The following is a 144179-nucleotide window of genomic DNA, read 5'->3' on the forward strand; positions in this document are numbered from 1 at the left end:
ATGGTCAGTGCAGCCTCAATGGGCTGAAGGGCTTTTTCTGGGTCTTACAACAACTATCGTTCTAGTGATATAATTACGAAAAGCAGCATCAAGCTCTCACAGACAGCTCTGCGATGATGGCTATATAACCTGATAAATAATGGTCAGTACAAGAGGAGAAACTTGCCCATTCTTCTTCAGAAATGTGTCTCAGGATTGATTGTGTCCACCTGAGAGGGCAGTCTGGGCTTCAGTTTAACATAGGTTGAGAGGCATATGGTGCGTGTTGGAACAAGATGAATGGGTGCACAAGCCTTTGCTCAAGTCAATCCAATTCGACTCAGCATGCCTGGAATGCTGGGAGCTGGTGTTATCTTATTAAGGACTTTTTAATTAGCTTTCTCTGCCAGACACATCTGCCAATGGAGTCGGTGCCAACAGTGCAACCAGGGAAGTGCTTCCCCTAAATAAAGCCACAAATAGCCTAGATCTTTCCTTGGTGGTTCTGCTGCGTGGTTGACTGGGTCGCGTCCTGAAGCTGAGGGCCGAGGGCTGAATGAAATAAGACGCTCAGGTGATCTCTCTGCTCCATTGAGCTCAGTGTTTGCCTACTCTGTGCAAAGCAGTTCACTGCTAACTGGCCAGATCAAGACAAAAAGCTTTACCAGTGGGGCCTCACACCTGAATGTTCCAAATAGAATGGGTTTTTTTTTTGCATGTGATAACCCCAGCAAACCAGCAGGTGAGGCTTTCTGACCAGGTTTGCTGCAGGACACTGATGCAAGTGTTATTAACCCTTCAGACGCTTGGCTCCTCAGAATCCACATGCTGATCTGAGGTGTGTAAAATAAGGTTTAGATCAGGTCACATTTATCAAGATGAACAGCTTTTACAAAGGCAGAAATTAAAGGATTCTGGAAAATAACTGGAAACTCTGATTTAGCCAGACAGGACATTTCTAGATGAAGGTAAGCATCTGTACAATAGACAAGATGGCTTGATATTGCTTTAGTTTTTGTAGTGATATAAATACGCTGGTTTAAAAAAACTACAGGAAGATTTTTATCTGTTTATTAAAGGTTTCACTCTCTGGGTGATTTTCAGTTCTCAGTTCTGTTTGCATCAATGGGCTTGTGGTGGCTTAGGTTACAAGTCCCTGAATGTCAATATCATTATATCCTGCCCTGGTCAAGCCATGAAGACAACATGCCCAAGAAAGGGCATCAGTAACTTTGCTTCCTCAGAAGGATAAGCAAGTTGAGCATGTCTCTGTCAACCCTCATCAACTTTTATACATGCACCATAGAAATCATCCTATCTGAATTCACCACATCTTGGTATGACACTGCTCTGCCGAAGACCACAAGAAACTGCGGAGGGTTACAGAGACAGCCCAGCACATCACGAAAACCAGCCTCCCCTCCGTGGACTCAGTTCACGCTTCTTGCTGCCTCGGAAAAGCAGCCAGCATTGGTAAATTGGTTTATTATTGTCACATGTACAGTGAAAACCTTGTCTTGCATACTGTCCACATAGATCAATTCATTACAACGGTGTATTGAGGTAGTATAAGGCAAAATAATAACAGAGTGCAGAATAAAGAGTTACAGCACAGAGAAGTTGCAATGCAGGTTGACAGTGAGGTGCATTGTCACACTAAGGTTAGATTGTGAAGTCAAGAGTCTATTATGTCGTACAAAGGAACCTGTCAATAGTCTCATAACAAAGGAATAAAAACTGTCCTTAAGTCTTTAGGTGTTTGTTTCTGCTCAGTGTTGCTTTGTTTTAGAAAGGTGCTAAGAATAATCAGGGAAACTATAGGCCAGTGAGCCTGAATCATTACTGGTAAAATTATTGGAAGGTATTCTAAGGGACTGGATGTATAAGCGTTTGGATAGACACGGACCGATTAGGGATAGTCAAAATGACTTTGTGCATGGTAGGCCGTGTATAACCAATCTCATAGAGATTTTTGTGGAGGTTACCTGCAAGGTTTATGAAGGAAAGCAGGTGGATGTTGTCGACATGGAATTTAACAAGGCCTTTGACAAGGTCCTGCAAGGGAAGCTGGTCATGAGGGTTCAGGCTCTTGGCATTCAGGATGAGGTAGGAAATTGGATTAGATATTGGCTTTGCAGGGGAAACCAGAGAGTGGTAGCACAGGGTTGCCTCTCTGACTGGAGGCCCATGACTAGTTGTGTGCCGCAGGGATCGGTGATGGGTCCATTGTTGTTTGTCACCTATATCAATGATCTGGATGATAATGTGGTAAACTGGATCAGCAAATTTGTATATAACATTAAGGTTGGGAGCATAGTGGACAGCGAGGAAGGCTACCAAAACTTGCAGTGGAACCAGGAGCATCCGGAAAAATGGGTTAAAAATGGCAGATGGAATTTAATGCAGACAACTCCAGGAGTACAAATAAGGGTAGAACTTACACAGCAACTGGTAGGGCATTGAGGAGAGTGGTAGAACAGCAGGATATGAGAATACAGATCCATAATTCCTTGAAAGTTGCATCACAGATAGATAAAGCCGTAGAGAAAGCTGTTAGCATAGAAATACAGAAACATAGAAAACATACAGCACAATACAGGCCCTTCGGCCCACAAAGCTGTGCCGAACATGTTCTTGCCTTAGAAATTACTAGGCTTACCCATAGTCCGCTATTTTTCTAAGCTCCATGTATCCATCCAGGAGTCTCCTAAAAGACCCTATCATTTCCACCACCGCCACTGGCAGCCCATTCCAGGCACTCACCATTCTCTGTGTAAAAAACTTACCCCTGATATCTAGCGCATTGGCCTTCATAAATTAAAGAATTGGGTACAGGAGTTGGGATGTTATGTTGAAGTTATATAACACATTGGTGATGCCTAATTTGGAGTATTGTGTGCTGTCCTGGTCTACCAACCTACAGGAAAGATATCAATAAGTTTGAAAGTGCAGGGAAAATTTACAAGGATGTTGTTGGGACTTGAGGACCTGAGTTAGAGGGAAAGGTTGAATAGGTTAGGACTTTATTCCTTGGAGAATAGGAAACTGGGGGGAGATTTGATAGAGGTATATAGACTTATGAGGGATATAGAAAGGCAAAATTCAAGCAGGCTTTCCCACTGAAGTTGGGTGCGACTAGAACTAAAAGTTATAGGTTAAGGGTGAAAGGTGAAATATTTAAGGGTAATGTGAGGGAGAACTTCTTCACTCAGAGGGTGGTGAGTGGGTGGATTGAGCGCCAGTGGAAGTGTTGGATGCAAGCTTGATTTCAATGCTGAAGAGAAGTTTCGGTAAGTACATGGATGGGGTGGGGGGGGCGCAGGAGAGCTATGATCCAGGGGCAGGTTGAGGGGACTAGGTAGAATAATAGTCCAGCACAGAATAGGAGGGCCAAAGGGCCTGATTCTGTGCTGTGGTGCTCTATGACTCTGTGTTATATGACTGTAATGGGAGGGTGTGTGGAACAGAGAGAATGTCTGGGGTGAGTGGGATCTTTGGTTATTCAGGCTGCTTTACTGAGGCAGCAAGCAGTGCAGATAGTGTCCATGGAGAGGAGGTTGGTTTTGGTGATGTGCTGAGCTGAGCCCACAACACTCTGCAGTTTCTTGCTCTCATAGGCAAAGCAGTTGTGAGGCATCAGGTAGTTTTTTCCGATGGTACGTCAATAAAAATTGGGGAGGTTCAAAGGGTACATGCCTTTCTGAGGAAGTAAGAGTGCTGGTGGGCTTCCTTGGTCAAGGCATCAGGCTGGTTGGACAAATACGCTTTCAGTTAATTTCTTCCTGTAATTCCTCAGGCTTTTTGCTTCCAAATAAGCTAAGCTCCATCAAAGGTACTGTGCAGGGTATAATTAAACTACACTCCTAATAATGTTAAGGATTGTGGAGATATCTTTTACGTTTGCCTTACTGTGGAACAGAGATTCCCGAACTTTTCTATGCAAATGAGACTTACTATTAACTGAGGAGTCTGTGGACCCTCAAGTTGGGAAATCCTGCTTAGAAGATACTAAGAGTATTTCCCTAAGACCTTGCAGCTTATTGTCTCTTCACATTTTCTGTAATTATAATATTTCATTCTGCACTTTTTTTTTACTTTGTACTACTCAATGAATGGTACGGAAGATAAAGTTTTCACTGTACCTGGCACATGTGTCAATGATAAGCCAATTTACCAATCTAATTTGACAACTGGAAATGAGGGATAAAATAGCGGGAGGATCTTAAAGCTCTGATTGCCACTGGAGATAAAAAACCTAACGGGACCAGAGGCTGACTAGTTCCAATTAACGTTAGTCCTGACGAAGGGTCTCGGCCTGAAGCGTCGAATGTACCCCTTCCAAGAGATGCTGCCTGGCCTGCTGCGTTCACCAGCAACTTTGATGTGTATTGCTTGAATTTCCAGCATCTGCAGAATTCCTGTTGTTTGCAGAGACTGATAATGCATTGGCTGTGACTTTCCAATATTTCCTGGATTCTGGAAAGTTTTAGCAGAATGGGAAACTACAAATGTGTTGGCTCTTTTAAGAAAGGAGAGAGGCAGTAAATAGGAAAATATTGGCGAGTTATAATCATTGGGGAAATGCTGGAGCCATTATAAAGTGAGTAATATTAGGACATTGTGATAAACAATGGACACTTAACATGGCCAACCTGATTTTATGAAAGGAAATTTATGTTTAGAAAGTTCGTTAGAGTTCTTTGAGGATGTAGCAAACAAAATAGAAAACTGGGAACGGGTTGATATGGAACATTTGGATTTCCAGAAGCGTTTGATAAGGCTCCTACACAGGATAAAGGTCAGATGAGGAACTCACTGTTATTTTAAATTAACAATGAATTTGGGATTGCATTGGAGATAATCCAGGACAAGGGAATTAACAAAGGGTTTATAAATATGTGAAATCATTTTTGCTGGATTTTATTCTTAAGTGTACAGTCTTAATTGGTTTGTTAGCCTGCAAGCTTGGTGCCTGCTAGTTCAATGTCTGTCTTCAAATGATAGGGTTTTGACAGGCTAATTTTTTTGTCGAAGATTTATGAGGCATTGATCATGTGGATTGCCAGAGGCTTTTTCCCAGGGCTGAAATGGCTAACATGAGGAAGCATAGTTTTAAGGTGCTTGGAAGTAGGTACAGGGGGGTTTTCAGAGGTAAGTTTTTCACACATGGAATGCACTGCCAGTGGTGGTGGTAGAGACGGGTACAATAGGGTCTTTCAAAAGGCTAAGAGATAGGTACATGGAACTTAGAAAAATAGAGGGCGATGCGATAGGGAAATTCTAGGCAGTTTCTAGAGTAGCTTACATGGTCAGCACAGCATTGTGGGCCGAAGGGCCTGTAATGTGCTGTAGCTTTTATGTTCTGTGTTCTGTGTTCTAGTTCTAGAGGATGTAAGATTAGTTAGACTCCCAGCAGAGAAGGGGTCTGCCTTCCCCTCCCACACCCCTGCTCTGTGAATCCCTTCTGGTCCAGGGACAGCTTCAAGTAGGATGCTGGTGATCAAGCGCCCCATTTTATCCTTGTGACTCCCTGAATGGAGTCCTGGCTGATAGAGCAACGCCTTATTCACTTGGGATGATCCTCAGAACATTTTCATGAAAGAAAAGGTTATTGAATGCTCGGGAAATCTTAACAAGTATTCTCACAATGTGTTACGACATTTCTCTTCAAACCTTCAGCCAGAAGTGAACAATTAAAGCTCTGTATCCTTCGAGTAGTGTTTGAAATCCTCAACGCTCATGTGTTTGCTATTAATCGGCTGGTTGCTGTTTGGAGAGTGAGTTACGTCAAGTGGTATCCACCAAAAAGCAACAACTTCAAAGAGTGCCAGCCCGCAACTGTAGTGACAATTGATCCTTTAGCAATAATCTCAGCGCATTCAGAAGAAGTTTCAATATATTTATCAAGATGGTTTTGGGTTGAGTGTGTGTGATACCCGACGTTTAACACAGAGTTTTCAGCCCAAGGCGTTGGCTTCTTATTCATCTCCATAGATGCTGCCTGATTTGCTGAGTTCCTCCGGCATTTTGTATGTGTCACTCTGGATTTCCAGCATCTGCTGTTTGTGTTTTCTGGTGCCGTAAAGTAACTAAGGGAAATTCCCCTGTGATGCGACCGTGTCAGTGCAAAGGCAGAGCAGTGCTGTGAGCCACTTTTCGATATAACCAGCCAGTGAACTGGTTCCATCAGGGTGTCGTTGTGTTTTTAGGATTGCACACACAGGCACTTGAAGACAAAATAAACCGTGGAGTGAATTGAAACTGAGTTCAAGGAGACATGAGGAGTCTGGTCAAATGGATACGTGGCAGATGTGATTTAATGCTGAAATATATGAAGAGCTACAGTTTGGTTGAATAATGAATCAATATAAGCTTGGGAGGATGATTTTAAAAGGGGTGCAGGAACCAAAGAGGCATCGCAATGAATAAATGTTGTTTGTTGAAAGTGTTAAAGCTGTTTGAAGAAATGATTTATGAAAGCATATGGGATCCTGGGCTTGATAGTTGGAGGCACAAATTACAAGTGGAAAGGAGTCACAATGCACCTTTATAAAATGCTGTCTACTCACAACTGGGGTGGTGCCAATTCAGAGCGCTGCACTTGAGGAAGAACATGAAGGCTTTGGAAAGGCTGTAGAGGAGATTTGCTAAACTTTAATGAGGGAATTCAGTTTTACAATGAAGAAAAGACTGGAGAAGCTGAGGTGGTTGGAATAAATGAGGCTGAGAGGGGATCGAAGAGAACGATGAAGGGTATAGATATGATAATAATATAGAATAATATAGGGTATAATATACGGTGGATATTTTTCAGTAGGGAGAAACTATTCCCTTTCATAGAGCAATTAGTAACCAGAGGCCAGAGAATGGAGATAATTGACAAAACACTAAAAGTGTTATAAAGAAAAGACTTTCTGTGGAGGTCTTGTCAAGGAGGCAGACTTCATTCTAGATTCAGAAGGGAACTGGATTATGTATCTGAAAGGAAATAATTTGCAGGGTGTAAGAAGGCATGGTAGCAGAAGTACTGGATTGCTCATGATGGATTTAACTGCCTCATTCTGTGCTGGATTGTGTGGATTTCTCTGCATCAGTTCCTGGCTTCACCCATGTTAAAGATTGTTTCGACCCTTTGGGTCACACTGCCAAGCATCATACGACAATTTGCAATGATCAATTTAACCTACCAACCGGTACGTTTGGACTGTTGGAAGAAACTGAGGCACCTGGAGGAAACCCACGTGGTCACAGGGAGAACGTACAGATTCTTTAAAGATAGCAGCTAAATTGAATCTGGGTCGCTGGCGCTCTAAAGCGCCATTCTAAGCACTCTGCTACTCTGTTGCCCTTAGTTCCACCTTGGTGTCAGATATGTAATGACCAGCAAAGCACATGTTACGTAACTGGCAACAATGGATATCAATCGAGTCAGGTTATATAAAAACAACCAAACATTTATTAAACACGGATAAACATTACAAAACAAACGAAAACCTTAACCAGAAGTTAACCGCTATGCGGCTGTTCAACAAGTCGTCACTCGGTACTAATTCTTAAAGTGATAAATGCAAAAACAGTTCTTAAAGTGGTAAAGTCAAAGTACAGTTCTTAAAATGGTAAATTCGAAAGTCCAACAGATTTATACGTTCAATTGGAAGAGACTTCTCCAGAGAAGGATTTCTTCATAGACGCGACTTTCCTGCTGGTTCTGTCCAAAGGATTCACGATGAAGGAAATAAACGGCTTAAAACAACTGACCTCAATTTCTAGAGAGCACCTTGCATGAATTTCCCTCTCTCTTGGCAAGAGTTATCTTTGATGCAGGTTGCTACTTCTTCAACGAAGACTCAATAAGGTCGATCCTTTATTAAACTGCCGAACAGTCCCGACTTATCTTAATCCTTCATATCCTGTACTTCGATAAAGTCTTCACGCTCCCATTCTTCTGAAAAGGTACATCAACAAATCTAACAGAAATTTCCAGTCCAGCACTATTGTACCTTGCAATAGAACGTAAAACTCCGTTTTAAAAATGAAACTGCGTCATAAAGCAAATACGCAACAGAACCGGAGACGCAGATGAAAGTTCTAGCTGGAAAACTAAAAACTAATTGCGTCACCTGAGGTCTTCCCTTTTATACCCGTGATGAACATGTCATCACATGACCTCACATTGGTAGGAAAATTACATCAGGTGACCTCCAAAAGACCATTACATCATTCTCACAAGAAAGTCACAAGATCTCCTTGAGGTATGTAAGACACGAATGATTTCATGGTGAAAAGGAAGGTGAATTGTACTGTGTTTAACCCATTAGAATCTGTGATATTGCATCTCCAGTGTATTGGTGGAATTCGAGATGGAGAACAAAGTATTCAGCTCAGCAGCAGGCAGCTCATGAAGGGCCCCTACAGCCTAGTATCCCACCAACTATCGGGTTAGACTTGTATCCATCATCTGTAGTGACAGGCACCAATCCTCAATTTGGCAAATGTTGTGACAGTTGGACTAGTAAGATCAGATTCAACACCACAATAAGAGACAAGACCTTAAGCAGAAAGGCTCTTCAGTAGATTCACGTTAAAAACAATGTTGCTTGGAAGTAGCCAGGTCATGTTCATTTGCTTGGTAGAACCTGCCAAGGTGTCTATAATTTATGTGAGTTCTGGCCATCCTAACTGAGAGTGCTAAGGGTTACCTGCCTTCCCAGTGATGAGGAACAGCAGGAATGTGGGTGCCAAGCTCTGACCTCTGAACTATGATTATCTAGGCAAACAGGCATCACAGTAGTTGCATGTTTGAAGAGAGAGTGAGTGTACAGTTGGAGCTTTGTAATCTTGAAGACAAGGGGTAGTACTGTGGTGTGGCAGAAGGGAAAACTTTGCTCACAAGTGTCACCACCGAGAATTACCTGGAAACTAGGAGGGTCTACAGGCTGGGGAGCAACATCACTTAGAAACACACAAAACATGCTCAAGGAACTCAGCAGGACAGGCAGTATCTGTGGAAAAGAGTACAGTCGACGTTTTGGGCTGAGAAACTTCGGAAGTCCTGTCGAAGGGTCATGGTCTGAAATATCAACTGTACACTTTTTCATAGATGCTGCCTGACCTGCTGAGTTCCTCCAGCATTTTGTGTGTGTTGCTTAGATTTTAAGCATCTGCAGGTTTTCTCTTGTTTGGGAACATTACTTAGTGGTTGCTTTCAGGTGACCAACACCACACTCTTGTCATTTGTCAGGCAAGATGTCCATCCTCATAAGGACCTGCCTTCAAAGAACTCATCAGAAAGGAAAGAGGCAAAAAAAAACTACTGGGGAAACTCAGTGGGTCAAGCAGTATCTGAGTGGATATAATAAAGAAGCTTCAGTATCTAAATCACTGTCAAATAGGTATTGTGTCGACAATATACACTTGGTGGCCACTTCATTATGTACACCTGCTTATTAATGCAAATATCTAATTAGCCAATCATGTAGCAACAACTTAATGTATAAAAGATCAAGAGATTCAGTAGTTGTTCACACCAAATATCAGATTGAGGAAGAAATGTGATCTAAGTAACTTTGACTGTGGAACGATTGTTGGTGCCAGATGGGGAGATTTAAATATCTCAGAAGCTGCTGATTTCCTGGGATTTTCACACACAGTAGACTCTAGAGTTTGCAAAGAATGGTGTGATAAACAGAAAAGTACCCAGTGAGTGGCTGTTCCATGGGTGAAGGCACCTTGTTAATGAGAGATTTCAGAGGAGAATGGCCAGACTGTTTCGAGCTGACAGGAAGGCAACAGTAATTCAAAAAACCATGTGTTACAACAGTGGTAGTAGAAGAGCATCTCTGAATGCACAACACGAGAAACCTTGAAGTAGATGGGCTACATCAGCAGAAGACCATGAACATACACTTAATGGCCACTTCATTAGGTACAAAATTAGCCATTGAGCATATTCGTAAATACTATAAAATTAAAAATTCAGGAAGATTCAGTTCTGCTTTTGATGCCAAGTAATGTTCTCCCAGAATGCCAGTAGTCATATCACAGAGCTTATTCCTCAAGTCCAGGAGACCTGATAAACATGGAGATCTTCAGGGCATTCTCAAAAGACCTGTAAATCTCCTGTCTCTTTAAACCAGGACATAGCTGCATGATGGGTTAAGACACCTTTTCAATGCTTCCATAATCTTTGCAAAATATTATTCCTGTTCCCCAACTCTTTGCCTCAGTTCGAGTTCGGCGGGGGCAGCAGCCAGTGAGAACAAACTGGAGGAGAGGCTGTACTCGGTGCTGTCGCAAGATCGAAGAAGACGAAGGTGCCTAGCTGCCAACCCTGGATTCGGGACGGCACCCACTGACTGACTGACTAACTGGAGCTGGGTGCTGTAGAACATCAAATAATGGAAGCCGGAAACTTTGGCAATTATTGATCCAGCTAAACACATTGTCTAACAATGGTGTTTTTTGCATGAAAATGAAATGATGTTAAGCAATTCTTTCTGCACAATGGTCTATAGCAAAAACCTGAACTCCAGACATAATTGAGTTTGAAATGAAATTATTTCCTCTGCCCACAAAGCACATACCCCTACTTAATGCAATCATTAAGCCAGATTGTTCATTGCCACTTTCTCTTGTAACCCGAGTTAATAATTAAGTTGCCTGGGCCTAGTGCCACAATTCATTGGAAAGGACTCGTTTAGTCTGCATAGTAATGTTCAAACTCTGTTTGGAGAGTACAGGTACAAATATAACCGGAGGTATCAACATAGATCAGACAGCTTCAGAGAAAAGCATCAAGTAACAGAAAGTGTCAGCGTTAGCTCAGTGATGGAAAGTTGTAGGTTTTAGCTTCACCTCAGACAGTTAAGTAAACAGTCAAGGCTGATAGTCCAGTGTATTACTGGGGGAGTGCTATGCCGTCAGAGGTGTTGCCTATCCGGCGAATCATTAAGCCGAGACCTCATCCATCTTGTCAGCTGTATCTGACTTTATTGTGGGAAGGGCAAGGAGTACTTACTGATGTCCTGACTAATCCCTTAAATATCAACAGAACAAAATGAATTTTGGCTTGTTTATGTCAAGGCTGATGATTGGGACATTCAGGTGTGTAAAGAAAATGCAGCTATGCTTTGTCTTGAACTGAAATTTAACCAGTACTAGGAGTCTGTGCTGATTATCCCATTGGCACTAATTCTACTCTATTCCGATTCTCGTGATATTCCAGCAACTCTCCTTGAACCTACCATTCAATTTACAATCCACAGGGCAATTTACAGCAACTAGTTATTCTCCCAAACCCGAGATATTTGGATGTGCAAGGAAATGGGATTATCTGGGAGACACCCATGTGGTCATAGGGAGAACACACAAATTCGACACAGACAGCACCTGAGTCTCTGGTGGTCTGATGCAGTGATTCTTCTAACTGCGCTACCCTGCTGCCTTCTATGCCTCAAAGTTGTGGAGGTAATATTATAAGTATATGCTTAGTGGCCATTTTATTAGATACACCAGTACACCTGCTTGTTAATGCAAATATCTAATCAGCCAATTATGTGGCAACAACTCAATGCATAAAGGCATGCAGACATAGTCAAGAGGTTCAGTTGTTGTTCAGGCCAGACATCAGAATGGGGAATAAAAGTGACTTGGACTGTGGAATGATTGTTGGTGCCAGATGGGGTGGTTTAAGTATCACAGAAACAGCTGATCTCCTGGGATTTTCACACTCAACAGTCTTTAGAGTTTTCAGAGAACGCTGCATGAAAAAAATGCTGGAAGCAGCAGTTTTGTGGGTGAAATCAGCTTTGTTAGTGAGAGAGGCCAGAGGAGAATAGTCAGACTGGTTCAAGCTGACAGAAAGGTGATAGCAATCAAATAACCATGCGTTACAACAGTGGTGTGTGGAAGAGCATCTCTGAATGCAGAACACGTTGAACCTTGAAATGAATGGGCTACAGCAGCAGGAAGTGGCCAGTGAGTGTGACTCTACTTTGACCAAGAGTAAGCAGCAGATTCTTAGAGAATGTGTCATTAGTGTGAATATAAATCAGGGAAGAAAAGTGATCGAATTTTAAAAAACTTTCACAGCTCGTTTGAGAAGAAGCTGGTGCTGAGGGAATGCAGTAAACTGGGAAGAAATGTGAAATCAGAGAAGGTTACAGAAATACTTTTTTATATTTGTTCACAGGATATGGATATTGCTGGCATTTATTGTCCATTCTTAATTGCTCCTGATCTGAGGTGGCAGATGACAACTGTGTCTCTGGAGTAACTAATAGGCCCAAGCAACTAAGGACAAAAGATTTCCACTCTATCTGAAAGACTACAATGAACCAAATGGATTATACAGCAGACCGGTAACTTCATTGCATTTTTGTGAAATTATATTTTTTTTCAGTAGAAGTATTATTTAATTCCTTGAATTTTACATCCCCTAATTCACAAGATTGGATTTGAACTTTTTCCAGTGGTCTGAAATTCTGGTGCTTGAGCTATAAATCTAACTACTCCACTATTGTGCCCCCTAGGGAAGAAGAAAGTGAGGTCAGTTTTGAGATGTTCAGGACTTGGAACAACAGGGAGGAGCAATGGGTGAGTGAGGTGGTAAACTCTCGCAGAGGGGCCGAGCTTTTAGAAATGTCCAGATCTGTGAAAGATGGATCATAGAGGAGGGAACAGAAACAGACCACTTTATAGATCACTCCATGTCAAACCAACTCTCTGGAGAAGAAAACCATTAAAACATTGTAAGAAACTGACACGTTTTACAGTCTGACTTTCAATGTTCTAGTATTTTAAGAATGTTAGTGACATGATTGAGTTTTTAGAGCCACAGGTGGAAGAGAATGACCAAGACCCAGATTATTCAAGAGGATGATACACATTACCATGTCATAGCCAAAGACAGTGGAAAAAAACAGGTAAGGGCAGAGTCTGTTTACTTAACTATAACCTTTGTCCAGGCCTAAGAAGTTCTGAGCTGAGAATGTCTGCAAGAATATTTGTCCTTGAAGTTTCTAAGGGAGGCATTTTACAGGCAGCTGAAACCTTGTCAAGACAAAGGTTAATGGGACACATAGTGTTCAGAGGACAGGAGAAAGACATGTTGTACAACCTTCAAAAGAAGGATGAAGTAATCTTGTTGAATTTGACACAGTCTGCTGCGTTTTTTTGCCTCAAAAATGCTTAAAGTAAGCTCAATTCAAAGGGTTGACTTCATCTAAAAAAACACACACATTGTTTCAAATAAAAATAAGATTTAAAAAATCTGATTATTGACATTTCATTGGAAATGAGCAATAATAATATACTCAGATTAACTACTCTTTGTAGACGTGATTGAAACTAGGGACATGGATAATGACAGACAAGATATTTAATCAGATTGTATCAAACCTCAACAGCCATAACAATAAATCTTTGTAAAATAAATTAAGATGATCGAAGATAATGAAAGTCTTTTATACAAGTGCAACCTTTTTTTTCTTACATTCATTGGGAACATTTACGCAAGTATGATTGACACAGTGTGATAATTATTAGGCATGATGTAGCTGCCCTGTTCCTTTGTGTGAGGAATGGAGAGGTCACCTGGCCTTTGAGTTACAGGCCTGCAGTGAGGATAAGGCTTGGATCTCCAAAGTTCAAAGCATTGGGTGACATTCATTGCTGACTGTTCTGCCATCGATGCCAATGGAAACTTACCCAACATAAGACAGAGTATTCAAGGTAGCTGAAAGAGAAAATGTTTTCCTCAAGATTCCTAACTGGGGGTCTGGAAATCAGTCCATCAGAATTACTAGGTACTTGTGGCCTCTGCACACTCCAAAGATTCAAAGATGTGCTGAAAGCCGACTTGAAAAAAATGGAACAACTCAACTGGCTTTTGGAACATCATTTTGGCCCAAGACAGCTCAGAGTGGACGTATTTGGATGGTACTGGGGTCCATAAGTCCATCTATCATGAAGCCATGGGGAAATGGCAGAAGAAGCACATGCCCTCAAAAACTACCCACCTACCTGTCCCAGCAGGAAGCTTCTGTCTCACATTGGCTTCTTTTGACACCTAAGCACCCTCAGAACTGGACTGGAAACAAACCATACACAAGGAAATCTGCAGATCTAAAAATTCAAGCAACACACACAAAATGTTGGTGGAAAGCAGCAGGCCAGGCAGCATCTATAGGAAGAGGTACAGTCGACATTTCAGGCCGAGACCCTTCGTCAGGACTAACTGAAAGAAGAGATAGTCAGAGATTTGAAAGTGTGGGGGGGGGTCCAGAATGATAGGGGAGGACAGGAGGGGGAGGGATGGAGCTAAGAGCTGGAAAGTTGATTGACAAAAGGGATACAAGGCTGGAGAAGGGAGAGGATCATGGGACGGGAGGCCTGTGGAGAAAGAAAGCAGGAGGGGAGCCCAGAGGAAGATGGAGAGCAGGCAAGGAGTTATAGTGAGAAGGATAGAGGGAGAAAAAAGAGACAGAGCAAAAGGGGGGGGGGGAATAAATAAATAAAGGATGGGGTAAGAAGGGGAGGAGGGGCATTAATGGAAGTTAGAGAAGTCAATGTTCATGCCATCAGGTTGGAGGCTACCCAGACGGAGTATAAGGTGTTGTTCCTCCAACCTGAGTGTGGCTTCATCTTGATAGTAGAGGAGGCCATGGATAGACATATCAGAATGGGAATGGGACGTGGAATTAAAATGTGTGGCTACTAGGAGATCCTGCTTTCTCTGGTGGACAGAGTGTAGGTGTTCAGTGAAACGGTCTCCTAGCCTGCATCGGGTCTCGCTAATATATAGAAGGCCGCACAGGGAGCACCGGACGCAGTATATCACACCAGCCGACTCACACGTGAAGTGTCCCAAGGAAAAATGGATCAAAGTTCTTCTGAACTGTGCTATTGCAGGTAACATAATGACCCATTTGCAGACAAGATCTCATTAACAGCAATCATCATTTTGTGATGTTGGTTGAAGGACTAAATATTTTGCCATGGAGATCTCTCTTTACTGACTAACATGCTCCACAGCTGAGGGGGTAGACTAGACTTTAGTTTCAACAGCACAAAAAAAAAGCCTGAACTCTGATAGAACCACACTGTTACAGTACTACACCAAAGCATTAGTCTGGTTGAAGTCATTGGAATGAGGCTTCAGTCCTTTGACTTAGAGGGAACATTGTGCATTGAGCCAGTGGTTGAAGAATAAACATGTACTGTTGTGCCTGCTCTTATCCAATCAATATCTCTACTTCAGTTCAAACCAGAAACAATTCTGTGCATCAGCTCGGAAAGCACAACAATGGGAAAGAAGGATGTTGGTCAAACTTTTTAAAACACTCTCCGGCATCATGGATTTATTCACATTTTCTTTCCTAAATATTTGAATAATATTTTGCTTTAACATTATTGGTTAATTAAACTTGCCTTGGAGTGGGATATAATATGAATAGAGTGATAAAAATAGTCTTGCATTTAACTCATGGTGAAGTTTTGCTACAAAGCTGCAGTCACAGTTCCCTGACCTGAGCTCCATGCTGTTAAAGAATGATTTCACTATTGGAAGTAGAAAAAATTTAAAACAGCACTCTAACTTTCTTCAAAGTCAAAGTCAAGTTTATTTCCATATGCACAAATGCAGTGTAAAGCTTACAGCAACATCACAGGCTCTTCACATTGGAGACTAATGTTCACACAAAAAAGACATAAATAAAACATAAATTATACAGGATTATGCACAATGAGAACAAAAAAAAAATATTTGATTGTAGTGCAAAATAACCATAGTGTTGCTGTACTGAAATAGTAAATAGGGTTGTACAGAGTAGTCCAAGAACTGAGTGGTTGAAACGTAGTTGCTGTTCTTGAACCTAGTAATGTGGGACTTCAAGATTTTGTACAATGGGCACTGGCTTGTGCCAGAGTTACAAGAGCCATTTTGTGTGACACAGTGGCACATCTGATAGAGCTCCTACCTTTGCATCTCCAGTGTCTGTGGCTCTGCATTGACTTAGATACTGTTCGTGTGGAGTTTGCACGCTCTTCCTGCATTTGTGTCGGTATCCTGGAACATGCCTGTAAATTCCCACAAACCAAAGGTAGGTTAATTAGAACTGTAACATTTTCTTTCATGCAAGTGATTGCTAAAATATGGGGAGAGTTGATAGGAATGCAGGGAGAATAAAATCAGACAATGTGAATGAATACTTGATTAAGTTGATGGGCCGAAGGGTCTCATTCCATGCTGTACGATTCAATGATTCTATGTCTCCATTTGGTCTCCACTGTGGTACAGTACATGCATAAGTGGTCCAGTATGACCATGTATCTCAGAAACTGAATATGGGTTAGAGATACAACATAACCAATCCAAATCTTGTTCTCTCTTGAATGCCTACCTGCCCAGAAGGCCTTCCGATCAACCTGTGCCAACTTACTAGGATCATGCTCAATCAGTTAACCCCTTTCTAACCCCCATTTATCTCTATAGCAACTACCCAGATAGAGAACAGCTTCTTCAGTAAGTAGACACAGGGACCTTCTCAATCTGTACGGTTCGTTAACACATTGAGCAGCCCATTACCCAACAGGGCCATCAGTGGATCTTCTTACAATGCGTTTATTATTTATATTTTTATTTATCTGGCAGCTTTACAATTGATTAAGTCCAATAAGTTATGCAGCATAAAGCACACTGACTAATGTGACACTGGAAAACACTATGAAGTATAATAAGTAAAGGCATTAAACATGTATAAGATTTGACTCACTCACTAGGACAGCTATTTACAGGCAGATAGACAATTCAAACGCAAAACAAATCATTGCTCATCCTTATTAGCAAAGCATTCTCTACAGAAGCATCCTGCACTAAAAGCTCTCCTCATGGCCTGGTGCACAAAGACAACTCCCAGTGTATTAACAAATCACTTATCCATGCACCCATATACCACACAGGAGTCCACCTCTGTATCACCCACACACTCAGTCACACACCTATTAAGATATTTGGCCTGACGTTCATATATTGAAGATTTCAGACATAGGCATTGCTAGCAAATTCAGTATTTATTGCCCCTCTATAATTGCACTTAGGAATGTAGTTATTACTGAATACAAATTCATACCCAAATTCAGTCTATCTTATCCTATACGTACACTGACACAGAAGGAGGCATTTCAGCCTATTCTATCTTCTCTGGGTCTTAGGTGGGCAACCCACTCTGTTCCCTTTCTTCCTCTCCTCTTTCCTTGCACTCCTATAAATCATTCCCTCTCACATCTCCTCATCAAATCCCCTTTGATTCTTTTGCTATTTACCACTATTAGGGGTAATTTGCAGTTGCCAGTTAACCTAAAGCACATGTTTTATAGTCTACAGCCGGGAGAAGTCTACAGAGAGAACATACATACTTTGCATGAAAGTACCTGAGGTCAGGATTGAACCTGAGTCCCTGGAGCCGTGAGGTGGCAGCATTCCTGACTGCACCACCATTTTACCTTCTAACTGCTTTTCCCTCCCTCTCTTCTTGATCCACTTCAACTGGTTTATTTATTATTTTGTGCATTTATCAGTGCCTACCTTTGCAATAATGTCAACAATATTACAGCATAAACAAAGAAACATTTACTTTAAAAAAAGAGCAGTAAAATCTTAATTGGTATCACAAAGGAGCAAAAATAAAAGGCTGGTTGATTCAGAGTAATTGGATTTTGCAAGTTTCCTTTAGATTGTTTTGTTCTATAAAAGGCTGTAGATTTTCAATGGTTTTCCATGCATTAGAATTTACTCTGCTATCAATGGCCCTAATGGCTAAGGTCTTTGAAAGGAAGTGGGTATTATAACAATTGAGCTATCTCATTAAAGGCTTCTGGCTTTTGGTCCTTACCGGTTCCTTTGCTGGTGTAACTATTTGCTGGGTTAAAACCACAATAGCCTCTGCACTTAATTAAGCTTGTCTATAGCCCTTGGCTGTCCTGGCTGTTTGTTGTAACCAACACAGAAGAGATTGCAACAGAGTGTAACAGGACATGTTCACCAACAGAAGTGCTTTGAATTATCAGGTGCCACAAAGAATCTTTGAACTGTAGCTGCCAACCAATACTTAAAATTAAGGCTATATTGATAATATGTGAAAGTATTAGACAGTGTCACTTTAGAGAACATATGTGAAAGTATTAGACAGTGTCACTTTAGAGAACATAAATAGGCAGTAGAATACCAAACTTTATAACACTACAGAGAACACTCCTCCCATCGTACTCTTCTGTCCTTTATTATTATGATTAACATTATTTGCAACATACAGCAACTTTCCCACTGACCTGCAACAGCTTCAAATATTTATCCATTCTTTCTGTTGTTAGATCATGGTCTAGGTACTCCTGTATATACCTCTGAGAAAACAGTGCTATACAGCTGAATATGGGCTTAAACTAGAATAAACTAGGATTATCATTTCCTAGATGCCTTACCACATGCCAGGAAATTCAAACCATAACTTCTATTAGGATGTTTCTTGGCACTAATGCTCTTGAACAATGGCAATAGAAACACAGACTTGTCTTCAGTGAGACTTTCAACATCAGCAATCTGAAAACATTACATACAGAATAACTAAGGTTACCAACCTATTTCCCTGAAACATTTCTATTTAAAGTGCTAACACCTGTATTGAATCTTTCTGTCATCACTGAGATCTGTGACCTTAAATTCAGTCTCACACATGCCTGGACTGCTTTGCCACCACAGGTCAACATCTTGCTCTTTTGCAGCTTCCTAGTTTCAGGATCTGTATAGATCACCATACAGACCTCAACCACTCTTCACTGCTGTATTGTGGAGGAGGGAGGTGGGAGCAGAATTCCATGCTCAGCGTACTTTTCATTTTGACCAAAGGAGCTTGCAAAGTGGACACAAGGATTTGCCAGATTATTGGGTTCTTCGAAGTGCAATCTCCACAGTGTCGCGTTGCTCTGACAGACTGTAGCTAAAGCTCCTGAGAGTCTCTTGAGAAGCCTTGCACAGAGAACATGTGTCCTGGAAGTATTATTTGCCACAAGCCTGTCCCATTGCCCCTGCCCCTTTCCTGAAACACTCACTCGTTCCCTCTCGACATTTCTACATCCATTTTTGAAGTGGTAGCATTCCTCAACAGCTGGAAGAGTTTTGTCATAGTGTTGCGTTTCTCCTCAAAAACTGGCTTCCATTGTTGCAGGCCTGAGCCCAGTTAGTTCAATACAGCATGAGCTAAAACTGCCACTTATACCCAAATAGTGAGAAGAATGAATATTGCAATCTGAACCTCATTAAGATAAACTAATAGAGAGATACAGCATTGCCTGTTGAGTCTGCACTGAGCATCAGGAACCAACTTTCATTAACGGTACATCAGTTCATCCTCCACACTTACTTTCTAGCTCCTCTCAGGTTCTACCACTCAGCCAGGGCAATTTATAGTGACCAATTAACCTATGAACTGTGTAGATTTGGGATGTAGGAAGAAAATAGAGCACAGAGAGGAAACCCATGCAATCATAGGGAGAATACGTAAACTCCAAACAGTTAACAGGCTGTGTGGGAATCAAATTATATTCTTTGAATTTGCGAGTGAGAGATCAGCATTATTGCAGGATGGAGCCATTTGCAAAGGACAAGTCTCATCAGGACTGAAAAACGCAAACATGAGGAAATCTGCAGATGCTGGAATTTCAAGCAACACACACAAAAAATGCTGGTGAACGCAGCAGGCCAGACAGCATCTATAGGAAGAGGTACTGCCTGGCCTGCTGCATTCACCAGCATTTTTTGTGTGTGTTGCTTGTCATCAGGATTGAGTTTTATTTGAGCCAATAAAAAGAAGCGAGGTGTAAGTAGAGTGGGCATTGATGGAGTGGATAGTGTTAGAGTGCTCAAGCTTTAGCTCAACAAGCTAGGGGAAGAACAGGCAAAAACTAGTAAGTTTTTTTTTCTTTCTTTTTGTATTAGTTCATAGCTAGTGCAATGAGAATGGGTCTAGAGTTTGTGATTTTTATTTGCTTGGGAGTCCTCCAATCTCCATGATAACCATATGTGCATGAAGTACACTGAGCTGCAACTCCTTGGGTACCGTACTAAGAAACTGGAGTTGCACCTCAATAACTTTGGGCTCATATAGGAGAATGAGGGGGTAATAGATCAGAGCTACAGGGAGGTAGTCACCCCTAAGTTGCAGGAGGGAAGTATCTGGGTGACTGTCAGGAGACTGGAAGGGAATAGGCAGCCATTGCAGATTACACCTGCAGCCCTTTCCCTCAAAAAATGAGTATACTGCTTTGGATACTGTTGGAGGGGGACAACCTACAGGACTGAAGGTGTTATATTTGAAGGCATGCTGTTATCAGAATAAGATACGTAGATGATCTTGCAATGCAGTTTGAGATTGGTAGGTTGTGGGCATCACTGCGTAGTGGCTGAAAAAAACTCATAATTGGGAGCTTAACATTGAAGGGTATACATTGTATTGAAAAGACAGGCAGCTAGACAAAGGGAGTGGCATGGCTCTGTTGGTAAAAAATGAAATCAATTCCATACAAAGATATGGCATAGGATCAGGCGATGTAAAGTTCTTGTGGGGAGAGTTAATAAATTGAAATGGTAAAAAGAAAGTGATGGGATCTATATACAGGCTTCAAAATAGTAACCATGATGAGGGAAACAAATTACAATGAGAGATAGAAAAGGCATGTAAAAAGTGCAATGTTACTGCAGTAATTGGTTATTTCAGAATGCAGGTAGATTGGGAAAATCAGGTTGGTACTGGATCCCAAGAGAGGGAATTTTTTAAATGCCTATGGGATGGCTTTTTAGAGCAGCTTGTAGTTGAGCCCACTTGGGCAAAGGCAATTATACATTAGGTGTTGTGTAATCTCCAGATTTGAATCGGGGTCTTTAGGCACAGAAACCCGTAGGAAATAGTGATCCTAATATGATAGAATTCACCTTGCAGTTTGAGAGGGAGCAGTTAAAGTCAGATGTATCAGTATTACAGTGGAATAAAGGAAATTACAGAGGCATGAGCGAGGAGCTAACCAAGGTTGATTGGAAGGGATCACCGACAGGGATGATGACAGAGCAGCAATGGCTGGAGTCTCTGGTGGAAATTCAGAAGGCACAGGATAGATCCATCCCAAAGATGAAGTACCCTAAAAGGATGATGACATAAAAAGAGATTGACAAGGGCTGAAAAGACAGCATAAGAGCAAATAATTTAACATATCAAAAAATTAAAAATTAGTGGGAAGTTAGAGGATTGGGCGTTAAGAACCAAGAGAAGGCAATTGAAAAGCCATTAGGAGCAAAAGGTAAGCTATCCGTTAGTATAAGAGGATAGCAAAAGATTTTCAGATATACTGTATAAAGAGTGAAACAGAGGTGAGAGTGGATATCAGACCACTGGAAAATGACGCTGGAGAAGTAGCAAAAGGGGCAAAGAAATGGCAAACAAACATAAGTATTTTGTCTCAGTCTTCACTGTGGAAGATACTAGCAGTATGCCAGAAATTTGAGAGCGTCAGGAGGCAAAAGTGACTGTAGGCGCTATTACTAGATTAGATTAGATTATGAGGACACGCAGTCCTCTTTTATTGTCATTTAGTAATGCATGCATTAAGAAATGATACTATGTTCCTCCAGAATGATATCACAGAAACACAAGACAAACCAAGACTAAAAAAACTGACAAAAACCACATAATTATAACATATAGTTACAACAGTGCAAAGCAATACTGCAATTTGATAAAGAACAGACCATGGGCATGGTAAAAAAAAGTCTCAAAGTCTCTCGAAAGTCCCATTATCTCACGCAGACGGTAGAAGGAAGAGAGACTATCTTCCTGCCATGAACCTCCAGCGCTGCAAACTTACCAATGCAACACCCTGGAAGCACCCGACCACAGCCGACTCGAGTCTGTCCGAAAACTTCGAGCCTCCGACCAGCCCTCCAACACCGAGCACCAAGCACCATCTCTGCTGAGTGCTTCAACCCTGGCCCCAGCACCAGGCAATAGGCAAAGCCGAGGATTTGGGGCTCCGGAGATTCTCGATCGCACAGTAGCAACGGCAGCGAAGCGGGCATTTCAGAAGTTTCTCCAGGTGTTCCTCTGTGCTTCTCATATCTGTCTCCATCAAATCAGGGTTGTGCACGGTACCTACTTACAAATATGATATCATTTCGGAGCGGCTGGGCGTACTGCATCGCGCCACCATCTTCTCCTCCCCTCCCAGGAGAGGAGAAGGTGCTTCAGAAGCTAAGAAGTCTGAAGGTAAATAAGTCACCTAAGCCCAGATGGACTACACCCCAGGATTCTTACAGAGGTAGCTGAAGAGATTGTAGCAGTATCAGAAATGATATTTCACTAGATTCTGGAATTGTTCTGGAGGACTACAAAATTGAAAATGTCACTGTACTGTTTAAGAATGGAGGAAGGCAGAAGAAAGGTAATTATAGGCCATTTATCCTGACCTAAATAGTTGCGAAGATGTTGCAGTCCATTATTAAAGATGAGGTTTTGGGGTACTTGGAGGCACATATTTAAGGTTAGCCAAAGTCATCATGGTTTCCTTCTGGGGAACACTTGCTTGACAAATTTGTTGGAATTCATTGAGGAAATAACAGACAGGTTAGACAAAGGAGAGTCAGGGGATGTTGCTTACTTGAATTTTCAGAAGGCCTTTGACAAGAAGCCACAGATGAAGTTGCTTAACAAAATAAGAGTCCATGGTACTACAGGAAAGGTACTAGCTGGATAAAAGACTGGCTGACTGGCAGAAGGCAAAGAACGGGAATAAAGGGGGCCTTTTCTGGTTGGTTGCCGATAACTAGTGGTGTTCTGCAGAGGTCAGTGGTGGGAACACTTCTTTTCACGTTATATGTCAATGATACAGATAATGGAAATGATGGATTTGTGGCCAAGTTTGCAGACAATATAGAGAAAGATGGAGGGGCAGTTAGTGTTGAGGAAGCGGAGAGTCTGTAGAAGGAGTTGGACTGATTAGGACAATGGGCAAAGAAGTGGAAAATGGAATGTAGTGTAGGGGAATATATCATTCTGCAGTTTGGTAGAAGGTAAAAAGGCACAGACTATTTCCTAACCAGGAAGAAAATTAAATAATCAGAGGTGCAAAGGGATTTGGGAGCCCTTGGCCAAGAATCCCTAAATGATAGCTTGCAGATTGCGTCAGTGGCAAGGAAGGAAAATGCAATGTTCGCATTCATTTTGAGAGCAACAGAGTATAAGAGCAAGGAAGTTATGTCGCGGCTTTATAAGGTAGTAGTCAGACCACACATAGACCACTGTGAGCACTTTGGTGCCTTTCATCTAAAAAACAATGTGCTGGCATTGAGGAGTGTCCAGAGGAGGTTCACAAGAATGATAGGATTAACATATATAGAATGTTTGATGGCTCTGGGCCTGTGTTGGCTGGAGTTTAGAAGAATGTCCTCATTAAAGCCTATGGAATATTGAAAGGCCTGGATAGATTGGGTGTGAAGAGGATATTTCCTATTGTGGGGGAGTCTGGGACCAGAGGGCACAATCTCAGAATAGGGAGATGTCCATTTAGAACAGAGATGAGGAGGAATTTCTTTAGACAGAGGATGGTGTATCTGTGGAATTCATCACCACTGTCAGCTGTGGAGGCCAAATCATTGATTATATTTAAAGAGGAGGTTGTTAGTTTTTTGATTAGTCAGGGCATGAAAGGTTATGGGGAAAAGCAGCTGAATAGGGTGGAGAGGGGTAATAAATCAGTCATGATAGAACGGTGGAGCAGACTCGAAAGGTTAAAAGACCAAATTCTGATCCTGTGTCTTTTGGTCTTATGGTCTGTAATGCATTGGTCAGACTGTACTTGGAGTATTTTGAGCAGTCTTGGGCCTCTTATCTAAGAAAACATGAGCTGGCAATGGAGAACGTCCAGAGAAGGTTCACAAGAATGATTCCGGGAATGAAGGGGTTAGTGTACGAGGAGCTTTTGATGGCTCTGGGTCATCAAAGAATAAAGGAGAGGTGGGGAGGTCTCACTGATGAGCAGAAGAGATCTTGCAGATGCTGGAAATCCATAGCAACATACATACGTAAAATGCTGGTGGAACTCAACAGGTCATGCAGCATCTGTGGAAATGAACAAACAGCTGGTATTTTGGGCCAAGACCCTTCATCAGGACTGGAAAGGAAGGGGCAAGAATCCAGAATAAGAAGGTAGGAGGATGGAGAGGAGGAGAAACTTGATGATAGGTGAAGCCATGCGAGTGGGGAGAGGGGTTGAAGTAAGAAGTTAGCAGGTGATAAGTGGAAAAGGCAAAGATCTGGAGAAGAATGAATCTGATCGGAGAGGAGAGCAGATCATGGGAGAATGGGAAGGAGGAGGGGCATCAGTGGCAGCTGATAGTTCAGTGAGGAGAAGAGGTAAGAGGCCAGAGTGGGGAAATGAAGAAGAAGGAAGGGGGAGGGGGAAAATAATTACCAGAAGTTGGAGAGTTCGATGGTCATGCCATCCAATTAGAGGATACATAGATGGAATATACAGTGTTGCTCCTTTAACTTGAGAGTGGCCCCATCATGGTAGAAGAGGTCGCATGGGTTGACATGTTGGATTGGGAATGGGGATAGGGATTAAATGGCTGGCCACTAGGAAATTCCACGTTTTGCAGATGGAGCTGGGTTGCTCGAAAAAGTGGTCCCCCATTCTACGTTGGGTCTCACCAATGTAGAGGAAGCCACACTGGGAGCACCAGACACAGTAGATGACTCCAACAGATTCACATGTGAAGCATTGCCTCACCCGGTGGGACTGTTAATGGAAGTCCAAGGATGGAAGATTGGTTCGTGTGACGTGCTGTGCAATGTTCACGATCTTCTGCAGCTTCTTTCGGTCTTGGACAGGACAGCTTCCATACCAGGTTGTGATGCACCCTAGAAGAATGCTGTCTACGGTGCATCTATAAAAATTAGTGAGGGTTTTAGGGGACAGGTCAAATTTCTTTAGTTTTCTCAGGAAGTAAAGGCGCTGGTGGGCCTTCTTGGCAGTGAACTCTGCTTGGTTGGACCAAGTCAGGTCATTTGTGATATTGACCCCAAGCTTTTGACCTGTTCCACTTGCGCACCACTGATGTAAATTGGATCGTGCGGTCCGCTACTCCTTCTGAAGTCAACAACCAATTCCTTTGTCTTGCTGACGTTGAGGGATAGGTTATTGTCTTCGCACCATGCCACCAGGTTCTTAATTTCCTCTCTGTATTCAAACTCATCATTACCCGAGGTACGGCCTACAATTGTTGTGTCATCAGCAAACTTATATATTGAGTTTGATGGAAACTTGGCTACACAGTCATGGGTGTACAGTGAGTACAGCAGGGGGCTGAGTACACAGCCTCGTGGGGCACCAGTGCTCAGAGTGATTGTAGAGGAGAGCTTGTCCCCTATTTTTACAGCCTGGGTTCTGTCTGTGAGGAAGTTAAAGATCCAGCTGCAGATCTGAGTGCTAAGGCCCAGGTTCCAGAGCTTAGGAATCAGTTTATTTGGAATGATGGTATTAAAGGCAGAGCTGTAGTCAATGAAAAGGAGCCTTACATATGTGTCTTTATTCTCCAGATGTTCTAAGGAGGAATGTAGGGCCAAAGAGATGGCATCTGCCGTTGACCTGTTGCTCCGGTAGGTGAATTGCAAAGCGTCGAGGTTGACCAGTAGGCTGTGGTTGATGTGTGCCATAACCAATCTCTCGAAGCACTTCATAGCAATTGATGTCACAGCCACAGGTCGATAGTCATCCAGGCATGCCACCTTGAACTTCTTCGGGACTGGGATTATCTTTGCCTTCTTAAAACACGAGGGGATCTTAGACTGAAGCAAGGAGCAGTTAAAGATGTCAGCAAACACTCCAGCTAGCTCGCTTGCACAGGCCCGGAGAACCCGTCCTGAGACGCCATCTATGGAAAAAAGTACAGTTGACATATTGGGCCATAGCATTTTGTGTTTGTTGCTCAGATTTCCAGCATCTGCAGATTTTTTCTTGTTTGATGGCAAGGTAAAGATATATTTGGTCATAGGATCCTATCCTTAAAACCTATTGAATATTGAAAAGCTCAGAAAGATTGGATGTGGAGTGTATGTTTCCTATGGAGGGGAGTCTAGGACCAGAGGGCACAGCTTCAGAAAAGAGAGATGTCCATCTAGAACAGAGAAGAGGAGGAATTTCTTTAGCCAGAGGGTAGTGAATCTGTGGAATTCATTGACAAAGACAGTTGCAGAGGTCAAGTCATGGGGTATATTTTAAGCAGAGGGTGATAGATTCTTGACTAGTCTGGGCATCAAAGGTTATGGGGAGAAGGCAGGAGAATGGGGTTCAGAGGGATAATAAATCAGCCATGTTGGAGTGGCGGAGCAGAGTCAATGTGCCGAAGGAGCAGAATTAGGTCATGCGTCTTATGGTCTCATGGTCTTGTGACTCTGGCACTGTGAGGCAACAGCTTAACCAGATGCATAACAATGCTACCATGCTGGTGTTTAAGAAGGCCTTATGCCACATTGTAGCATCCATGAGAAACAGAATTAAGACACCAGAGCTAGATTGTGAACTGAGTGACATATGTTCATTGTTTTTCACTGCAGATTTAGTTTAGGCACAAAGTGGACCTCACCGTTGGAAATAAAAAATATATTTGTATGGCCCCTTTAATATAATAAAGCATCTTAAGTTGGGATTCAAAACAAAACCTAACATCTAAAGTGATGTAGGGGCAGGTGACTAATAGCATTTTCAAAGTGCTATGCTAGGAAAGAGAGATAGAGAGGCTATGGATGGATGCCTTGAGCTCGAGCTGTAAGTATCAGTGATAGGGTGATTGATATCAGGAAGGCTCAGGAGACAGGAATTGGAGAGATACAGAAAACTTGGAGCATTGAAGAAGGTTACAGGAAGAAGTAAGGAACGTCACCAAGGAGAGATTTGAAGACAAGGAAGGGAATTTTAATACTGAGGAATTATTAATAAATGTCTTTGAAACATTGAGTAAAATTTCAGCATGAAAAACACACCAGCTCCTAATTTTAGTGTCAGTGTGAAATTACTTCTCAGATATGTCAAGTATCCAACACAAATATACCCTTAGAGAGACTATTTCAATATCCGACATCTTACTCACTTTCCTTTCAGTTTATCAGAAATGACTTTAGAACTGCATCATGATCCCTGTTAAGAAACCCATTTTAACATTATGCTGCACAAAATGTTTATGTCATAATTAACGATTTCAAGCTTCCATAGTTTAAAGTCCATAGTATGATATTCATTAAGAAGATGATACTTCAGTTCATTTAAGCAGCCTGCACTGTGGTTAATTACATACATCTCATAATCAATTTCAAAGCTATTATACATTGCCTTTTTTTAACCCATTTTCCCGCTAGCTGATTGGCTATAGATGCTGCATCATTAATAACACAATACCCGATTGCAAACATATCATTAGAAGGTAAAGATGTATTTTATCACATTTGTCAAAGAAACCCTGAATCTGGAAGCAGGTAATGTTTTAGGTGATTGATTTATGAGGGCCACATCGCTGGTTCTTCATCAGCAGGAGATTCACTGCGTGTTGTCCTTGTGTTTTCATTGTGGGCAGGTGCCCAAGCTGCTCCGCAGACAGCTAACAAAGGACTGCTGCTGTATCACAGGGGTGAAAATGGCCAAAGTCTCTAGTGGGGCATGCTCAATGTGGATGTGCTGAAATATAGGCAGTTTAATGCTGATTTAACCTCACACTAAAGAAGAAAACGATTTGCACTTAAACCATATCTTCAATCACCTCAGCCTCTACTTAAACACGCTACAACTAGTGGAGCTAAGGGTGAAAACATGAGAGGCAGGGTGTCGACAATTCCTTTTGCCCCCACAGGTGCTGTTGGACTCACTGGGTTTCCTCAGCTGATAGCTTTTCTGCACACAACAAGATCCCACATGACAGAGAAATATATGACCAGTGTTGCACAAGTGTTGAAAATTATTCAAGTTAACAGGCAGAATGCTTCCTGAGTCTTTTACAAGCTCCCAAGCCCTTTAGAGGAATGCAGGTAGTTGTTCCTTACTAGTCAGGAGCAGCACAATCCAGAACTTATTAATTATTTTATTAAGGCTGTGGAACATTAGAAATAAACTAATATAAATACAAAGACTAGAAGTATTATGGTCCCTGATTGGTAAGGCTGTGTATGCTACCAGTCTTTTGGAATAACAGACTGGCTTTGCATCTGGATGGAGACGGAGTTCAGCTTGCAGCCTGGTGTAGCAATCTGAAATGAGAAACACTGCTGCCTAGTGCTGGTGCATTTGCTGTATGATCTCACATACACGATTTGAATGGCCTCATCCAGAGAGATTCTCCACAGATCGAGTTTGCCCATCCATCCAATGCCAAGGACGTTCAGAGCTGGCTGGTAGGTTAGGTAGCACACACCGTTGACTTGGCTACCATTCAGCTTCAACATGAGCTGCAGTTTGTCAATCTGCTGGACAGTTCCATCCAATGCACTGCAGGTGGAGTGATGAGTTGATTTGACTGGGGCGGGGGGACCCAAATGCCCGCCACATGCATTTGGAGACTGGTACTGTCTCGTGCCATATCAAATTGTAGCTTGAACAACTGATTGTTGATAAATATATTGCCGTACCGTCTCCTGGGGATGAAGTCAACTTTGAACATGACCATTAAACTCCTTGCAGGTTTTGATGGCTTTTGAAACATCTTGCCCTTGTATTTCACTGGCCTAAAAGACAGTGAAGGACACCAAAATCCTTCTTTGTGACCATGGTGTTGGTTTTTCCTACAAGTGTGTTTCTTGTCTTGCTAGATTCTTGTGTAATGCCATCCACTACAACTTCAACAAGCTGTGTTTGGCCGCTTGGAGTCCTGCTGAGTGGTAATGTCTGGGACATTGGACAAGTTGGAATCGTGTTTCAGGTTGATCAAATGCTGACATTGAATGACAGCTTCTTGGGTCATATCAGGGTTTTGCTCTAGTCTGGCCAGGAGCCATTTGTGAATGTCTGCATTGCCAGGTGCCTGAAGTCCACAAATAAAAATCGGACATTTGAACTGTGATTCAGTCATATTACCCAGCGTGAACCTTTCACATTCTCGATCGACAACACCGGCATATGTGATGAAATCACTGGCGTTGTGTTTAACAAGTTTTGGGCGACGGTAGTGAACACTGAAGAGAGAGGACTCCTCTCCAAAAACACTGTTAGCTGTTGGACAGTTTTGTCTAATATTAGGTCACGCAAGATATTAGGCAGAAGAAAGTTGAATTAACGCTCAAGTTCAGCCAGCATTCACCAATTTTCAAAGCAAAGTCTTTGACAAGTTGTCATTACTGATGAGCTTGAATATGAAATGTTTGAACCATGTTTCAAACATGACTCCTGAAGCAGCATTGAACTTGAAGTTGGTAATGGATAAAAAACTGTCTCACATGAGTTCTGTTCAATGTTTGACACTGACATCTTTGAGTTACTGATAACCTGTTGGTCATGGTTTTGATTAACTTCAGCTGGGCCACCTCAAATTGATTTGAGATCCATCCTCTATTTGCAGAGAACATCCCCTGCAAGGGAGTCAACTGAAAGATAATTAAGAAAGGTACTGGATGATCCCACAACTGTCTCCCAACAGAGGGCAAGCAAGTGTTGGTGCCAACCTTTGTTCCTCTGGTTAGGAGGCATATTGGACCAAGGAAGGACCATGCTGCTCAGAGTTAGTCAATCAGGCAGTTACTTGCGAAATGTGGCTTCATTTTAAGCTGGAAGAGAGCTCGTGGAGCTTCAGGAAAGTTGCAAATATTCAGTGCTTTCTCAATACTGTTGATGTTTTTTTAACTTGACCGTGTCTTCTCTTCCGAAATCTTCTGTTGAAGTGACCACGTTGATATAGGTAATATGGCACCTCGCCACCAATTTGTTGTGTCCTCTCACCTATAACTACTGATAGACCCAGAGCCAGGAGGGAGAGCAAAGCCAAAACATGAAATAAACCTTTAATCAGTAAAACCATGCAACTACAAAAATCTTAGAACTCAACAGTACATCTCAAAGCTCGACTATTTAAATGGTTTACCCAAGAACATTCGATAGGAACACCGACTAATCAGTTAAAGTCAGCCTGGGATTGGCTCTCAGAAGACCAATAGATGTTGGTTGTCTTGGATTGCCGTAACACTTTATTTGATGTATTCATGAGAATATACCAATTACAGCGTATGTGGTTTGTCTACTGCAGGAACAAATGAACATAAGCACTTGCATTTTTCTGTATCCCAGGTCTCACCATGATGGGGAGCATTGGGCAGGTGGAGGGGAGTGGAGTTGTTCTATCTGGAGGATAAAACACATGTATTCAAGGAATTTTGGACAGGGCTAGATGTAGTCATTCCGCATAGAGGCCAGAGGACTTGGTGATTTACAGAGTGACGCTAATGTTATTCTGGGTGAGTTGCATAGAATAATGTGATCAAGGTAGTGGCACAGAGTTTAATGTGGAGCTTGAAGATTGCTTTAATATTTACAATCATAAATGAAATAAAAGTTGACCCATCCAAGGACTAAGAGCAAATGGATGGAGAGAAATGGTTGATGGAGAAGGAAAGTCAGATGTTACTAATGTACAGGGAAAGGAAAACCCGTCCTCTCCCATTTCACATTCCTTCTTGGTCATGGAACTACAAAAGACCCTTTGTAGGACATAGGAGATGATATCATTTTGGAGAGAAGAGGCCAAATTTAATCTCCTATTTGTGTGTGGTTGAAGTGGAAAGATGGGAGATTAATCTTGGCTTAGGTCAAAAGTCTATAGTGTCATGGGATGACAGGATACAGAGGTTGTTCAGCCTCTTGTACTTTGGCTCTTTGGTTGTGCTTTTCAGTAAGCACAAATCTCTGTTTGCTTCCCGTAACCTTGTGTTCTATTTCTCATCAATTATTATTCAACTTCTTTTGAAAATTGTTATTAAAACTAGTGTTATGTATCACAACTAACAACACCCAACTGAAGACACTTACTCATGTTATTCCTGCTTCATTTGCCAGTTTTCTTAAATTCTTTGCCTCTGCACCGCCCCACTCACACGCCACATTGAGGGTATAGCGGACAGTTGTAGATGCTGTCTCTTCATTGAGGCATCGAACTGATGTCTCACAGAATGTTCTGGCAAATCTGTATTACATTATTATTTCAAAGTGGTTTGAGGAGCTCCTTCTGATGTCTTGGCTAATACTCATCATTCAACAAATATTACTTAGTTGTTACGCCATTGCTATTGGGAGCTTGCTGTGTATAAAGTGGCTGATGCTTTCCCACATGTTCTAACAACCACAGGCTTCAAGAATACTTTATTACCTTTCCTCATTATGCTTTTCTATGTTTTATATTCTTTAAAATAGTCTGATAAAAGCTGGGGTTTTGAAAGACAGTGTAAGAACGCAAAATCCTGATGAAGTGTCTCAGCCCGAAACAGCGACTGTTTATTTATTTTCATAGACGCTGCCTGACCTGCTGAGTTCCTCCAGCTTTGTGTGCATTATTGTAGATTTCCAGCATCTGCAGAATCTTTTGTGTGTGCAAATGCAAATCTTGATTTCTTCATCTCAAGCTGCAGTACAGGGGGATGGTTACATGGTGATTAAGGATATACGATCATAGTTACACTCAAAAGTTCATCTTTACGTGTGAGTGCAGGAACTGAAGTAAAAAAATAAAAAAAAAGAACTTGATGAAAGAATATAATACAAGTCAGAGGCAATGCACGGTCAAGGCAGGAGTTTTTGGTAATGGGATGATGACAGATGGAGCCAGTCAGTCGGATACTGTTGACACATAAACAAAAGGAAACACCATCATCTCCCACTTTCCTCACTCTGCCCACTTCCTAGTGATGCACTGGCAGGAGATCCTTGGGAGGGCGCTTGGGAAGATGGTGCTATGGAGAGATGAGAAGCTATTGCTGGAAGGAATCAGAATCAGAATCAGGTTTATTATCAGGCGACATGAAATTTGTTAACTTAGCAGCAGCAGTTCAATGCAATACACAATATAGAACAGAAAAAAATAATAATAACAATTAATAAGTAAGTAAATCAATTATAGTATACATATATTGAATAGATTTTAAAAAGTGCAAAAAAACAGAAATACTGTATATTAAAAAAAGTGAGGTAGTGTCCAAAGGTTCAATGTCTATTTAGGAATTGAATGGTAGAGGGGAAGAAGCTGTTCCTGAATTGCTGAATGTGTGCCTTCAGGCTTCTGTACCTCCTACCTGATGGTAACAATGAGAAAAGGGCTAGAGGTCCTTAATAATGGACGTTGCCTTTCTGAGACACAGCTCCCTGAAGATGTCCTGGGTACTTTGTAGGCTAGTACCCAAGATGGAGTTGACTAGATTTACAATCCTCTGCAGCTTCTTTCGGTCCTGTGCAGAAGCTCTGCCACCCCCCACCCCACCCCCACCCCCCACCATACCAGACAGTGATGCAGCCTGTCAGAAAGCTCTCCATGGTACATCTATAGAAGTTTTTGAGAGTATTTGTTGACATGACAAATCTCTTCAAACTCCTAATAAAGTATAGCCGCTGTCTTGCCTTCTTTATAACTACATCATTATCTTGGGACCAGATTAGGTCCTCAGAGACCTTGACACCCAGGAACTTGAAACTGCGCACTCTCTCCACTTCTGATCCTTCTATGAGGATTGGTATGTGTTCCTTCATCTTACCCTTCCTGAAATCCACAGTCAGTTCTTTTGTCTCACTGATGTTGAGTGCCAGGTTGCTGCGACAGCACTCCACTAGTTGGCATATCTCAGTGCTGAACGCCCTCTCGACACCACCTGAGATCCTATGTTTGTACCAACAATGGTTGTATCGTCAACAAATTTATAGATGGTATTTGAGCTCTGCCTAGCCGCACAGTCATGGGTATATAGAGAGTTGAACAGTGGGCTAAGCGCACACCCTTGAAGTGCTCTAGTGTTAATCGTCAGTGAGGAGGACATGTTATCACCAATCTGCATAGATTGTGGTCTTCCAGTTAGGAAGTCAAGGATCCAATTGCAGAGGCAGGTACAGAGGCCCAGGTTCTGCAACTTTTCAATCAGGATTGTGGGAATGATGGTATTAAATGCTGAGCTATAGTTGATGAACAGCATCCTGACATAGGTGTTTGTGTTGTCCAGGGGATCCAAAGTCATGTGGAGAGCCATTGAGATTGCGTCTGCTATTTACCCATTGTGGCGATAGACAAATTGCAATGGGTCCAGGTCCTTGCTGAGGCAGGAGTTCAGTCTAATTATGACCAATCTCTCAAAGCATTTCATCACTGTAGATGCGAGTGCTACCAAATGATAGTCATTAAGGCAGATGACATTATTCTTCTTAGGCACTCGTATAATTGCTGATTTTTTGATGCAAGTGGAAACTTCTGCTCATTGCAGTGAGAGGTTGAAAATGTCCTTGAATACTCCCGCTAGTTGGTTAGCACAGGTTTTCAGAGCCTTATCAGGTACTCCATTGGGACCATAGTCTTGCAAGGGTTCACTCTCTTCAAAGACAGCTTAACACCAGCCTCTAAGACAGAGATCACAGGTTCGTCAGTTACAGCAGGGATTTTCACAGTTGTAGTTGTGTTCCTCCTTTCAAAGCGAGCATAGAAGGCGTTGAGTTCATCTGGTAGTGAAGCATTGCTGCCATTCATGCTAGCAGGTTTCGATTTGTAAGAAATAATGTCTTGCAAACCCTGCCAGAGCTGCTGTGCATCCGATGTCACCTTCAACCTCATTGGAAATTGTCTCTTTGCTCTTGAAATAACCCTCCGCAAATCATACCTGGCTTTCTGGTATAGGCCGGGGTCGCCAGACTTGAATGCCACAGATCTAGCCTTCAGCAGACAATGTACCTCCTGGTTCATCCATGGCTTTTGGTTCAGGAATGTACAGTAAGACTTTGTAGGCACACACACATCCACACAGGTTTTAATGAAGTTTGTAACAACTGCAGCATACTCATCCAGGTTTGAAGATGAATCCCTGAAAACAGTCCAGTCTACCAATTCACAGCAGTCCTGTAGGTGCTCCTGTGCTTCCCTTGTCCACACCTTCTTGGTCCTCACTACTGGTGCTGCAGTCTTCAGTCTCTGCCTATACTCAGGGAGTAGAAGTACAGCCAGGGTTCAGACTTCCTGAAGTGAGTTGGAATGGGGTAATGGAAGATTAGCCTTGGTCAAGGTATTTCTTCTTGAAAAAAGGATTCAAGAGTAGCAGGGAAAAGATGTTTGCTGGGGGAAACAGATCCTAGGGTAACATAGCCATTAATTGCATCAACATTTCAGGCAATGAGGAAAGGGAATGATCTGGGCATGTGGAGGTATCGGCAAAAATTATTCAAGAGAAGGGGAGTGGTGGCTAACAAATAACCGATGTGGTTGTTGGACTGACCTGAGATTTGGTATCAGTTTCCTGCTGAGAAAGTATTTTTCTTGATTTGTAAGAGGAATTATCCCAATTAAAGTGACTGGATTTAGGGAAACACATCTGAGCAAGGTTCTTGTAAAGTGCCTGTTGACAAACTCAAGTGTCAAATCAAAACCTGAAGAATGATCAGTACAATATAAATGAACCCATGCTGAAAGACCTACCTTTAGACGTAGGATCAGCTTTCAATGATGAGCTCAGGGCGGTATCTGCGCAGACACTCTTCCAGAAACTTCACAGTCAGTGGAATTGTACTCTTGCATTTCCAGCTCTCTTACACATGCTTCCCTCAGCCTCTGATACACCAGACTCCAACAATGCACAAACCAAAGAGAAGAGCTTCGAAGGTTAAATTACAAGGGGAAGTTTAATAAACTCAACTTGTGTCAAGATGGTCTGGGAGGGGGATATCTGATGAAGTGGTTGAAAGCATTGGAAATGGTAACCCTGTGTAACAAAGTCCTTTGGTGGAGGAACCCAGGATAGACAGAATGAATTTAAGAGGAACCACTTCAAGTTAAGTGTGACAAGAATTTGGAGAAGTGTCCCCAAAAGAACATGGAAGCAGGTCATTAACGAACAAGAGAAAATCCGCAGATGCTGGAAATCCAAGCAACACACACAAAATGCTAGAGAAACTGAACAGGCCAGGCAGCATCTATGGAAAAGAGTACTGTCGACGTTTCCGGCCAAAACCCTCTGGCAGGACTAAAAGGGTTTTGGCACGAAAGGTCGACTGTACTTTTTTTTCATAGATGCTGGCTGGCCTGCTGAGTTCCTCCAGCACTTTGTGTGTGATGCAGATCATTAATGTAGCTTCCAATTGGAGCCTGCTTCAGAATTTTCTTGGTTGTCCTAGTGGAGAGAGGTTAAAAACAAAACAGCTCAACAGAAGTGACACAACAAAGTCCTGGTACAGAACAGTTCATCAGGCACCAGGCACAGATGAGGAGCAGTTATTGAAGGTACCAGGATGAAATTTTGTTCCAGACACCAGGAGCAAAGCTGTGGACAGGATACTCCATCCTACTCCTAGTTGAGGGCTAGTATGAAGCTGCAGGATAGGGTCGAGGTCAGACCTGGGAGATCAGAAGTGGTGCTAAGGACTTTTAAAGAATTGGAGATTAGCAGCGGAGCTGGGAATGAAGACCAAGACAGAGCTGAGGGTCAGGAGAAAGCTAAGGACCAGGACAGAGCTGCAAAACCAATGAGGAGCTGTGCGCCAGAGGCAGAGCGGCCGGTAAGGGGCCTGATCAAAAGCATGCACCAAGAGTGATATCACAGGTAAGAAGGCGCATGCTTGGTTGGTGAATCATGCTTTATTTTTCCCTCAGAAGTAGGAAATTTAATTTAAAGAATGAATGAAGAAAGGTTGATTGAGGGAAGTAAAACCATAGGTTAATTAATTGTAAAAATTGGAGGCAAGAATAAAACTTACCATTATTGAACACCTGCTGGAAACCCTTACCAAGTGAAGCAGCACCTGTAAAGAGACAAACAGAGTTAATATTTCAGATCACCAACTTCCCATGGCTCGGCTGTATAGTAGAGTAAGAAAAAGGTAGCAACTTTTATGGAGAAGCAGACAGGTGTTTCTGTGACCATGGGATAGAATGCTTCCTCCCTGGTGCCAGAGAAAAGGATAACACTGAGCAGCAAGGAAATATAGATTTGAGTGTGAGATGGTGTTGGTGAACTGCTAGGATTCATGATCCATCTTGGTATGAATGGCATTGGTAGAAAAAGAAACCAAGTCTCACGGACTGTGTTTATTGAGTTAGGAAAGAAATAAATAAGGATTGCAATGCTGGTATTTTTCCTTCCCCTGCTATATTACAGTGACTATAGAAGTCGGGGGATATTATGGATAAACTGTAGAGAGAAGGTGCACGAAGGAGGATGTTAGATTCTTGGAGGTTTAAGACTGGGGAAGCTGAGATCTGTACAGTTCAGCCAGGTTGAGTTATGACCAGTGCCCATGTAGGTAGGTTGGCAGATGTTTTTGGGAATGGTTTAAATCAGTTTAGCAAGGGAATACAGAGCCAAGCAAAGATTCAGAAAGGAGAAAGGCAAAACTGGAAATAGAAGATGGGAAAATTATGAGAGGGTGAACAAAGGCTACAGAAAAGAGTGCATAAATGGTACAAAGGAGTTTTCTTGAGTTTAATGAAATGTACCAAAACACAAGGACTTGTGAGTAAGACAGCTGAGCTGTGGAATTCGACACATGTAAGTATACATAAAGTTTGTTGACAAAGGTTTGGAGGATTTCTTAGCCTGTATAATAGTGACACAATGGAAACAGAAGAAACAATATAATCTGCTGGATGAATTCAACAGGTCGAGCAGCATCTGTGGGAGGAAAGGAACCGTTGACGGTTTGGGTCAAAAGCCTGCATCGGGATTGACTGTGGAGGTGGCCAGTATAAAGTGGGGAAGGTGAGTTCCTTTTCATACCGGCCATCTTGTCTCTCCACTCAGTCCTGATGCAGGGTTTCAACCTGAAATGTTATTCATTCCTTCCTTCCACAAATGCTGCCCGAATCTCTGAGCTGGTTGCTTTAGCTCTACCTATGCTTAACTAGGAGGAAACCTCCACGGCCTGGATCAACACGTTGATGTTGTGTGGAGACTTGTGTACTTCAAGGACTCCATGAGGTGATGCCAACCCAAGGCCACCCATGTTGGAACGGCTGTGGACAAGGTGCCAGGAGAAGACTGGTCCAACCCCGGCTCCCGAACAGACAGACTCATGACCGCCCCTCCTGGACCACACTTCAACTAGAAGTGTGTATGCAATGTGAACCAACAACAACTAGGAGGAAAATCTAAACTCGTTGTTGCCTGTTAGTTAAAGGTCAGAGCCGGATAAAGTGCCAGTAACAGTTCTGAGGGGCAGTATAGATTTGCAAAGAGAGGCTCATGGCTGAGCACATTTTGGACGTTGGTTATCTGTCCATCCTGTTGGGTGCGGTCTTTCACAGATCCTGTTGTGTTTCTTGTATTTACTGTGAATACCTGCAAGAAAATGAATCTTAGGGTTACATATAGTGACATATATGTATTTTTAATAATAAACTTACACTGAACTTTGATTACCTTGATAGAACTTCTCGAGAAGGTAACAGTGAGGGTTGTATCTTTGCTTTTGAATAGATTTTATCGAAGTTTCTGATGAAACTCTGGTCAGAAGAGTAAAATCCTAAGGCATCCAAAGGAGAGTGGCAACATTGGCTCAGGAGGAGTTTATCTTAATACTTTATTTTTGAAACTGGAGTGTCATTTTTTAGAAGGGTTTGCAAAGCTACAAACTCAGGCCCTTGTTGCTTGCTTTTATATATTCATGTAGGGAATACAGTAAAGAGGCTTATGGACATTTTCAAATGCAGGAAGATATACTGTAGATGGCCTGGTAGCAGAGCAGAAAAATGACAAATCAAACTTAATCCAGAGAAGCTAAGTTAATTCAATTTAATTTAATTGTGAGGTAACACTTAAAGAAGTGAGATAAGACAAGGGGATATATAATAGAAGGAAGATTGCCAAGATATGTACACAAGAACCAGTTCATGTCCAGAGTTCTTTAAGTGCATTAGAACAGGTCAATAAGATGGTTGTGGAGACTCACAGGCTTCTGCCCTTCTCAGCAGAGGCAGAGAATATAAGAGCATGAGGTTATATCAGAAATGTATGCAGAAATAGTTGAAACACTGTTTGAGTATTGCACACTGTTCTCCACATTACAGGAGAAATGTATACATTCCAGCCCTTGGACATTACTGCCAATGTTTCAGGCCCAAGCATTTTCAACTGCTTCACCAATGATATTTTCATTCATAAGGACAGAGGTGGGATATTCGCTGATGTTTGTTCAGTCTCTTAGCAGATGGATAACATTCTGACATGGGTTGATAATATTTGATCTACAACAGTTCCAGGCAATGACCTTCTCCAGGAATAGAATTTAAATACCTACCCCTGTTATTCACTGCCACTACCACTGGTAGGGTCCCACTATCAATATTCTCAGGGTCGCCATTAGCCAGAAGATTTGACTGGAGGTGGAAGTTCTTCATTCAGAAGGAGGTGCGATTGTGGCTCTAGCTGCCAATGGAAGTGATGGATGTGGGTTTGATTGCAACATTTAGGGGAAGTTTGTGTAGGCACATGGATGGGAGGGATATGGAAAGCAATGGTCCCAGTGTAGGTCGATGAAGCCAGGCAGAATATCAGCTTGGCGCAGACTAGATGGGTCAAAGGGTCTGTTTCTGTGCTGTAGTGCTCTATGACTCTCTGATTGTAAGCACTGCAGTGTCATTCCCAACTATTCTTGCCAGTACATCCTAAACCTACAATTTCTATCTTCAAGGAAGACAAAGATCTGGGCACACAGGAACTCCATTTGCAGGTCCTCCTTGTCCGTGCACATTATCCTGACTGGAAAATATACCATCATTCCTTTGTCATCACTGGTTCTAAATTCCAGAACTCCCTGTCCAGCAGCTCAGTGGGAGAACTTTCAACAGAATGGTGTGCTTAGATTCAAATGTGACTCATCAACCTCTTAAAGAGAGTTAAGGATGCGCAATAAATACTGGCCTTGCTAACAACACTCAATTCTCTCAACAAATAAGGCAAAAACAATTACTTAAGAGAGGGTGTAGAGAAGGTTTTTGAGAGAATTTCCAAGTCTTAAAATTGCAGTAATGTAGAAAAAGTAGTGAGGTTAGAGTTGTTTTCTATGGAACAGAGGAGCTGAGAGGAGACTTCTGAAGTGTACAAAACTGAGGGACTTATGCACAGAATATGTTACTTATTATATGCCTTTACCAATATGGATCTCCTAAACCACAAATAATTTACAAGATTGAGCAAAAAATAGGCGAAGAAATAGTGTTATGGCATTAACATGTGATGAATGGTGTATTGCAGTTCCAAACAATACCTGCATGGACAGTCATGGGGAGCGTTAGTGCTTACAAATTCTGCCTGTGCTGGTAATAGTAACTGCAGTGCACAAAGCTGCTGTGGGCATGAAGGAAAGTGTGGGGATGGTTGTCTTGACATTTATTAAAGATAAAAATCTGTCACGAGCCTTGTGGCCCATCAGGCTGGTGCTTATGCCGGTTTCCATGACGTAAAGTGACTGAGAGTATGAGACTCCCCCCTCCACCCGGATAGGACGCCAGTCTATCACGAGGTTAACCCCCAGCATTTTTGCCAGTACCCATTCTCAGCTGGGTAGACTGGAGCATTGTACAGTTAAGTGCCTTGCTCAAGGACACACAAGCTGCCCCAGCCGAGGCTCGAACCCATGACCTTCAGATGGCTAGTCCAATCCCCTAACCACTTGGCCACGCGCCACTCTTCACATTTATGTTGTGTCTGAAACTTTCCTCCACACAAGTCCTTGGTCCAACCATGAATCCATCCAAACCACTGTGAGGTGCAGGCAGACCTAAAAGCCAGAGACCGTAGTACACAGTTCTCAATGGCAGTCATCACACTGCTATTGAACAGCAGGGCTGAGTGTCACTGATATGACAGTGCCATCTTTTTCTTGAACCATATGCAATGTGCTCCAAACATTATTGTAAGTGAACAGAGGCGGTTATTGGCCTCTTCCAAATGCTCCATTCTCTGCTGTATTGGAGGAAATGTGCTGTAAGTTATCACTAGCTATGCTTAGAATTGGAAATGGAATCGGTTTATTAGTGTCACATGTACCGTGATGCAGTGGAAAGCTTGTCTTGCATCTGGTTTCTTTTCACATTGCATTGAGGTAGTACAAAGTAAAACAATATTAGAGTGCAAAATAAAATGTAACAGCTACAGAAGAAGTGCAGCACCGGTAGACCACAAGGTGCAAGGACATTACGAGGTAGACTGTGAGGTCAAGAATCCATTTTATAGTACAACGGAGCCATTCAATAGTCTTATAACAGCGGGGTAGAAGCTGTCCTAAAGTCTGGTGGTATGTCCTTTGCTGACTGATACTAGTTAAACTTCAGCAATGTTAAAAGGAACCTCCACCCCTCCACCCTGCCCCCAGCCAATTCTCCAATGAGTTCAAATCTACTCAGAAATTATTGCTAATGTGATAAAGTGTACAAGAAATGGGATGTGAAATGTGCACCAAAACTCATAGATAGATATGCCCAACATCTCACCCTTTTTTTTATCCATTAGCAGAAGGACTCAGAGAGCAAAGGTTTTAAAGTGATTGGTATAAGGATTAGAAGGGAGATAAGCATGAATTTTGAGTGTGATATGAGTTGGAGCTTACCTGAAGGGCACGTAGGGGCAATGAGTGCCGCAGGGTTTGAAGAGCACTTGGATGAGTATTGAAGAATACAGGAGCCCATAGGATCACATCCTCATGATCCTCCCTCTCTTTCCACACCTTCTTCCCTAGCTTCCATGTCCACTGTCCTTTCCTATTAGATTTCTTCTTCTTCAGCCCTTCCACTTACCCCCCCCCCAGCTTCTCACATCATTTCCTCTCCCCCATCTACCCAGTGTCCCCCTCACCTGGTCTCAAATATCAGCTTCCAGCTTGTACACCTCCCCCTACCTCACCTTCTCATCCTAGCTTCTGCCTCCTTCCTTTCCCGTCCTGATGAAGGGTCTCAGCCGGAAGATTCAACTATTTACTCCCTTCAGTAGATGCAGCCTATCTTACTGAGTTCCTCCTGCATTTTGTTAGTGTTGCTCAAGATTTCCGGCATCAGCGGAATCTCTTGTTTCGCGGGTTTAGTGAAACTATGCTGGGCAGCCGTGTTTGTATGGACAAAACTGGCTAAATGGTCATCTCCTGGCTCATAACACTCTGTGACCCTCTGTTTCTATAAAGCTCGAGTAGAGTGATTTTTGTTAGGTTTGCCGACCAGATTAATCTGCATACAATGTGAGCTCTGGAAGCTTAATGTGATATGCAGATGATACGGAGCATGTTGCAGAGTGAGACTTTTGAATGAGGAGGGATCAGTAGTCACAATCTTACCATGACTTTCTGCTCAACAGTGACAAAATATATAGAATCTGTGTGGCATTTAATGAACGATAGGACACGGGAGGTTAACCTGCACCAGAGACTGAGAGTAGGCTCCTACACCTAGTTTTGGAGGGGACATTTTCTGAATATACCTCCACTTAGGGTAAATAATTTGCTCATTAAAAAACAGATGTCCAGTGGATCTCTAAATGTGGTTTTATAAAGGTCAGATGTTAAAGAGTGCAGTTGTTATTAATGGAAGAGGGAGCCGTTTAATCATGAGCTGTAGTCAATTAAGCATTGATTTACTGATCCTCCAAAATGAACTTCATGGGATTAAATGTCAGTCTCTTTAATCACCAGAGATTCAATAATGTACCTGCAAAATCACTTACACCATGAAATGCATCTCTGCAGTGATCAAGTCTCACACACCAACAATCCATTGACAATCACATTGCTGATTGCACCTTTTTTGCTTCAACCTAAAAACCTTGCCCTCTCCTCAGACTATCTGTGCTCTTGTTTGGACCAGTCTGGTCTGTCCTCCAGTCTTTATGTCCGATAGTTCCCTCATCCTCTGCTCTACAACCCCTCATGCTTATTCTTTCAGTCCCTCATCCCCTATCCTTCATCATGTTTACCAATCCTTTATGCACAGGCCTCATTCTCCCACACTTATTTTTTATTAATCTTCAATACTTCACATCCCCATCACAGGAGCAGGATAAGGCCACTCAGCCCATTGAGTCTGCTCCACGGTTGATTTATTATCCCTCTCAATCCTGTTCTCCCGTCTTTTCCCTATAAACTCGGACACCCTGAGTAACCAAGAACTTATCAACCTCTGCTTTAAATATTCTCAATGACTTGGCCTCTAAAGATGTCCTTGGCAATGAATTCCATAGACTTACCACCTTCTCTTCTGAGGTAGTCCCCTCTGGTCCTAAACTCACCCACTATCCTCTCCACATCCACTCTATCTAGGCCTTTCAATATTTGATCAGTTTCAAAGAGGTCCCACCCCCCCACCCCCCACCCTGTATTCTTCTCAACTCCAGTGAGTACAGGTCCGGAGTCATCAAACCATCCTCATACATTAACTCTCTCATTCTCGTGAACTTTCTCTGGACCCTCTCCAATGAAAACACATCTTTTCTTGATATCCATCCAATATCTTTCAATGTTGCAATTACAAAATTATTCAGTTGCTGAGACTATTACAAAAATGATGAACTTTTTTATTAAATAGGAGCAGATTGAAGGCAATAATGGAGCATACATCATCATTTGTATTCACTGTAAACTAATCAGGAATGAGAGTTTGATACAAAGGTAGAAGGTTATGTTCCATTGTACTCTTGTCTTTTTACACAATCCCTTTGGATCAGCAAGGTCTTTATCCATTTCTGCTGGTACTGGTGCAACTTCTGTGGCCAAAGTAAACCTGTAAGCTAACACAATGCATCATAGGGCACACAGGATGAGTGGATGGGTAACTTGGAGAACCTTCATCTGGGCTTCTGTGTGCTCCTGAAGCATGAATTCCAAATTTTCAGTTTCAGACCAACTGCATCCCAAGGAAAGAGTGCCAGAAAGTGCACATGGGAGAATTACAAGGATGTTCCTGGGACTGAGTTATGGAGAGAGGTTGAGCAGGTTAGGATTTTTTTCACTGAAGTGTTGGAGAATGAGGGGAGATCTTGTAGAGGTCTGTAAAATTATGAGGGGCATAGATAATGTGAATGCATACAATCAGTTTTCCCCAGGGTCTTTTCCCCTAGGGTTGAGGAATTGAGAACTAGAGGGCATAGGCCTAAGGTGAGAGGAAAAAGATTTAGCAAGAACTTCACAGGCAATTTTTTTACATGTGGGTGGTATACATATGGAATAAACTGCCAGAGAAATTGGTTGAAGCTGGTTCATTATCAACTTCTAAAAGGTATTTGGGCAGGTACATGAATGCAAAAGGTTTTGAGGATCACTGGCTAAGCACAGGCAAATGGGACTAGCTTAAATGGGAAACGGTTAGTATGGACCAATTGGGCTGAAGGGCCTGTTTTCACTCCATGACTCTATGACAATGACTTGGGCTGGAGATCAGTGGTGAGATTACATTTTTGTAAGGAAGCATTGCATCTTTTTGACTGTCTATACTGTCTTCTGATGATAGAGCTTCTTGTGTTTTCCTTGTGTTTTGCAGAGGTGTTGGGCACGTGGCCAAGTGGTTAAGGCATTCATCTAGTTACCTCAAGGTAGTTTGAGCCTCAGCTGTGGCAGCGTGTTTGTGCCCTTGAGCAAGGCACTTAATCACCCATTGCTCTAGTCTGTGCGAGGAGTGGCGCCCCACACAGACTTCCAATCTGCGCCTTGTAAGGCATCAAAATGCCCGACGCAGGCCTCTCATGGTCTGAGTCGATGTTCCCCTCCCTTGCAGAGGTCGTCTTTTTTTTAGAGGCAAAAGAAGCTTTAGTAATATTGCTGCAGCAACTCTCGTGAATGCTACATTGCTATCCCTCAGTGCTGTTGAAATGTGTGCCCAGTGTGGTTGACAGGGTGCCAAGTAAATCAGCTGCTTTTCCCTATTTATGCAATTATCCCCCCGTTTTCTCTTTTAAACTCCCTTTTATTCATTCTTTAACCCTGCAGTTCCAAGGCCTTATGACCTGGGACAAACTTTCAGCATAACCCAGTTTAAGTCCCTGCCTCAGGAGTTTAGGACAGTGAGGCAGGCTACTTTGGATAAACATGGCTCTGACTAGTTGAGATAAATGTTACAAGGGATAGCAACAAATTAATGGGAGGAGCCATCCACTCTTAAGAATTTCCTGTCATCCAAATATATCACAACTTATATATCCTACCTTTCTGCCAATTGTCATAATCCTCAACTTTCTTGCAGATCAAAAATCAGTCTCAGTCTTGAATATGTTCAATGAGCCACCATATCTCTCAAGGGTAGGAATTCCATAGATTTATGACTCTTTGAAAGAAGGAATTTCTTCTCATATCCATCATAAATGAATATCTCCTTATGTATTCTGAAAATGTGCTCCTATTTCTACATTCGTCCAAGATAGAAGACTTCTCCTAACATTTAGTCTGTCAAATGTTTCAATAATGTGACCCCCCGTTCTTCTCAACACCAACCTTTCCTTCACCAAGCAATCCCGAAATTGCAGGAATCAGTGCAATAATGGGACCAATGAACCTTCTTTAAACCATCTCCATTGCAAGTACATTCCCCTTTAAATAAGGAGATTAAAGCTGTGCTCCAGGCCTGGTCACACTGGTATGATGTGCATTTGTAGAAAGATTTTTCTCATTTTAAATTCTGTCTCTTGCAATAAAGGACAACACTCTACTTGTCTCCCTAATTACTTGCCATAGCTGTTTACTAACTCCCTCTGGTTCACCAGAAGACCATAAGACATAGTAGCAGAATTAGGCCATTCAACCCATTGAGTCTGCTCCACATTCCATCATGACAGACTTAGTTTCTCTCTGAACCCCATTCTCCTGCTTCTCCCCGTAAATGTTGATAGCCTTACTAATCAAGAGCCTATAAACTTCTGCTTTAAATATACTCAGTGATTTGGTCTCCACAGCCGTCTGTGGCAATGAACTCCAAAGACTCTCCACCCTCTGGCTTAAGAAATTCATCTTCATCTCTGTTCTAAAGGGACGTCCTTGCATTCTGAGGTTCAGCCCTCCGGTCCGAAATTTCCCCACTATTGGAAACATCCTCTCGATGTCCACTCTGTCTAGGCTGTTTGATATTCAATAGGTTTGCTCCCCACAACCCCCCCCAGTCTTCGAAACTCTATCAAGTAAAGGTCCTCTAGACCTTCTCCAATGACAGCACATCTCTTCTCAGATCAGGGACCCGAAAACTTTTCTCTCGATGACGGGGGAGAGCTTGCTGTCAACTTTCGAGTCGGAGAACATGAAAAAAGCGACATGGCAGACTTTAACATCACAATCATTGCGTGGTTCTTTTTTGTTTTGTTTGTCTCCCCTCTTTCTGTGAGAGGGAGAGAACCCGTGGCATGTAGAATTGTTAGGTAAATTATTTTGTTGTCTGCTGATCATGCTCCCTCTTGGGGGCTTCGCTATTGCTTGATTGGTGGTTGACTGGTCTGTAGCTCTTTGCTGTAGTGCGGGAGGGGGAGCAAAGTTGCTTACTGCTGCTTGCGTGCGGGAGGGGAGAGCAGGGGGGCTTTGGGTTTCTAATGTTTTTACTATCACTCTTTCTTTGGGGTACCCTTCTGTTTTTGTGGTTGTCTATGAAGAGCAAGAATTTCAGGCTGTATATTGTATAAATTCTTTGATATTAAATGGAACTATTGAACAGTTGAAAACTGTTCATAATATTCCATGTGTGGTCTGACCATTGCTTTATAAAGCCTCAGCATTACATCCTCGTTTCCACAGTCCTCTTGCAATGTGCTAAAATTGCATTTGCCTTCCTTACTACCTGCAAGTTAATCTTCAGGGAGTCCTGCAATAGGATGCCAAAGTCCCTCTGCACCTCCAGTTTCTGAATTTGCTTCCTGTTTAACTCCCCGATCATTTATAAGAATAGCCAATGTTTAGAGCACACTGTGGTCACACTCCACTTAAATATCAGTTTGCTCTTCTATTCTTCTTAACAAAAAGATAACCTTACACTTTTCTAGAAAACTAGCAGTGAGAAATGGTTGCAAACTGACCAAAGCTTGGAAATGAATATTCCATGGTAATTGTCAGAATGGAAATGGAAGTGATGTCATCAGAACCAGAATCAGAATCTAGTTTAATATCACTGATATATGTGTGAAATTTGTTGTTTTGTTGCAGCACTGCTGTCCATTCAGAAATCAGATGGCAGAGGGGAAGAGACTGTTCCTACAATGCTGAGCATGTGTCTTCAGGCTCTTGTGCCTCCTCTTTGATCATAGTATTAAGAGGAAAGCATGCCCTGGATGATGGAGAACCTTAATGATGGATGCTGCCATTTTCAAGCATTTGCCTTTTGACGACATCCTTGATGCTTAGGAGGTTAGTGCCCCTGGTGGAGCTGGCTGGTTTTACAACTTCCTGCAGCTTTCCCAATCCCGTGCAGTGCCCCCTCCATACCAAACAATGATGCAACCAATTACAATGCTCTCCACGGTACATCTGTAGAAATTAGCTGGAGTTCTTTGGTGACATACCAAATCTCCTCAAACTCTTAATAAAATATAGGCACTGTTATGCCTTCTTTGTAATTGCATCAATATGTTGGGCCCAGGGTAGATCTTCAGAGATGCTGATACTCAGGAGCTTGAAACTGCTCACCCTTTCACTGCTGATCCCTTGATTGGAACTGGTGTGTAGTCCTTCAAGTTCCCCTTCCTGAATTCCACAATTTTGTTCTAACTGATGTTGACTGCAAGGTTGTTGTTAATGGAGGTGAGATCAATGCAATAGTGAGAAATTGTTTTGGTTCAGAAGATCAAGATGTAGAATCATTTTGAGTAGAAAGAAGCAATAACAATGGATAAATGTTATCTGGGGAAGTAGGTGGTCTATCTTGCAGTAGCTACACTGCAAGACAGAGTATAAAGTCAGAAATGATGGAGGGCATGCACAGAAGGTCGATGGGTTTAATCTTCATCTAGATTGTACAATTAACTTGGTAAAAGCAGACTTGAGGATAAATTCATAGAGTGCATTCAGATTCCTAGAGTGATATGTTACAAAGCTAACCAAGGAGCATGTTATTTTGGATTTAGTCTAATAAGAGATGATTAATTAACAATTAATTGGGATTTTTCTGGGATAGAGTGATCATAATATTGCAGAATTTCATATTCATTTCAATAGCAAGATACAGTATATAGAGTCAAAACTAATCATCAACATAGACAAATACAATTACAAAGACACAGAGACAGTAATGGCTACAGTTGGCTAAAAATTGATCAGACAATGTGATGAATGAACATGATATAAAATAGAGAAAGTATGTATTTGTGAATTGTCAACAATATACTTTACAGTGAAATCTGAAAATAAGCTCTGATGATGATCTATCTGTGGCTAACTAAACAATTCATATGTTAAAAGATGCAGCTAATTCTCTTAGGCTGCAAGGTGTCAACTGTAGAGCCAAGGCACCTGCCAGATTTTAACGCAATAGATCTCTTTGTATCTTTTCCCTAATAATTGTGATTAGTTTAAGTTCCTCTTTCACTTTGGGCCTAGATTTTCTCCTATTATAGGGATGGTTTTCGTGTTTTCTATTGTAAATTTGTATAGAAAGTATTTGTTCAGGTTTCTGCTATTCCTTCACTAGTTTCAATCTTTACTAGAACAATGTTCACCTTAGTTGCTTTTGTCCTGTCGTAATAAACTATTTATAACTTGCCCCAACTAATTTGCATGATGTATTTCCTCTCTATTCTTTTATTCATCTTCTATGCATTTCTAATTTTTTTGACCCCCCACTAATCCTTGTCAGTGTTGTATGCTCAAAGGTTGGAGAAAATTCGCAGATGCTGGAAATCCAAGCAACACACACACACACACACACACACACACACACAATGATGGTGAAACTCCACAGGCGAGACAGCATCTATGGAAAAGAGCAACCAGTCAACATTTCATGCTGAGACCCTTCATCAGGACTGTTGTCAGTGTTGTACGCACTGTACTTCAATTTGAAATCATTTTTAACCTTAGCTTGCTACAGGTGAATCAACCTTCTCATACAATTTTGATTCCTAAATCAAATATATTCTTGTTATCAGTTGCAAGATGTACAGTATCTTTAAATATCTGTCTGTGCTCATCTACTATGTTCCCTTTAATCATTTTCCCAACTTATTTAGCCAAACCTGTTTTCACATTATTGTAATGGACTTTAAGTTTAAGACCACGATTCTCACTCTCAAACTGAATGTGAAATTCTATGATAATATGATCCCTAGGGGATCCTTCACAATGAGATCATTAATTAATCCTGTCTCATTCAGCAGGACCAGATTTAAAATAACCCAATTGTTTCCACAATGTATTGCTCTGCAAGACTGTCCTGAATAAATTCTGTGTACTTTGATTTTCCCATCCATTTGTAGGTTATATTTGTGTTGAAATATTGTCATGTCCTTCTTGTGTTGCTTATTTTCCTTGATTTATACTGCGGTGTTTTGGGAGGTATATGTACTTCTCCCACCTGTGTCTTCTTTCTGTTGCTATTTCCTATCACCACCCAGACTGGTTCTATATCTTGACCTTCTGAATCAAGATAATTTCTCACAACTGGATTGATCTCACTCTTTCCCATTTCCTCTCTCTTTTTGTCACCATTCTAAATGTCTAGTATCTGCAATTTTCAGTTTCCGTTCCTGGTGTCGTTCCAATTATGTTCCTGGCATCACTATCAGATCGAACTCATTTATTTCCATTTGTGCCACCAATTCATGTAACTTGATGTAGACGTTTCTTACGTCTAAAAGGCCATAAGACCGTAAGACATAGGAGGAAAATTAAGCCATTTGGCCCATCAAGTCTGCTCTGCCATTCAATCATGGCTGATCTTCTTTCCCCTCTTCAGCCCCACTCCTCAGCCTTCTCTCCATAGCCATTGATGCCATATCCAATCAAGAACCTATCAAGCTCTGCTTTAAATACACCCGATGAGCTAGCCTCCTCAGCTGCCTGAGCTAATAAATTCCTCAAATTCACCACCCTCTGGCGAAAGAAATTTCTCCATATCTCTGTTTAAGTGGATGCCGCTCTATCCAGAGGCTGTGCCCTCTTGTCCTAGACTCCCCCACCATGGGAAACGTCCTTTCCATATCCACTCTGTCTAGGCATTTGAAAGGTTTAATGAGATCTCTCCTCATCCTTCTAAATTCCAGCGAGCCCAGTCTCCTAATCTGTCTAGCTCCTTCTGCAGCCTACCTGTTTCCTCAACACTACCTGCCCATCCACTGAGCTTCATATCATCTGCAAACTTGACAAGAAAGATATCTATTCCGTCATCTAAATCATTGCTATACAGCATAAAAAGAATCACTCCAATACAGTCCCCTGCGGAATACCACTAATCACTGGCAACCAACCAGAAAAGGATCTTTTTATTTCCACTCACTGCCTCCTACCAATCAGCCAATCCTCTAACCATGCCAATATCTTTCCTGTAATACCATGGGGTCTTAACTTGGTAAGCAGCGTCATGTGTGGCACCATGTTAAAGGCCTTCTGAAAGTCCAAATATACAACATCCACTGAATCCCCTTTCTCCATCCTACTTGTAATCTCCTCAAGGAATTCCAGCAGGTTCTTCAGGCAAGATTTTCCCTGAAGGAAATCATGCCAACTTTGTCCTATCTTGTCCTGTGTCACCAAGTACTCCATAACCTCATGGTTAACAGTTGACTCCAACACCTTCCTAACCACTGAGGTCAGGCTAACTGGTCTATAATTTCCTTTCTGCTGGTCCAGGTGACTTATGTGCTCTTACATCTTTCAGATTTTTGAGCACCTTCTTCCTTGAATTAGTAACTGCACTCACTTCTCTTCCCTCACACCTGTCAACATCTGGCACACTGCTAGTTTCTTCCACAGTGAAGACTGATGTAAAATACTCATTTTATTCATCTGCCATCTCCATGGCCCATGTTATTATTTCTCCGGCATCATTTTCTAATGGTCCTATATCCACTCTCATCTCTCTTTTATTCTTTACATAGTTGAAAAAGCTTTTACAATCCACTTTGATAATGTTTTCTAGCTTGCTTTCATACTTCATCTTTTCCCTCCTAATGATTATTTTAGTTGCTCTCTGTAGGGTTTTAAAAGCTTCCCAGTCCTCTGTCATCACACAAATTTTTACATTGTTGTTTGCCTTCTTTTTTGCTTTTACTTTAGCTTTGACTTTCCTTGTCAGCTACAGTTGTACTATTTTGTCATTTGAGTATTTCTTCATTTTTGGAATACATCTATCCTACATCTTCCTCATTTTACCCAGAAACTCATGCCATTGCTGCTCTGCTGTCATCCCTGCCAGCAACTTTTTTCAATTTACTTTGGCCAACTCCTCTCTCATACCACTGTAACTTCCTTTATTCCATTGAAATACTGCTATGTCAGACTTAACTTTCTCCCTATAAATTTTCAAGTTGAACTCAGTTATATTGTGATCACTGCCTCCTAAGGGTTCTTTTATCTTAAGCACCCTAATCACCTCCAGTTTATTACATAACACCCAATCCCCTGGTTGGCTCAATGACAAACTGCTCCAAAATGCCATCTCATAGGCATTCAACAAACTCATTCTCTTGAGATCCATTTGCAATGGACTTGCTTGTTGAAATCTCCCATGACCATCATAACATTGCCCTTCTGACACACCTTTTCTACTTCCTGTTGTAATCTGCAGTCCACATCCCAGCTACTGTTGGGAGGCCTGTATATTACTGCCATCAGGGTCCTGTTACCCTAACAGTTTCTTAACTCAGCTCACCAGGATTCAGCATCTTTCGATCCTATGTCACATCTTACTAATGATTTGATGCCATCCTTTACCAGCAGCGCCACGTCACCCCTTCTGCCTACCTTCCTATCTCTCTGATACAATGTGTAACCTTGGACATTCAGCTCCCAACTAAACTATCCTTCAGCTACAATTCAGTGATGGCCACGACATCATACCTGGCAATCCGTAATAGTGCAACAAGATCATCCACCTTTTTTCTTAGACTCCATGCATTCAGATACAACACTTTGAGTACCGTATTTGCTACTTTTGATTCTGCATCTGTAATGCACTGATACTCACCTTGCTGGCTGCAGTTATGTCCTATCATCTGCCTGCCCTTCCTGACAGTCTGACTGCATGTTCCCTTTACTTTTTTTTACGATCCATCCTATCCTGAGTCTCTTTACTCTGGTTCCCACCGCCCTGCTAAATTATTTTAAACCCTCCCCAATGGGTCTAACAAACTTGCCTGTGAGAATATTGGACCCCCTCGGGTTCAGGTGCAACCCGTCACTTTTGTACCGGTCATACCTCCCAAGATCCAAGAACCTGAAGCCCTGCCCCCTGCACCAGCTTCTCGGCCGCGCACTTAACCTGCCCAATCATTCTGTTTCTGTCCTCAGTGGTGCATGGCACAGGCAGCCATCCAGAAACTACGATCCGGGAGATAGAGAATGTTGGGGTAAAGAATCTTCAGTTTCATTCGCTTTACCATTGTTCTTTATTTGGATTCTGTTTGCAAGTGCACTCCTGTGCTCTGTCTTTGTTACTGTCTGAGTATTGTTACCCTTTCACTCCCCTCACCCTACCTCAGCAATCACCTGTATCATTTTTATTTTCACTGAGGTCTTGTTATGCAGTTTTTCCCCTCTCTCTCTCTTCACCGTCTTGTATAATTTATATCCTGTGTTGTTTGTACCTGCATGTCTATGATGCTGCTGCAAGCAAGATTTCCATTGTACCAGTACATCACTGTATTTGTGCAAAGACAAGAAACTCGACTTGACTCTGTAAAATCAGCACTATTTTAGTCAGAGAGAGGTACAGCACAGAAACTGGCCTTTCAGCCCATGTTGATCTTTTTGCCCATCTACACTAATCCCATTTGCTCACATAATATCTGTATTCCTCTGCACCTCGCCGATTTAAGTGCCCCTGACTAAATATCTCTTAAACATAGTGACTGAATCTGACTCCAATATCTCCTCTGACAGCGAGTTCCACATATCACGTACTTTCCCTTCAGATCCCCTATAACACTCCATCCTTCATCTTAAACAGATGTCCTCTTTTTTTGTTACACCTACCATGGGAAATAGCTTTTAATTAACATTAAAAATAAATTATATTTACTGCTTTAAATATTCATGTCCTTAGGTATCACCATCTGCAGTACAGAATGTGGAAGGATGGGGATTACCTCAGTAAATGGCCTAACTCGCCATCAATGATAAAAACATGGGTGCTGGAGATTATTTGGAAAATTCTCCAGCTGAATTATTGGGCCAGGAACCATTAAGGTTCCAGGAACCAGGAGCTGTAGATTTACTCAAATGCATAATTGTCTAATAGAAAATAATGTAATGACATTTCCCTTGTTCCTCACAGCTAGCCGGAATAGATATTGATCAATATTATTGTCATATATATTGTAATGTTATAAATGCCTAGAATTTCATTCCTAGTCAGTAAAGCTAAATACACAATGATGTAGCATCAATGTGCTGCACTCTGTCTCCAAATTTAATCCTACTGACTCCAGAGGAAAGAATTTCAGAGGTGCTGAACTTACTGCATGACAAGTCTAAACCGACTGATGGAGGATGAAGTTTCTGGCAGTTCTTTTACCTCCATGCTTATTGTTTGACATTTCTTGTAAGCTTTGGTCACAGCTGGAGTATGACATTCAGTTTTAGTTAGGAAGGGTATACCTTTGTGTTGGAAGGGGTAATATGAGGTTTAGTTTATTCGATGTTACATAAACTGGGTTTGCGTTTCCTTGAATAAGTTTTCTCAGTCTTCTTTGTTGTAGTTCTGGAGCTGAACTCCAATATATTCCCAACAGAACATTGGGAAATTGCATTCATTGAGCTCCAGATTGAGGCTGCCTTCAAGTTCACTTATTGAGTTAATATACTCCAATGGAATTATACTGTAGATTCAAATAATCAAAAGGCAAGGTGCAAGTGGCCATTCACTCCTTCAGTGAAATATATGAAACAATTAGCCCGATACTAAATATCAAGATCCTACAGGAGGATCACAACCTTGTTGTGGCTTCGAGGCTTGCATGTCTCAATGATCTAGAGAGCTATACTGGCTGGAGTCAAGGCTTAGGCTCTGGGTAGGATTACCCATTCCAAACGAGGCACAGGACAGAGACCAGACTAAGAGTGGTCCACCAGTCCTCCAGGTTCAGGGGCTTCAGCTCGGGGATAACAACCCTGACTGGTAAAATAAAACTTATAGAAACAGCAATGAAGAATCCTTCTACATGTGAGTGTGACAATATTCCTGTGTCTCCACCTGGGACCTGCAGGGCTGATAGTAGTGAAAACTGAAAGGAAGCCACTGGCATGATGAAGGAAGCCCTGAACACCACCAGATAGGGAGGATCATCATTGCTGTCCTAAATGCCAGAGGCGTTAATGGGCAGTAAGTCAATATCTATATGGCAAGGGCCCTCCACAAACACCAAAAACACTAAATCTTAACAATCAAGATCCAAAGCGAGACTTTGTGGATGTCTGTGAAGAAAATAAATTTCTGGATGTATATTGCATACATTTCTCTGATAATAAATGTATCTAATGATATATTTTTTTTATTTCTCAGGAGCTCTGTTTCAGTGAAGGTGGATATTGATGACAGAATTGCCTACACAGCTTTTGGATAACTGAAGTCCAAATGTGACACTAAACTCATAGTTCATCAAATAGCCATGATCCCTGCTTCAGAGATCATGAGCAACCCACAATATGCACCTCAAGGCTTGTTGAGGCAACAAAAGCGAAATCATTCAGATCTGCAGGAAGGAAAGGTAAAACAACATCAACATCCTCACCCAGACATCTCACTGACCTCTGGCAGTCCCTGATCATTGGAAAGGGCCTCTCAGAGTACTACTGAGCATCTTGAGTCCCCAAATGGAGCTGCAGTGCAAAAGGCAGAAGGAACACACAAAATTTTGCCTTACCTACCCACTTGTCTCAGCAAGAAGTATCTGTCTCATGCGGGACAGAGGTTTGTCACGCCACATAGGACTCGACAGACATCTCAGCAGATGCACACTGCAATGAACAACTGCTCCTCACCCAACCTAAGATGAAAAACAAAGAAGATTATGGGCCAAACTAACTGAAATGTTGAAGATGATTGAAGCCAAAGGTAAAGGAAATAGAGACATAGTATTTCTTCTAGAGGATTCCAGGAATCATTATGGTCAACGATCACTTCCCGATCACTTGCTCAGCAGAAGGAACCTGCATTTAATGATCCAGGTGCAATCTCACTGGCCCTCTGTAATTCCAGCAAGAGATCTTGCCCCTTGTACTCCAAGCTTGCTCTACACAGGAGCTTTGTGATTAGTGGGAAAGAACATTCAGGTCCCCCTGAACACTAACACCTTACAGTCCCTCATTATTTAGTTAAAATATTGTTTCAATAGTATTTAGAAAATTCTCTTCATGTTGTTAAAGTTTGTTTGATTCATGGCAGTCCCACGAGAAAAGATGAATAGTTGGAGTGAGTCAACTTATCAAACCATTGGTCCTGGAAGCTCATTTGATTCTGTGACAAATATTAAATGATGAGTTTCTGATATGGATTAACCATTATGTGGAAAGCTAGTTATTTTGTGTAAGCATTTTACTGCCTATTAAATAGCTGTTGTCCTGGAAACTTTTGTACTCACCTATGGAAACCACAGTGGGTGGGGATAAGCTGAAAATCAAAGGACAAAACTACTCTCAAGGAGCTTTTTCAAGCATTTGATTGGTTCAATTTCTCTTCACAAAGAAATTTGCAAATGATGAATCGTACTTGATCAAACTACTGGAAGAAATTCACAGTGCTCTGTACTAAATATAATGAATTTCATAGAATGACACTTGCCATATGATACAGAGAATATGAGAGACAAGAAATAGTGATTTTAATATAAACTAGCTCGACAGGCAGACATTACAGGAATCAATTCTTGCCCCCAGTCTCGAGCTGCTGCTGTACGACTTAGCTACAGTGTATGTGTTTACACTACAGTAGGTTAGCATATCTATCACAGGTGTTAATGAAAAGTGAACCCTCTCAATGCTGATTGTCCTTTTCATAATCTGTGCATTAACTATCCTGTAACATCAGCAAAGATCACTCATCTGAAAACTTCTAATTCCGAATATTAGAATAAGCTGAAAGATCTGTGAAGACCATTATAATGTTTCTCAGTTCACGGTACTTGCTAAATACTTTGAAATGTAATAATTTCATTTCACTGCATTTAATTTTCGTTAGCTTTAGAACACATACATAAAGAGCCTGGATACGGCAGAGTGGACTCAGAGATTGAACAAAAATATACAAAACTGCCAAAAATTTTGGATGCTGGAAATCTGGACATGACAGAGGGAAGAGTATCTGCTGAGGCAATTCTGGATTCTGGAGTGTGGATACGATATAAGAAGTCCCTACTCCCTACTAGAAGGACTCCCTACTTTAACCAGAAGGACTGCTACAATTTTAGAAGTTGGTGAGGCCACACTTGGAGTCCCGTAAACACAAGAGTGTTCACTTCTGATCACTCTGCTATAGAACTGTTAAACTGAAAAGAATGCCGTAAAGATTTGCAAAGATGTTAACAAAAGGGACTACATTATAGGGAGAAGTTGGATAGGATAGGACTTCTTTTTTGCTTGGAACATAGGGGATTAACAGCTGAACTTCTGGAGGTGCATGAAATCGTGAAGGTCTTAGACAGGATGAGTGCACCGAGACCTTTCTCCGGATATGGTGAGTCAAGAACTAGCAAATTCAGATACGAGGGGAAAAAAATTAGTAGGATTAAGACACAGGATGACATGCATAGGAAAAAAGCTGCCCGAAGAAATGACTGAGGCAGGTACAATAACAATTTTTTAAAAGACCATTTACATGGATTAGGAAGGTTTATGGCCAAACTCAAGAGAATAGGACTAGCTTCATGAAAATTGCGCAACACACATCAAAGTTGCTGGTGAACGCAGCAGGCCAGGCAGCATCTCTAGGAAGAGGTACAGTTAACGTTTCAGGCCGAGATCTTTCGTCAGGACGTTTGATGTGTGTTGCTTGAATTTCCAGCATCTACAGAATTCCTCTTGTTTGCATCATGAAAATTGTGGTCAGCTTGCACCATTTAGTCCAAGGGGTTGTTTCTATGCTGTATGACTCGATGACTATGATAAGGCAGCATGACATCACGAACATGAGAAAGTCTGTAGGTGTTGGAAATCCAAAGCAACACATCCAAAATGCTGGAGGAACTCAGGTCAGGCAGCATCAATGGAAATAAGTCAACAGTCAACATTTTGGGCTGAGACCCTTCTTCAGGAGAGGAAAGAAAGTGGGGGAGACCTCAGAATGTATAACTTCATGACTTCATAAATAAGATGCGAGAACAATTTCCCAGCATTCTACATAGCAAAAGAAATATCAGCGACAGTTAACATCACCTTCTCAAAAGCAATTAGAGAAAAGCAATAAATCCTGGCCTTGCTGTTGACCTTTGAGTCATGATTAAATAAAAGGGATTCTAATGAAAATGAAATAAAAACTGACATTACTTCTGAATTCTCTCTCTCTCTCCTCACCCACCCTCATCAACCTCCCCCCCCAGACTGTTTTATATAGGCTATTTTGAGCCTTTTCTCCTCCTATTGTAAAACTCATCGAGTAATCAATTAGCAGGGACGGAACTGCATTAGTACCTAATTAAGCTGGAAGGGAATAGTAATCCAGAGTGCACTTGACTCCTTATTTTTAATATGATTTCTTGGATCAGTTGGCAGAGCACTCTGTCCAGTCACAGTGAGAGAAGGCAGTGTGGAGATGTTGCACTTTGATGTCCTTTCTAAAGATTATTATGTAAACACGTTAAAGAATAAAAGACCTTTGTCTTGAAGGAAAGGGCAAAATGAATTCAAACTTAGTTTGATCGACCTGGGCCAACATTGGGCTGTTTTGTTCAGTCTGACGAACTCCTATCAAGCAGTTGTTTCTAAAGCAACCTTCAGTGACATAGAGGAGGTCAAAGGTACATGCTACAACTTGATCCTCCCCACAGCCACCAGCAACCATGGGAATCCTAGCATGAATAAATCAGAACAAAAATGTAAAGGTCGACTTGACCAGGGTCAATATTCACCTCCGAACACAGCACCCATGAGGAAAAGTTCAGCGGCAAACCATGAAGGCCACTTCCCAGAGAAAAGGAGAGAAAAAAACTGCCGCTAATTACCACACATTCAGTGGCCGAGTACGTTTGAAGAGAGAAGGATGAACCTGTGGCTGAGAAAGAAGAGGTTAATGACAGCCAGGTGTGTGCATTCTTCATCTGTTGCCCTGCCAAGTCACCCTGACATAACCAAAGGCCTGGTCTCGCCCTCCCACCAATGCCAGAACAACCCAAGGCCCAGCGATCTCCGGGACGGCATGCTAATGGATCGGGGGGAGGGGGATGCTGGGGAGGCGGTAAAAGTAAACTGGGTATTTGTACCTCCCTTCTTGTGTTTATTATTTTGACCATATTTACAAACCTCAGGGCTTGTGGGCCTCTGAGGTGGAGAATACTAACTTCCAACATCAGTTGAATGAGACACATTAAAACATTAAACACAAAAACCGAGAGTTTGAGTAAAAATGAGGGTGGTGTAAGGCTGCTGATTCTGACTGGCTCTTTCACTCCTTCTCTTTTCCTGTATTGAGTTCTGGTTCAGAGGGAAGCCTATTGTAGAGAATGAATGGGAGGCTTTAGTCATGTCTGTGCTTTCATTAATTAGGACTCACTGGTGCTTCCGCTCCCTGCGAGGCTTTTATTTTGATTCTTCTTTGCAGGGAAGCATCTCCACACCCCCCCATCCCCACCCCACCTCCACCCACACCTCCCGCAACATTACACACACAAAAAAAGGAGCCAGTAGAGTTCTGTTTGGCAGAAGTTCAATCCAACACTGAACAACTTCAAAGGAGCCACGGTATCAGCCTTTAAACATGCATCGTCCGGCTCATGTGCCCAGATTCTGCGGTGCGCTTTTTTCTGTCACTTAACAATAGGCCTGAGTGTTTTCCCTGGGGTCTCTCCCTTCAGGAATAAAGCTGACATCTCCCACTGAAGAAACAGTTTCAACTTTACAAACTCTTAGGGCAGCATTGGATTTGAGCTACCTCCCCCCTCCCAAAGATCCCAAAGACTAGAGGAAAATATTGAACATCCAGATCATCTTTAACACTCAAAGTATTCCTGTTAAATCTTTCACTGGATTTTGCTCTATGTAGTTTAAAATAGTCTGTTGTTTTTTTTCCTGAAAGACAGTTGGACTGAAGTCAGCCCTAGTATCTGGAATGGACTGCTAGAAGGGGCATAGTACAAAACAGATCACATTAGAATTCAGAATTCAGAAATAGATTTATTTTCACTGACATGTCTCATCAAATTTTGTTGTTTTGTTGAATAACACAAGACATAGACAGAAGATAATCTGCAGATGCTGAAAATCCAGAGAAATCACACAAAATGTTAGAGGAACTCAGCAGGTCAGGCAGCATCTATGGAAATTAATAAACAGTCGATGTTTGGGGCTGAGATGCTTCTTTGCAAGGCATGGAATTGCCAAAAATAGTGCAAGACAAAGGAATTATCAATTAGTGTTCATGGGTTAATGCACCATTCAGAAACCTGATGGTGTAGAGGATCTCCAGCTAATTATTGTACCATTCCACTCTGATTTCATTGATGACTTCTGAAATATTGTGAAGGTAGTCTGTTTTCCTACATGAGCTAACATGGTATTAGAAGGCAGAATAAGAAGTTGGGGGAAGGAGAAGGACCTCAGCTGAAAATATCAACTGTTTCTTCCCCTCCATAGATGTTGCCTGACTTTTTGAGTTCCTCTAGAACCTCATCTGTGTTGTTCAAGATTTCCAACATCTCCAGAATTTCTTGTGTCTAAGACTATTAAATGCTGCCCTGGTTACAGATACACACATACCCGTGCACACAGGGCTATGGATGGTCAGATATTTGGGGATTTGAACAGTGTTAATGTTGGGATGATAAATCATTGCCCAGAAACACTAACTCTGTTTCTCTCCACAGACACGATCTGACGTGATATGTATATTCAGCATTTGCAAGGTATTGCTTTTTGATGAGATAAGAGTTACCGGCTGAGAGAGACGGTGTGAGTGACAGCCAGGGTGATTTAGAAGTTGTGTGTTAGGGTTTGCTTTTGTGTGTTTGGGAAGGTTGAGTCAGATGTGTGGGATCTTTAAATTAGGGAAAGAAATTGCAGTAAATAATTGCAATTTAGGAGATTGTGGCTTTTAGAATATAGGGCATAGAACAGTACAGGAGAGGAACAGCCTTGTCAGCCCTCAATGTCTGCCCCAAACACATTGCTAAATTAAATGAAATCTCTTGTGCCTGCGCAGAATCCAGATTCCACAGTTACTTGTGTTTCCTACAACTGAGATCAAAGATTGGTGTGTGGGGTACGTAGGGGCGGAGGGGGTTGCAGTGTCCGAGGGAGAACCAGGTAAGTAAATCCTTTAAGGAGGACTGGCCTGAGTTAGGTTCTCAATGCTCTAATCATTCAGGTTCCCTTTACATCATGCGGAAGCAGGTATCACATCTGCTATAAAGAGCTGGTTTGGTCTGAGTAACCCATGGAAAGAGCAGACTGCAAGCACCCATTTGAAAACAAGGTAAGTAACACCCTGATGTCCAAAACACCCATTGAGCTATGCCCTGTCCTTTCACACATTCAGACACACAGAGAACCTGGAACAAAAATTGTGATCTGTCAAACACTAGTGTACCAAAACTTTGTTCAAACATTTATTTATGTATTTACGTACTTAGAGACACATAGCAGAATAGGCCCTTCCAGCCCAATGAGCCGAGCAGCACAGCAACCCACCTATTTAACCCTAGTGTAATCACAGGACAATTTGCAATAACCAATTAACCTATTAACCAGTACATCTATAGAGTGTGGAGGGAGTATCCAGAGGAAACCCACATGTTCACAGGTAGGACGTACAAACTCCTTAAGGATGGTGCTACAATTGAACTCTGAACTCTGATGCCCCAAACTGTCATAGCATTGCACTAACTGCTATGCTAATGTGGCAAAAATTGGTTAAAACAGCATATAAAAGCTGATTGAACCATTTAATTTCTAGCTTGTCTGATGGGTTTAGATTTAGGATAAATCTTTGAATAACACTTTTAAACAGAATAAATGAGCAAATGAGAGCACTTTCCAAGTAAGATTAAGTTGCTGAGGTTTGAAGGACTGTAGGATCAGATTAAAAGGCTGCTAATGTTCCTGGATCTGGATTATGTAAATTCCTACTTTAGTGTTGGACACTTTATCCCCAGAACTGCTTACCAACAGAACCAGTCTACGACAGATGTTGTATCAATTGTCATGCACCTGGCCCTGACACACCTTGAAAACAAGGACACATATCAGAATGCTGTTTCTAGATTTCAGTTCAGCATTCAACACTATTGTCCCACAGAACATGGTGAACAAGCTCCTACTCCTTGGTCTAATTACGCCACTCATTGTTGGACTTCTAACAAACAGACCTCAGATAGTGAGGATGCACAACTGCTCCTCCTTCCCCATTATCCTCAACACAGGTGACCCCCCCCCCCCCGGGCTGTGTGCTATACACCCTGCTCACACATGACTGCATGGCTAAACATTGTCATGTTCGCTGCTGACATGCCAGAGGTGGGACTCATCATCAAGAATGGTGAGATGGCTACAGAGAGTTGGTGGAAGAGCTTCAGGGCTGGTGCCAGGCAGATCACCTCTTCCTCAGTGTCAGCATGATAAGGGGGATGGTTATCAACTTTTGGAGAACCTACACCAGATTCTCTCCCCTCACACCCCTCTTTAGATTGGCGGCACATCAGTGGAAACTGCAAGTAATTTCAAACTCTGTGCGTGCAGATCTCACACAACCTCTCATGCTCCCAGAACGCATCCTGCACAATCAGGAAAACTCACCAATGCCTCTACTTTCTGAGGAGGCTGAAGAAGCCTGGACTATGCACATCTGTGCTCATGCCCTTCTACAGATGTGCAGTAGAGAGCATCCTAACATGCTGCGTGACTGCATGGTACAGAATCTCCACTGTAGCAGACAGGAAGGCTCTACAGGTAGTCAAAGCTGTCCAACACATCTCCAGCACCAGCCTACCCACCATCAATATATAGAAAGGTGCTGGAAAGGAGTCTGGCATATCATGAAGGATCCCACCCAGCCTGCTCATGGACTCTTTATCCCAGTCCCATCAGGGAGGAGGCTACAGAGCATCCATGTCAGGACCATCAGACTTAAAAACAGTTACTTTCCCCAAACAGTAAGGCTGATCAACACCTCCATCCACTAACCCACCTCTCCTCACCCCCACCACAAATACTTATGTACGGACACCCCTGTGCCTAGTGTAGCTTTATGAACTTGCAGTCCAGCTAGTGTATATACATACACAAGATATCTTAGGTATTAATATTTTATTGTGTTTTTTATTATTGTGTCGATTATCTTATTGTCTTTTTGTGTGTGGTATCAGATCTGGAATAACAATTATTTCATTTTCCTTTACACTTGTGTACTGGAAATGACATTAAACAATCTTGAAGCTTTATGAGAATAGAAGGGAGGACAAATTCTTTGAAGTAGTGAATGGCTATTTGCTGTCCTTAGACTCAAGCGGTTGGGTAAATGGTCAACAGACAAGCTGTTACAATTTGAAGATTAGACTGTGGATCTGACATCAGCTGAATAGGAGGCTTTGACTGATGGAATGAGTTTAATGTATCTGGAGAATCTAGTGGGCAAAAAATTTATGAACTTTGCAAATAAACAATAGCACTGTAGAACCTAAAGGAACACATCCTAACTACACAGCAGAGGAGCCTGCTAACAGACATTTAAAGAAAATGCACTGTTTTCACCTGCCACTCTGTGCAAATAGAAAGCCTTAACTCAAGGCACTGTTACACTAAAAATCTCTGTTGGCTTAAAATTGCATTTCAACCTTATCACCTAACAATTCTGTCATCAAATCCGATCACCAGATGCCTATTTCATGAAATGGCGATGTTTCTTTCATTATCATTTACATGGAGTTTACAGCATAGAAAAGCCCATTCAGCCCATCTGATATGAGTTAATTTTATCGTCCAAACACTATCTTTCACTCCACTTCATCAACAGAGTCTTCCATTCATTTCACCATCAGGTACAGTGACTATAAACAGTATTCACCCTTGGAAGTTCTCATTTTTAATTGTTTTACAACATTGAATCACAGTGGATTTAATTTAGCTTTTATGACACTGATCAACAGAAAAGACTATTTCATGTCAAAGTGAAAACTGATCTCTACAAAGTGATCTAAATTAATTACAAATATAAAACACAAAATAATTGATTGTATAAGTATTCACCCCCTTTAATATGACACACCAAGTCTTCACTGGTGCAGACAACTGGTTTTAGAAGTCACATAATTAGTTAAATGTAGATCTGTTTTTGGAGACTTGTGTGCAGTCAAGGTGTTTCAATTGATTGTGGTAAAAATACACCTGTATCTGGAAGGTCCAATGCACACATTCTTTTACAAGGTGAAGCATGTAAGGTTGAAAGAAAGCAAATGCAGGCTGTACTATTAGCTTTGGAGGTTGATGTTTTTCATTTAAAAACTTTACTAAATTATGGAAGTGACTTTAATTTAATTCATAATATTGTCTTTCATTATTTACAATCTATAGGGCTTTTTGAGGCAACTTTGTTTTCATTCAGTAAAGAACCAGAAACGGTTTTATTTCCCAATTTTCTACACTGCACTCCAGTACAGTTAGTGGAGGTAATGCACCTTTAAATGCAACTGCAAATCGCCATTAAAAGTCAGAAGAAGAAGAAGGAGATCCAACTACTGGTGAGTCAGTATCCTGGCAAAAACAACACCATGAAAACAAAAGAGCACTGGAAGCAACTCTGCAAAAAAGGTTTTTGAAAAACACAAGTCAGGAGATGGATACAAAAAGATTTCCAAGTCACTGAATATCCCTTAAGTCAATTATCAAGAAATGGAGAGAATATGACACAGTTGTAAATCTGCCTAGAACAGGCTGTCCTCAAAAACTGAGTGACCGTGCAAGGAGGGAGGATGCCGTGCACAATCCTGATTTGATAGAGACAGACGTGAAGAAGCACGGAGGAACATCTGGAGTAACTTCTGAAATGCCTGCTTCGCTGCTGCTGCTACTGTGCGATCGAGAATCGCCGGAGGGAAGGCTCCAAATCCCTGGCCTTGCCTATTGTCTGTTGCCGGGGCTGGGGTCGAAGCGCTCGGCAGAGATGGTGCTCGGTGCTCGGTGTCGGAGGGCCGATTGGAGGCTCGGAGTTTTCAGACGGACTCGGAGTTGGACTGTGGTCGGATGCTTCCGGGATTCTGCATCGGCAAGTTTGCGGTGCTGGAGGTTTACCGTCTGCGTGAGATGATGGGACTTTCAAGAGATTCTATGACTTTACCATGCCCATGGTCTGTTCTTATCAAATTACGGTATTGCTTTGCACTGTTGTAACTATATGTTGTAATTATGTGGTTTTTGTTAGTTTTTCAGTCTTGGTTTGGCATGTGTTTCAGCGATATCATTCTGGAAAAACATTGTATCATTTCTTAATGCATGCATTACTAAATGACAATAAAAGAGGACTGTGTGTCCTCATAATCTAATAATCTAAGAAGGAAACTATTGAGGGAGGCCACCGAGACCCATGACAACCCTGGAGGAGTTACGAGTTTCAGTGGCTGAGATGGGAGAGATTACGGGTACAACGTCTCTTGCCTGGGTGCTTTACCAGTCGCAGCTTTATGAGAGAGTGGCAAAGAAAAAGCCACTGTTGAAAAAAATCTCACATGAAATCTTAGCTAGAATTTGCCAGAAGACATTTGGGAAATTCTGAGGTCAGCTGGAAGAAGGTTTTATTGTCTGATGAAACCAAAATTGAGCTCTTTGGCCATGTATTCATTTTGAAAATATAATAAAAATTATATTTTTAAAAATGAAGAAAACAGACAAAAATTGACAAGCAACAAGTATGGCCACAGGTGCATGTACAGAGAGTACAGGGTGAAAATAATGAATGAGTAAATAAGTAAACAGAACGATGGCTATATCAGAAAGATAGACACGTTTGATTGCATATTAGATGACTCTACGATGTGTACTGAACAAATTGAGCAGTATTTTGAAGCAAATGAAATAGCCAATGTAAAACAAGTGACAGTGTTGCTGAGTGCAATAGATGGAAAAACATACAGTTTCCTTAGAAATTTAACTGCTTCAACCAATACAACTGAAGTTGGCCTTGTTGATATCATGAATGTAATGCAGAAATATTTAAAACTAAGACCATTGTTGATTGCAGGATGCTTTACGATTCATATGCAGAATCAAAAGGAAGGGGAGTCCATTTTTGCTTACATAGCTGAAATGAAAAAATTGTCTGAGCTTTGTCAGTTCAATCATGGGCTTAGTGATGAACAGGGATTATTTAATTTATGGAATTTTACAAGAAGCTCATAATTGAAGCACAACACATATTTAAAAGAACAATTGAAATTGTTGTATCAATGGAAACAGCAGCCAGAGGCACAAATAGGATACAGTCAGGAATGAAAGTCAGCATGAACAAAACTGCAACATCTAAACAGAAACCTGCCTGGTCAAACAAATTATGTTACCATCGTGTCAAGGATTCACACACACCAGACCAATGCAGGTTTAAAGGGGAAACTTAGAGAAAATGCAATAAAGAAGGACACATACACAAAGCATGTCGGGCAGGGACTGCACAGGGTGGAGACAAGGATAAAAAGTTAAGTTACACTTATAAAGTCAGCATTAATCTGCATGCTGTTGATGAAAAATCTGATAATGATGAGAGTGACACTGGACTGGGGAGCCTTGAGATACCCAACGAGATGAGAAAACTAACAAGAGACAAGCAATATGGCTTACACCAAAAGTGAATGGCAAATAAATTTAAATGGAATTGGATACTGGCTTGGCTGTTTCAATCATTCCACAAAATGAGTATAAACATCATTTCAAAGTTCATTGACTATGAGATACTGCAACCAATAAGCCACATTGGTCGTGTATGTGGCAAAAACAGGAGAGCCAACAATATGGGGCTGAGACAACTACAACTGGATTGGAGATCCATCCACCATTTACATGCCACATCCCTTGCAATAGAGTCAACTGAAAGGAAAATAAGAAAGGTAGTGGATAATGCCACAACAGTGTTCAAGGCTGACATTGGAAAACTCAAGTATGTCAGGGGTAAAATACTGTTAAATGAAAACGCTACACCAAACTTTTACAAAGGTGATTTGGTTCCTTATACTATTCAGGATAAAGTAGCCGGAAAACTAGATCGCACGGATGCTGACGGTAGCCAAGAAGGATGAGTCTGTCAGGATCTGTGGTGATTTTAAGGTCACCGTCAACACAGTACTGAAAGTAGATCAATAACTTCTGCCCACGATAAAGAATATGTGGCAAACCTTTCTGGAGGGAAACACTTCAGCAAAGTGGACTTAGCTGAGGCCTACCTACAGATGGAGATGGAAGAAGAGTCCAAAGTGTTTCTCATTATAAGCACTCACAATGAACTTTATCACTATAATAGGCTTATTTTTGGAGTAGCATCTGCACCTGTAGTCTGGCAGAATGCTATGGGCCAGATGCTACAAGGTCACCCAGTCACTCAGTATTACCTGGATTACATCATTGTCACCGGTTAGGATGACAAGGAACATCTTCAAGATCTCAAGACTGAGAAAATTCAAAGACTATGGGCTCAGAGCATGAAGAGAGAGTCCTTTAAACCAAGCATAACTTACTGTGGTCACACCATTGACGCACAAGGATTATATAAATGTCCTGAGAAAATTCAGGCAGTGGTGGATCCCCAAAACTAAAGGATGAGTCACTGTTGTGGTTCTTTTTAGGAATTGTCAATTACTGTAATAGGTTCCTGCCAAACATGCTACTGTGCTCCACCCCTTGAACTTGTAACTACAGATTGGGATAAATGGGAAGGGACAAAGCAGTGTGAAGAAGCTTGCCAAATGGCGAAGGAAATGGTAATGGACTCACTGTACTCACATATTATGGTTCACATTGTCAACTGAAGTTTGCAGTATGGTATGTGTGCAGTCATGTCACATGTTATGAGTAATGGGAGTGAACATCCCAATCTTCGCATTGTTTTGCCAAACCGCTGCAGAGAAAAATGACGCACAGATTGATAGAGTGGCCTTGAGTCTGGTTAGGGCTGAAAAACGTTCGAATCAGTACTTGTATGGGAGAGAGTTTATCCTCATTAACACTACGGAGGAGACCCCAGAATCTGAGATTGTTCCACAGCCACAAGTCTCACCTGCCAAACAGAGTGACCTCCCAAACCCAGCGTTGTCAGGAAGGATGTTATCACACAAGATTAACAAATCCTCCACAATGATTAAATGTTTAGGCCTGAAAAGGGCAATTTAAAATTTACTGTGCTGTGTGGCTATCTATATAGTAGTTATGTGTTTAGTATGTTGTGCAAGGTGGCTAAGAGCAACATGTTATATATTTGAGTTTGAGTTACATTCTATGTTGTGATGGAGTTTATGACTAAATACAGAGGAATGTAGTGTACTCAATACTTGAGTAATATTGTAAATATGTTGTTTGATTAAACATTGTTGTTTACATAATTCATTATGTGTTATATGAACAGAGTGTGTGAATGGTTTACAGTATGTCATTACACCTCCACATCCTATGTGAGCACCTCACTAAAGAAAAACTAAATGGGCAAGTTATGCTGGCTCCTGTATTTTTCTTTCAATTGGTTTCTGGAGTTACAAAACACTACTGTAACTAATTATTGTGTTCTTGTGCAAAACTGTGTGACCTATTACCTGAGATTTGATGCATCTGTATAGCTTTTGAAGGTGTGAAGAGGCCAGTTACGATTTGTATAAGAGATTTGGGATTCAAAGTGTTCCCCTGCCTAGTAATGAACCCAATACACAACCATTCTCTTCCATCATCTTATTCTATTCAGCTTGGCTTCACTGTCAGTACAGCATTGTGAGACTTGTTGAAGAGATGTGGGGTATTTCATAGTTGTGAGTTCTTGTCACTTTTTAGTTTATGAAGACAGGTAGTCCCCTTTTATTGTCATTTAGTAATGCATGCATTAAAAAATGATACATTATTTCCTCCGGTGTGATATCACAAAACACAGGACAAACCAAGACTGAAAAAACTGACAAAACCACATAATTATACACATAGTTATAAACAGTGCAACAATACCATAACTTGATGAAGAATGTCCGTGAGCACAATAAAGTTCAAAGTTTCTTTATATTTTGGGAATTTTTTGGGCTGGTCCTCTAAACAACAATTCAGCTCAGAAATGCTCTTTGAAGATGCTGTGAAGATACCATATGGAATTAACAGGTCACATCAGTAACAATTAATGTTGACTGTTTATCTTCAGTATGCATCATTATAATTTATCAACGACAAGTTGTATTTCCAAAGAATAATCTTCTTATGAGGTGCATTGTTTTATGGAGAATTTTTTGTAGAGTGAGCCAGCATTTAGTTGACCATCCCTAGTTACCTTCGAGAAGGTGATGGTGAGCTATATTCTTGAACTGTTGCACTCTTTGAGGTATGGGAATGCCCACTGTGTTGTTTGGTGATGGTGAAGAAACAGTGATATATTTCTATGTCAGGATGGCAAGTGGCTTGAAGGGCAACTTCCAGACAGTGCTGTCCCCATGTTTTTGTTGCCCTTGTCCTTATAGGTAGAGGTCATGGATTTGGAAAGTGCAGTCTAAGGTTTCTCAGTGAGTAACTGCAGTGCATCCTGTAGACGGTATAAACTACTTCTATTGTGTGTTGGTCGTGGAGTGAGTAAATGGTTGTGGATCACATGCCTATGAAGGTGGCTGCTATGTCCTGTAAGCTGAGGAGCTTCTTGGCAATTGTTGAGTCTGCATTCATCCAGGCAAGTGGGATATGTTCCTTCACACACCTGACTTCTGCCTTGTAGATGTTGGACAGGCTTTGGGGAGTTACGAGATGAGTTATTCATCACAGGTTTCCTAGCCACCGACATACTCTTGCAGCCACATTGTGTTTATTTTCTGGTCTCCAGCTCATTCTCTGGTAATGGCCAGGGCATTGATAGTGGGGGATTCAATGAAGATAATGCCATTGAATGTCAGGGAGTGATAGGTGGATTTTCATTTGTTGAATATCTTAATGGCCTGGTGCAGCAAGAATGTTACTTGCTACCTATCAGCTCAGGCTTGGATAATGCCTAGGTGTTGCTGCATTTAGATATGGTCTGCTTCTTTATCTGAGGAGTTGCAAATGATCTTAAATATTGTGCAAACATTGGCGAACATCCTGACTTTGTTGAAAATCTGTTGCAAATCAGAAATTAATAAATAAAGGGGTAACATATTACAAGTTTGAAGCTGGAGATATAAGGGGCAACAAATTTTTTTCTGGGCAACTCTGGTTCTCACTTCTTAATTGTGGCATGTTTGCCCCTCTCTTCTGTATGTCCTGATGCTTACGATGTGTTAGGAATACCTACGGTGTACTTAAACAAGCCAACACTGCATAGTGGTCTAGTGAGTCCTGAGTGAATCAGTCAGTCTACTGTGCATCAGTCTGTTCCATTCCAGTTCTTGGCGCTGTGGATGGGTCTATTTACAAAGCACAACCGTAGATATAAATAACAAAATCTGGCACAAAGCTGACTGAACTCTGGGAATTAGTAGTCAATGAGATACATTGGTAAAGGATGGAAATAGGAGCTAAGTTCCTGCTGTGCAGAAAGGCATACTCGATTAAAAAAAAGGTCACAACCAATCTGATTAGCTAGTATCATGTGAATCATTTCAGGAGACAAACTATCACTGGCAGACAGATGTTGTTGAATGGTTCTTGGATGCAGTGGTACAACTCCTGTTAGAGGAGGCAGAGGAGATGATGGAAATCTGATCTCTACAATGATGGAGGGAAGCCATGTAGGAAGAGCTTAGCCCCAGGATATGGATTCAAGTCTGTATACAGTTTTGAAATCTGAAGCAAAACTGAAAATGTTCACTTCTTCACCTCCACAATGAAAGGAAGAAGGGTAGTAGGAAAATGCAACTAACTCATGAGAGTAAGGGAAGGGTGCAGAGGGGGAAAAGGCATCCTGTCATTGAGAACTTGAAGATCGGTGACATAACAACTTAGAGGATAGGACACAAGAGGGATGTTCAGTGTGCCAAGTACCTGGCACATGTAGACAACTGTCCTGGCATGTGGCACCACGTGTGGTGATTTGCTGACACATCAGTTCCATGGTGAAAGTTCTGCTATGGACCTCACATGGCCAACCTTCTCACATTTGGCTTGGTTACTCTTTTAAAAGGGCCTTGAACTGTGTCTATCTGCATGTGGTTCTGTCCATTAACAGATCAATTGGAGATCCTCAGAGCAGGAACTCGTTGGTGAATCTCTCCAGGTGCCAGGATTTCAGCTCCCTCCTCAGATGCAACATTACCCTTGCAGTGACATTTCCAAGAAGCCCAGCCTGCTCAAGGCCATTCTTCTTTCTTCATACTCTGGGACGAGGCAGTCAGAAACCACAGTCTCATGACGTCCTGACTACTCTCACCCACCTGAACTGCTACTACCATTGGGATTTCCCTTTGTAAAAGCAGCAGAATAAGAAGGACCACTGGATAGTCATTGGGTAAATCCTTTACAACCAGGCCCACTAAGAGGATCCTGATTCATTTACATCACAGAATCATAGAATCTTAAAGTACAGAAATGACCCCAGCTGGTCCATTATGTCCATCATGATGCCTATCGGTTCTAATGCCATTAGGTGTGTAACTGTCTATGCCTTTCCTGTCCAAGTATCCGTCCAAAAGAACAGATTGCTGGAGGAACTCAGTAAGTCAAGCAACATCCATGGGAAGGAATGGTCCTTGCTTCAAGTCTGGACCTAAAAAACTCACTGTCCATTTCCAACTACAGTAACTTCCTCCAGACGTCTGTTTTCTGCTTCAGATTCCAGCATTTACAGAGCCTTGTGTCTACAATTACCTGTCCAATTATGTTTTCAGTATAAGTGTGCCTGCCTCCCCTTCCTTCGTCCTCTTCCATTATACTTTGTTGCGAGGCCCAAGCTTCCAAGATAGTGTGTTGATTCTACACATCTCAGTTTTAAATGGCAGGCTACACACATCAAAGTTGCTGGTGAACGCAGCAGGCCAGGCAGCATCTCGATGTTTTGGGCCGAGACCCTTCGGCAGGCTCCTTACTTTGCCGCTACATCTCCTTGTTTGTGACTGATATCACTAGTAGAAACATCCTAGCATCTTCCCTGTCAGTCACTCACAAGATCTTATATGTTTAAATAAGGTTACTCCTCATTTCTCCAACTTCCAGGGAATACAGACCCAGATTGTCCACCCTCCACTGGAAAGGAAAGAACAACCTACTCATCCTAATAATTAGCCTGATTATCACCGCAGGATTTTTTCCAATGCTACTACACCTTTTTTTTAAGGGAATTGGGCCAAAATTGTGTGTATTACTTCAAGTGTGGCCTCCCTAACACTCTGTACAACTAGTGCAATAACTTCCCTATCCTTAACTTGCAATCACTTTGCAACAATATATAACATGCTGTTCGCCTTCTGAACTGCACATTGCATGCATTTTGTGACTCATGCACTAGAATACCTAGCACCCTCTAAACATCACTGATCTGCAGTCTCTACCCATTTAGATTATAATTTACTTTTTGATTCCTTTTACCAAAGTGCAGAACCTCAAACTCTCTGAATTGAACTCTGTTGGCCAGATTTTCAGCAGTCTCTCAATCTATTACTTATTGTAGAAGCATAATGTCCGTATCACAACCGACTCGTCCCCTATTTTCTTTTCACCAGAAAATATAAAACTTTATATCACTAGTTATATGCCTTAAGCCTGAAAAGGACCCATTTGTTCCAACAAATTGTGAATACAGATGACAAATAGCAGTCGACCCACTGTGGATCCCTGTGCACACCACTGGTCACAGGTCTCCAATCTGAAAAATATTCCTGCACTCTCTTCAAAAAAATCTGTCAAGTAAACTCTATCTGTGTGTAACAGGTAGTTCTCAATCCACGTTAACACACTTCCTCCAATGCCTTGGGGCCTTACGTTATACACCTGATTTTTATCTGGCACCTTGCAAGTGCTTTCTGGAAAATGTAATATCCTACATCTGTTGATTCCCCTCTATGAACTCGACCTTCAAAGAATTTAAATAAATTTTCAAACATACTTTTACTTTCATAAAACCATGTTGATCAGGTTGTAATCATATTTAGCTTTCCTAAGTGATTAGCTTTGATTATTGACTCCAGCATCTTGCCAAAAACAAATTTTAAATTAACTGGTCTCTAATCCTTCAACATTTTTCAGCTTTTAAACAAGAGGGTTAAGTTTGCTCCTTTCCAGTCTTCAGGTACCCTCCCAGAATATAATGAGTTTTGGAAGATTTCAATCAATGTGCAACCAATTTAAAAATAATCTTTCACTGCAGGCCATCAGGTATTGGTGTCTTGTTTGGCTTTAGCCTTGTGAGTTTCTCTAATGCTTTATCCCTTATGATTGGGATTGCAGATTTTTACATTTCCCTTTGCATTATGCAAAATTTACCAATCTGTTACTTTAGGGATATTTGTTGTGTCCTTCAAGGTGAAGACTGACGTAAAAATTTGATTTAATATACAGGCATTCAAATAAAGACAATCACTTTGATATTTTATACTTTTTACTAACTTTGGATTTGCTCTGTGCTGCATCCTTCTGCTCAGATGCTCACACTTTGCTTATTAATTCCCTTCTTACTCTCATGTGCCACTGCTCTCTCATTTCCAACAGGTTTATCACACATCTTATTCTTAGATCCCTTGTCGCTTCTCTTGAGCTTAAAGCCCTTTTTATGCAATTCACCAAGATTCAGGTGAAGCCCACTTCAAGTGAACAACTGTCTCTGTCTTCAGTACTGGTGCCACTTTTTTAATGAATCAGGACCCAGGATGATGACACAACACCTTGAGCCACCCATTTATCTCCAATCCCATTTATCCTTTGCCAATTTTCTCTTCTCTGTCCTGCCATCTGGCAAAAGGCACCGAAGCATTCAGGCTCTCACGACCAGACTATGTAACAGTTTCTTCCCCCAAGCCATCAGACTCCTCAATACCCAGAGCCTGGACTGACACCAACCTACTGCCCTCTACTGTGCCTATTGTCTTGTTTATTATTTATTGTGATGCCTGCACTGTTTTGTGCACTTTATGCAGTCCTGGGTAGGTCAGTAGTCTAGTGTAGTTTTTGTGTTGTTTTATGTAGTTCAGTGTAGCTTTTGTGTTGTTTTATGTAGCACCATGGTCCTAAAAAATGTTGTCTTGTTTTTACTGTGTACTGTACCAGCAGTAATGGTTGAAATGACAATAGTGACTTGACTTGACTTGTAGCTCAGGTAATAATCCAATTATCACCCTTGTGGTTCTACTTTTCAATTTTACTCTGAGCTCCCTATAAACTCTCAGCAGAACCTATTTTCTCATCCTAACTATGCTGTTAGTGCTTGTGTGGACCAGAACAACTGGATCCTTCCCCTGACATGGCAAGTTCAGTCCAAAAGCGACATTCTTCACAATAGCACCAGGCAGGCTACACAATCTCTGATACGTGTCTGAAACAGCATTTAATAGATAATGGGAGCTCATTCCCACTACCACTCCAGGCTATAACAACCTGAAGGAACCAATATGGAGAGTCTGATAACAAAATATGTAGTTTCTGGCAGAACTAGAGGATTAAGATTAGAGAAAACCATTCAAGTGTACAGAAAGTATGTGCAGATGGGGAGAATGAAGTCGGAAGTTAGTTAATAATTAGGAGGGTAGAGAGGGGACAATGTATCACTGGAGTGCAAGGTTAAGGAAAATACTTAGTCATTTCACACATACATTAAGAACAAAAGGATAAGTAAAAAAGAACCTAGAGGAACCAAAAGAGCAAACAATTTGTAGAACCACAGGGTTATCAGCATAGAGACAAACCCTTTGGCCGAAAATGGTCCATGTTTATCAAAATGTCCATCTAATCTATATGTTTGTGTTTGGTTCATTTCCCATACAAGTACCTTTTAAATGTTGTTAATGCACCTGTCCAATCTCTTCCTCTGGCAGCTTATTCCATATACTGATGACTCCTTGAGTAGAGAGGATGTCCTTCAAGATCCTATTAAAACTCTTCCCTGTCACCTTAACCTATGTCCTGTTGTTATTAATTCTCCAAGATTTGTTGTGCATTCACTCTATTTGTGGACCTCTCTATGGTCACCCATCATTCTCCTTTGCTCCAGTAAAAAATGCCCCAACCTGCTCAACCTCTCTCCAACTCAGCAATATTCTCATAAATCTCCTCTGCACTCCTTCCAGCTTAAAGATATCTTCCCCATAACAGGGTGACCAAAACTGAACACAGTTTTCCAAATATGGTCTCAATTTTAACACAGAGTAACATTTCAACTTCTATTCTCAGTGCCCTGACTGATGAAGGTTAGCATGCCAAAAGCCTTCTTCATCGGCCTGTCAACTTGCAATGCCATTTTCAACAAACCATGTACCTGTATTCCTTCAGTTAGTCCTGACGAAGGGTCTCGGCCTGAAACGTCGACTGCGCCTCTTCCTATAGATGCTGCTTGGCCTGCTGCGTTCACCAGCAACTTTGATGTATGTTGCTTGAATTTCCAGCATCTGCAGAATTCCTGTTGTTTACCTGTATTCCAGATCTCTCTGTACACAACACTTCCTAGTACCTTACCATTTACTGTGAAAGTCCCACCCTCATTTGTTTCCCAAAATGTAACACCTTATATTTATCCGAATTAAACACCATTTGCTATTCCTGACCCCACTTACTCAGCTGATCAAGATCCCTCTGCAATTCCTTTCAACTATCCTCACTGTTAATGACCATAACACCATAAGATCATAAGACAGGAACACAACTAGGTTATTTGGCCCATCGAGCCTGCTCTGCCATTCCGTTGGGATTTATTGAAACAAATTCTATGGGACAGACAGGATTATTCTGCACTTGGAAGGATTGATCACAGGTAATCAATATGGCTTTTATGCGAGGAGATTCTCTTTGACAGGGGTAGAGCTATAGAACCTCTGCCTCAAAATGTCAAATACCTAGGTTCAATCCTGGACTCCATTGTTGTCTGCGTGGAGTTTGCATGTTCTCCTTGTGTCAGGAAGAATGCGCAGAGGCAGATTCACCAGGTGAAGCACCTCTATTATGAGGTGAGCATGGATAGACTGGATTTATTTTCTTGGAACAGAAGATACTGACAGGGGTGTATGAAATTATGAGGAAATAATAATGGGGTTGTGGTAAACCATATATATATGTTGTAACTGGGTTACCTGTCTGGACACACCCCTCTCCTGACTGCTCCTGTGGCTCCTCCGACAGACCCCTGAATAAAGGCGATTGTGCCACTGCTCCTCCTCTCAGTCCAGGGCAGATACTCAGCATGGTCGAGGTCACATTTTACTGATAATAAAAGCTTTTCAGTATTTACTCTACTTCCAGTCTTTTGGAGTAATTCATAGTGCATCAGGGGTAAATAGAAGGAATCTTTTGCCCATGACCAGGAGGGTTAGGTTAAAGGGAAGGGTTGAGTGAGGTTGTTAATGCACTGACAGTCAGGTTGTGACAGGTGCTCCCATACTTCTTAAGAATTATTTGGACAAGCTCTTGAAAGCTGATGGTTTGGAAGACTGTGAGACAAGTATGTGGAGAATGGGTAAATATTGGTAGGCAGCCGATACTGGATTGAAGGACTGACCTCACGGCATTAGAAATCTATGCCACAGTGGCCTGGTGACTTCACCAATGTTGTTTTCATCTCCCAAAATGATTTTTCTTAAACTCATCCCTGTCTCCTTGCTGTGATCATTTGTGTCAAATATATACCGGAGTTCACCAAGCTCAGCATGACATACCCATTCCCCACTCTGGAACAGGCACCACTCTTCACTTTGACCTCCCTGTCTGTTGCCAATCGTGTCCCTCAATATTTGGAGCGTAAATGTGAAGGTCTCCATTTCCAAGGCGTCTGTGATGTTCTAAATAAGAGTGGACCAACACTTGCCTTTAAAGCCACATGTAATTACCGAGTTTTAATGGCTGCATCGAGCAACAAGCTTGGCCTGATGATTTATAACATCATCAGTACCCCTCAGTTAAACTGCAGCCTTGTAACACCTCAGAGCCAGGTAGCTATTCCATAAATAAATCTTCCCTGCTCAATGATTTTTCTGTCATATTAAAAGCTCTCGGAGCTGAGTGGTACTGAAACTCAGTTTCTATCTACAGGCAGGCATTAACCCAGCCTCTTCTAATTCCTTTGCTAAGTGCCCTGTGTGCTTTAAGATTCCATCTGCCTCATTAGTTAACACAGTTTCTTAGTTTTTAACAATGTCTAGCTTGAGTTCTCCCAGTAGATTCCAAATTTTATATTTCTAGGCATATATAGCACAGTTTCAGTTTGAAGGTTTTTTTACTAACTGGCTTCAAGTTTGTAATTATCTCTTGCTGGGGAGCTGTAAATTGGATTAGACCGTACAGTTGCAGCTGAATGATCCACCTCTATCACCCCAGTTGGAGGGACACATGGTGATAAGCAGCGTAAAGACGGATTTTGCTACAGCCTCACAGGCATGACCTCTTTCTGGAATAAAAAAAAAGAAATTTTCCATCGCAAGCCTTCCCTGAGTGCGTGGCATCTTCCTTTGATGGGCGATTCACTGCCCCACTCTCCCAAAAATTTTGTTGCTGTCTTGCTGAAGAGGTAAAGGGAAATGTAAAATTATTCCCCTCTGAGACAGAGAGGAATAAACCTTGATGCCTTAACCAAAGCGTTCCCCACCCTCACCTTTACTACTCCCACTGCAGTATGGCCCACAGGACGCAAAAGCCGACTGATAGTCACATGATATCTACCGTGCTGATGTCATGTAATCACTCCTAGATGTCGATCCCCATACTTACTGATATCTGGGATGATGAGCTTCTCAGGTGCAGTTTAAGCAGCTGGCTCATGTACTTTATTGTTTGTACCTTACAAAATTCCAATGGGTTTAACAAAGTAGATGCAGATACTATGTTTCTCATTGCTGCGACATTCCAGGAGCCAAGGTCTCAACTTAAGGGAGACATATGGTCTTGACCCAAAATGTTGAACACTGCTTTGTCTTCATAGACATTGCTTGACACACCGAGTTCTTCCAGAAGTCTAATTTTGGTCTCAAAATAAGGAGCTGGCTGTTCAGAATGATAAAAAAGAATGGCATAGAGGGGCTGAAGTGTCAGCCTTGCTTCTATTACTACTGTTTGTATCAGCCTCTTTTCCACTTATGACATCTCACGTCAGCATAAACATTGATTTCTTTCTTTCTGTGTATCCAGCCTCCTCTGAATTAGGGCTGTATAATTTACCTCAACAATCTACGTGGGAGCAAGTTCTAGCTCCTTATTACACTCTGAGAAAGTGCATTTCCCTTTAGTTCCCCACTGAATGTATTACTGATTTGTGTTATGTCTAGTGTCCTAGATCTCCCAGTGGAAAGATTTCTTCATTATAATACAGGATTATTGTAGGATTATACAAATGGGTGCTTGATGGTCAGTGTGGATTCAATGGGCTGAAGGGCTTGTTTTGATACTGTATCTTTCTCTGTCTCTCCATGCATCATGTCAAACCACTCTTAAATCTCAAATACTCAGCTTGTGCATTTCAGGTAAACTATTCAGACCTGTTTTGCTTTTTTTTCTGGTGTCGGTTAAAATTTTAAAACCAGCGCTGTACGTAGTAGTCTCTGTGAAATAAAAGGTGCAATTCTATTTTCGTCCCTTTTGTTCTACTCAAAGTGATCTGCAGGGCATTGTTATGCATTTTAAAATCCTTGTAAACATGCATAATTTTGGAAATCCTCTAAAGACTTAAGTGCTTGTCCCCATTGTTCCTTTTTTTGTATCTCTACTCTTTTTAGACGTACTTTCCAAGAATGTGTCCCCCTTTTCCCTAAGGGGAAGAGAAAGTGCAGAATACGGCAGAGCACAGTACCTGCTCCTGCACAGCCATGGCAGCCAGAATCAAGGGATAGTCACCACCCGCATTAATCATGGTTCAATATTCTCCTTTTGTCACTACTTTTAATTTAACAGTTAATAGCAGGGACCTCAGTTACTGACTATAGAGTTCCTAACAAACCAATTTAAAGTAGCAAACATGATCAGCATTCTTTACACAAACACGAAGTTATTTTTCCCCCAAGACATTCAAAGACAATGGTAAAATAAAGAGCAATTGCTTTTAAAGAAAGCATCGTGACTGATTGGATTTACTGCATTTCTCGGGCTTGGTGATATTCCTTTATCTACGTTTAATTGTGGCGAGGAGATGGAATTTGACTCCATGCCTCCTTCTTGATTCAAAGATACAATCCCCACAAGCCTCCAAATGCCCTGATTGCTCATTGATGCAATAACTTATTATGCAAAAAATGGCAAAACAATTCCATTTTACCGTTTTAATAATTCTGCTCTTTGGAAGTCATAATTCTTTTTCTTTTGTTTTGTGCAAAACATATAAAATAAATTAATCATTTTTAAAATGATTGCTTGGAATTTTAAGAACTTTTTCCAGTATGTGCCCACATGAAACAGAACTGCAGGTAGAGAGACAAACACTGGAATACATAAACCCACAGGCAGAGAGGCACACAGAGCCAAATACACATGCAGACAGAAAGACAGGCAGAGACACAGGTACGCAGTACAGGCAGACTTATATAAAGGGACACACATCCAGATACACTGGGACAGAGAAATCTCTGTAAACCTACATACATTCACAGATCTAGATAAGCATATAAATAATCACAAAGAGTAACAAATGCGTACACAGAAAGATACACTGAGACATGAAGACACACACGCACACACAGAGGTACACAAGCACATTTACGCCCACAAACATACCATACCAGGAAACATTTTGGTATTAATCCACTCTAGAATGTTATATGTATATACATATACATAAATCCCCATCAGCTCCATCACCTTAAATGCTTTTAAAGATACACATACTGTATATACAGAACAATACACAAACCCATGCAGACACTAACACAGACAAAGGAGGCACAACCAAAAATGATGAACTGACAAATCATACATGAGGAGACGCAGTTAATAGATCCAACATGAGCAAACACACACACACACACACACACACACACACACACACACAGTGAGCTATCTTTGCCATATGTATTCTTATGCTTCTTGGTGACAGAACTGATGTGTTTGGAAGACACAGTTGGAGTATCTTGGGTGAGTAACTGCAGTAGATTTGCTAGATAGTTCTTGGTTGAGCCATTGTACACTCGTGCTGAAGGAAATGAATACCAACCAAATGTTGAAAAGACTAGATAGGGTGGATGTGGAGAGGATGTTTCCTATGGTCGGGGTATCCAGAACTAAGAGGTCACAGCCTCAAAACTGAGGGGCAACACTTTAGAACAGAGGAAAGTAGGAATTTTTTTAGTGGAGAGTAGTAAATCTGTGGAATGCTCTGCCACAGACTGCAGTGGAGGCCAAGTCCATGCGTATACTTAAGGCTGAAGCTGATTGTTTCCTGATCGAGCAAGGAATGAAAGGATATAGTGAGAAGGTAGGTGTATGGGGTTGAGTGGGATCAAGGATCAGCCATGATAGAATGATGGAGCAGACTCGATGGGCTGAATGGCCTAATTCTGCTCCTATGCCTTGTGGTCTCTATTGGCTAATATTGAGCAAGGTGGATGGCGGGGTGGGAGTGACGATCAAGTGGGCTGCTTTGTTCTGGTGTTGATCTGTTTGAGTACTGCTGGAACAGCACTCACTCAGGCAAGTGGAGAGCATTCCAACCAGCTCCTCATTTATGCCTTATGAATGAAAAAGGTTTTGGGGTGTCAAGAGATGAGTCACTTGCTGTGGGATACTTAGCCTTTAACCACTGTTGTTTCTATGGTTCTTTAATGACTCGTTTAGTTGCGTCTCTAGCAAGTGGTGAACACAAGGATGTTGATAATAGGGTACAGTGTGATTCCAATGCAGCATAATAACAAAAGTAGGAGGCTAGGCTCTCTCTTGTTGGAGCAAATATTACTTGCCACTTACCAGTCCATACCCGAGTGCGACTTTATTTGCTGAGCAGTTATGAATGGAATTGAATGACTGTGCAATCATCCGTGAGCATTTCCATTTTTGAAATTATAACGGGAAGAAAGTCATGAATAAGATAGCTAGAGATGGTTGGACCTAGGAGACACCCTTACAGACTAACTGGACTCTAATATATCTGCCTGGGCACAGTGCAGTTATGAAGTCTCATAATCAGACACACTCAGTCATAACTTCTCGAAATTGAGAGAACTTATTCTTTCTGTCTTTATCAGAAGTGGCCATTTTTGACACTCCATCGATGACTTTGGTTCAAATTTCCTTTGATTTAGTTTTATCGGTATTTCTTTTATTGCCTTTTGCTTGTGCTACCTCAATGTTCTGGTGTGATAGAATAACCTGTATGGGTGACATGCAAAACCAAGCTTCTCACAATATCTTGGCCATATGACAATAATAAAGAATTCATTGATTTAACATGTTATAGGTATAATCTGCCCTACACAGGAGAAGAAGGGTAATCACCAACTCTATATCATGTGAACTCATTTGGTGTCATCCTACTGGAGATATTCCTTCGTTCTTTGCCTGCTCTCCCCAGTCTTCTCCTCAACTTAAAAGTGACTTTATTTTGTCTCTTTCCCAGCTCTGATGAAGGATCTCAGGCCAAAAGTATTAACTCTGCTTCTCTCCCCAACTATTCTGCCTGACATGCTGAGTGTTTCCAACAATTTCTGTTGTAGAATCAGGATTATTATCACTGATATACAGTATGTCACAAAATTTGTTTTTCTTTTACATAGAAACATAGAAACATAGAAAATAGGTGCAGGAGTAGGCCATTCGGCCCTTCGAGCCTGCACCGCCATTTATTATGATCATGGCTGATCATCCAACTCAGAACCCAGCCTTCCCTCCATACCCCGTGACCCCTGTAGCCACAAGGGCCATATCTAACTTCCTTTTAAACATAGCTAATGAACTGGCCTCAACAGTTTGCTGTGGCAGAGAATTCCACAGATTCACCACTCTCTGTGTGAAGAAGTTTTTCCTAATCTCGGTCCTAAAAGGCTTCCCCTCTATCCTCAAACTGTGACCCCTCGTTCTAGACCTCCCCAACATCGGGAACAATCTTCCCGCATCTAGCCTGTCCAATCCCTTTAGGATCTTATACGTTTCAATCAGATCCCCCCTCAATCTTCTAAATTCCAACGAGTACAAGCCCAGTTCATCCAGTCTTTCTTCATATGAAAGACCTGCCATCCCAGGAATCAATCTGGTGAACCTTCTTTGTACTCCCTCTATGGCAAGGATGTCTTTCCTCAGATTAGGGGACCAAAACTGCACACAATACTCCAGGTGTGGTCTCACCAAGGCCTTGTACAACTGCAGTAGTACCTCCCTGCTCCTGTACTCGAATCCTCTCGCTATAAATGCCAGCATACCGTTCGCCTTTTTCACCGCCTGCTGTACCTGCATGCCCACTTTCAATGACTGGTGTATAATGACACCCAGGTCTCGTGACAGCAGTACAGTGTAAGATGTAAAAAATTACTATGTTACAATAAAAATAAAATAAACAAATGGGTTCATGTACCACTCAGAAATCTGATGGTGAAGGGATAGAGCTCAACGTTCAGGGATATTCAATATTCAATATTCAGGAGGGATAGACATGAAGGAAGGGGAGGTGGGGTGGCGTTGCTGGTTAAAGAAGAGATTAACGCAATAGAAAGGAAGGACATAAGCCGGGAAGATATGGAATCGATATGGGTAGAGCTGCGTAACACCAAGGGGCAGAAGACGCTGGTGGGAGTTGTGTACAGGCCACCTAACAGTAGTAGTGAGGTCGGAGATGGTATTAAACAGGAAATTAGAAATGTGTGCAATAAAGGAACAGCAGTTATAATGGGTGACTTCAATCTACATCTAGACTGGGTGAACCAAATTGGTAAAGGTGCTGAGGAAGAGGATTTCTTGGTATGTATGCGGGATGGCTTTCCTTTTGAACCAACATGTCGAGGAACCGACTGGAGAGCAGGCTATTCTGGACTGGGTTTTGAGCAATGAGGAAGGGTTAATTAGCGATCTTGTCGTGAGAGGCCCCTTGGGTAAGAGTGACCATAATATGGTGGAATTCTTCATTAAGATGGAGAGTGACATAGTTAATTCAGAAACAAAGGTTCTGAACTTAAAGAGGGGTGACTTTGAAGGTATGAGAATGAGACGTGAATTAGCTAAGATAGACTGGCAAATGACACTTAAAGGATTGACGGTGGATATGCAATGGCAACATTTAAAGGTTGCATGGATGAACTACAACAATTGTTCATCCCAGTTTGGCAAAAGAATAAATCAAGGAAGGTAGTGCACCCGTGGCTGACAAGAGAAATTAGGGATAGTATCAATTCCAAAGAAGAAGCATACAAATTAGCCAGAGAAAGTGGCTCACCTGAGGACTGGGAGAAATTCAGAGTTCAGCAGAGGAGGACAAAGGGCTTAATTAGGAAGGGGAAAAAAGATTATGAGAGAAAACTGGCAGGGAACATAAAAACGGACTGGAAAAGCTTTTATAGATATGTAAAAAGGAAAAGACTGGTAAAGACAAATGTAGGTCCCCTGCAGACAGAAACAGGTGAATTGATTATGGGGAGCAAGGACACAGCAGACCAATTGAATAATTACTTTGGTTCTGTCTTCACTAAGGAGGACATAAATAATCTTCCAGAAATAGTAGGGGACAGAGGGTCCAGTGAGATGGAGGATCTGAGCGAAATACATGTTAGTAGGGAAGTGGTGTTAGGTAAATTGAAGGGATTGAAGGCAGATAAATCCCCAGGGCCAGATGGTCTGCATCCTAGAGTGCTTAAAGAAGTAGCCCAAGAAATAGTAGTGGATGCATTAGTGATAATTTTTCAAAACTCGTTAGATTCTGGACTAGTTCCTGAGGATTGGAGGGTGGCAAATGTAACCCCACTTTTTAAAAAAGGAGGGAGAGAGAAACCGGGGAATTATAGACCGGTTAGCCTAATGTCAGTGGTGGGGAAACTGCTGGAAGCAGTTATCAAGGATGTGATAACAGCACATTTGGAAAGCGGTGAAATGATCGGACAAAGTCAGCATGGATTTGTGAAAGGAAAATCATGTCTGACGAATCTCATAGAATTTTTTGAGGATGTAACTAGTAGAGTGGATCGGGGAGAACCAGTGGATGTGGTATATTTGTATTTTCAAAAGGCTTTTGACAAGGTCCCACACAGGAGATTAGTGTGCAAACTTAAAGCACACGGTATTGGGGGTAATGTATTGGTGTGGGTGGAGAATTGGTTAGCAGACAGGAAGCAAAGAGTGGGAATAAACGAGACCTTTTCAGAATGGCAGGCGGTGACTAGTGGGGTACCGCAAGGCTCAGTGCTGGGACCCCAGTTGTTTACAATATATATTAATGACTTGGATGAGGGAATTAAATGCAACATCTCCACGTTTGCGGATGACACGAAGCTGGGTGGCAGTGTTAGCAGTGAGGAGGATGCTAAGAGGATGCAGGGTGACTTGGATAGGTTGGGTGAGTGGGCAAATTCATGGCAGATGCAATTTAATGTGGATAAATGTGAAGTTATCCATTTTGGTGGCAAAAATAGGAAAACAGATTATTATCTGAATGGTGGCCGATTAGGAAAAGGGGAGGTGCAATGAGACCTGGGTGTCATTATACACCAGTCATTGAAAGTGGGCATGCAGGTACAGCAGGCGGTGAAAAAGGCGAATGGTATGCTGGCATTTATAGCGAGAGGATTCGAGTACAGGAGCAGGGAGGTACTACTGCAGTTGTACAAGGCCTTGGTGAGACCACACCTGGAGTATTGTGTGCAGTTTTGGTCCCCTAATCTGAGGAAAGACATCTTTGCCATAGAGGGAGTACAAAGAAGGTTCACCAGATTGATTCCTGGGATGGCAGGACTTTCATATGAAGAAAGACTGGATGAACTGGGCTTGTACTCGTTGGAATTTAGAAGATTGAGGGGGGATCTGATTGAAACGTATAAGATCCTAAAGGGATTGGACAGGCTAGATGCAGGAAGATTGTTCTCGATGTTGGGGAAGTCCAGAACGAGGGGTCACAGTTTGAGGATAGAGGGGAAGCCTTTTAGGACCGAGATTAGGAAAAACTTCTTCACACAGAGAGTGGTGAATCTGTGGAATTCTCTGCCACAGGAAACTGTTGAGGCCAGTTCATTGGCTATATTTAAGAGGGAGTTAGATATGGCCCTTGTGGCTACGGGGGTCTGGGGGTATGGAGGGAAGGCTGGGACGGGGTTCTGAGTTGGATGATCAGCCATGATCATAATAAATGGCGGTGCAGGCTCGAAGGGCCGAATGGCCTACTCCTGCACCTATTTTCTATGTTTCTATGTTTCTATGTTTCTATGTTACCAAAATGCCAAGTGTGAGTCTTCAGGCTCCTGTATCTCTTTCCTGATGGCAGTCATGAGAAGAGTACATGCCCCAGATGGATAGATCCTTAATGTTGGATGCCTCCTTCTTAAAGCACACCTTTTGAAGATATCTCTGATAGTGGACAGGCTTGTACCCATGATGGAGCGAGCTGCGTCTACAACCCTCTGCAGCCTCCTTCAACCCTGTACATTGTGGCCTCCATAACAGGCAATGATGCAACCAATCAGAATGCTCTCCATAATGGATCTGTAGGAGTTCGCTGAAGTTGTTGGTGACAACATGAGCAAATTTTACTTTCATTTGTTTTAATGTAAAATCTCCATGAAGATCGACGTTCTAGACCACTTTACTACCTTGTATGAATTTGCTAGAGTTACCACTATCACAGTGTTGGAAATAAAGCATCTAATTTGTGCACAGTAAGGTCCCACAAAATCCTTGAATAGGTCATTGTTCTGGAAATGTTGACTGAGCAATAAAAATGAGACAAGATTATTTAACACACATAAAAGTTGCTGGTGAACGTAGCAGGCCAGGCAGCATCTCTAGGAAGAGCCTGCCTGGCCTGCTGCGTTCACCAGCAACTTTTGCTTGAAATTCCAGCATCTGCAGATTTCCTCGTGTTTGCAAGATTATTTAACAATGGGTATTTTACATCCAGCTAAGAAGCAGACAAATCTCATGTCATACGTGGAAGATGCTGCATTAGCATTGCACACTGTCTTGACCTTACATGAAAGCATCAAACTGTGTTCTGTGTTTTGTCGTGAGGTCACATCTGGAATTTCCAGTTGGTGGATGATTTCCCTCCACGCTGCTCTGACATGTTGGGAAATCATGTATGTGGCAGGTTACAGCAGTGGTTTGCCTTTGTCTTCTGTCGGGTGAGTTTAAAGAGATCACCACCTCTTGCAGTGGATGACCAGGATGTCTAAGTGCCTTGTTGTGCTCTTAGTGCTCCACCAACGCCTGCTGGCCTGCCTTCTTGACCGTTGGAACATTAATCGGTCTCTTCCACTCAATCCACCATGGCGGAGACTTCACATGCTGGGTTAGGCAGGTCCCCTACCTCACCGAGGGTCAAAGATCCATTGGCTACCCTCACCTAGTTTGGCCCATCTGCCGAGATGGTTTACCGGGGTGTGGCCGCTGCGCGTGTTACAGCTACTTGGAGCCACAAGTGAGAGCTGAGCGCCAGGTGGGGACCAAAGGTGGATGAGCTGTCCTGAAAAGGGCACGGCAGGCCCCCCCCCACCAGAGATGCTACCCCTCCCTAGACACCCCATACACACGTACATCTGTGCTTGCGGGTCAAAAATAGGAATTGAACTCACAATCTGCTGATTCAAAGCCGCGAGGAAAACCAAATGAGCCACGGATGCCATTATTGTAGTGTGTTTATTTCAACGTTTTATAAGCTGATCAAATATACTTAAATTAAACAAATTATTGCATAACATCAGACTTGCAATTACAGGTAATGAATAAACTTTAATAAATTGATGTTACAGCTAAGCTAGCATAATAGTTACCCTATTACAGATTTACAAATAGATTTGTTGCATTCTACCTGGGAGGATGATTATCACCGTCTAACCATCAGTTTGATGACATTTTGTTGTGTTTTCAGTCATAAGAATTGAGAAGATTGTAATTCTCTCCTCTGATACACAGCAGGTGTGTCTGATTGTTTCTCAAATGGAAAGTGATGGAACTGCCACAATGTGAGTGTGCAAAAGCACAATCTATTCATCCCACATCTAACCACTACTGCCTCTGCAGTCATGCTGGATGATGGACCTGCATTTCCCATCAAACAACTCCTGATGCTTGTGAATCAAATAAATTAAATATTCAGTTACTAAGTGTTTCAGATAAAGAATTAACAAAGTTTCAGTGTTGAGGTGATTGTGGTCTAATCTGATCCCAACATCAGCGGGAGGTAGTGCTGTCTCATCTCCTTTAGCAACCAATCATGCTTACAGGAGGCTGCTGACTAAACACCTAGAGATCCTACCAACATGCCATGGAGGCCAGAAGGATTACTGTGTTTGAGCTACTGGCATGCTCAGTCAGACATCTATTGTCAAAATATTATACAGAAATCAACTATCAGTAGTGAACTGCTGAAAAAATCTCTTGAATGATGACTGTTGTCTTATTTAGAAGCTCATAGATTGTTTGGGAATTCTGGCAGAAGAATAGATTGGCACAGTGGTGAAGCTGGAAGAGTTCAATCTGACCACCAGTACTCTCAGTATGCAGTTTGCATTGCTTTACTCCTGCATGAAAGGCATGCGGGGTGTTAGGTTAGTTGGTCCATGAGCCAGTCCTCATCAGGTGATCAGAGGTGGAGAGGGGGGTCAGCAACTTTAAATTCCTTGACGTTATCGTTTCAGAGGACCTGTCCTCAGCCCAGCATGTAACTGCCGTTACAAAGAAGTCACAGCAGTGAGTCTACTTTCTTAGAAATATGCACAGCTTTGGCATGTCATCTAAAGCGTTAGCACTAAAATTCTATATACTGTATGTGTGGTGGAGAATATTCTGTCTGATTGCATCACGGCCTGGTATGGAAGCACCAATGCAATTGAATGGAAAACAAAACTACAGGCAGTAGTGGATATTGTCCAGTCCATCACTGGTTTAACCCTTCCCACAATGAGCATATCTGCATGGAGCACTGTCGCAGGAAAACAACACACATCGTCAACTACACCAACAGTCCAAGTTATGCTCTCTTCTTGCTCCTGCCATCGGGAAGGAGCCTCAGGTCCCACATCACCAGGTTCAGGAACAGTTATTACCCTTCAACCAGCAGCTTTCGAACCATAGGGGAAAACTTCAATCACCACAGCACTGACCTGTTTCCATAAGCTATGGACTCAGTTTTAAGGATTCAGCAAATCGAGTTCTTGATACTGTTACGTACCCCGTAACTGGGTTGCTAAACCAGCAGAAATGGACCACTTAGTTGGAGTCTGGATTACTGGAACTAAGTAAGTTTTATTAAAGAAATGAGTAATACAGTACTCTAAACATAAGGATATAAATGCAACAGGTTAGTAATGATAAAGCACATATGTACACAGAACTAGGATAATAGGATCAATCAAGCTCTATCGCAGTCTAGGGGTAAAATGATCAGTCTCAAGTGACACAGAGTTCAGTTCAGTTTAGTTCAGTTCGCAGTAATTGCTGTTGTGCCGTTGGGGGGGGGAGAGAGAGAGAGAGTGAATGATGATATTCAAATCGGATTCAAACAGACCTTTGATATTCCTCACAGTTAGCTTTCGGGTGAGCCCTTTGTAATGTCTTCTGAGGTCACAGACTGTGACCCCTCCGTTCCGGATACGATCGTTCTTCTGCGGTGAACCCGGCACCCAGGCAGGGGCGGACTCACACGCCAGGTTCCCGCCGATCGTACCTTTTCACCCTGTGCGGCTATGGTCGGTCCCGCAATCAGACCTCCAAAAACTCCTACCAACTTGTGGGGGGGGGGCACAACGCACTTCCAGGGACTCGTTATCTCGTGGTGTCGTGGAGTGTCGCTTGCCTTAGCGAACCTTTTCCTTTTATCCTCCTGCTGGGGTATCGTCTGTCTATCAAACTTCAAACAGTTCAGGTTCAAAGCAACCGGTCTGACAACACTCGGAACTGTGTCTCTTTTCGTTAATCTCTCTCCTCTCTCATTTATTAGCATTTTGAATGTTTTCCCATTCTCTCTCTCTTATCTCTCTTATCGGCATCAATCTTCTGATAACTTGGTCTGTTGTCACAATACTTAATGCTTATTTATTTATTTGTTTGTTTGTTTATTTTTTGTATGTGCACTGTTTATCTTTTGCAGGTTGTTTGTCTATGTTTATCATGTGTGATTTTTAATTGAGGTTTTTTGTGTTTTTTTCTATTTACTATGCATGCCCCCAAGAAAATAAATATATGTACTTTGATAATAAATTTACTTTGAACTTTGAACATAATTTGTAAGTGAGAGGTAAAATGTGGAGGGAGATGATATATAGTGGCACTAGTACAGTGCAATACTAAAAAAACTGCAAGTTACAAACAGAAATATATTAAAAATAGAGTGCAAAAAGAGAGCAAAATATTGTTCATAGGATAATAGACTGTTCAGAATTTTGATAGCAGAGATGAAGACACTATTCCTACAATGTTGATCGTGAGTCTTCAGCCTCTTAACTGCTCCCTGATAATAGTGATGGCAAGATTAGAGTAAATGGGTGCTTGATGCTGACGTGGCCTTGGTGGGTCAAAGAGCCTGCATCTGAACTATTTGATTCCACATTGTTTCCATTAGTGTGCACAAAATGGAGCAAAATACTCTATTTTGGAAACAGGGATGCCCACTTATTTGCTTACTTTCTGTTCATATGCTTTGCTGACGCTAACTGAAGTTGGTGCAGTAATAATATCATTTGATATATTACAGGCAAATCATACTTGAAAGAAATATTTAATTCATTGTAATAATATTAGCTAATAGCTATTATAATATAATAAATCCAATGAATAAAAATGACTAATATTGTTAACTGCATTTATAAAGTTGCATTAATCAGTGATAAAACCTCAGCTGCAGCTTTGGTGGTGAACTCTCAATTGAAGTAAAAGATTTGCATTGTTACAATTAATATGTTCCCATACAATAAGTGTTCCTTAAATATGGTAATATAGTAATATTTACATACAGTAACACATAGCAATAATTACTTATATTCACATATTTTCACCACATTAATGCTGATGTTTTATAAACAGTAGGGCTTATTAGCTTAGAGTAATATAATTCTTGTATGATTATTAGATTTAGATAATTGCTTCAATATATTTGTAATGGTATACAGATACAATGATAAAAAAAAGTTGCATTACACATGTGTTCATTTTAGTTAATATAATCTACTTCTGCTCATCTAATTATATTATTACAGTTAGTTTCCTTTCTATGCTACTGCTAAAGTGTCACATTAAAGTGATGACATTAGCAGCGAGACCATTCAGCCCAGTATTTCACTTCTAATTTTGATTGATCTAACCTTTCCTGCCTTTTCACCCTATCCCTCAACACCTCCACAATTGCATCTGATTGCTTCTTGAAGGTATTTGTTCTCTCAGCTTCAATGGCTGTGTGACTTATTCCACATGTCCCACAGTCTTTGGGTGGGCAGTTCCAGATGACCTCCCCTTCTTACTCTTTTAAATTGCTCATTTTTATCTTGGTTTGCCCTGATTCTTGAACCAGCATCTTACTGAAATTCTGTGGTCTGCTAAATCTTGTCAGTTCTCTTCCTAACCTGGTTACACAATCATAATTACATTTCGTATTGCTTCTTTAATTTCATTAATATAGTTAAGACATTCTATAGTCACAACTGTATAATTAACATTATGGTTCAGTAATATGATTGTGTTATTATAGTTTGCTACATTACCGTAATTATGGAAGGACAGTTACATTAATACCTACATTTGTATAATTACATTATTATCAGTACGGTGTTATAATTGTGTTAATATAGTTACAGTCGTACACTTTATGTTGCATTAATATAGTTTAGATTAACAATTACATTTATATAATTGCATTCATTTTCAGGGAGAGAAAGTTGTGTATAAACCTTTAAAAAGAAGTCAGCAAGTTTGCTGACTATTTACTTAGAATGTCTAGTAAGGCAGAAGTTTATATTTACATGTATAAAGTTTATGGAACCTTGTTTAGGGTGCACTTCAAATTGCACACAAAAATATGCTAACAGATCAGAACTATAACTATTTATTAGTGAGCCACCCCTGTGCCATTAAGTTATTGAGTCACTGAGTTACAGATTAGAAACAGACCCTTTGGCTCACCATACCAATGCAAACTATCAAACTATTCACACTTTGATCGATTTATTTTATTTATTGATAGTTGTCTATATCTTGGTAATTCAAGTTATCATCATGGTAGTTTGTAAATGTTGGAACCTCCAGCACTCTAAGGCAGCGACATTTAAGGACAGACCTGTATTCCAACAGTGTTTAGCAGAATCATAGCTAGTGAGTCAGTGCATTCCGTCTGCATGATACAGTCAGACCTGTATCTACTGTCAATCTACCCCAAGGTTATAAATTACAAAGCTTTACCACCAGCTCTGCTTGTCTTCACTGGCATACAGTGACAAGCCTGTGCTAGACAGTATATAATACCCATTATGAAACAGCCACTTCATTTACTGAGAGTCGCATCGACTTGGATGTTCCAAGAGATGGCCGTTCTGAAAACAAAAGTTCAGGAGAGCTCAGTGGGTGGATATCTGACTGGATTAGAGAAGGCAGGAAGAACAGGAATCTCCAGACTGTGTCCCACTCACAAAGTGCTAGCTAACATCTGAGCCTGGTGGAGGTGAAAGCACAATCAAGGAGTTCATTTCAGGACATGACAATGGGAGGTAAATGAATGTACATGGGAGAATGGTATAGGAGTCCAGTAGCTATTCCAGAGCAAGGAATACTATTTCCCAGTGTGCAGCATGAACCATTTGTAATGTATCAAGAGGAAAGGCAGGTCAGCAGATTTATGAAGAGTTAAAAAAAAAGGCAAGAGTTGATATTGGACTGCTGGAAAATAATGCTGGAGAGATAGCAATTGAGGACAAAGAAATGGCGGACAAATTGAAAAAGTATTTTGCTTCAGTCTTCATGTGGAAGACGCTATTAGTATGCCGGAGGTCTGAGAGTGACAAAGGGTACAAGTGAGTGAGCGCAGTTGCTATTACTAGGGAGACTGACAATATTGCTTGGGAAACTGACACCTCTGAAGGTAGATAAGTTGCCTGGGACTGATGGACTGCACCACAGCATTCTAAAAGAGGTAACTGAAGAGATTTTGGAGGCAGTAGCAATGATCTTTCCAGAATCACTGGATTCTAGAATGGTTCTGGAGGATTGGAAAATTGCAAATGCCACTCCACTCTTCAAGAAAGGAGGGAGGCAGAAGAAATTTTCGGCCAGTTAGCCTGACTTCAGTGATTGGGAAGATGTTGGGGTACATTGTTAAGGATGAGGTTTCAGTGTACCTGGAGGCACATGATAAAATAGGCCAAAGTCAGCATAGTTTCCTGAAAGAGAAATATAGCCTGAAAAAAAAACTGTTGGAATTCTTTTAGGAAATAACATGCAGCATAGACAAAGGAGAAGTAGTAGATGCTGTTTCCTTAGATTTTCTGAAAGCCTTTGACAAGGTGCTGCACATGAGGCTGCTTAACAAGATAAGAACCCATGGTATAAAAGGAAAGAGACCAGAATGGATAGAAGATTGGTTGACTGTCAGGAGACAAAGGGTAGCAGTAAATGTGGACTTTTCTGTTTGGCTGCTGGTGACTAGTCATGTTTCACATGAGTCTGTGTTAGGACTGCTTCCTTTCCCATTATATGCGAATGATTTTGATGAAGGAATTGATGACTTTGTGGCCAAGTTTGTCCACAATACAAAGATAAGTGGAGGGGCAGTCGGTGCTGAAGAAACAGGGGATCTTCAGAAGGACTTAGACAGTTTGGGGAATGGGCAAAGAAGTGGAAGATGGAATCTAATGTAGGGAAGTGTATGATTATGCACTTGTTAGAAGGAATAAAGGCATGGACTATTTGTAAATGGGGAGAAAATTCAGAAGACAGAACTGCAAAGGGACTTGGGAGCCCTCGTGCACAATTCCCCAAAGGTTAACTTGCAGATTGAGTTGGTGCTAAGGGAGGCAAATGCAATGCTTGCCTTCATTTTGAGAGGACTAGAATACAAGGTGCCATGCATGAGGCTGCTTACCAAGTTAAGAGCCCATGGTATTACAGGAAAGTTACTGGCATGGTTAGAACATTGGATGATCGGTAGGAGGCAGCAAGTGGGAATAAAAATAATCCTTTTCCGGTTGGCTGTCAGTGACTAATGATGTTCTGCAGGGGCTGGTGTTGGAACTGCTTCTTTTACGCTGTATCTCAAGGAATTAGATGATGGAATAGATGGCTTTATTGCAATGTTTGCAGATGATACAAAGATCGGTGCAGGAAGGGGCAGGTAGTGTTGAGGAAAGATGAAGGCTGCAGAAGGACTTAGACAGATTAGGAGAATGGGCAAGAAAGTGGCAAATGAAATACAAATGAAAGTGGCAAATGCAATATTGGAAATTGCATGGTCATGCACTTTGGTAGTAGAAATAAACGTGCAGACTGTTTTCTAAACCAAGAGAAAATCCTAAAATCTGAGATGCAAAGGGACTTGGGAGTCCTTGTGCAGAACTCCCTAAAGGTTAACCTGCAGGTAGCGTTGACAGTGAGGAAGGCAAGTGCAATGTTAGCATTAATTTTAAAAGGTCTAGAATACAAGAGCTGGGATGTGATGCTGTGGTTTTACAAGGCACTGGTGAGACCTCACCTTGAGTATTGTGAACAGTTCTGGACTCCTAATCTTAGAAAAGATGTGCTGGCATTGAAGAGGGTTCAGAGGAGGTTCACAAGGATGATTCCAGGAATTAAAGGGTTATCATATGAGGAATGTTTGATGGCTCTGGCTCTGTACTTGCTGGAATTTAGAAGGATGGGGGGGGCGGTGTCTTATTGAAACCATTTGAATGTTGTAAGGTCTAGACGGAGTAGATGTGGAAAGGATGTTTCCCATGGTGGGGGAGTCTAGGGCAAGAGGGCACAGCCTCAGGATAGAGGAGCATCTATTTGAAACAGAGATGTGGAGAAATTTCTTTAACCAGAAGGTGGTGAATTTGTGGAATTTGTTACCACAGGCAGCTGTGGAGGTCAGGTTGTCAGGTATATTTAAGGCAGAGCTTGATAGGTTCTTGATTAAACATGGCATCAAAGGTTACAGGGAGAAGGCCAGGGAGTGGGGCTGAGGAGAGGTAAAAAGGATCAGCCATGATTGAATAGCAGAGCAGACTCAATGGGCCAAATGGCCCAATTCTGCTCCTATGTCTTATGGTCTTATAAGAGCAAGGATGTGATACTGAGGTTTTATGTTATTTGTCTGACAGCAGTTAGAGCATTGTGATCAGTTTTGAATTGAATTGAATTGACTTTATTACTTACATCATTCATATACATGAGGAGTAGAAATCTTTAGTTAGATCCTTCATATACGAGGAGTAAAAATCTTTAGCTACGTCTCCGTCTAAATGAGCAATGTGCAATTTATAGTAATTTGTAGTAAATGGTATGTACAACAGGACAATCAATATGACATAGAAATACAAATGTATTAGCATGAATTAATCAGTCCGATGGTCAGGTGGAAGACGCTGTCCCGGAGCCTGTTGGTCCTGGCTTTTACACTGCGGTATCATTTCCCACATGGTAGCAGCTAGAACAGTTTGTGTTTGGAGTGACTCGGGTCACCAATGATCCTTCTTTACACACCTGTTTTTTAAATGTCCTGAATTGTGGGCAATTCACATATACAGATGCGCCGGGCTGTCCTCACCACTCTCTACAGAATCCTGTGATTAAGGGAGGTACAGTTCCCATACCAGGCAGTGATGCAGCCAGTCAGGATGCTCTCAATTGTGCTCCTGTAGAAAATTCTTAGGATTTGGGGGCCCATATCAAGCTTCTTCAACCGTCTGAAGTGAAAGCGGTATTGTTGTGCTTTTCTCACCACACAGCCGGTATGTACAGACCACATGAGATCCTCGGTGATGTTTATGCCAAGGAACTTAGAGCTGTTCACCCTCCCAACCCCAGAGCCATTGATATCTATAAGGGTTAGCCTGTCTCCATTCCTCCTGTAATCCACAACCAGCTCCTTTGCTTTTGCGATATTGAGGGAGAAGTTGTTTTCTTGACACAACTGTGTCAGGGGACCTCTTCTCTGTAGGCTGCCTCATTATTACTTGAGATTAGGCCAATCAATGTCATATTGTCAGCAAATTTAATTAGCAGATTGGAGCTGTGGGTGGTGACACAGTCATGGCTATAAGGAGAGTAAAGGAGGGGGTTTAGGACACAGCCCCGATCTAAGAAAAGATATACCTGCATTTGAGAGGGTCCAGAAGAGGCTCAGGAGAATAATTCCAATAATGAAAGTATTAACATATAAGGAGCATTTGATGACCCTGGGCCTGTACTTATTGGAGTTTAGAAGAATGAAGGGCGGATCTCATTGAAACCTATCAAATATTGATATGCTACCTAGATAGAGTGGATTTGGAGAAGATGCGTCCGATAGTAGGTAAGTCCAGGATGAAGGGGCCCAGCGTGAGAACAGAGGGATGTCCATTTGGAACAGAGGTGAGGAGGAATTTCTTTATCCTGAGGGTGGTGAATCTGTGCAATTAATTGCCACAAACGGCTGTGGAGGCCTAGTCATTGGGTTTATCTAATGTAGTGGTTGATATGTTCTTGATTCGTGAAGACGTAAAAAAAAAGTTACAGGGAAAAGGTAGGAGAATGGTTTGAGAGGAATAATAAATCAGCCATGATGGAATGGTGTTACAGACTCTCTGGGCTAAGTGGCCTAATACCACTCCTAGGCTTTCTTGTCTTCTGGGGCGGGGAAGCTCGGTTGGTAATAAATGAAACCAAATCCTTACAGAGGAGTGATATAGGACTGGAAGATGTAGAATCCTTGTGGGTAGAGTTAAAAACTGGAAAGACACTCCTGGGTGTTATCCAGAGGCCTCTGAACAGTAGCCAGGAAATGGGGGTACAATTTTCAATGGGACCAGTTATTAAGGTGGATGTGTTGGTGTACTTGGAGGCATCTGATAAGGTAGACCAAAGTCAGCATGGTTTCTTGAAAGTAAAATCTTGCCTGAAAAAGCTGTTGGAATTCTTTGAGGAAATAACATGCAGGGCAGATGAAGGACAGAAGCTGCTTATTTGGATTTTGACAGGTGCTGCACATGAGGCTGCTTAACAAGAGTCCATGGTATTGCAGGAAAGATACTAGAATGGATAGAAGATCGGCTGACTGTCAGGAGGCAAAGAGTAGGAATAAATGTGGCCTTTTCTGGTTAGCTGCCAGTTGCTAGTGGTGGAGTGGCAGTTAGCTTTGAGGAAGCAGGGAATCTGCAGAAGTTCTTGGACAGGTGGAGAATGGGCAAAGGAGTGGCAGATGAAACATCGTGTAGGGAAGTCTATTATCTTGCACTTTTATAGAAGTACTAAAGGCAAAATATAATTTATAAATGGGGAGAAAGTTCAAAAATCAGAGGTACAAATGGACTTGGGATTCCTCGTGCAGGATTTCCAAAAGTTTAACTTGCAGGTTGAGTTGGTGGTAAGGAACGCAAATGCAATGTTAGCATTCATTTTGAGAGGACTGGTATACAAAAGCAAGGATGTAATGCTAAGGCTTTATAAGGCGTTGGTCTGGCTGCACTTAGCATTTTTGAGAGCAGTTTAGACTGTCTACCTGAGAAAAAAAATGCTGGCATTGGAGTGAGTGCGGGGAGGTTCACCAGAATGATTTTAGGGATGAAGGGGTTAACGTATGAGGAGAGCTTAATGGCTCTGGGCCTGTCCTTGCTGTAGTTTAGAAAAATGAGGGGAAAACTCATTGAAACTTATCAAATATTGAAAATTCCAGATAAAGTGGATGTGGGATGGATGTTTCCTATATCAAGTGAGTCTAGGAACAGAGGGCATAGCCTCAGAATAAAGGGAATTCCATTTAAAACAGAAATGAGGAGGAATTTCTTGAGCCAGTGGCTGTTAATTAGTAGAATTCATTGCTACAGGTGGCTTTGGAGGCCAAGTCATTGAGTACATTAAAAGCGGATGTTGATAAGTTCTTGATTAGTCAGGGTGTCAAAGGTTACATGGAGAAGGCAAGGAATGGTGTTGAGAGTGATAATAAATCAGCTATGATGGAATGGCAGAACAGACTCAATGGGCTGAATAGACTAATCCTGCTCCTACTGTATGTCTTATGGTCTTATTCTGCTAGTTGTCATTGCCACTGATCACTCTCTGTATTGCTGAGGTCTCTACATAATCCTTCAGCTCTTGTGTTGGTGATACTGATGATCTGGGTGGTATCCATATTTTTAGGCCTCCAGTTCAGTGAAATCAGAGGAAGGGAAACAAAAGAAGTAGAAAATCACACAGTCACAGCAAACCCTGGCCCTGTTAGATCAGTTAAATTTCCATTTAATTAAGTCAGAGAGCAATGCCACACTGAAACAGGCCCTTGTACAGGCTGTGTTGAATTGTTATTCAGCCTTGTCCCATTGACCCACACTGGACCATAATTCTCCATACCCCTCCCAACCATATACAAACGTGTACCTATCCAAATTACTCTTAAATGTTGAAATCAAACACACATCCCTCAATTCTGATGGTAGCTCCTTCCACAGAAGGGAGAGGCTTTGAATTTCTTTGGAGAGATGATCTAAGTAAATTTGCTTGTACTGTACTTTGTAAGAAATGTTAACCACATAACATATAACCATATAACAATTACAGCATGGAAACAGGCCATCTCGGCCCTTCTAGTCCGTACCAAACTCTTACTCTCACCTAGTCACACCAACCTGCACTTAGCCCATAACCCTCCATTCCTTTCCTGTCCATATATCTACCCAATTTAACTTTAAATGACAATATCGAACCTGCCTCAACCACTTCTGCTGGAAGCTTGTTCCACACAGCTACCACTCTCTGAGTAAAGAAGTTACCCCTAAACTTCTGCCCTTTAAGATCATAAGACCATAAGACCATAAGACAAAGGAGCAGAAGTAGGCCATTCGACCCATCGAGTCTGCTCCGCCATTTTATCATGAGCTGATCCATTCTCCCATTTAGTCCCACTCCCCCGCCTTCTCACCATAACCTTTGATGCCCTGGCTACTCAGATAACTAGCGATCTCTGTCTTAAATACACCCAATGACTTGGCCTCCACTGCTACCTGTGGCAACAAATTCCATAGATTCACCACCCTCTGACTAAAAAAATTTCTTCGCATTTCTGTTCTGAAAGGGCGCCCTTCAATCTTTAAGTCAAGCCCTCTCGTACTAGACTCCCCAATCATGGGAAACAACTTTGCCACATCCACTCTGTCCATGCCTTTTAACATTCAAAATATTTCTATGAGGTCTCCCCTCATTCTTCTAAACTCCAAGGAATACAGTCCAAGAGCGGACAAACGTTCCTCATATGTTAACCCTCTCATTCCTGGAATCATTCTAGTGAATCTTCTCTGTACCCTCTCCAACGTCTGCACATCCTTTCTTAAATAAGGAGACCAAAACTGCCCACAGTACTCCAAGTGAGGTCTCACCAGCGCCTTATAGAGCCTCAACATCACATCCCTGCTCCTATACTCTATTCCTCTCTCAACTCTCAACTCATGTCCTCTTGTTTGAATCTCCCCAACTCTCAATGGAAAAAGCCTATCCATGTCAACTCTATCTATCCCCCTCATAATTTTAAATACCTCTATCAAGTCCCCCCTCAACCTTCTATGCTCCAAAGAATAAAGACCTAACTTATTCGACCTTTCTCTGTAACTTAGGAGATGAAACCCAGGCCACATTTTAATAAATCTCCTCTGTACTCTCTCAATTTTATTGACATCTTTCCTATAATTTGGTGACCAGAACTGTACACAATACTCCAAATTTGGCCTCACCAATGCCTTATACAATTTCAACATTACATCCCAAAGTTGCCCATCATTTTAATAAAAACCTGTTCCAGTGCCATGATGAACAATAGAACCTTGCCTTGAAGCTTAAATAATAAAATGAATGGTCAGTCATGAAGTTTCCCACAGCTTCAGAACAGTACAAAGCCCTTAGTAGCCAAATCTATCAGTTTAAAAGTGTAATGTACACTCAGTGGCCAATTTATTAGGTATTCCTGTACATATCTAATCAGTCAATCATGTGGCAGCAACTCCACTTAATGGATAAAAGCATGCCTACATGCTCAATAGGTTGAGTTGTACTGATCAAATATTAGAATAGGAAGGAAATGTGATCTAGGTAACTCTGACCAACGGATGACTGTTGGTGCCAGATGGGGTAGTTTGTGCATCTTAGAAACCGATGATCTCCTGGATTTTCATACTCAACAGTCTCTAGAGTTTACAGAGAATGCTTAGAAAATCAAAACAACATCCAATGAGCAGCAGTTCTATGGGCAAAAATGCCTTGTTAATGAGAGAAGAGGGGTAAGAATGGCCAGACTGGTTCAAGCTGACAGGAAGGCGACCAACTCACATAACCACATGTTACAACAGTGGTTTGCAGAAGAGCATCAATGAATACACATCAAATCTTGAAGCGGATGGGCTATAGCAGCAGAAAACCACAAATATCCACTCAGTGCCCACTTTATTAGGTACAGGAGGTACTAATAAAGTGGCCACTGAGTATATATTAAGATGAATATTGGAATCTGTTGGATCTGCTGGAAAGTTTAATTACACAATGTAGGACACTACCAGGCCAAAAATATAGACTTCAATTGGTCCAACGTAAATTGGGAATCTGCTTTGCCGAGATCTAGGCTCCATCTGCTAGAACAGGTAGGATCTCCCATTTTAATTCCAATTCCCACTCCCATTCTGATATGTCCATCTATGGCCTCCTCCACTGTCGTGATGAGGCCACACTTAGGCTGGAGGAACAACATCTTATATTCTGTTTGGGTAGCCTCCAACCTGATGGAATGAACATGGATTTCTCAAACTTCCAGTACTACCCCTCCACCACCCACCCCACCTTCACTATTTCCCATCACCTTTTCCCTCTCTCACCTTATCTCCTTGCCAGCCCATTGCCTCCCTCTGGTGCTCCTCCCTCCTTCTTCTTCCTTCCATGGCCTTCTGTCTCTTTCACCAATCAACTTCAACTTCACAGCTCTTTACTTCATCCCTCCCCCTCCAGGTTTCACATATCACCTGGTGTTTCTCTCACCCCTCCCCACTTTTTAAATCAGCATTTTTCTCTCCAGTCCTGCCAAAGGGTTTCAGCCCAAAACGTTGACTTTACTCTTTTCCATAGATGCTGCCTGGCCTGCTTAGTTCCTCCAGCATTTTGTGTGTGTTTCTGTATTTGTTGCTCTGGATTTCCAGCATCTGCAAAATTTCTTCTGTTTAAGATTGATAAAGGGAGGAATTTCTTTTCATAAAGGGTTGTGAAATCGTCTGCTCCATAGGTTGTTGAAGGCAGAGTCATGGAATAAAATCAAAATGGAGGTAGACTGATTTTTGTTATGTTGGCAGGGATGGTGAGGGGGCTCAAAGTCAAAGGGAACAGGTGGGAAAAGAAGGCTGAGGCCAAAATCAAATCAGGCATTATCTTCTAGATTGATGGAGCAGGATCAGGGACCAAATGGCTAGCGCCTGCTTCTATTTCCTATGTAAATACAAAATAATCTGAAGATGCTGGGGTCAAAGCAACACTCACAGCACGCTGGAAGAACTCAGCAGGTCGAGCAGCATCCGTGGAAAAGATTGGTCGACGTTTCGGGCCGGAACCCTTCTTCAGGACTGAAGAGGGAAGGGGCAGAGGCCCTATAAAGAAGGTGGGGCGAGGGTGGGAAGGAGAAGGCTGGTAGGTTCCAGGTGAAGAACCAATAAGGGGAAAGCTAAAGGAGTGGGGGAGGGGAAGCAGGGAGGTGATAGGCCGGAAAGGTGAAGAAGGAATAGGGGAAAACACAATGGGTAGTAGAAGAAGGAGGCAGAACCATGAGGGAGGTGATAGGCAGCTGGGGGAGGGGCAGAGGGACATAGGGATAGAGGAAGGGAGGAGGAGGGAATTACCAGAAGTTGGAGAATTCTATGTTCATACCAAGGGGCTGGAGACTACCTAGACGGTATATGAGGTGTTGCTCCTCCAACTTGAGTTTAGCCTCATCATAGCAGTAGAGGAGGCCATGTATGGACATATCTGAATGGGAGTGGGAAGCAGAGTCCCCCCTCCCCCCACCTTCTTCAGAGGGCCTCTGCCCCTTCCCTCTACAGTCCTGACGAAGGGTTCCGGCCCAAAACGACGACCTATCTTCTCCATGGATGCTGCCCGACCTGCTGAGTTCCTCCAGCGTGTTGTGAGTGTTGCTCTATTCCCTATGTTGTTTCTACTCTGCCTGTTGTGCACATGTGTTTGTGTGTTTGGTGGTAATGTTCTTTTTGCCTTTGGGGTACATAGAGTACCTATAGTCTCCCTGTAAGGGCAGTTATTTATATATCCCTGCAGTGTGAGAGTGTGGTGTCCAACTTCTGTTCATCAATTGTTTTTGATTATGTGGTGCATCTGCAGTGTGAATCTGTGAATTGCAAGGTGTTAGTGCTTGGTTTGTATGCCAATTAATTTAATGTGCATTTGTATATACTTGAGTCTGGTTTGCATATGCTATGGATATATGATAGCAGGTTTCCTGGATATGCAATCTATATTTGTATATGTTAGAATGTGATGCTACTTTGTATGTCTGGTTTGTCTGTGCCTCTGTGTCTGGAGCGTATGTATTTGGGTTTGAATTTGTGCCATGTATTTTTTTTTGTTTTTGTTGTGACTATTTGGTGTGTATGATGTGTGTGTGGTTTGTGATATATACCCCATGTTTGTGGAGTCAATGTGTGCAATCAGTGTGCGCGCTGTGATGCTGTGTGTTTGTACGAAGTACATTTTCGTGTTCCATGTAGTGTATGCGGTTTGCATGTTGTGCACTTGTGCATGTGATATACGTGTGTACATGCGTGTGGTATGATCACTCAGTTATTTCTGGCATTTGTACATACCAACCTAAGAACAGGAGATTTAGGAGCCGGAGGAGGTCGTTTTCGGCCTTTCAATCCTGCCCACAATTTCATGGATCACGATTGATCTGACTGCAACCTCAAATCTTCAATCCTGTCTTCCCACGGTAACCCACCACTCTCTTGCTTATTAAGAATGTATCCACTTCTGCCTGAAGAATGTTCACCTTCTTTCCACCATCCTTTGGAAGAGATTTTCAAAGATTTACAAGCCTGGAGAAAGATATCAGTTTGTTTTTAGCCCAGTGTTTGTACAGTAACCCTTTGATCTACCTTCTCCCACTGGGGGAAGCATCCTCTCCACATCAACCCCCTCTTATGTTTCAATCATCCGTCACACTTTCAATGAGGTGTGCTTGTGGTTTCTTTGCCCTAATGTGTGTGCTGCCCTTAGGTTTGAGGATGTACTTTATAAGTGTTTGCAACATGTGCCCAGTGGTCACTTTATGAGATACACTTGTACATCTGCTCGTCAATGCAAAATTCTAATCAGCCAATCATGTGGCAGCAACTCAATGCATAGAAGCACGCAGTCAAGAGGTTCAGTTGTTGTTCAGGGGAAGAAATATGACTTTGACCATGGATTGATTGTTGGTGCCAGACAGGACAGTTTGAGTATCTTTTACCTCCTGGGATTTTCATGCACACCAGTCTCTAGAGTTTACAGAGTGGTGCGAGAAAGAAACAAAACATCCAGTGAGCAACTATTCTGTGGGTGAAAACACTTTGTTAATGAGCGAAGTAGGAGGAGAGTGTACAAACTGGTTCAAGCTAAAAGGAAGACAATATTATCTCAAATATCTGTGCAATATAACAGTGGTGTGCAGAAGAGTATCTCTGAATGCACAATATGTCGAACATTGAAGTGGATGGACTACAGCAGCAGAAGACCACAACAAGTTCCTGTCCTGTACCTACTAAAGTGGTTACTGAACGTGTGTGGTTGTGCATGCCTGGTAGTCAATATATGCTGGTGATATGAGGGTCATACTTGGTGTGTGTGTGTGTGTGTGTGTGTGTGTGTGTGTGTGTGATTTCAGATGTCTCTATACTTGAGCATTTTTGAGTGTGACAGGAGGTCTGTGTATGTCTGTGTGTACATGGTTTTATCTATGTGTTTACACATATGTGTATAGTGAGGGATATGTTTAAGATGGTTATGTTGTGTACTTGTCTATTTATCTGTGTTCTTATGCATGTATGTGCATACATATATGCTTGTGTGTGGACAGGGGAGTGACTGTTCCCTACGTGTGAGTGTGTGTGTATTTCTTAGTTCAAAATTCAAAGGAAATGTATTATTAAAGTAAATATATGTCACCATATAAAACGCTGAGATTCATTTTTTTGCTCAGTAAATCCATAATAGAATAATTACCAAAATAGTATCAATGACAGATTGCACCAACTTGGGCATGCCAGCAATGGGCAAAAGACAACAAATTGCACAAATACAAAAGTAAATAAATAATAATAATAATAATCATCAATAAATAAATAATAAATATTGAGAACATGAGATGAAGAGTCCTTGGATGTGAGTCCATAGGTTGTGGGAACTTTTCAGTGATGGGGCAGCTGAAATTGAGTGAAGTTATTTTATTTGGTTCAAGAGCCTGATGGTTGAGGATGGTAACTGTTCCTAAACCTGGTGGTGTGAGTCCTGAAGCTCCTGTACCTTTTTCCTGATAGCAGCAGTGAGAAGAGAGCGTGACCTGGGTGGTGGGTGTCCATAATGACGGAGCCTGCTTTCCTGCAACAACACTCCGTGTAGATGTTTTCAATGGTGGGGAAGGCTTTACTGATGGTGGACTGGGACATATCCACTACTTTTTGTGAGATTTTCCATTCAAGAGCTTTGGTGTTTCCATACCAGGCTGTGATGCAGCTAGTCAATATATTTATAGAAGTTTGTCAAAGTTTTAAATGTCATGCCAAATCTTTGCAAACTCCTAAGGAAGTGGAGGCACTACTGTGCTTCATATTTGCACTTATGTGCTGGGTCCAGGATAGGTCTGCCAAAGTAATAACACCAAGGAATTTAAAATCATTGATCCTCTCTATCTCTGATTCTCTTATGAGGACTAGCTCATGGATGCCCAGTTTCCTCCTTCTGAAATCAATAAGCGGCTTCTTGGTCTTGCTGACATTGAGTAAGAAACTGTTGTTATGGCACTTCTCAGCCAGATTTGCAATCTCCCTCCTAAATGCTGATCATCATCACCTTTGATTCGGCCTATGACAGTGATGTCATCAGCAAACTTGAAAATGTCATCAAAGCTCTACTTAACCACACAGTCATAACTGTAAAGTGAGCAGAGCAGGAGGCTAACCTTGAGGTGCATCTGACCTAATGGAGATTGTGGAGGAGATCTTGTTGCCAATCCGAATTGACTGGGGTCTGCAAGTGAGAAAATCGAGGATCCAATAGCACAAGGAGGTACTGAGGCCAAAGTCTCCAAGCTTATTGATGAGTTTTGAGAAGATGAATGCCAAACAGTAGTCGATGGAGAGCATCCTGATTATGCATCTTCGCTGTTCAGATGTTCCAGAGTTGAGTGAACAGCCAATGAGATGGCACCTGCTGTGGACCTTTTGTGACAGTAGGCAAATTGGAACAGATCCAAGTTGTTTCTCAGGCGGGAGTGATGTGTTTCATCACCAACCTCTCAAAACTCTTCATCACAGTGGACGTAGGTGCTACTGGATGATAGTCATTGAGGCAGGTTGCCATGTCCTTCTTTGATACTGATATAATTGAAACCTGCTTGAAGTAGGTAGATACCTCAGACTGCCGAACTGAGAGGTTAAAGATCTCAGTGTACACTCCAGCCAACTGATCAGCACGCATTTTTAGTACTTGGCCGGGTACCCCATCTGGGCCAGAAGCTTTTCGTGGGTACACACTCCTGATGTCTGCTCGCACGTTGGCCTCAGAGACTGAAATCACAAGATGATCGGAGGTTGTGGAAGTTTGTGATGGTTCTTCCACATTTTGCAAGTTAAAGTGATCATAAAAGGCATTAAGGTCATCTGGAAATGAACCGCAGTTGTTGCCTATGTTGCTTAATTTTACAAAAAGCATTCAAGCCCTGCCACAACAGTTGAGCATCCTTCACTGATTCAGATTGACTCATGTTTATGGTGATGAGTGTACAATATGTATTTTCTCTTTCATGATGGTGAGAAGTATTGTGTAGAGTGCCAATGCTCCCGGCATTATCACTCTTGATAAGATTACAACCATTAATTAGTGCTTTAGTGTCCTTGAATCATTGTACATTTACTTCCTCCACAGAGAGAAAATCAGCAAACAATCTACTTTTATTAAAAAGCTCTGACTGATAACAGCTTGGACATAAGCGTCTGAGAACTCTGTGTTCTCAGGCAAGTTGAAAGATTGAAAGCGGTGAAGTGTCTTAATTTTTGCCAATTTGTATCACTCCCAAAATACGCCTTGGATTTCTTGTGGGATTGAGATATCCCCTCCTACTTTTGCCTCTCTCCCCCATCTGTTGCCCTGGGTTGCTTCAACAATGGCAAGAATTTTAGCTCTAGTTCTGACCAGCCATGAACTAACCCGTTGGCATCCTGAGCATCTCCTTAGTCTAAAACTGTCCCCACATTCTCTCAGTATCTTTATTCTCAGGTTCTCCTATATTTATCTCTGATCGGACAACACCTTAGTGATAAGCTTAGAAAAATCAACATAAAGGAACTGGGGTGATGAGGAACATTTTTAAAAGTCCTAACCCATTGATTTTTAGCCTCTGCATTGTCCAGATCTTGATTGTAGTAAATGCAATTTTTAATTACAAAATTGGAAAATTTGTAATTTCCAAACAAAGCCACAAGAAATAAGTTTGTCCTGTTTTGTTCAATATTCCCATGACTGATTTTCACAAATTCTAAACTCTCATTTTAAAGATGTGTGCTGTTCTGTAATTATTTGAAAGGCTGGTTTTATAGATGAATCCTTTTACAATCTAATTTTATGTCTGCTATTAAAGGAAATGTAATGGCTTGTACATGCGCACATTGGGAGTCTTTGAAATTTATATTTTTAGATCCTTTGTAATGCTCAGCACTGTCAACAAGAACAGAGGGTACAGCTCCAAGTGCATGAGTGATTGCAGCTTTGTGATAAAACTTTCAGCAACTCACCCCTACAAACCTTTCCAGTTGTAAGCCCAGTGGTGGTCCTGGTGACAGCATACTTTTTGCAATCAAAGTTCTCTTATATATTAACCAAAGTTATGTCAGAAAGATACTTGACATTTTTTTTCTCTCCTCCTTCCTGCTTATTAGACAAGAAGCCTCTCTTTCTTTTTTCATCTTTTATTTCCTGCTGTGTGTCTACTCGTAGATCAAACGGGGAAGGAGCTTAGCTTTGGGGAGGGGGGAGGTCGGAGGTGGGGGCGGTGACTGGGGCTCAGACCCATTGCTCTTTTAACTTCTGGTTCTTTCAGCTCTCCCACAACAGCAATCTCTCAAGCAAAGAGAGACGGGGGAAGAAGGTGAAGAAAGATAATTAAATGTTGCAAACAGCCGGATCTGCCTCACAAGTGAACAGTCGGAGATACAATCAACTGAACCAAGTCACTCCAGTTTATATAATGGGTCTGTCATTGCCCCAGATTCAGCAATCTTTTGAATGATGTTAATCAATCCTCAGAAATAATGACTTCACCAGCAACTTCAAAGTATAAATTCTGGTGACTTGTAATTTTTAAAAAAATTTAGTATTTTCCTCTTCTTTGCTGAGATTTTATATCTTTCTTCAGAAAACATTGACTTCTTGATGACATGATTTCCTTAGGGACAATATTCCCCTTGATACCTCCTCCAGGTGACCTCTGCGAGAGGCCATTCCTGTGTGTGTGTGTGTGTGTGTGTGTGTGTGTGTGTGTGTGTGTGTGTCTAGAAGCACGTGTGTTGAAGCAAGGTGTACATGCCACAGATATTATGAATGTGCTGGAGAGGAAGGGAGATTGTAGAGAGAGAGAGAGAGGAAGGGATTGGTATACAATGCGGAGATATTGGAAATGTGGCCACAGGTACTTTCTGGAGATTAACAGGTTGAATAGATGAACAGACTTTAGGTTATTTTTCACTTCTGCGTGGATCAGGATTGAGTTTGAAGAATGAGCATGGAAGGTTAGTAGAAATGGCAGATTATTGACAATCGTTGCCTTTGTCTGGGTGAATGTAAACGCCAGGGCATATGCCAAGAGGATGCACATCCCTATAAACCGTTTTATTCATTCTGCCTTTATTTCAATGTCTTTCTAAACCAGCCACATGTCACTTCCTAAATTTCTTTGACAGTTTCCTGCTATTCATCCTCTGTTAATGCGGTAACCGATTCTGTTTGTACCCAACAAGACCACAACAAACAGGACTGTCATAGGAACCATCCCCATCTTTGATCGCAATGTCACTTCAATTCACAAGACTACCTTCTCCCCTATAATTCCTCTCTTTATTTGCCAAAATAGAATACTTCAGGATCACTACAACCTTGGACTAGTTTCATTGTGCCTTGCAAGATTATTGCCAAGAAACTGGATCCAAAACAGAAATATGCCAGTTCACCATTGGTATGAATATGTCAAAGCACACTCTAACAACTCAGAGCTGCTTGTAAGGTCTGATTCGACAGATTTTGATCATTATTGCTTTGGCAATATTTCAGCATGTATTGGTGTCCGGTTTCCAGGTCTTAACATTCACCACTGAGACAGAGCACTGGTACAGTACCGCAGTGAGACAGGCCATGGTCCTCTTATTCAAATCCTGAGCTCTCCACTCTATGGGTAGGCTTGCTTGCTCCAGGATATCCTGGAGAACACAGCATGAGGGAAGAAGGGAAAGTGACAGAGAACAGTCAAGGCATATCTCTGGATGTATGTCTCCTGGGATCAGAAAGTGACATCAAGAGAAATGCTATGATCTTACAAGCTATGTCAAGGTTAGTGCTCCGAAACCCTGAGTGTGCCTTGTTCATGTTGCCTTCAAACATCAGCAGTTGACATATTCCTTCCTCAGTTCTGAATTTCACGGTCACAGGCACCTAACCCACGCTGACAGCCATTTATTTTTGATGACGCATCTCAGACTTGAAACATTGACTTTGTTTTCTTCTCTCCCGATGCTGACTGATCTGCCGAGTGTTTACAACATTCCCAATTTTTATTTTAGATCAGGTAAAAGGAACAGAGGGAATTAAGACCAAAGACCATAAGATATCGGAGCAGAATTAGCCCATTTGGACCATCAAGTCTGCTCCATGATTTCATCATGGCTGATCCAGTTTTCCTTTCAGCCCCAATCTCCTGTCTTCTCCCCCTATCCCCTCATGCCTTCACTAACCAAGAATCTATCAGTCTTTGCCTTGCATATACATAAAGACATGGCCTACACAGTTGGTTGTGACAAAGAATTCCACAGATTCCCCACTCTCTGGTGAAAGAAATTCCTCCTCATCTCTGTTCTAACTGCATGCCCATCTATTCTGAAGCTGTGTCTTCTGGTCTTCTCTCCCACCATAGGAAGCATTCTCTTCAAATCCACTCTATCAAGGACTTTCACCACTTGATAGGTTTCAATGAGGTCACCCCTCGTTCTTCTGAATTCTAATGAATACAGGTCTAGAGCCATCAAATGCTCTTCATATAACAAGCTGTTCAATCCTGGAATCATTTTCGTGAACCTCCTTTGAACCCTCTCCAGTTTCAGCACATCCTTTCTAAGATAAGGGGCTCGAAACTGCTCACAATACTCTAAATGAGACCTCACCAGTGCTTTATAAAGTTTCAACATTACATCCATGCTTTTATATTCTAGTCCTCTTGAAATGAATGCTAACATCGCATTTACTTTCCTTACCATAGACTCAACCTGCAAATTAACCTTTAGGGAACCCTGCACAAGGACTCCAAAGCCCCTTTGCCTCAGTTTTTTTTGTATTTTCTCTCCATTTAGAAAATAGTCAACCATTTCATTTCTTCTATCAAAGTGCATGACCATAACACTTCCCGACACTGTATTCTATCTGCCATTTCCTTGTCCATTCTCCTAATCTGCCTAAATCTTCTATAGCCTCTCTACTTCCTCAAAACTACCTTCCCCTCGACCTATCTTCATACCATCTTCAAACTTTGCAACAGTCATCAATTCCATCATAAACACACTTGCATACACACACACACACACACACACACACACACACAATCTCATAATGCATAAAGGCACTTTCAGAAGTGCACACAGCACAAGTATGCTCACAGGAGCACACAGACAGATGCATACACTAACTGTATATACAGACCCACACACAAACGGACACACATACACAGATACACCCAGATGCAGACACAGACAGTCAGACAAAAGCATGCTCATAAGCACATACAATTGCATACTTAAATGCAGATACAGGAAAAGAAACAAGTCATAAACTCAAGCACAAAAAGCTTTAAATTTAAATGTTAACTCAAAAGCAAAATCCTGTGGATGCAGCAAGTGCGGAAAATGCTCAGGAGTGTTTGTGGAGGAAGAAATACACATAATATTTGAGAACATTGATCTTTGCCTAATTCTGAGAGAAGGTCATTGACCTGAACTGTCTCCTGGTGTCACCACCTGACCTGTTGAGCAATTCATGGATTTTTATCTTCCCTCTGTTTACTTGGATCTGTGGGTGGACTCTGCCTTACAGTTCTCAATACTACTTGCACACCAATACTGTAGAGTATTCTCTTCATTAAAGTGTATAGAACATCGCCATGGTGACACCACTAAAATGCATTTTCCAATAACATCTTTTTTTTCCATTATCATGCATTCGTTATTGGCGTGCTTATACCACTACTACAAACACCATTCCCATGCTCCCATAAACACAACGCATTCATCAATACCATGCATTAATCATTGCCGGCTTCCCACCATTACTGTGTTCTCACCCCTTTCATGCGCCTATTCACCCAGCATTAAAACGTTATTACCACTACAGTACTCTTGACATGACACCGCTTCTCCTATACCATGCTCCCACCATAACCAAGTTTTCCCTGTTACCATGCTTACACCCCTAGCACACATTCATCACTACCATTGCCATGGATTTATCCTCACTGTTACCAAGTTTATACATCTCTCTCATACAAAGCTCTCTCTGATCTCTCCCACTACTATTCATTCTCCATTACAATGCTCTCACATCAGTGCTTACTGAGGGACCCGAAGCTTCAAGCTCCTTGGTGTCAACATCTCAGAGGATCTACCTTCAGCCAAACACATAGACGCAATCATGAAGAAGATGTGCCAGAGGCTCTACTTTTTTAGAAGTTTAAGAAGATTCAATATGTCACCAAAGACCCATACAAATTACTCTAGATGTGAGGGTGAGAGCGTGCATCAGAGCCTGGTATGGAAGCTCCAGTGCACAGTGTCTAAAGGTCTGCAGAGTGTTGCAGACTCACCCAGCTCCCCCGTCCCCATTATCAAAGACGCCTTCGAGATTGGGCGCGTTGTGGCGTTGTGGCTGGCACAATGCTATTACAGCTCGGGATGTTCTGGAGTTCAGAGTTCAGTTCTGGAGATGGCAGGAGGGGGTTGCGCATCCACCCCATGAACCATGTGGATTCCCTCCAGGTGCTCTGGTTTCCTCCCTCATGCCAGGTCATTGTAAGTTATCCTGTGATTAGGCTAGCGTTAAATAGGTGGTCTGATGGGTGGGGCAGCTCATCGGGCCAGAAGAGCCTATTCTGCACTGCATCTCTAAATAAACAAAAAAAAAGGAATGTGATGTCTCAAGAGGGTAGCATCCATCTGTAAGGGATGGGATTACAATGAGATTCCCTCCATTGTCCTTTCTCAGGCAACAAAAACATGAGTTCAGTTGATCTCTCTGGGTCTGCATCCAATGGCGTTCAGAAGGATGAGGGTGTATCTCATTGAAATCTACCAGATACCAAAACACTTGGATGGAGTGGATGTAGAGAGGATATCCGCATTGGATTGGATGGGATTCGGGATGGCATGATGGAATGGCAGAGCAGACTCGATGGGCTGAATGGCCTAATTCTGCTCCTATGTCTCATGTATTTTTCCATCAGTATGACAGTCTGGGATCTGGCACACATCCTCCAAATAAAGCGATGGTCCTTTAGAACTGAGAGAAGGAGGAATTTCTTCCTCGAGAGGGTGATGAATCTGTGAATACCTTGCCACAGAGTGCTGTGGAGGCCAAGTCAATGGATGTTTCTAAGGCAGATCTTGATAGGTTCTTCATTGGTAAAGGGGCCAAGAATTACAGAGAGAACAGAGAGAAGACGGGGTTGATAGGAATATCAATCATGATTGAAAGGCAGAACAGACTCAATGGGCTGAATGGCCTAATTTTGCTCTTATATCTTGCAGTCTTATGGAAAGCAGTCTGTGTAGAATTTGCCATCAACATCTGGTTTATTATGTGTTGAGGATGTTTTTTCGTTTCCAATGCACTGGATATTATCCTCATGCACTGTGTACTGTGATATCACTTTTGATAACCCTAAATAGAATCAGATTAATACACACAGCAAGTGACCAGTGGATAGCAAGGAGGCTACTCCAATATAGAGATAATGTAGGGAAATAACAGAACCTCATGTTTGTAATTAGAAAATATCAATCAAAGTTTGTCCATTTACATTTGCAAGTTGCACTTAAGCATAAAGCAGACAGATCTGAGTTCATCCAGTTGCATTAATGCTTCATAAAGCTGATGAGAATCCCGGCAGAAAGCAGCCAGTCAGCATGTACCTGTACTGATGGCTATTTTCATACTTCTCTAGCAGCTAACAAGCTGCTTAATCACCATTTCTTCGGAGCAGGCCATAAATACAGCTGCACAGTGAGGAGGTCAGCTTGCTCAACCAATAGCTAATTCACTATTTTGATTTTGACCTGACCACCTTTTAACAAGGCGAATGAAAGCCAGCATGACCTTTCTGAATCTGAACGACAGCACAGTAATCCAGCATGATGCCAGGCTGCTGGAATGGGAATTGCACAATCTTCGGTACAGGTCAAAGAGAGATATAGCGGGGAAACAGGCCCTTCAGCCCATTGAGTCTGCACTAACCATCAGTCACCCATTTACAGTAATCCTACATTCATTCTCCCAAAATATCCCAAAAAACTCTGCCACTTGGGAATGAGAATGAGAATCAGGTTTATAGGTTTGTGGCTGCAGTGCAGTGCAAGATATAAAAAGAATACTATAAATTCCAAAATAAATAAATAATGCAAAAGATAAATAACAAGGTAGTGTTCATAGGTTCATGGACTCTTCAGAAATCTGATGGTGGAAGGGGAGAAGCTGTTCTTATGACATTGACTGTGGGTTTTTAGACTCCTGTACCTCCTTCCCAATGGTAGTAATGTGAAATGGCATGTCTCAGATTGTCAAGTTCTCTAATGGTGGATGCCACCTTCTTGTGGCATCTTCTCTTGAAGATGTCCTCAATGCTGAAAAGCGTTGTACTTGTGCTTGAGTTAACGGAATCTGCAACCCTCTGGAATATCTTTAGACCTTGTGTATTGAAACCTCTATACCAGGGTCCTACATGCAAGGGCCATCTTATAGTGGCCAATTACCCTATCAGCCCACATGCTTTTGGGATGTGAGAGAAAACTAGAGGTCCCAGAGGAAACTTACTTGATTACAGAGAGAATAGAGAGAAATCCATGGGGTCACAGACAACACCTGAAGTCAGGGATTGATCTAGGTCATTGCTGTTTTGAACCGGCCATTTTCCACCAGCCATGCTACTGTGCTGCCCGTAAACCCAATGGTCCTGTGTAAGCACTCGAGGGAATTACACAAGGAAATGCTTGACACCACCCCACCCACCTTGTGGGGTTCTTTGAGGCAGGGAACTGAGGTGATTGTTCAGGTGTAGAGTGGGTGTAAACCATACAGTGCCCTCTTTCTGCCATGGTTTCTTTAAGGTAGGCATCTGAACTGGAGGAACTCAACAGGCAACATCTATGTTGGGAAATTGATCATCAATTTTCACACTTCATCTGAACTTGGTGAGCTGTGCTGAGGTAGGTTTAGAATATGGGTTGCTCCACATTGCCAATGGAATTGTAGACATAACAAATGCCCATTGCTGCACCTTGGTTTGGAGAAGGTGGGAGGAAGTTTTTGGGTGAGCACAAGCTATGCCACATTTAGGAAGGTGTTGGGGAAGGGGATCTGGTCGGATCTGTTTTCTAGAAAGAAGTAGAGAGCCCTGAGACTTTTCTGCTGTGGGATAGAAGTGTACTGTGACAAAATCTCCATAGTCCATCCAAGTGAAGGGTCTTGACATTTCCCTCCACAGATGCTGCCTGACCTGTGAGTTCCTCCAGCTTCTCTTATGAGTTCTTCATATTTCAGTATCTGCACTCTCTTGACTGACAGCTTCAGTTTTCAGACAAGGACTCTCCTAATATCATGGATTCACTCAAGATGGGAAGGAACTGAATAGGTGAATTCCTTTTTGTTACGATTTCATAAATAATTTTACAGGTAAAGCTATAACTTTTACTGGTTGAGAGAGTCAGTCAATTAAGTCACGAGGTTGTACAACTCAGAAACAGGCTATTGGCCCATTATTGTGGTTAACTATACTAATCCCACTTGCCAGTAATAATTCCATATTCTTCTATTCCCCTGCTCATTCAAGTACCCATCCAGATGCATTTTCAATGTTTCTGTTCCTGCCTCCACCACCTTCTCTGGCAGTTCACTCCAGATACCAGCTGCTGTGTGTGTGAAAAATTTACCCCTTAAATCCCCTTTCACCCTTGTCTAGCTTACCTTCATGCTTTCTATTTTTAGACAAGAAGATATGGGAAGTAGACTCTGCCTATCTACCTTATAAGGCCATAAGACATAGGAACGAAATTAGGCCATTTGGCTCATTGAATCGGCTCTGCCATTTCATCATGGCCGATCCATTTGTCTCTCAGCCTCATTCCCCTGCCTTTTCCCCATAACTGTTCATGTCCTGACTAATCAAGAAACTACCAACCTCCACCTTAAATGCACCCAAAGACCTAGCCTCTATAGCTACATGTGGCAACAAATTTCAGAGATTCTTCGCTCTCTGGCTAAAGAGATTCTTCCTCATCTCCATTCTACATGGAAGTCCCTCTATCCTGAATCTGTGCCCTCTGGTACTAGACTCCCCCTATCTGCATCTTGCTTTGATTTTATATGGTCGAATGACAATAAGTTTGAACTTGAACTTTATATATAGTTCTATCATGTTACCTTCTCCTTCAAGCCTTCTTCACAGAAGAGTAAATGGACCCAGCCTATCCAATCTCTCCTTATACATCAGCCCTCCAATTAACTTGAAATGTTGGAAAGTATTACTTGTGAACACAAGAAGGTAAGTGCAGGATTAACATACGTGACCCTCAAGCCTGACCCTCTATACAATATCAGGTCAGCCCAAAAAAAGCGACCTTTCAGATCACCATGTATGCATCAACACTTTTGCCCATCTACACTAATCCCATTTGCCTACATTAAGTCCATATCCTTGTAAACCATGCTGACTTAAGTGCTTGTCTAAATGTCTCTAAAATGTAGTGATTGTATATGATTCCATCACCTCTTTGGGCAGCAAGTCCCAGATATTAACCACAAAATCTACACCCTTTTGTTTTTGGAGAAAGATTTTGACTATCTACCTCACATATGTTACTCAACCTTATATATTTTTGTCAGGTTACACCACAGCCTACTTCATTCCTGAGAAAGCAAGCCCAGTCTGTCCAATCTCTCTCCAAACTAAAGTCAACTGATTCAGGTGAACATCCTGGTGAAAGTGATCATGGCTGATCTGCCTTAGACCTCAACTCTTCTTCTGTGGCAGGATAGAGGGCTGGTTGATGGTGATGGAGAGAAAGTAGACAACAACATTAAAGTGCTATTTTCAAGTCAATTAGATATAACAGGAACCAAAGTTCAAATTTATTATCAAGGTGCATATATGTTACCGCGTACAACCCTGAGATTCATTTTCTTGTGGGGATGCACAGTAAATTCATAATAGAATAATAAAAATAACAGAATCAATGAAAGACTGCACCATCTTGGGCAGTCAACCTGTTTGCAAAATACAACAAACTGTGCAAATATAAAAAGAAAGAAATAAGAATAATAAAAAAATAAATATTCAATGAATATCGAGAACATGAGATGAAGAGTCCATAGATTGAAAGCAAAACCATAGATTGTGGGAACATTTCAGTGATGGGGCAAGTGAAGTTGAGTGAAGCTATCCCGTTTGGTTCAAGGGTCTGATGGTTGAGGGGTAATGACTGTTCCTGAACCTGGTGTGTGAGCCCTGAAGCTCCTGTACCTTCTTCCAGAAAGCAGCAGTGAGAAGTCAGCATGATGTGGCACGTGCTGGTCCGTGCTGGTGAGTACTGCTTTCCTGCGACAATGTTCTGTATAGATGTGCTCAGTGGTAGGGAGGGCTTTAACCATGAAGGACTGGAGTGTATCCATTACTTTTTGCAGAATTTTCCATTTAACAGCATTGGTGCTCTCATACCTGGCTGTGATGCAGCCAGTCAACATACCCTCCACCACACATCTATAGAAGTTTGTCAAAAATTAAGATATTATCCCAAATCTTTGCAAACTCCTAAGGAAGTAGAGATGTTGCCATACTTTCCTCATAATGGCACTTACATGCTGGGCTCAGGATAGCTGCTCTGCAGTAATAACACTGAAGAATTTAAAGCTGCTGACCCTGTCAGTGGATGATGCAGTCAACATGGGACTGCATTACATACTACAACACCTCGACAACCCAGGAACTTCTGCGAGGGTCCTGATTGTTGACTTCAGCTCAACGTTCAACACCATCGTCCCAGAAATCCTCCACTCCAAACTCACCCAGCTCACTGTCTCCCCTACCATCTGTCAGTGGATCACAAGCTTCCTGACTGACAGGGTGCAGCAAGTGAGGCTGGGGAGCATCATTTCTAGCACCCGGACTATCAGTACCGGTGCCCCCCAGGGATGTGTGCTTTCCCCGCTGCTCTTCTCCCTTTACACCAATGACTGCACCTCACAAGATCCATCTGCTAAACCCTGAAGTTTGCAGACAACACAATTGTCATTGGTCTTATCCAAGACGGTGATGAGTCTGCATACAGATGGGTGGTGGAACGGCTGGCCCTCTGGTGTGGTCAGAACAATCTGGAGCTAAATATGCTCAAAACTGCAGAGATGACAGTGGACTTCAGGAGGAGCCCCCCAATACTCTCCCCACTCACTATACTCAACAGTATTGTGTCTGCTGTGGAGACCTTCAGGTTTCTGGGTGTCACAATCTCCCAGGACCTGAAGTGGACACCCAGCGTGGACACTCTTATCAAAAAGGCTCAGCAGGGGTTGTATTTCCTACGTCAACTCAGGAAGTACAACCTGCCTCAGGAGCGGCTGATTCAATTCTATTCAGGAATAATCCAGTCTGCTCTCTGTGCATCCATCACTGTCTGGTTTGGATCAGCTACCAGACAAGACAAGAATAGACTCCAAAGAACCGTCAGGGCTGCGGAAAGGATTATTGGTGTGAAGCTGCCCTCGATCCAGGACTTATATGCATCTAGGGTCAGGAAGCGAGCAAGCAGCTTCATTGTAGACCCATCCCACCCTGGACATCACCTGTTCCAACTCCTTCCTTCTGGTAGGCGCTTTAGATCACTGTATGCCAGGACAAATAGGTACAAGAACAATTTCTTTCCGTATGCCATTAGTCTTATGAGCACTTGAATTTTAGTCTATTATAAACCAAGTCCACCTGTACATACACAGCTACACCTCATTGTATGTAGTTCACGATTATTTGAACTATTGTTTTGTTTGTTTTTTTTTATTCTGTACAGCGAGAGCTCAGGGAAATCGGCATCAAATTCCCTGTATGTGTCCACATACTTGGCGATAATAAAGGATTCGGATTCTGATTCTATCTACCTCTGATTCTCCAATGAGAACTGGCAAATGGACCTCTGATTTCTACCTCCTGAAGTCATTAATCAGCTCCTTGGTCTGGTCGACATTGAGTAAGAGTTTATTGTGGCACCAGTCAGCCAGATTTTCACTCTCTAATTTACTGATTTGTTACCACCTTTGATTCAGCCTCCGACAATGGTGTCATTAGCAAACATAAAAGTGGCATTGGAGCTTTGCTTAGCCACACAGTCATAAGTGTAAAGTGAGTAGAGCAGGAGTCTAAGCACACAATCTGCAGTGCATCTACACTCATGGAGATTGTAGAGGAGATGTTGTTGCTAATCCAAACTGAATGGAGTCTGCAAGTGAGAAATCAAGGATCCAATCACACAATGGTGAATTGAGACCAAAGTATTGAAGCTTATTGATTAGTTTTGTGGGGATGATTGTACTGAATACTGAGTAATGGTCATTAAAGAACATCCTGATGTATGCATCTTTGCTGCCCCGATGTTCCAGGGTTGAGTGAAGAGCCAGTGAGATGGCATCTGCTATGGACCTGGTGCTCAAGCAGGCAAATTGGAATGGATCCAAATTGATCCTCAGACAAGATTTGATATGTTTCATCACCAACCTCTCAAAACACTTCATCATGGTGGATGTAGTTGCTATTGGATGTTAGTCACTGAGGCAATGTTACCACATTCTTCTTAGGCACTGGTATAATTGGAGCCTGGTTGAAGCTGGAGGGTACCTCAGACTGCCGAAGCAAGAGGTTAAAGATCTCAGTGAACACTCCTGCCAGCTGATCAACACAGGTCTTCAGTATCTGGCCAGGTACGCTGTCTGGGCCGGATGCTTTTCATGGGATCAAACTCCTGATGGCTGGTTTTCCAATCCCAAAATGTAAGTGGATGCTGGTTCAGCTATTACAATTATTCCACAAAATGGGTTTGAACAGCTTTTTAAAGATGCTGTACTAAAGTTTTTTAAAGATGCTGTGGTGACAGCTGTGAAGGGATGGGGTTCGTATTCTGGAGATGGAAAGAACAACCAGAAGACAGCAGAATAGAGCCAGGAGAAATGCAGCCATGGTTGCCACCACTGCCGCCCCTACCACATATACATAACCCACCTGCAATAGAGCTTGTGGGTCCAGGAAAGGATTGTAGTCATCAAAGATCTCACCGTTAAAGGAGTGGACGTCATCAACGGATTTCGATGGACAACCGAAGAGAGAGAAAAGAGAGAGAGACTGAAGCCTGCAAGTATTCAATGAAGAACTCACACTTGTGAAAAGATAACTCCTGTAGGAATAACATTTGTAACAGTGAAATTCAACAACCAACAAATCACATTGAGCTCATATGTGGTTAAAAAAAAAGGAGGGTAGTAGCATTGTGGGGCAGTGATTGGCTGAAACAACTACAACTTGATTAGCGATCCATCTGCCATTTGCATGCTACATTCCCTGCAAAGGAGTCAAATTAAATAGAATTAAGAAAGATACTGGATAATGTCAAGCAGTGTTCTAGGATGGCACTGGAAAACTCAAACATATCAAAAGTTAAACGAAAATGCCACAGCCAAGTTTTATAAAGCCTATCCAGTTTCTTATACCAATTATAAAGTAGCCAGTGAGCTAGATCACATGGAATCGAAAGGAATTTTTTCCAAGGTTGAGTGAAGACCATGGACAATACAAGTGGTCCCAGGAGCCAAGAAGGATGGGTCTGTCGGTATCTGTGGTAATATTAATATTTCCATCAACCATATCTTTGGAAACCTTTCTGGAGGGAATCACTTCAACAAAGTGTCTTTAGCTGAAGCCTACCTACAAATGGACTGCACCTTTATAGCCCAGCGGTGGCGGTTGGTGCAGTATGGACAAGACAATGGAAATTGAAGAAGAGACCAAAGGATTTCTCACCATCAACACTCACAAAGGGCTTTATCACTATAATTGGCTTATTTTTGAAGCAGCGTCTGCACCTACACTTTGGCAGAAAGCTATGGACCAGGTGCTGCAAGGTTGCCCAGGCACTCAGTGTTACCTGGATGACATTGTTGTTACAGGTGAGGATGACAGGAATATCTCCAAGATCAGAAGACAGTGTTAAAATATTTGAAGATTCAGGGCTCAGAGCATGACACAAGTGTGAATTCTTTAAAACAACCTTCACCCACTGTGGTCACACCATTGACGCATAAGGATTACACAAGTGTGCTGAGAAAATTCAAGCAGTGGTGGATGCCCCCAAGACCAAAGGACATGTCACAGTTATGGTCCTTCTTAGGATTTGTCAATTACTATATGGGCTCCTGCCAAATCTGACTACTATGCTAAACCCTTTGAAGTCAGAAAGTTCAGAAAGAAATGGCAATGGACAAAGCAGTGTAAGGTGGCTTTCCAAAAGGCAAAGGAAATAGTGACAGCAGACACTGTACTCAAACATTATATTCTACATTGTCCAATGCAGCTGGCCTGTGATGCCTCGCCGTATGACATAGGTGCAATCATGTAATATGTTATGAGTGATGGAAGTCAATGGAAGAAAAAAATGCACAAACTGACGGAGGCCCTGAGCCTGGTTTGGGGTGTGAAATGTTTCAACCAGTAATTGTATGGGAAAGATTTTACCCTCATTACTGATCATCAACCACTCGTGAGCATTTTCAATTCACAAAGGGTGTTCCACTAACAGCAGAATCACAAATGAAGAGATGAGCTCTGTTTCTTGGAGGACACAGCTACAAAATCAAATTGAAGTGGATAATTCATCATGGAAATACTGATGGACTGTCCTGTTTATCTTTGCAAAAGGAAATACGCAATACATTTTACAAAAGAGGACTCTCTTCTTGATATATTCTCCCTTACGTAAATCAAAAGTGTCCCTATTACGGCAGAGATAATCCAAAGAGAAACCAGAAAAGACCCTACACTGTCTGAGGTCTACATGGCTACCCAAATGCTTGGAATATGCAACAGAAATTCCAATTCCCCCATTTTCACCAGTGTCAGAATGAATTTGTCTTTGACGGAGGTTGTGTTATCTGGGGATTGAGAGCTGCTGTATCATCCGAGTTTAGAAGAGCTACATGCCAGTCATCTAGGCATGGTCAAAATGGCTCACAGCTTTTTTTTGGCCTGGGATAAATCAGCAGACCAAGCAGCAGCTCTCCATTCCTGGGAATAGTCTACATTGCCTGGGAGAGGATTCGTGTGGATTTTGCTGGATCATTCATGGGCATAAATTTCTTGGCAGTGGTGGATGCAGCCACAGTGTAGCCAGTAATGTTCCCAATAGTTTCCACTACAGCCTCGTATACTGTTGATATGTTGAGAAGACTTTCCTCAAAGACTTGTGTTCCAGAACACCTAAGCCTGGTTTATACTTCTGCGTCAACTCCAAGCCGTAACCTATGCAAGTGGCCTACGCGTGTTGTGAGCATTTATACTTGTGCGTTGGTGTGTCTGCGTCGGTCTGCAATTTGGGCATGTTGCGCATGTGCACACACCTGGCCGTGCAAGGCTTCATGGTCATGGTAGTCTTTCTTGGGGTAAACAAGTTTAAAGTGAGCGTCTTTTTTCATAAAAGCGAAATGTCCCATCCATAATTTCGGAGGTCTGTAAAGCTTTATGGAAAGCATTGCAGCCAGAGTTCCTTCCCTGCCCTTCAGCCGCCCAATGGGAAGCTAGTGCAGTGTTGTAGGAAATGCGATGCTACCAAGCGGACCAATCACAGCTGTTGTGTTCTGCGTTGCCGCGACATGTAGTTACATTTTGTGAGAGGTGCGCGTCAGGCTCTGGCGTAGGGACCTCTGTCGGCTCTGCATAGGGTTTGCGGAGATGCAGTACTTATGGCATCGAGTTGACGAAGTATAAATCAGGCTTTAGTCAGTGACAACGGAGCACAGTTTGTTGCAGAACAGTTTCAGTTGTTCTTGAAAATGAATGAAATAAGACATATTACATCTGCACCATACCTCCCAGCTACAAATGGCTCAGGGGAAAGATTTGTCCAACCTCTAAATAATGCACTGCGAAAAAAGAAAGGTGTCCAGAGCTTTTAGAACCACTTCCTTCAGTCCCAGCTTCAACTCCTACAACAACATGGAGGAGGCCCCAGAACCTGAGAGTGTTTCACAACCACAAGTCTCACCAGCCAAGAAGAGTGACCTCCCTTATAAGGAAAAATGTTATTTCACAAGAATAAGAAATCCTTTACAGCAATAAAATCTAAACTTCAAAATTTACTATGCTGTTGAAGTCAATATTAATTTGGATCTTATAGTATAATGTGTATGTATGTGTGTTTCTGTGTGGGTATATGTATAATATATTTCTCTCTAGTCATCATATATATAAAATGACTGGAGAGCAACACATTATATATTTGAGTTGAGTTGCATTCTGTATTGAGTTGGAGTTAAAGCTAAGTAGGGAGAAGTGTAGTGTATTTAATATTTCAATAATATTTGAATAATATTGCAAATATATTGTTTGATTAAACACTTTTTGTTTGTTTACATAATTCATTGTGGATTATATGTAAGAATTGCATGAGTAGTATATGTTATTATGCTACCATGTCAATGCTCATATGTGAGCACCTTACTAAAAAAAGGGTACAAAAACTAAGAAGACATCCCTGCCCCTGTGTTTTTCTTTCAATTAGTTCCTGGAGTTACAAAATATAACAATAACTAATTCCTTCTTGTCATTTGGTGGCTGTAACTGCATACAGCATCTCATGTAGGGTCTAACCAGTGTTTAATAAGGTGACAACATAACGTCCTCATCTTTATATTCCATGCCCTGACCTACAGAAGTATACCATTTGCCTTCATCGCCACCCCATCTACCTGTGTTGCCACTTTCAGGGAATTATGGACTTGAACCCAAGATATTTCTGTTCGTCACCTTTCCTTGGATTGTACCATTTCCTTGGTATGTCCTACCCTTAACTTCCTAAAATACATCAGCTCATACTTGTTGGGATTAGATTCCATCTGCCAATGCACTGTCCAACTTTCCATCTGATCTATATCCTGCTGGAGCCTTACAGAACTTTTCTTGTTATTCACATCATTATCAACTTTTGCGTCATCTGCAAACTTATTAATCATACCCTCTACATTCATATCCAGTTCATTAATTAATAGATCAAACAAAGTGCCATTCCCAGTCCTTGCAGCCCGTGCCAAGTTACATACTTGTAATAAAAAAATACTTCCTGCCATTACCTTCTGGTGCCAAAGTTCCCTCAAAGTCTTTCATTTTAAACAAGGTTTTGAGTTGTCTTTGTTTCACTTTGCTGCAGTAAATGTCCAACGAATTCCTGGTAAATGCTGAAGGTGATCGCTCTAACTTTATGTTGAGTACCAAGAATAACACATCATTTGCTGACCATAAGATTGGAAGCATTGAACAGTGGATCAATCTGTGCAGAAACAAGACTGGCGACTGCAAAGGAGGTTGTTGCAATTGAACAGGTTCGACATTCACTATGTTTCCATTAGCTTTGACAGGTCATTAGTTTTCAGAGTGTGACATATATCTCTTCTTGATAGTAGACATGATATTTGCTGCTTTCAACATAGATGAGATAACATTGCTTGACAGGGGCAATTGAAACAAATGAACGAGGGGAGTAAATGTTTCTTTTGATAGAGACTGTGTTTATGGTCTATTGGAGTTAGTAGTTTTATGTTTCATTTTGAATTCTGGTGTCCATGCTTAACTCAAGCTTAATCAGGATTCACGTGATTGGGATGCAGAACTTCTGTGGGATTGACTGCTGTCAGCCCTTTGAGTTAACATGGATTCATAATCCTTGCATACCACAACTAGGTGTGGCACTTGAGTCCGTCCCACCCCAGCAGCAAAGACATTGAATTGATGAATACACAATGATCTTCTAAGCCTCCTTTCATGTTGAGTGGCCTTCCTTGTCCTTCTGGCTCTGCTGTTTTCTAAGATGCATATTTCACCCAGTTGTCAGTATTACATTACCCTCTGGCAGTCAGGTAGAAAACTCAGAAACAAGGAATAGATAGCCACCTGGTTTACAATGGAATCTAGATCTCTTACTTGGTACATCTAGACCCTGTAAATTCCTCCTTCAAGTCATTCCAATTGCTTATATGTGCAACAAAACCTTTTATTTCTTTTCAAGAGATCAGTAAATAAATACACACTAACTGTTGTAACGTTTAGATGGTCATTATTAAATATTTCCTATCATTGCTTTTTGTTCCCAATTGGGGACTTTCATAGTAATCTGAGGGCCGTGGGGAGTGTTGTAGATCGGAGTGCCCCTGTGATCCAAATACATACTTTGTTGGAAAGAGTGCAAAGAAAATTTACGAGAATGTTTATGGACTCAAAACCCTGAGTTATTGGAGGAGGTTGGACAGGCTAAGACTTTAGTCCTAGGAGAATAGGAGATGGGGAGAGAGGTGTGAGGCGGGGTCGACATAATGGAAGAGTATAAAATTGCAAAGAACATAGATAGGCCGAATGCACACAGAATTTTTCTCAGAGAAAGGGAATCAAAAATTAGAGGTTATAGGTTTAAGGTAAGAGGGGAAAGGTTTAAAAGGACCTGAGAAGAAACTCCTTCACACAGAATCAGACTCAGGTTTAATATTACCGGCATATGTTGTGAAATATATATATACACACACTTACTAAATAGTTAAATTAAGTAAGTAATGCAAAAATAGAAATACAGAAGTAGTGAAGTAGTGGAGGTAGTGTTTATGGGTTCTTTCTGAAGTCAGATAGCAGAGGGGAAGAAGCTATTCCTGAATTGTTGAGTGTGTTCCTTCAGGCTTCTGTACCTACTACCTGATGGTAGCAATGAGAACAAGGTAAAACAATGACAATGCAGAATAAAGAGTAGCAACTACAGAGAAAGTGCAGTGCAGGTAATCGGTAAAGTCCAAGATCATAACGAGGTAGATTTTGAGGTCAAGAATCTAATTTATCATTCTAGAGAACTATTTCATACTCTTATTGTAACAGAGTAGAAGGTGTCCTTGAGTCTGGTAGTATGCGCTTTCAGTCTTTTGTATCATCTGCCTCATGGAAGAGGGGAGAAGAGAGAATGTTCAGGGTAGGTGGGGTCTTTGATAATGCTGGCTGCTTTACTGAGGCGGCATGATTGGTAGACGAGTCCATGGAGGGGAGGATGATTTCTGTGATGTGTTGAGTTACGTCTATAACTCTCTGTACTTTCTTACAATAGAGTCATTGAATCACACAGCCTGGATACAGACTCAGTGACTGAGAGTTTACCTGTGGCCATCAAGCCTCCTGTAATCCTATTTTCAGGCACTTGACAATTCAAAAGCAAAATCTGACTATTTCTCAGACATTATGAGAGTCCTTGCCTCCCCAATCCATTCATGCAGCATGTCCCAGATATGAATTACCTTCTGGATACAGATGTTTATGCCTAGATTCCCTGCTGTCCCTTTATCTTTGCAATAAAGATACCACGTCATATAAGACAACAAGGGCCAGAACCAACCATGCCAAAAGCAACCAAACTCACATACCAGTCATGTGAGCCAAGTATGACCTACACCATTAAGTGTTCCTGATGCATTCTGAGACTTCAGATTGGGAAATCAGACACTTCTTCCACCAATGTGTTTACATTTTGGTTCATGCAGTCACACTGATGAAAAATTTAAAAGTAAGTCTCACCTTCATGGTTCCACCATTCATTCCTCCTTCTCAAAGAGGTCTTCATATGTCAAAGTGCTGAGATACTGATTTTGGACACCTGAAACATAACAAAGAGGTAAGAAGAGCAAAACAATATTCCTGGAAATAATAATCTGACCTTAAAATAAGTTGAACTTTGGCTGGAATCTAAACATCCACAAAAGGCTGGTACTAATCAGCATTACTCCGAGAGTACTTCCGAAGCCCTGACCTCAATCACCAAGAAGGATATGGACACCTGGTACATGGGAACATTGCCCGTGAAGATTACCCTGCAGGCCACATACCAACCTTCTTGCTGGTCCTTCATTGATGCTGGGGTTAAATTTCTGCCCCCTGCTCTTTCCTCCATATCAGTTATACCAACTGATTCACTGAAGAAGGCAACAGAATCAATAGCTTTGCCTTGGTTTTCTCCCTTGTTTCCATTAAATGAAAATTCTCACCTGCTGTCTCCTTGAAGAAATCCAGAGTCCATGCTGACTTTCCTTTGCACCCTCCATTTCCTCTGATACATCTTTTCTCTTCTATGTCATACAGAAGTTGATGCAGCAAAATTGTTACTAATCATCTATTTGCTTGAGCTCTGCTATCCAGAATATCCTCTCTTTGTTCTGTAGCAGCTCTACCAAGATCTCTTCCCAACAATGCATACAAAATTCTGGAAGAACTCAGCAGGTCAGAAATCATGGAGGGACATGGACAGTCGACATTTTGAGCTGAGACCTATATCAGTGCTGAAATCTTTGGATCTCCTTAAATCCTTTATCAGGGCTGAAATTTTCAGATCTCTTTGTTGATCTCAAGTTGGAAAAATCCACTGATCCTGGATTATTTCTTAAAAAGTTACTGCTTCAAATTAAGCCATTTTACATCAATTATACCTTTCTCTCCTAATATGGTTTTGCCAATGGTCAAGCAAATTGCAGTTAGAGTAACATTCCATTATAAACCCATTTTTTCACAGGTTCTCAAATTCTTTTTCTAATAGTCAAGTTGGTTTGAATCAGGTTTGATCTGTACTTGTATTTGATGCATTTGTGAAGTCATTTCACATACTTACTTCTTTATTGTTGAAAAGAAGGAGGCTATTCAGCCGACTGAGGCCAGGATAGTTTCCAGCCACTTGAATCTATCAGACCCATTCCATTCATTCTGTCATCTTGCAACCCATTCACTCTCACATCCATTCCAATTTGATAGTTTTTCCATTTACCTACACTTAGATGAAATCACAGTCGTCAACTAAACCGCAAACCGGTCTTTGGGACATAGAAGGAAGTTGGAGCAATTGGTGGAAAGAGGTTACAAGGGGTTACAAGACATTGCCAACTCCCTTTTGGTTCTTATTTCTGGAACAGAACAATAGGAGTTGTCCTTTGACTGTTGACCATTGTTAGTTGGGTGCTTGAAAAAGTTCAGTATTTCCTGCAATTTATGATTACCTCATGAAAGTTGCAATTCTACAGGCCAAATTAAATGTTAATTCTTCCTATGCCAAACAGCTTAGACTGGGTCTCAGTGAACATAGGAACTTATCTCTTAGTCAAGATACCAAGTGGACCTTTGGAGGCACAACAAAAATTATTCTGGCAACTTTTCTCACCTGTTCCTACCTGTATCAGAACTGAAGACTATCTTTGTTATCAATTGGAATGTGCTTTGAGATGGGTCCAGAACTATACTGGGACTGCTGGTCTCTAATTGTAAGAGCATCAACAGGCTGTCAAGAGCTTTAAGTGTGGATGTTTATATTATTCTAGTCTAGAAGCAAGACACAGCAACATATGCATTATGTTCTGTGACACATGATCCACCACCCACCCATCCTCATCTCTATATCTCACTCCTTTCTCCTCTTCCCTCTGTATCCTACCTGTCTTTAAACTCATTCTTTACACTCCTGAATCCATCTCTCTATCTCCATTCTATCACGTACTCCTTTCAATTGCCCTTTCTCTATCTTTCCTTCCAATGCATTTTTCTCCTGTCCTGTTACACCACTACGTAAACTTCTCCCCTTCCTTCTACCTCACCAATATCCCTCTGAACTTCACTTATACTCTCTAGTCTTTTCTCACTACCTCTGCTCTTCTAATTAATTGGCTGCAGCCAGTGAAAAAGAAAACAGCCTCAAGAGGAGTAGCTATTGCGGAGCAGCCTTTGTAGGAGTGAGAAAATATAACAGTGGGATCTTGAAGTTTTGACTCAAGAGGTTTCAGCAAGAAGAGCCAAAGCCTGTGAGCAGAGACTACGGTGACATTCAGGTGAGTGTTTTTTTCATTCTTTATTATCGCACAGGTAGAGCAGTGGGAATGGCAGTCAAGATACTGATATACCCCTCATCCAGCATGTGGGAAATTAGGAAGTCCTTCTGTGTCCCTGATGATGACCCCTGCGAGAAGTACATTCTGTTGCAGCTTCTTGCCGACTGCGTTAGGGAAATGGAGCTGGATGATCTTTGGATCATCTGGGACTCAGAGGGGTTGATAGATAGAGTTACAGGGACGCCGTCACAGCAAAGCTGTTGAATGCAGATAGCTGGGTGACGGTCAGGGAGCAGGTAGACAGTGCAGGGTAAACCTGTGGAAATTCATCTCATTAACAAGTATAATGCTTTAGATATTCTTGGAGTGCATGACCTACCAAGAGGAAAGCTGCTGTGGCCAGCTCTTTGGCAGTGGGACTTGATCTGTGGCTCAGAATGAAAGAGGGGAAAGGAGGAGTGCGATAGTGATAGGGAATTCATTGATTAGAGGAATAGACAGGAGATATTGCGGAAAAGAAAGAAACTCCCAGGTGGTATGTTGCACCCCCTCCTCCTCCTCCCCCCACCCCAGGTATGAGGGTCAGAAATCTCTCAGCTAGAGTTCACAGCATTCTTAAGGAAGAGAGTGAGCAGTCAAAGGTTGTTGTCCACATTGGTACCAATGACAGAGGCAGGAAGGGTGATGAGGCCCTGGAAAGTGAGTTCAGTGAGTTGAGTGCTAAGTTAGAAGTCAGGACCACCACTGTGGTGATCTCAAGATTGTCACCTGTACCATATGTTATAAGGCAAGAAAAGGGAAGATCATGCAGTTTAACACATGGCTAAGGAGATGGTGCAGGAGAGAGAACTTCAGACTTTTGGATCATTGGTCTCTCTTTCTGGGCAGGTGGGATCTGTGCAATTGGGATGTTATACACCTGAACTGTAGGGGGAACCAATATCTTTGCCAGAAGGTTTGCAAGTGCTACTCCCAGGAGTTTATATTCGAGTTCTAGGGCAATGGGAACAAGAGTAGCAGGGCAGCAGGTGGACTGGCAGGGGATAAGGTAGGTGTACAAATGACTGGTTGATGAGAGTGGTGGAACTAATATTCTAAGGTGCATCTATTTCAATGCAAAAAAGATATTATAGGTATGGCAGATGAACTTAGAGTATGGATCTGCATGTGGAATTATGATGTCATAGCCAGGAGTGAGACTTTGTTGTAGGAGGTGTAAGTCTGGAAGCTCAGTGTTCTGGAGTTCTGATGTTTTAGGCATAACAAAGTGGGTGGGGTGGATTACAGAGGAGAGGTGGCATTACTCAATATCACCAATGACATGCTGGAGGACTGAAGGGTAGTTTCATTGGTTTTATTATTCAAAAAAAGCTTTAAGAATAAGCGAGGAAATTAGGGGCCAATGAGTTTGACGTCATTGAAAGGTAAATTATTGGAAGGTATTCAAAGGGATAGGATATATAATTATTTGGCTTTATGCATGGCAGGTCATGTCCAAAAAATCATATAGAATTTTGTATTGAGGAATTTACCAAAAAGGTTGATGAAGTAAAGATGGTGGATGCTGTCAAAGCATTTAACAATGTCCAAGTTCAATTTTATTGTCATCTGACTGTACATATGTACAACCAAACAAAACAATGTTCCTCCAGAGCATAGTGCATACACACAACATATATCACACACAGCACATAATCCAAAATATTATGGTATAATTTAATAAAACATAATTCAAAAAGCACGTGGTAAAGTGCAACACGGGTAAACAGCCCACTGACCGAGTGACGAGATCTCGGAGGTGCTAGGGTATTCATTAGCCTGAAAGCCTAAGGGAAGAAGCTGTTACCCAATCTTGCAGTCCTAGTCCTGATGCTTCTGTAACTCCTCTCTGATGGTAGTTGGTCAAAGAGATTATGGGATGGCTGGTAGAGCTCCTCAACAACACTTTGGGTTCCTTCTGGTAAGTGTACAAATAGCGGGGAGGGGGACCTCTGCAGTCTGATGACTTGAAGCTTCCATACTACACAATGATGCAGCCAGACAGGACACTCTCCGTAGGAAGTTGTTAGAATGGGAGAAAGGAACCTTTCACACCTCAAAGTCATGCAAGGGAAGCTGTCCAGAAGTTAAGTCATTTGCATTCATGATGAAATTGTCAATTGGTTTCATCATTGACTTAATAGGATTAGCCAGAGAATGATATTGGATAGTTGCATCTCTCACTGGAGGCCTATGACTATTGATGTGCCACAGGGATCAGTGCTGGGTCCCTTTTTGTTTATCATGTTTATTAATGATTTAGATGATAAGGTGATAAACTGGATCAACAAGTTTGCAGATGCAACCAAGATTAGGGGCATAGTAGACAGTGAGGAAGTTATCAAAGCTTGTAGCTGGATCTGGACCAGTTGGGAAAATGGGCTGAAAACAGCAGATGGTCGCGTTTTGGGAGGACAAACCAGAATAAGACTTGCACTGAGGTGGGATACTGTGGAATGTGGTAGAACAGTGTGATTTTTGAATACATAATTCCTTGAAAGTAGCATCAAAGGTAGATTAGGTCATAAAAAGAGCTTTAGTCATACTGCCCTTCATAAATCAGGGCACTAAGCACAGGAGATGAGATGTTATGTTCAAAATTCAAAGTAAAGTTTAAAGCAAAATTTATTATCAGAGTACATACATGTCACCACATTCAACCCTGAGATTCTTTTTCTGTGGGCATACTTAGCAAATCTATAGAACAATAACTGTAAACAGGATTACAGCGTTCGTTAGTCTTGCGAAACCATGGATCTGCACCAAGAAAGTCTTCACTCTCCAGGGCGCAGGCCTGGGCAAGGTTGTTGTATGGAAGACTGGCAGTAGCCCATGCTGCAAGTTTCCCCTCTTCATGACACGGATGTTGTCCAAGGGAACGGTATTAGGACCCATACAGCTTGGCACCAGTGTCGTCGCAGAGCACTGTGTGATTAAGTTCCTTGCTCAAGGACACAACACGCTGCCTCGGCTGGGGCTCGAACTCACGACCTTCAGATCGCTAGTTGAATGCCTTAACCACTTGGCCACGTGCCCACATGTAAACAGGATTAATGAACAAGAAACAGTGCAAATGTAAATATAAATAAACAGCAATAAATAATGAATATGAAATAACAAGATAAAGAGTCCTGAAAGTGAGATCATTGGTTGTTAGAACACCTGAAATAGAATGTGTGTAGTTAGCCCCTTTTGTTCAAGAGCCTGATGGTTGAGAGGCAGTATTTGCTTTTGAACCTGATGGTGTGAGTCCTAAGGCCATCTACCTAAGTACCTTCTACCTGACGGCAGTAGCGAGAATAGAGCATGGCCTGGGTGATGAGGATCTTTGATGGTGGATGCTGCTTTTCTACGGCAACGCTTCATGTAGATGTGCTCAATGGTTGGGAGGGCTATACCCGTAATGTACTGGGCCGAATCCACTACCTTTTGTAGGATTTTTCACTCAATGGCATTGAGGTTCCAAAACCAGGCCATAATGCAACCAGTCAGCACACTTTCCACCACACATCTATAGAGGTTTCGCAAGGTTTTTGATAACATGCCGAATCTTTGCAGACTCCTGAGGAGGTTGAGGCACTGTTGTGCTTTCTTTGAAATTATATTTATTTGATGGGTCTGGGACAAGTCTTCTGAGATAGTGAGATGCAAAAATTTAAAGCTACTGACCTTCTTCACCTCTGACCCTCCAATGAGTACTGGCTCATGAATGTCTGGTTTTCTTCTCCTGAATTCTACAATCAGTTCCTTGGTCTTGTTGACATTGAGTGAGAGGTTGTTGTTATTACACTACAGAGTCAAATTTTCAATGTCCCTCCCATTTGCTGATTCATCACCGCATTGAATATGTTTTATGTTGAAGTAGTATAAGATATTGATGAGGCTGAAATTGGAGTATTATGTGCAGTCCTGGTCATCTACCTAGGAAAGGTATGAAGGCTTGAAAGAGTGCAGAGAAAAATTACAAAGACTTGAATGCCTTGGTTATAGGGAAATGGAAAGGTTAAAGGTATGTTATTGGGAAACCTGAATTATAGCTTTAGACTTTGTTCACTGGAGAGTGGGATGAGGGGAGATCTTGTGGAAGTATACAAAATTATGAGGGGTATAGATAAGGTAAATTCTTACATGTTTTTCCTCCTCAGGTTGGCTGAGACTAGAACAAGAGTTCATAGTTTTAGGATGAAAGGTGAAATATTTAAGGAGAACTTCTTCGCTCAGAATGTGGTGTGAGTGTGGAACAAGCTGCTAGAGGAAATGGTAGATGTGAGTTCAATTGTAATATATTTAAGAGAAGTCTGGACAGTTATATGGATAAGAGGTATAGAATGCTATTCTACAGGTAAAGGTAGATGGGGCTAGGTAGAATAATAGTTTAGAATGGGGTAGATGGGCCAAGGGGCTTGTTTCTGTGTTGTAGTGCTCTATGATTCTATGACTCTATCCTTTCAAATGAAGTGTTTCCTTCTGTACTGCTCTGAAATATTAGTATTCTGTTATTGTTTTATAATGCGATTAAAACCACAATTAACTCATGATTAATTTTTTTTAAATCGCATGATCAATTGCGATTAAGTTTTTAATCACTCAGCAGCCCTAATTACAATGTTGCAATGTTAAAGATGTTGATGTTATGTTACATTATGTTGTAATGTCATAATGTTAATAATGAACATAACAATTGATGAAACTTATATTTTTGCAGATTTGTGTTAATAAAGTCATCGTTCTGCACTTTCTTACGCTTTTTCTGACGATTTTAGATTGTTATTGTAATTCAGAGCTTGCTTTGTTAGTCACGATTGAAATTTTTAAGGGTTGGAGGCATCCTTTAGGATTTGAAAGCCCTTGCACAGAATTTGTGCTTGTAAATGGTTTACAGGCAGTCGGATGATGCACTTAGGGAAGGAAAAGCAACCAGTGGCACATCAGCCCAGCTACAGGCATTCAAGTGTTGAAGATATAAGATCCACCAGGAAAAATCTTCTGCCAAATGAACCTGGGGTTTATCAACCCTAGAATGCCTTGTTTTATATCACTGAACAACATAATACAGGTCAGTTGTTACTATGGCATGTTCTGGAGATCAGAAAATTGAGGGTGAAAGTGACGTTGGCTTCAACGGGCAATGATGTGTTAGGACCTGTGTCCTTTACTTCATTATGTTGTGAGTATTTGTTTGGTTTACTGTTGTCACATGTAACAAGACCCAGTGAAAAGCTTTTGTTTGCGTGCCACGAATTAGACCATTCCATATACAGTGTAAATACTTTGAGGTGGTTAGCGGTTAAAAGTCAGAAAACAGAATGTAGCAGTTACAGAGAAAGTGGACAAATAAAGAGCAAGGGCCTCAGTGACGTCACTGTGGAATTAAGAGACATCAGTCCTCAGATATTTGTGAGAATAAATTTGCAAGGTCATCAGGGGTGGGGGCTAGACTTTGCCTTGTCCAGAATTGGTGCTTAGGTCAATAGTGACAATCCCTAACAATCCCTAAGTATCTTGAAATAATCCTTCAAAGATGGAACATTGGTCAAGTGTTAGGAACAGATTCTTTAATGAAAACTGTACGTAAGCTATTGGAAAGCCCACCAGATACACCAGTAGAGCCACAGAGTCATAAAACCAAACAGCAAGGAACTATGCCCTTCAACCCACTGACTCTGTGCTAGCCGTCAAGTACTGACTACAGAAATCCCATTTTAGCTTTCCCACATCAGCTTACCCCAGGATATACCATTCACCTACTCACAAGAGGCTACTTGTCAGTGGCTAATTTGACTTACGATCTGCGTGTTGTAGAAGGGAACTCCATGCGGTCACAGAGAAAATCTGTAAATTCCATGCAGACAGCACTGGAGGAAGGAACTGGACAGCAGTGCAATTTTCCTTGATTCAACTTGTATGAACATCATGAGAAATATTGCCATTGGCAGTCCACCTGTAACTATCCCTCTGGAAGTAACTAAATTCAATCATTTGGGTTTGCTGTGTTGTTGGTGCCAGAACAACAGAACTAGTAGACCCTGGTTCAATTCTGATCTCTGGAGTGGTCAGTGCAGAGTTTGCACTGTCTCCCTATCACAGCATGGGTTTCCTCCAGCTGACCTGTTCCCTTCCCCATCTGAAAAACATACTGATTGATGGGTTAATTGGCCACTGTAAGTTTACCCTAGTGTGCAGATGAGTGAAAGAATTTGATGGAAATTAGAGGATTGAGCCAACTCAATGAGTCAAACAACTTGTTTCAGTGTTTCAACACAGAATCATGTAGATAGACAAGCTAATGGCAGGTACCAGTGAACCGGATGGGATATTCCAACAATATAGTAGTTTTGTGCTTATTATTATCATATTACCTTTTGTCTTATATAAAGGACCAGTTTAATTCAGTCACTGGAGGTTAAATTACCCAATTGCCATGATGGGATTTGAACTCTTGGCTTTGGGTCAACTGTCCACAACTTTAGCTGCTGGTCCAGTAACAACCATTACACCACTATACCCATAACATAATGTGTGATTAGTTATTTTCCACGTGATGTAGTGTCTGCACGCGAAAGTGTTCCGGCCCTTCTAGTGTAATTGCTTCATCTGCCCAGTACTAACCCCATTGTCTATCACACCAGCACACATTCTCTGGTTGTATACTAACCCCATTGTCTATCACATTCTCTGGTTGTATACTGGCCGAAACTGGTTGAAATAATCCTTCTTAAAGAGGAAGGACTCATTACCTCCAACTGCTGCTGGGTCACACCAAAACTTGTGGAAACTTGCTGGAAATCAAAACGGAATAGGACTGTATAGGCGACTTGAATCGTCAACCCAGTTTTGAATGGTAAAGAAGCCAGAGCAGAAAAGGTAGGTTATGTCCTCTCAGACTGCCAGAGAACCAATCAGATCCATGATAAGGTTTGAATAGGGGAGATATCACACACTGGACACGCGGGAAAAAAATGAATGACCTCATATTCACCGACTACGTCAGTGAGGACATCAACAAGTTCCATTAAATGCGAGGCTGCCCTCATTCCCTGCCGCATTCTCCAAACCATGATCTCCATCAGGTAAGACCCTCATTGAATACTCACATGCCTCATCCCACACTCATATACAGGCTGTTCTTCAGTGATTACAGGTTCAATTTTTACAGGTGTCCTTAATTTGATTTTGTTTAAAAAGCAGAAAATACATATAAATTATTCGATATGATAGCCATACATCTACAACGTTGTAATGAATAGCATTAAAAGAAAGAGCAATTACCAAAACTAGAGAGAAGAAACTATTCCTGTCATTATTAGGAACTAAGGTATTTATGTGTGTCAGTATTTTGAAATTAATATTATTATAGGAACTTGTTCATATGTGGGGACATCAAGCATTTATAACCCAGGGACAGCCTGTACCACATCACTCATGCCTGTATCACACACAGAGTCACTTACTCAATCATGGTAGTCACACTGTAAAATTGGTACACAATTGTCACCAGCCAACAGGCAGCATGAAAGCCCAAGTCCACTTCAACATTGGTAGAATAGGAATCACAGAGTTACAAACAACATTGACGATATTGGGAATTATTATCTGTTTTCCTTCTTATACTTCTCCTCCATTTTCTGTCTCCAGTCACAGTTATCCAATGATCTTTTTCGGTTTGTAAGACACAGTTACTGTTTACACATGTAACACTGAATAAGACAGTAAGGACTCTGCTGTACTTCACAACATTGGAATTAAATCTCACCATAGTGTCATGAAATGGACTAAAATATTTAAAGCACACATTGAGATGGCATCAAAAGATGGCTTCTTTAGTAAATGGCCCACTGGTTGACTGGCCGCTCCAGTTTATTTGGCCCATCTATGGCATAAGGTCTTGTATAATCTTCTCAAAAATAACTACCTCTCTGAGCTTCTGACTGGAGACGAGACCATACTACATCAAATCAGGTGCATGATGAGAGTGTTGAGAATGGAACTGAGTATCACAAAGAACAATTGATGAAAATAGTCTGGATTATTCTCAGGGTTGACAGAAAAACATGAGGAAGAATAGATAGAAGGGTGTATTGATGGGACTAAACACAAACACATACCAGGTGATGAATATGTCATTCCTGTGCCTTGTCTTTTCTACCTATATAATTCTACATGAGCCTAAGATGAGCTCCCAGCAGAGACTTCACCCCAGAGTTAACTCTGCAAAGTCAGGCAGGGTCTCCAAACTCAATACAATTAGATCACGGGGTGATGGAAGGCACATTCTATCATTTATTTCTACCATTCATTCAACCACAAATCCTCATCTATTTTCATGTTTTGTTCTTAGTGAAAAGAAATTTAAGGATTGATTTATAAATAAGTTTATGGGGGTACAGTAGCATAGTGGCTAGCGCAATGATTTACAGTACCGGTGACCAGGGTTCAATTCCTGCTGCTGCACGTAAGGAGTTTGTACGTTGTCCCTAAGACCACATGGGTTTCCTTTGGGTGCTCTGGTTTCCTTCTACATTTCAAAGACGTACCGATTGGGAGGTTAATTGGGCATTGTAAATTGCCCTGTGATTCAGCTAGGATTAAATTGGAGGATTGCTGGGCGGCAAAGCTTGAAGGGCCAGAAGGGCCTATTCTGCATGGTATCTCAATAAATAAATAAATTGTAGATCTTGTGAATGGACCTTTTGCAGCAATGTTCTTTTATGTGCAACCTGTGAAGTGTGTGGAGCATAGATGTTACAAAAGAAGTTAGATCTAAAACTAAAACTAATGCTTGAACAAGGGAGAGTACAACGGGATGAGGGAGGAGTTGGCTAATGTGGATTGGGAGCACAAGTTATTTGGCAGGACAGTTGAGGAACAGTGGAATACTTTCAAAGAGATTTTTCACAGTGTTCAACAAAAGTATATTCCAGTCAAAAGTAAGGACAGTAAGTATGGGGAGAACCAGCCTTGGATAACTAAGGAAATAAAAGATAGTATCAAATTAAAAGCTCATTTGTACAAAGTCGCAAAGAGTAGTGGGAGGCTGGAGGATTGGGAAAACTTTAAAAAGCAACAAAGAACAACTAAAGAAGAAATAAGGAAAGGGAAGATAGAGTATGAAAGTAAATTAGCACAAAATATAAAAACAGATAGCAAAAGTTGTTATAAATATATAAAGCGGAAGAGGGTGGCTAAAGTCAACGTAGGCCCCTTGGAAGACGAGAAGGGGAAATGGATATTGGGTGATAAGGAAATGGCTGAGGCACCGAACGACTATCTTGTGTCAGTCTTCACGGTGGAGGACACGTCTAATATGCCAAAGAATGATGTTATGGACAAAATGGGAGGTGAGGACCTAGATAAAATCACTGTCACTAAAGAGATAGTGATGAGAAAACTAGAGGGCCTGAAGGTAGCTAAGTCCCTGGTCGTGATAGGATGCATCCCAGGGTGCTAAGGGAACTGGCAGAGGTTATAGTAGACACGTTGGTAATCATTTACTAAAACTCTCTAGACTCTGGGCAGATCTCAGTGGATTGGAAGACAGCAAATGTCACGCCACTTTTTAAAAAAGGATGTAGGCAAAAGACAGGCAATTATAGGCCAGTTAGCTTAACATCTGTAGTCGCGAAGATGCTTGAAGCTGTCATTAAGGAAGAAAAAGTGAAACATTTAGAAAGGAGGGGTTCCATTAGCCAGACACAGCATGGATTCAGAAAGGTCAGATCCTGTTTGACAAACTTACTGGAATTCTTTGAGGGCATTATGGGTGCAGTGGATAGAGGAGAACAGGTGGATGTCGTATACTTGGATTTCCAGAGGTGTTCGATAAGGTGCCGCACAAGAGACTTATAAATAAGATACGGATGCATGGAGTCGGAGGAAGTCTATTGGCATGGATAGCAGATTGGCTAAGCAATAGAAGGTAGAGAGTTGGTTTAAATGGGTGTTTCTCCGGTTGGCAGTTGGTGGTGAGTGGGGTGCCGCAGGGCTTGGTGCTGGGCCAGCAGCTATTTACTATTTACATTGATGATTTGGAAGAGGGGACTGAGTGTAGTGTACCAAAATTTGCTGATGACACTAAACTGAGTGGAAAAGCAAATTGTACAGAGGATATGGAGAGTCTGCAGAGGGATATCGATAGGTTAAGAGAGGGCGCCAAGGTCTGGCAGCTGGAGAATACAACGTTGGTAAATGCAAGATCATTCACTTTGGAAGGAAGAATAGAAGAGCAGATTATTATTTAAATGGTGAAAGATTGCAGCATGCTGTTGTGCAGAGGGACTTGGGAGTGCTTGTTCATGAATCACAAAAAATTGGCTTGCAGGTACAACAGGTTATTAAGAAGGCAAATGGAATGTTGGCCTTTATTGCTAGAGGAATTGAATTCAAGAGCAGGGAGGTCATGCTGCAACTATACAGGGTACTGGTGAGGTTGCACCTGGAGTACTGTGTGCAGTTCTGGTCTCCATACTTGAGGAAGGATATACTGCCTTTGGAGGCAGTGCAGAGAAGTTTCACCAGGTTGATTCCAGAAATGAAGGGGTTAACCTATAAGAAGAGATTGAGTGGCCTGGGACTATACTGTCTGGAATTCAGAGGAATGAGAGGGGATCTCATAGAAACATACAAAATTTTGAAAGGGATACATAAGATAGAAGTGGAAAAGTTGTTTCCATTGGCAGGCGAGACCAGAACTAGGGGACATTTCCTCAAGATTCAGGGAGAAGATTTAGGGCGGAGATGAGGAGAAACTGTTTTTCCCAGGGAGTGGTGAATCTGTGGAATTCTCTGCCCAGGGAAGCAGTTGAGGCTTCTTCACTAAATATATTTAAGATACAGTTAGATAGATTTTAACATAGTAGGGGAATTAAAGATTATGGGGAATATGCAGATGGATGGAGCTGAGTTTACGGTCAGATGAGGCATGATCTTATTGAATGATGGGACAGGTTCGATGGGCCGGATGGCCTACTCCTGCTCCTATTTCTTATATTCTTATGCAGAAAGGCCTTTCCTCCTGCAGCTGGAGATCAGAGGTTGTAAGTCATAGGTCATGGGGAAGATGCAGTGCCTCATACAGGAGGTGGTCCTCGAAAAGAGGGTTACATCATTAGTATTAGGATGGGAAAGGTGAAAGTAGAAGACAAGAAATTAATTAAAGGACAGTTCACGGAATTTAGAATGGAGAAAGTAAATGCAGCCAATCTAGATTGGGCCAGAACCTAATGGTAAATAGCCAAAAGCCACAACAGACACATGTAGTTAGAGTGGGGAGGGTCACTGCAGCAACTAATATCTATTATACCTGTTCCATCATGATGATGGTGATGGTAGAAAATCCTCCAGGAGGATTTGCAACTCTGTCAGAGTGACAATGAGGGATCTCAACAATAGAAACACCTTTGAATATGGCTTCTTCATGAAGAAAATGCCGATGAATGCTGCAAGTATGAGGTCAAGGATGTCCCAATGCTGGGGTTTCACAGGGAACGAGCATCTTGATGTCACCCTTCAAATATGGTATGGGATGATAGTAGCTGCTGCTAGATTCCCAGTAGAAGGGAACTGAAGACCTGCCATTTTTGCTCAAGGCACAACCATTCTCCACCATTCTACATAGAAAGACTATATGATCACCATAAACAGAAGAGATACTGCAGATGCTGCAAATCTTGAGCAACACACACAGAGTGCTGGAGGAGCTCAGTAAACCAGTAGCATCTATGGAGGGGTACAAACAGTGGACATTTTGTGTCGAGACACTTCATCAGGTCTGGAACGGAAGGGACAGAAGCTGTAGTAAGAAGGTGAAGGGAGGAGAAGGAGTATAAGATGGCAAGTGATAGGTGAGACCAGCTGAGGGGAAAGATGGGTGATTGGAGTAGGGGGGATGAAATAAGCAGCTGGGAGGTGATAGGCAGAAGAGGCAATGGGCTGAAGAAGAGGGAAACTGAATGAAGAGGACAGTGGAACATGGAAGAAAGGGAGGAGATGAGGCAGCATAGAGAGGTGATGGGCAGGAGAGGCGAAGAGAAGGAGTGAGGAGGGGGGAACCAGAATGGGGAATGGAAAAGAAGAGCAGGGGGAGGGGGAGAAATTACCAGAAGTTAAAGAAATTGGTATTCATGCTATCAGGTTGGAGGCTACCCAGAAGGAATATGATGTGTTGCTCTCCCATCGTGAGTGTGGCCTCACTGTGGCAGTAGAGTCGGAATGGAAATGGGAAATTGAATTGAAACTGGCGGCCACTGGGAAATCCCATCTTTTATAACAGGATTTCCACATGCTAGTGAGCAAATAGTTGTAGGAGTAGATGTAACACTTGTCCATCTTGTAGGTTTAAGTGCCAAGAGGGAGATCAGTGGGGAGAGATGAATGGATAAGGGAGTCACTTATAGAGTGATCTTTATGGAAAGTGGAGATTGAGGCGAAAGGGAAAATGTGCTTAGTATATGATGTCATTGGAGATTGTAAAAGTAACAGAGGTTGATGTGCTGGATAGGGAGGCTTGTGGGGTGGTAGGTAAGGACAAGGGGAACCCGATCCCTGTTATGGTGGGTGGAGGATGGGTGAGGACAGATGTGTGGGAACTGGAGGAGATGAGAATGAAAGCAGCATCAATGGTTGTAGAAGGGTAACCTCATTCTTTGAAAAAGGAAGACACCTTGGATGTTCAAGAATGGAAAGCATCATCCTGATAAATGTTGTGACAAAGATGAAGAAACTGGTAAAAGAGAATCGCATTTTTACAAGTGACAAGAATGAAAGAGGTATAATCAAAATAGCTGTGAATTTCAGCAGGTTTATAAAATATAACACTAGATAAACTGTTTCCATGGAGACAGAGAGATCAAGAAAGGCGATACAGGTGCTAGAGAAGGACAAAGTAAATTTGAGGGAAGGATGAAAGTTGGAGGCAAAGTATGATTACCATACGCATGGTTATGCCGCATGTTCTAATTATAGGTATGTTAACTGCCCAGGCCCAATACTTTGAGGGAGCAGGAAACTTCATTAATGTGATTGACTACTTCGAAAATTGGATACGAATATGGCAGGTCCAACTGGGGGTGGACTGGAGGGAGCCAGCATTGACCTGCCCCTAGAGTTAGCAATGGGGAAATTTTTGGGGATGTTATGTACCTAGGTGTGCCATAACAAATCCAGGCACACGGCAGCCCAGTGGTGTGTAGCCATTTACAAGAACTGCAAGTAGGAAAGCCACTAAACCAAGTCCTGTATGGAGAAACATGACACATCAGCAGAGCCTGCTCAGAACATGCTAGCTGATGGGCAACTGACAACAAACTTCCCACCCCAACCATGAGGAATAGAAGCACCTTCTCTCTTCAGGTCTCAGACCCCTGTAGAGAATGAGACCACACAAGTTAGGGAAGCAGACCATCTCAAGCTCTCAAGTCTCAGCTGTCAAAATCCATTCCTTGCCCAGGAGATGAAATCATTGGGAGAGAAGGCCACGGAAGAAGAAAAGCAGGTGGCAAAGAGGAAGGAGACACAGAACCACCACCCTGAGAGAATGGCCATCTACTAACAATAGCAATGGAAAAATACGGGGGTGATTGATAAGTGCGTGGCCTAAGGTAGAAGGAGATAAGTTATTAACTTCAAACTTTCTGCATAATCACTCAAAGAGTTGAACTGCACATGCATGTAACGAGAGCTGTATAACTCATCCCCTTCTACCTTAGGCCGCAAACTTTTCAATCACCCCTGCTGTGGACCACTTTCTAGAGGTCCAAGATCCATATGCTCCACGACCACTGGACTAAGTGTGTAAATGTAGGAGGGGACTATGTTGAAAAATAAATGTGCTAGGTTTTCTAAAATTGACTCCTTCTACCTTAGGCCATGAACTTATCAATCACCCCTTGTATACTGATGTCCCAGACAGATATCAACCACTTCTCCTAAAATAAGGATGAAGTTTTGCCAATGAGTCAATATAATAGGCAGAGAAAGTGACAGAATGGGAGGAAAACAAAGGAAGAGTTAATATATTCTAAATACAAATCACCATGTAGCCTCTTTGATCAATATAACTTCAAGGTGTTTGCTGGACTGTTAAATAGGACCCAGATCCTCAGTTGCCAGTGGTAAGTGCACTTCATATATATAGAATCAAGTTTAGAGCTGGAGACAACCATGTCAGCAAGTATTCAGTTAGGTTCAGTGATTAGATTCATAACATCTAGACACCACCTGCAATATCACACAATTTAGAAAACATGCTTCAATTTTATTTTTCCAGCCAATTTGGACAATTTCACATTTCACATTTCCCACATCTACTCTATTTTTCAGCTTTTTGTCTTCTCATTTATCTTATATATTTTACTTTGTAGCCTCTCTTTTTATCCTGCAGAAGAAACAGAGATGTCCTCTTTGATACATCTCTATCTCCTCTGCAACAGATGTAGCCATTGTTTTGGTGTGGTCATCTCACGTCTGATGGATTCAGGCCAGCTGCTGATCACGAGTCCCTCACACACACTCTCCCCCAGTGTACACAATAAGAACATAGAACATAGAAACCTGCAGCACATTACAGGCCCTTCAGCCCATAATGTTGTGCCGACCATGTAAGCTACTCTAGAAACTGCCTAGAATTCCCCTACCGCATAGAACCATAGAAACTACAGCACAGAAACAGGCCTTTTGGCCCTTCTTGGCTGTGCCGAACCATTTTCTGCCTAGTCCCCACTGACCTGCACACGGACCATATCCCTCCATACACCTCCCATCCATGTACCTGTCCAATTTATTCTTAAATGTTAAAAAAGAACCCGCATTTACCACCTCGTCTGGCAGCTCATTCCATACTCCCACCACTCTCTGTGTGAAGAAGCCCACCTAATGTTCCCTTTAAACTTTTCCCCCCTCACCCTTAACCCATGTCCTCTGGTTTTTTTTCTCCCCTTGCCTCAGTGGAAAAAGCCTGCTTGCATTCACTCTATCTACACCCATCATAATTTTATATACCTCAATCAAATCTCCCCTCATTCTTCTACGCTCCAGGGAATAAAGTCCTAACCTACTCAACCTTTCTCTGTAACTGAGTTTCTCAAGTCCCGGCAACATCCTTGTAAACCTTCTCTGCACTCTTTCAACCTTATTTATATCCTTCCTTTAATTTGGTGACCAAAATTACATAGCCCAATATTTTTCTAAACTCCATGCACCTACCTAAGAGTCTCTTAAAAGACCTTATTGATTCCGCCTCCACCATTGTAGCCCACAGTGCATTCCACTCTCTGTCTGAAAAACGTACCCCTGACATCCCGTCTGTACCTACTTCCAAGCACCTTAAAACAATGCCCCCTTATGTTAGCCGTTTCAGCCCTGGGAAAAGGCCTCTGGTTATCCACACGATCAATGCCTCACATCATCTTATACACATAACATATTGTGAGAACATCCCACCTTCCTGGAGAAGTTAGTTTGAACTGACCACAAACCTCTTCACAAGCTCACAGAGACTCGCACTCACCAGCCTTCATGCCCAACATATGAAGAGAGTGCAGACAAAGTTGTGGCTTATGTTTTTGTGATACATTTTGCAAAGTCAAATAAGGTTGGGGCACATACAGTGAATGGTACAATCCTAGGAAGGGCTGAGGAACAAAGGGACAGATTTTGCTGTGCATGTCCAAAGTTTCCTGAAGTGACAACACTTATGATAAAAAAGAGTGACATGGAATGCAAGATGCTTGACATCATTAGCTGAGCATAGTATGTAAGAGCAGAGAAGTTGCAGTATAACTTTTAAAAACTTTGATGAAGCCATATATTGGAATATTGTTTTGGTCATCTTAGTGTGGAAACGACATGATTGGCTCAGCTGTTGTTTGGGATGAAGCATTTCATTAATAAGGAGAGTCTGGACAGGCTGGGTTTATTTTCCTTGGAATGGAGAAGGTTTAGGGGTGAACAGCATTCTAAGTGGCAAAGGTAAGGTAGAAAGCAGTAAAATTTTCCCCATGGGATAATTGTCTAGAACCAGAAGGCATAGCTTTAAGATAAGGAGTAGGGAGTTTGGAGGTAATATAAGGAACAATATTCTCATCAAGACTGTGCTTAGGGTTTAGAATAAACTGTTTGAGAAGATAAAAATTGCTGGTGAACGCAGCAGGTCAGGCAGCATCTATAGGAAGAGGTACAGTCGACGTTTTGGGCCAAGACCCTTCGTCAGGACTAAATGAAAGAAGAGCTAGTAAGAGATTTGAAAGTGGGAGGGGGAGGGGGACATCCAAAATGATAGGAGAAGACAGGAGGGGGAGGGATGGAGCTAAGAGCTGGAAAGTTAATTGGCAAAAGGGATATGAGGCTGGAGAAGGGAGAGGATCCAGCTCTTAGCTCCATCCCTCCCCTTCCTGTCTTCTTCTATCATTTCAGATCTCCCCCTCCCCCTCCCACTTTCAAATCTCTTACTATCTCTTCTTTCAGTTAGTCCTGACGAAAGGTCTCGGCACCTCTTCCTATAGATGCTGCCTGACCTGCTGCGTTCACCAACATTTTTTATGTGTGCTGCTTGAACTTCCAGCATCTGCAGATTTCCTGGTGTTTGTCTGAGAAGATGGTAGGGCAGAGTTATTCACATCATATTAGTAGTATCTTGCTGTGCTTTTGAATCACCAAGGCGTGCAAGGGTACAAGCTATGTTCTGCTCACTGAGATTAGTGATGGAATCGATGGCTTTGTGGCCAAGTCTGTGGATGATACAAAGATAGGTGAACCGGCTGGTAGTGTTGAGGAAGCAAAGAAGCTGCAGAACGACTTGGACTGATTAGGAGAGTGGGCAAAGAATTGGCAAATCAGTGCCAGGAAGTGTATAGTCATACATTTTGGAAGAAGAAATAAAAGCATGGACCATTTTCTAAATGGAGAGAAACTTCAAAAATCTGAGATGCGAAGGAACTTGTGCAGGATTCTCTAAAGGTTAATTGAGCAGGTTGAGTTGGTGGTGAGGGAGGCAAATGCAATGTTAGCACTTATTTGAAGAAGACTAGAATATAAAAGCAAGGATGTAATGTTGAGGATTTATAAGGTACTAGTAAGGCCACACTTAGAGTATCAGGAACAGTTTTGGGCCTTCTTATCCAAGATAGGATGTACTGAAATTGAACAGGGTTCAATGGAAGTTCATGAAAATGCTTCTGGGATTCAAAGGCTTGTTATATGAAGAGTGTTTGATGGCTGTGGGTATGTACTCACTGGAATTCAGAAGAATGAGAGGGGATCCCATTGAAATCTTTTGAATGTTGAAAGGCCTCGATAGAGTTGATGCGGAGAGAGTGTTTCCTATGGTGGGGAAGTCTAAGACCAGAGGATAGTGATACAACCTCAGGATGGAGGGACATCCGTTTACAATGGAGATGAGGAGGAATTTCTGTGGAATTTTTAGTGGCTGTGAAGGCCAAGTCATTGGGTATATTTAAGGCAGAGGTTGATAGATTCTTGATTAGTTAAGGCATGAAGGGATATGGGAAAACAGGAGACTGGGGCTAAGGGGGAAGTGGATTAGCCATGATGAAATAGCAGAGCAGAATCAAAGTTTGAAGTTCTAACTACAAAGTACATTTATTATCAAAATATGTATACAATATTCATCTTCTGCTGACAGCCATGAAACAAAGAAAACAACGGAAGCCGTTCAAAAAGAAATATCATCACCCGCCCTCAAGTGAATAAAAAAGAAATCGCACAATTGGCAACAAGAACATTAACCTTTCCCCCCCCCCGCCAGCCCCCCCCCCCCACCTGCTGAAGACAACAGGAAAGACTGAATGGGCCAAATGTCTTAATTCTGCTCCTAAACCTTATGATCTTCTGGTCTTATAGCATAGATGGGTAATAAAGCAGATGATGCTGTGAAAATGCACAATAGGTCAAACATCATCCAAGGAAAGCAAAACAGTGAATAGTTCAGATCAAAGACCCTTCGTCAGAACTGAGAAAGAGAGGTTCAAGTTCCTGGGAGTAAACATCACTAACAGTCTGCTCTGGTCCAAAGACACTGTGGAGGACTAAGTACACCAGCACCTTGATTTCCTCAGGAGGCTAAGGGAATTTGGCATGGCCCCGCTGAACCTCACCAACTTTCACAGATGCATCATAGAAAGCACCCTAGCCAGATGTATCAT

The sequence above is a fragment of the Mobula hypostoma genome, chromosome 18 (genome assembly GCF_963921235.1).
Source record: "Mobula hypostoma chromosome 18, sMobHyp1.1, whole genome shotgun sequence".
Classification (NCBI taxonomy): domain Eukaryota; kingdom Metazoa; phylum Chordata; class Chondrichthyes; order Myliobatiformes; family Myliobatidae; genus Mobula; species Mobula hypostoma.